Source organism: Hemibagrus wyckioides, linkage group LG20, assembly GCF_019097595.1.
Source record: "Hemibagrus wyckioides isolate EC202008001 linkage group LG20, SWU_Hwy_1.0, whole genome shotgun sequence".
Taxonomy (NCBI): domain Eukaryota; kingdom Metazoa; phylum Chordata; class Actinopteri; order Siluriformes; family Bagridae; genus Hemibagrus; species Hemibagrus wyckioides.
In genome coordinates, this window is record NC_080729.1 from 19211434 (window position 1) to 19346433 (window position 135000).

The following is a 135000-nucleotide window of genomic DNA, read 5'->3' on the forward strand; positions in this document are numbered from 1 at the left end:
TGGTGGTGGTGTGGACGGGGTTGTTTTTGGGGTGTCACAAACCAAGAAAAAGTTCCAGAGAAAAAGAAAATAAAAGTTTCTCCGTTTGAGAAAGCTCTGTACGCTATTCACCAGTCTTCCACTAGGGGCAGCAGTGAGCGCTGAACCCGAGAGTCTGCCGCAAAAGAGGTGACGGAATTTATTTATTTATTTATTTTTTGCAAAGGACTCAAAAAACGCATGAATCAGGAATGCTGTGTTTCTTCTTAATCTAGAATAGACATGCGAGGGGATTTGTGTGTGTGTGTGTGTGTGTGTGTGTGATTCAGAGGACATGAATGATGAGAGAATAACTGTCTCAAGACCTGAAAGGTGAAGATGAGGCTAAAAAAAAAATGTAAAAATATATTTAAAATAATTTTATTTCCTTTTTTTTAAAATTTCATTTCTTTCTTTTTTTTGCCGTCTAAAAACAGAATTTTATTTTTCACCTTTGCAGATGTTTTCACCTTTACCAGAACACTATTATATAAATATTAATATGCATTATGAATTATTATGAGATGTACAAAAAAATAAAAATTAAATATATGCATTGATATTAAGAAGAATGAAGTTAGAGATTGTTTAAGAATAAAGGTATGATAATAAAGATTTCACTCTGGTCCCGGGATTTATTTATTTATTTGTTTGTTTGTTTGTTTGTTTATTTTAAACGCGAAGAACGAGAGGATTCGCAGTCAAACGAAAATGAAACGTCATTCGAACCCGAGTGCTTCAGACAGAGCTGCTGCTTCATCCCATGTGTAACGCTGTAAATTAAAGTGCCAATCCAGTCCAGAGCGCGAGGGTTTTTTTGGGGATGGTGCTCCTGTGCCCTTCATCCTCCCGTTGTCATGGAAACAGACTTTTTCTCCCGAGGACGAGAATGATTGTGTGTCTGACTTGTACTGAGTGTGTGTGTGTGGCTTCAAATCTATGTGTGTGTGTGGGCAAGAAAATGTGTGTATGTCCATGCTACAAATGGGCTGCTCACCTCAGTGCCAAGCACCAAATGTTATATCAGGTGTTCCTCTAATGACACTGTGTGTGTGTGTGTGTGTGTGTTTTCCTCTCTGAGATGCTATCACACAGCTCAGCTCCTTCATTAACCCCCTCTGGTGCAGTCGGAGGTAGAAGACCTTCGGAGTAAGGAAGGTCAGCGAGATGAAAAGACGAGCAGAAACACAGCCTGAGTTTAGAAAAGTTTCATTTTTAACCAGGAAAATGAGGAATTTAATTTCATTTGATCATACAGTAGATTTTTCTGCAGCTAAAGTTTATATCCAAGTTGAAACAGAATTCACGGCGAAATGTTTATAAATATAAATGTAAATAAAACATTTGAAATAATGTTATTTTTATTCTGAATGTTTATTCATTTTAAATTTATTTATAAATATTTATAGATATAAGATATAATAGATATAAATGTAATTTTAAATGGTGTTATTTTTATTCTGAATTCCTATTAATTTGTATTTATAATTTATTTATTTTGTTTTTGTTTATAAGCTTTATTAATAAATATTTCAGAAAATATTAGAACAATAAATATAAATTTAATTTAGTTTTTATTCTGAATTTTATATTAATTTCTATTTCATTTCTAATTTTATTTAATTTTTATTTATTTACAAACTTTGTTTAAAATATTTTAAATAAAAAATATTTTAAGAATAAATATAAATTTTATTTTTGTTTATTAATACACTTTATTTCTAAATATTTGAAAAACAAATGTAGGAATTGGGAATAAACATAAATATACATTTAACTTTAAACTTTGCTATTTTTATTCAGAATTTTTATATTCATTTTAATTTTTTTGTTTTCAATTTTATTTTATTTTTGTTTCTTTAAACACTTTATTCATTAATATTTAAAAAAAATATATTTTAGGAACGAATATAAATTTTAACGAACATAAAATTGTTTTATTCTTATATATTTATAAACTTATTTACAAATATTTTAACAAATATTTTAGCAATTAATATCAATTTTATTTTAAACTTTACCATTTTTATTCTGAATTTTTCTATTCATTTGTAGTTTATTGACAAGCAGTCGTACCGTCTCAAGCAAAAAGTACCTAGTGTAAGTGTGTAGTGTGTCATTTGGGACATGGCCATCACCTTTTAGGACATCTCACACATTAGACAATGCCTTTATACCTTTATTTCAGTTTATTGCTACATGGATGAGATGCTGATGCTAATGACGAGCGATTAACCTTCTAGCTGTTAATGCACAGTTTACATCTCCATCCCTGATTATAAAGGCTTTATTATTACCTCTTGAGGATTTGTTTCTTATTGAGCGCCTTATTTACCTGAGGGAAAAGTCTTCCTAGGATAGATTCAGTCTCTCCTCGTGCCTGACTGCCGGCTCTGTTCATCGTATCACCGGGGAAACGAAGAACAGATTAGCTGATTGCTTTTTTGAGCTGATGAAGGACTTTTAGACTTTTGTACGCTGCATCCAACTTTTACTAGCGCGGCGGTATCGATGCCAGTGCTGGTGTAGCTGTAAGACTTTGGACAGAGACGATAAGTGAGGCCCTGGGGTCTGCTAAAGAAAAGCCTAACAGCAGCGGCTAATAAAAAACACAAAAGATACACAAAAGGAGAGCAATAAACCATCCCGAGTTTTCCCCGCAGCCGCGGAACCGACGAGATCTGAAAGGAGAACGCTTGAGGGAGAAAGAAATAAACGTGTTCTGTGGTTAAGAGACCCGAGAACAGAGCTGCAGTACATGGGAAAATGTTTGAGATAAACGGTGTTGAACCCTCACAAGGTTCTATAACAGATCTACAGCTACAAATACCTGAGAAACCTGGGAACCTGAAGGTAGAAAGTAGGACAGAAACATCAAAGTATCTGCAGGGAGGAAGACAGGTCCTGAAAATACAGATGAACAAGAAGAACCAGATCAAAGCACGCCAAAGCTGCTGAGATCAGCACACGGAATAAAAAACCTTGGAAGAAAACCAGACATTTAGAACCTTTACGAGTCCCTCAGAGGCAACCTTGAAAGATAAGTGTTTCCTTTCAGAAAGGTTTCCAGGTAGAACCCTATCAGGAGGCTAAAAATTCTTAACTAGTTGATGAAGAACCGTCAAAGAACATGTTTTCAAATGCAGCGAGAAGATTCTAGGGTTCTAGGTGTTTAGGAGAAAACAATAAATGAAAATCACGCTCATACGTAGTTCCATACAGAGCATACACTCATCACAGGTTCCTCAAGGGTTCTTTAAGAGCTCATTGGCTAATGATCTTCCAAAAACGTGTTCTACCTGGAACTCATGCCTTCTCACTAAACAGATGTTTGGAATTCGAGACTAGAGGATGTGTTACAGCGTCACAGGAAGACCGGATCCCAATTACTGTTGCTCTTTTACAGAGAACAACGTCAGCTTTCTTCCATCTCCTCTTTTCTCCTCTTACTTTCTCCTTGTGTGGTTAGATCCATGGGGATTCTCCCGTTTTGTTTATTCTCGTTCTCGGTCTTTGATGGAGAGCCTCAGTCACAGCTGGAATGGAGAGAGAGCCTCATTAAAAAAATAATTGGTTCCCCAATCATTACCACGTGGCATCGTTTGATCTGAGAAGAAAAAACAAACCCTGCTTGAGCTGAAAGATTTGCTTTTCATGCATTTCAATATGAAGTTGATCCAGCATGCTGTGCCTGTTTTCCATAACCAGTACCTACAAAAGAAGACCTGGGATCCTTGGAGGTTGCTGGGTGATGACATCATTTCCTGTGAGACACTAGATTTAACAGTAAACACAAAACCGCAGCATTAATATAAACGCTTCGTAGCCTCATTCACGTCTTTCCTTGTTTGGTTCTCTCGTTATTCTGGTACGATGAAGAACCCAAAATCCAAACCCATTAATTACTCCTAAAGATTCTTCTAACCTTCTCTGAGGAACCGTTGTCCTAGGAAAGGTTTAGAAGCTAGGAACCCTTTCATTCATCATGCAGTTAACCCTTAAAGAACCCTAGAAGAACCCTCTCAAGCCTTTTCAATAGAGGCGGTTGTCTGACCAGTAGGATGTAATTTCAAATCCCGGTACAGTCTGAAATATAAAGGCTTCAGGAAGAACAATTTTCACAGTGATGCCACTGGAGAACCTTTTTTACCTTCCAGTAAAGACCCTTCTTTTTCTCACTGCCAGAAAGTACATTTTTCCACTACAAAAAAATGCAATAAAAATGTTCTACAGATGTTAAAGGTTCTTTATAGAATAATACACCCTGACTAAGAGCCTTCATTTTTAAGAGTCATAATACTAGGAACAACATGTAGTCCTCAGCTCTGTCTTCAGATTGTTCTCTGCTTGTCTTGGAGCAGCAAATGTTCCAGAAAAATTTAGGGAAAATAATACCCATTTCTTTTCCTTCTTCACATATTTTAAAGAACCAGAAAGTTCCACATTGCTAAAGTTTTATATTCTGGACAGTTTTTTTTCCTTAACGGAGTGACAGGAGGCATGGAGGACCTGTCTGATTCTGTTCACAGCAGTCTGACACCCCCACACACACACACACACACACACACACACACATACACACACACACACACTCATCTCCAGCTTTATTCCCACACAGCTGACATCTCATCAAAATTCTGATGAGTCACACTGACAGGGTTTTTCAGACCCACTGCTGAATGAGTTTTCAAAACAGTGTATAAAACAAGTCCCAGAGAACTGCTGGAACCAGAACCGGAACCGGAGCGTTCTTACATCTTTACTGAGGCCGTATGGGAGCACTGAACATTTTCAAATGAACGCATGAGAACACACGAGAATGTTCTTTATATCTAAAAGTGTCCAGGCCATCCATCAGGTCCAGACTCCAGGAGGGTTGAGAGTGGACATTATACATACAAATGTTATAATAATCATTCAGATATAGGATTTCTTCTACTACTACTACTACTAATAATAATAATTATTATTATTAAGAAAGAAAGAAAGAAAGAAAGAAAGAAAGAAAGAAAGAAAGAAAGAAAGAAAGAAAGAAAGAAAAAATGAAATAAATTTTTTAAATTATTATTTATTATTTATTAAATAATACTTATAGTAATACTACTACTAAAATTATTTTTTTAAAATCTACTACTACTACAAATTATTATTATTATAATTAAGAAAGAACAAAGGACAAAAATAATACATATAATAGTAATACTACTGCTAAAATTTGTTTTTTTAAAAAATATATTACTAATACTGCTAATACAATAATAATAATAAGAAGAAGAAGAAGAAGAAGAAGAAGAAAGATAAATAGTTTTTTAAATAAATAGTTTTAAATAGATTTAAATAGTTACATTAATTAAAAAAAAATACTTATAATAGTAATACTACTACTAAAAATTATGTTTTTTAAAAATATATTATTAATATATTATAATATATATAATATATTATATTATATAATATATAATAAATTAATACTGCTAATATAATAATAATAATAATAATAATAATAATAATAATAATAATAATAATAATAATAATAAAAAAAATTATAAGAGTTAAATAATTTTTATATCAAAATTAATACCATAATACAATAATTATAGTAATACTACAACTAAAAATTATATTTTAAAAAATACTACTACTACTACTAATAATAATAATGATAGTAAAGAAATGATTTTTTAAAATTAAAAATAATACTTACAACAGTAATACTACTGCTAAAAATTATTTTTTAAAGATTTTATTATTTATATATTTTTAAAAACTCTACTACTACTAGTACTAATAATAATAGCAAACAAATTAAATTAAAGATAATATTAATAATTGTAATAATACTACAACTTCTAATAAACAAATAATATTATTATTTATAATAAATAAATAAATATGATTATTATAAAAATATTAAAATAATATTTGTCATACTACTACTACTACTAATAATAATAATCTTAGTAAATATTTCTTATTTATATATTATTTTTTAATATTTACAAGAAAAAATCTGCCAAATAAGAAACATTAACATTAAGTGTTAAATTCTGCACTGAACTGTGTCATATCTTATGTAATTTATATAAAACGACTCATCTGAAATGCGTCAGTCTAGTGTTAAATCCAGCATCACTGCAAAATAAATAAATAAATAAATTAAAAAACATCTTTCCTGAAGCCGTATGGGAAGACTGAACATTTTCAAATGAATGCATGAGAACACACCAGAATGTTCTTTACATCTGGAGAGTTTTTCCTCGTCACCGTCACCTCTGGCTTCCTCATTAGGGATAAATTTAGCACAGTAAAATGAATATCCTGGATTTTTATATATTTCTGTAAAGCTGCTTGGTGACAACGTCCGTTGTTAAAAGTTGTGTCCAGACATCAGGCCATCGGCTCCAGACTCCTGGAGGGTCAAGAGTGGACGTTGTAAAATCTGCACTTTGAGCTCATATATTATGGATGAATCATTACATAATTACAGAAACTCCAATATAATGTAATGACAAAAATCTGTCCAAATATTTATCTGACTTTATATATGCAAGGATTCAGTGTAAGAAATTAATCCACAATTATTAGGCATAACATTATGACCACCTGCCTAATATTGTGTTGGTTCTGTTGTGCTGCCAAAACAGCCCTGACCCGTTGAGGCATGGACTCCACTAGATCCCCGAAGGTGTGCTGTGGGATCTGGCACCAAGATGTTAACAGCAGATCCTTTAAGTCCTGTAAGTTGCGAGGTGGAGCCTCCATGGGAGCCTCTAACTTACAGGACTTAAAGGATAATTTTGATAGATACTGACCACTCCTCGAATGTCCGAAATCTTCATGAAGCGGAACAGAACTGGAGCTGGAACATCTCTAGATGCCTCGGGATCCTCACAGGGTCGACATCTCAATGAAGGTCTGAAATCTTCATGAAGCAGAGCAGAACTGGAGCTGGAACATCTCTGGATGCCTCGGGATCCTCACAGGATCGACATCTTCTCACTGAAGGTCTGAAATCTTCATGAAGCAGAACAGAACTGGAGCTGGAACATCTATAGGTGCCTCAGGATCCTCACAGGGTCGACATCTTCTCACTGAAGGTCTGAAATCTTTATGAAATGGAATCCAACTGGAGCTGGAACATCTCTAAATGCCTCGGGATCCTCACAGGGTCAGCATCTTCTCACTGAAGGTCTGAAATCTTCATGAAGCAGAACAGAACTGGAGCTGGAACATCTCTAGATGCCTTGGGATGGGTAAAAAAAGAGTACCAAGTGGAGAGAAATTAGCGTAGCTGCTGTTCATAACATTAGCAAGCAGGAAGTTGATACAATAAAAAATAAAACCTTGTCAGAAATCAGGAAACACCTAGACGTCGCATTGAAAGCCATGAAAACATTCTTCCTCATTAAGTCCGCTAATATTTCGTCCAGATATATCTCTGTACTCCATAACAGAACAAAGTACAGCTTCACCTCCAGACTGACGGAGCAGATGAAGGACGGTGAGTTCATCCATCAGCTTCATCCAGCAGGTGAAAGCAGCTTGCTGACAGGAGGAGGAGAAAAACAGGAAGCAGCCTGGACGCCTCTCACGCCTTAGACGCCTCTGACGCTGAGAAAATTCATGAAATCTTTAGACGCCGTGTCTTTGTCCTCTACTCCGCCCTGTCTCTCTGCTCCACTCCGGATATTTACTCACACTCATTAATACCACAGAGAGATATTCGGACAGGATTAGGAAGGAGTACATCAGAGGGACGGCTCATGTTGGACGTTTGGGGGACAAAGTCAGGGAGGGCAGATTAAGATGGTTTGGACATGTCCAGAGGAGGGAGAGTGAGTATATTGGTAGGAGAATGTTGGACATGGAGCTGCCAGGCAGGAGGCAAAGAGGAAGGCCAAAGAGGAGGTATAATCTCCATGAGAGCTTTTTATTTTTAAACAAAATGACCCAAAGCACCAAAGCTCCACGTTTTGCTTTTTAATCCATTGATATTTATATTTGAAAAAATAGCTCCATGAATCATCTGCAGACTCAAACCAGCATCATTAATAATAATTACAGGATGTAGAGCTTAGTGTCTGTTCTACACATTTCTCAAATACCAGCTTTATTTAGTTAACAGTTCACATGATAGGAGGATCATTAATCAAATAGAACATTATCATGATTTACACAATTAAGGCTTTAAAATTTCTTCTGTTATCAGCTGAGGATTTTTTTTTGCTTGTTTCTAGAATACCAAAGAAACATTTTAACATTAGAAAAAAACATTTGCATTTGAAATGAGTAAAAATATTTAGAAATAGGTTTAATAATCATCCAGATATAGAATTTATTCCACTACTACTATTACTACTACTACTACTACTACTACTAATAATAATAATAAGAAGAAGAAGCTATAAATAAATAAAGAAAATAATTAATAATTAAATACAATTATATTATTACAAAATAAATTATAAAATAATATTATAATTTTTTTTTTACTAATAATAGGAATGCTATTACTCATAATAATAATAATAATAATAATAATAATAATAATAATAATTAACAAATCAATAAAATTACATGTTTGAAAATGTAAAAATAATACAAAAAATAGCAATATTACTATTATTACTATTATAATATACTATTATATATATATATATATATATATATATATATATATATATATATATATATATAATCTACTACTTTTACAACTAAAAATAAATATAAATAAATAAATAATAGTCAATAATAATACATTTAATTACATTTTAAATAATATTAATAATTGTAATACTGTTACCACTACTAGCTCTACCTCTACAAATGAAGAAACAATTGAACAAACAAATAAATTAAACAAATAAATTGTTTTTTAAAATGTAAAAATAATATTAATAATTGTAATACTGCTACTATTATTACTTCTAACTCTATAAAATACTAAATAAATAAATAAATAAAAGTAAATAAGTAAATATGTAAATAAATAAATAAATAAATAAATAAAAAAACATGATTATTATTTTTTTAAAATATAAAAAAAACAATAACAATAATTATAATACTGCTGCTACTACTACTACTACTTTTGAACTCTACAAAATAAATTGATAAATAAATAAATAAATAAGAATATTATATAAAAAATAAAAAATAATACTCATACTACTACTACAAATACTACTACTACTACTACTAATAATAAATATTTCAAAAATTGATTATATTCAAGATGAATTAAATAAACTGTTTCAGGTTATATTAAATATATTCAAGATATTTTCACTTGCTAAGATGACTTTTTTTTTTTAAATTCCAAGAATAAATCTGCCAAATAAGAAATATTAACACATGTTAAATTCTGCCCTGAACTGTGTCCAATCTCATATAATTTATATAAAAGAACTCATTTGAAATGCGAACAGTCTAGTTTTAAATCCAGAAACTTCATTTCTGCTGGGATCTTCTGTGAAAACACGATTACGCTCCGAGTCCGAGAAAGAGCGGAATAAGGAGCGTGAGACGTGAGAAGCTTTGCGTACTGCACAAGCCTGATAAAATTATAACCCAATTTTCACCCTAAGCCTGTTTTTTTCCCTCCGTTTGATATCCTTTGAATGGATAGATGAAGGATGGATGAATCTTTTTCTGGGGAACGTAGTGAAGTAGAATCCATCCTGCTCCCCAGAAAAAGATTTCTTGTAAAAAGTCTTGTAGAAAGTCACTCATTGGAATTAAACCTGTGTTTAAAGCAAAATAATAAAATAAAATAAACAATAAATCCACCACTGGAGAGACAAAGACAGGTAATAATAATAATAATAATAATAATAATAATAATAATAATAATAATAATAATAATAATAATAATCAGAAGAAGAAGAAATAAAGAAAGAAGAAAGCAAATAATTAAATAGAATTTTACAAAATAACATTTTTAAAAACATTTTATTACAAAATATTAAATTTATTATTATTATTATAATTTAAAGAATTATAACAATACTACTACTATTATCATTATTAATAATAATAATAATAATAATAATAATAAGAAGAAGAAGAACAAATCAATGAAATTAAATGTTTAAAAACTTAAAAATAATACTTATAATAGCTATACTACTACTAATATTAAAATACTTATAAATCTACTACTACTACTACTACTACTACTATTACTACTACTAATAATAATAAATAACAAGAATGAAATAAAATACTGAAAATAAATTTTATTAAATTAAAAATAATACTAATAATAGCAATGCTATTACCACTAATAATTTTTTTAAACTACTACAATTAAAATAATAATCACAATAACAATAACAAATAGGTCAATAAAAATACATTTGATTAAATAAAAAAAAAATAGTAATAATTATAATACTGCTACTATTACTACTTCTACCTCTATGACATAAATAAGACAAAAAAATAAAATTAAAAAATTAAAAAATAAAAATAAGAAAATGAAACAATAGAAAAATAGAAATTAAAATAGTAAAAAAAAAATAAAATAAAATAATACAAAAAATAATCAAATAAATTAATACAAAAGAAATTAAATAAATTAATACAAAAAAATAAGAAAATAAAATAATGCAAAAAACAATAAATAAATAAAAAAATACAAAAAATAAAATAAAATAAAATAAAATAAAATAAAATAAAATAAAATAAAATAAAATAAAATAATAATAAATCCACCACTGGAGAGAAAAAGACAGGAAGTAGGACACTGGGGTTCATGTGTGCTAAACATGATTAACGCATGAACGTGATAAAATGCTAGCACTTTATATTTTAAAGCAAAAAAACCCCTATAAATCCACCTTTTCACGTCTTTGCGCTACTATTTGAAGGTTAAAGCGATCGGTTCAGCCGGGTTTATATCAGAGCTGACACAAGAGATTTGCTTTTCTTTCTTATCTCTTGAAGAATAAACACATTCAGTTGCTGGATTGCTGAAAATTCAATTTCTTGTAAAAAAATAAAACATCTAAATCCATTTCGCGCTCAAGCGACACGTGGAGGAGAGAGAGAGAGAGAGAGAGAGAGAGAGAGCTAAAGAAATCTGACATCCAGATGTAAACCTCAATCCAGCTGCTGGGGTGATGATAAATTTAACTCCCTGACTCAAAAATAAGGAAAAAGATGCGGCTATGGACGTCGAATGGGAATAAAGCTAATATGCTAATGCAGTATGCTAATGCTAGGTATGTTCATTTAATCATTTCATTTAATTTAAATCATCTATAATCACACTCTGCTGTTTATAATCATTTATAATCACACTCTGGTGTTTATAATCATTTATAATCACACTCTCCGGTGTTTATAATCATTTATAATCACACTCTGGTGTTTATAATCATTTATAATCACACTCTCTGGTGTTTATAATCATTTATAATCACACTCTCTGGTGTTTGTGATCATTTATAATCACACTCTCTGGTGTTTATAATCATTTATAATCACACTCTCTGGTGTTTGTGATCATTTATAATCACACTCTGGTGTTTATAATCATTTATAATCACACTCTCTGGTGTTTATAATCATTTATAATCACACTCTCTGGTGTTTATAATCATTTATAATCACACTCTCTGGTGTTTATAATCATTTATAATCACACTCTCTGGTGTTTATAATCATTTATAATCACACTCTGGTGTTTATAATCATTTATAATCACACTCTCTGGTGTTTATAATCATTTATAATCACACTCTCTGGTGTTTATAATCATTTATAATCACACTCTCTGGTGTTTATAATCATTTATAATCACACTCTCTGGTGTTTGTGATCATTTATAATCACACTCTCTGGTGTTTATAATCATTTATAATCACACTCTCTGGTGTTTGTGATCATTTATAATCACACTCTGGTGTTTATAATCATTTATAATCACACTCTCTGGTGTTTATAATCATTTATAATCACACTCTCTGGTGTTTATAATCATTTATAATCACACTCTCTGGTGTTTATAATCATTTATAATCACACTCTCTGGTGTTTATAATCATTTATAATCACACTCTCTGGTGTTTATAATCATTTATAATCACACTCTGGTGTTTATAATCATTTATAATCACACTCTCTGGTGTTTATAATCATTTATAATCACACTCTCTGGTGTTTATAATCATTTATAATCACACTCTCTGGTGTTTATAATCATTTATAATCACACTCTCTGGTGTTTATAATCATTTATAATCACACTCTCTGGTGTTTATAATCATTTATAATCACACTCTCTGCAGTTCTTCTCTCAGGGACCTCAGGTAGCGCTGAAGACAGTTTCAGTCCTGGTCACATTAGTCACACTGCATTGTTCTCTCACTTTTTTTTCCAAGCTACACCGTTACACCGTCTCTCCATTAAGCCACCATGTTGGTGTGTGTGTGAGTGTGTGTGTGTGTGAGTGTGTGTGTGTGTGAGTGTGTGTGTGTGTGAGAGTGTGTGTGTGTGAGTGTGTGTGTGTGAGTGTTGTCAGCGTCGATGATAAATGTTCCCCCTGAGTCTCAGGTTTCTCCTGTACTCTCCGTCTCTCCTCACTGAAACACAATCTTCGGTGTATCCGACTCCCTCATGCAGCTCCGATCTCACGGCGTCCGATCTCATTCACGACGCCACGACGAGGCCGCGGCTTTTACAGCTTTTTAGCTGCTAATCCCCTCACGCTCGAATCGCTAGGTCTTGGTCTTCTAACGACTGATGATTCATATCGATTCAGCTCAACTCTTAGGTCTCGGATGGATGGAAATGAAAAGATGAATATGATGAAGCTCGCTCGGCGTCGGTGTCACGACGGTGTGAGGGTGTGTTTAAAGATCGGTGAGGCACTTTTAGAACATTTAAGGGTTCTACCAGGTGAAGAACATGTAAAAGATTTTTAGATGATTTCAAAGATTTCATTTTTAACATTATTATAATAAGAGAGAAAGAAAGAAAGAAAGAAAGAAAGAAAGAAAGAAAGAAAGAAAGAAAGAAAGAAAGAAAGAAAGAAGGGAGGAAAGAAAGAAGGGAGGAAAGAAAGGAAGAGAAAGAGAGACAGAGAGAGAGACACACAGAGACTGACAGACAGAGAGAGAGAGACACACACACATAAAGAGATAGACAGAGAGACAGACAGACAAAGAGACAGACAGTCAGTCAGAGAGAGAGACAGATAGAGAGACAGATGGAGACAGACAGACAGAGAGAAAAAGTGAGAGACAGTCAGACAAAGAGAGAGACAGACAGATAGAGAAAGACAGAGAAAGAGACAGATAGACAGACAGAGAGATACAAACAGAGAGAGAGAGAGACAGAGAGAGTGAGACAGATAGAGAGACAGACAGATAGAGAGAGATAGATAAACAGACAGAGAGAGAGAGACAAACAGACATACATACAGACAAAGAGAAAAAGAAAGAGACAGATAGACAGACATAAAGGGACAGATAGACAGACAGATACAGACACATAGACAGACAGACAGATAGACAGACAGAGAGAGACAGAGAGAGAGAGAGAGAAAGAGAGACAGTCAGAGAGAGACAGAGAGAGAGAGAGAGAAAGAGAGACAGTCAGAGAGAGACAGAGAGAGAGAGAGAGAGAGAGAGAGAAAGAGAGACAGTCAGAGAGAGACAGAGAGAGAGAGAAAGAAAGAGAGACAGTCAGAGAGAGACAGAGAGAGAGAGAGAGAGAGAGAAAGAGAGACAGTCAGAGAGAGACAGAGAGAGAGAGAGAGAAAGAGAGACAGTCAGAGAGAGACAGAGAGAGAGAGAGAGAGAGAGAGAGAGAGAGAGAGAGAGAGAGAGAGAAAGAGAGACAGTCAGAGAGAGACAGAGAGAGAAAGAGAGACAGTCAGAGAGAGACAGAGAGAGAGAGAAAGAGAGACAGTCAGAGAGAGACAGAGAGACAGCATATAAAAACATAATCGCTGAATAAATGCTGCAATGTTTAAGGAATAAAACAATAACTAAACTCATATTAAATATAAAAACTTCTGCAGGAATGATTTCAAATCTTCTTCAAGTCCATCTCTTGACACAAACAAGTAATTATCCTCAAATAACCTCAGACCTGTTCCTGCCCAAAAACAGCGGGATTAGACCCGACCAGTGCGGTGAGGAGATCATGTACCTCTATAAACTTATTTATAAAGATTATTACACATTAAGAGTTATACCTCTGGCTTTATATTTAGCAGCGTCAGACTCTGGATAAAACACTCCAGTTAGACAGAAATGGGACTCACAGGAACGCAGGCATCGTTCTAAATGTTAAATATATCTTCTAAGAAGTGTTTAAACCAAACGAAACGTCCGACTCTAACGAACACTCTCGGTGAAAATCGAGCCGGACAAGTCGCTTTCGGCTAACTCAGTTCCAGCGCTAAGCTTAAAGATAACAAATATCTTTCATTTTCAGCTCCTCGGGTAAAATCCGCTGCAGTCGCCAGCTCTAGGCCAAGTTCAACTCCGACAACCAGATCCTGAGAGTGTGTCTGAGACAAATCAGCATCTTCAGGGCCAAGAGAGAGAGAGAGAGAGAGAGAGAGAGACAGGCATAGAGAGATAGACAGAACGAGACAGAGAGACAGCCAGACAGAGACAGACAGATAGTGAGAGAGAGACAGACAGAGACAAAGACAGACAGACAGACAGAAAGAGAGAGAGAGATACAGAGATAGAGACAGACAGACAGAAAGAAAGAGAGAGAGAGATACAGAGATAGAGACAGACAGACAGAAAGAAAGAGAGACAGAGAGAGATAAAGAGAGAGACAGACAGACAGGAAGATATAGAGAGATATAAAGAGAAAGAGATAAAGAGAGAGAGAGCGACAGACTGAGAGAAACAGATGGACAGAGAGAGAGAGAGAGAGAGAGAGAGAGAGAGAGAGACAGACAGAGATACAGACAGAGAGACAAATACAGAGAGAGAGGGAGAGAGAGAGAGAGACAGACAGAGACACAGACAGAGAGACAAATACAGAGAGAGAGAGAGAGACAGAGAGAGAGAGGGGGAGAGAGAGAGAGAGGGAGAGAGAGAGACACAGACAGAGAGACAAATACAGAGAGAGAGAGAGAGAGAGAGAGAGAGAGAGAGAAAGAGAGAGACAGAAAAAGAGAGAGAGCCAGAGAGACAGACAGAGACACAGACAGAGAGACAAATACAGAGAGAGAGAGAGAGAGAGAGAGAGAGAGAGAGAGAGAGAAAGAGAAAGAGAAAGAGAGAGACAGAAAAAGAGAGAGAGCCAGAGAGCCAGACAGAGACACAGACAGAGAGACAAATACAGAGAGAGGGAGAGAGAGAGAGAGAGAGAGAGAGAGATGCTGTAACTCACTCAGCAATAAAACTTGTACAGCTAATAGAATGCAACAAGGAGCTTTAATGAAATGATGCATAATTGAAGAGCTGCAGTTAAGAGTTCTCCTCAGCATGCTCCTGGAACTCCAGCCACGCCTCCTTACCTTCTCCAGATGATCCGGCTTTCACGACTAACTAACATCTTATTTAAGTATTTTATGAGATATATAAGATTTCTTAAGCTTGAGGTGTCCATGTATTCCAGTGAAAACTAGTGGTGCTAATTTTGAATCATCCAAGTGACTCACCAAAAAGATTCATTTGGATTCATTTACTGATTCATTCAGTGATAATGATAACAACAAATCTTATTATTATAAGTCTTATACTTATATAGATTACAGTAGCACTTTGCTAACTTATTAACTATCTTTGCTAGCCTTTTCCAGGAGTGGGGTTTACTCTACAGTAGCACATTGCTAACTTGTTAACTATATTTGATAGCTTTTTCCTAGAGTGGGCGTTGCTCTACAGTATCACTTTGCTAGCTTGGTAAATATCTTTGCTAGCTGAATGGGTCTTGCTCTACAGTATCACTTTGCTAGCTGAATGGGTCTTGCTCTACAGTAACTCTTTGCTAGCTGAATGGGTCTTGCTCTACAGTATCACTTTGCTAGCTGAATGGGTCTTGCTCTACAGTATCACTTTGCTAGCTGAATGGGTCTTGCTCTACAGTATCACTTTGCTAGCTGAATGGGTCTTGCTCTACAGTATCACTTTGCTAGCTGAATGGGTCTTGCTCTACAGTATCACTTTGCTAGCTGAATGGGTCTTGCTCTACAGTATCACTTTGCTAGCTGAATGGGTCTTGCTCTACAGTATCACTTTGCTAGCTGAATGGGTCTTGCTCTACAGTAACTCTTTGCTAGCTGAATGGGTCTTGCTCTACAGTATCACTTTGCTAGCTTGGTAAATATCTTTGCTAGGTGAATGGGTCTTGCTCTACAGTATCACTTTGCTAGCTGAATGGGTCTTGCTCTACAGTATCACTTTGCTAGCTGAATGGGTCTTGCTCTACAGTATCACTTTGCTAGCTGAATGGGTCTTGCTCTACAGTATCACTTTGCTAGCTGAATGGGTCTTGCTCTACAGTATCACTTTGCTAGCTGAATGGGTCTTGCTCTACAGTATCACTTTGCTAGCTGAATGGGTCTTGCTCTACAGTATCACTTTGCTAGCTGAATGGGTCTTGCTCTACAGTATCACTTTGCTAGCTGAATAGGTCTTGCTCTACAGTATCACTTTGCTAGCTGAATAGGTCTTGCGCTACAGTATCACTTTGCTAGCTGAATAGGTCTTGCGCTACAGTATCACTTTGCTAGCTGAATAGGTCTTGCTCTACAGTATCACTTTGCTAGCTGAATAGGTCTTGCTCTACAGTATCACTTTGCTAGGTGAATGGGTCTTGCTCTACAGTATCACTTTGCTAGATTATTAGTTAGTTTTCCTAGTATTTCCAGGAGTAGTCTTTGCTCTACAGTAGCACTTTGCTAACTTGTTAAGTATCTTTGCTATCTTTGCCCTGGAGCGGATCTTGCTCTACAGCAGCACTCTGCTAGCTCGTCAGCAGCAATAGCAGATGAAAAAAGCTCATTAATATTCTTCAAGTCAAGTCATGTGAAGGAAATGTATTTAGAGTTTAACATTTAACAGAAGTTTGTCTAAAGAAATACAGTATCCATAGACGCTGACGACAAACACAACAACAAAATGAAGCAAAAGCTAAAGTCTAAAGTCTTATGGCTAGCTGCCACTTTGGCTTCCTGTTTCGAAAGGAAATACATCAGCACACAGAATCGAATCGTAAGTCATTGTAAGTCATTTTATTTATGTTAATGAGACGTGTGTCAGGAACTGCTGGACTGTTCCCTGCCTGGCCTGAGGAGGGCACTGGCATGTGAACCCGAGAAGCCTGCTTGTTCGTGTGTTATTCGTGTTATACCTGTCCTATTGTTCTCTCCCCTGATTGTGTCACCTGTAACCCGTTTACCCTAATGTCTAGCCCTATAAATAGGGATCCTTCTCTGCGTGTCCTTGTCCGTGATTGTTTTGCTGTTACTTGTGCCGTGGTTCCAGTCCGTCGCTTCTCCTGTTCGTCTTTAGTATTAGTCTTCAGTATTCTCAGTTTACCGCGCCATGTCTCGTCACCCGTCTGTTTCCTCATGTCCTGTCTTTATGTAATAAAGCAGCGTTTCGCTGAATCCTGTGTCTGGGTCTACATTCAGCCGCATGCCGGTGTGGGCACGGACGGCTGGGTTCGAGCCCCGCCTAGGGCGAGGATCCCGGCCGTGACAGAATCACGGAACGCCAACGAGACTCTGCAGGATTCCCAGCTAGTTCCTGTGCCCGGTGAGGATTAGCAGTCTGCCGGCTCGAGCCCTGGCTATCTGGTGGATGGCATCCGGCGACCCCTTCTCCGTTCCTCCAGGGAGATGTCCCCATCTTCCCGGTTGAGGAGGTCGCTTCTGCCCTGTATCTCCGTAGAGGACGTCGCTCGACACCAACCCGGGGGGCATCCCCTTTTTATCCGTCCCGTTGGAAGCGGGCTTCCACCATTCTCTGACCGAGGATGTTGCTCCACAATGAAGGTTCCGTGGAGGACGTCGCTCGGCATTTCCAGGTGGAAGGCGCTTCCCTCCTGTCTTTCTGGCCGGATGTCGTCAAACCCCAGTAACCTGGGGCATCGCCGCAGACTGCAGTCATGGATGGCACCGGGCAATAATTCTCCCCCTCTCATGTGAACTGTCTCCGTCGTTACTCCTGGGGCATCCCCTCGGTGGATGTTGGGTGCTTCGGGAGCCCCGCCGTGGAGAGGGGGATTATGTCAGGAACTGCTGGACTGTTCCCTGCCTGGCCTGAGGAGGGCGCTGGCAGGTGAACCCGAGAAGCCTGCTTGTTCGTGTGTCGTTCGTGTTATACCTGTCCTATTGTTCTCTCCCCTGATTGTGTCACCTGTAACCCGTTTACCCTAATGTCTAGCCCTATAAATAGGGATCCTTCTCTGCATGTCCTTGTCCGTGATTGTTTTGCTGTTACTTGTGCCGTGGTTCCAGTCCGTCGCTTCTCCGGGTCGTCTTTAGTATTAGTCTTCAGTATTCTCAGTTTACCACGCCATGTCTCGTCACCCGTCTGTTTCCTCATGTCCTGTCTTTATGTAATAAAGCAGCGTTTCGCTGAATCCTGTGTCTGGGTCTACATTCAGCCGCGTGCCGGTGTGGGCACGCACACCGGCTGGGTTCGAGCCCCACCTAGGGCAAGGATCCCGGCCGTGACAACATGATTCTGCCTCAGAACATGCCATGGTTTAATATCGCTTTAGCAAACATCTGTAACATCACGCTGCGGAACTCGGAGCTACATCTGTCTCCCGCTGATAAAGCGGGCGAATATCCCATCGAGATACAACAACTCAATTCATTACATACTGAATATATCTGCTATCTGTAATTGAATCTACCGAACAGACTCCTGGCCTGTTTTTTTTTTTTGCCAAAAACGATGCTTTTATCTTGATTTAAAACTTTCAGAAGCTTTAATGAGAACAAGCATCGGTTAGATCTTTTAATACAACATCCAAACCTGGCTTATCGAAGCAAAAACGATTTGAATAATCGCTTGAAAATATCGTTTTTTTTCCCCTCCACATCGAGACGACTCTAAGATAATTTCAGTAATGGGTGATTATTTAAGAGAAACGTCGGCCAAGATTAGCATTAAAACTTCTCAACTGTGTTTTATGGGCAACATTAGCAAGTAAAATTAAAGCACAGTGATTCGATCTGATGCACTTTCCGATCCTGGGGATGATCTGACGCGGCTACGTTAACGACTTTCCCACAGTTTATGAGGGAAGGCTCATTTTTTCGGTCGGCTCTAGGGAGTTTTTTTCCTCCACACTGTTGTAAACAGTGTTAAATATCAGGGTTAGACTGAACTGATTCAAACTGAATTGAATCTAATGAGATGAACCTAAAGATGTTTTGGTTATAGCTTAGCAGAAATATAGGACTGAAATATATTATTAATTTTGGACAATTGTAGGACAACTGCTAATTCCTGATATTCCTAAATTGCAGCGTTGTCATTGTGGTGCATTCTTCAGAATTCCCATACGATGAAAATGTCTGAAAAATACCCTTACCTAACTAACATTTTATTTAAATATATTTAAGATTTCTTAAATTTGATGTATCTAAGTATTTCAGTGAAAACTAGCAGTGGTAATTTCGAATCATCCAAATGACTCACCAAAAAGATTCGTTCTTATTCGTTCACTGATTCATTCAGTGATTTTTGTATTTTAGAAGTATTTTTACCTCGGAAAACAACAACAAATCTTATTTTTATAAATCTTATACTTTCCTATATTTTGTCAACAGCTGAGTTTGGAAAAAATACCCAGAAAAAAATTATTTTTACTGTTTAACATCATTGATTATTACATATTCATAACCTGGGTTTATTTAAGCTTCGTGCATTCTCTTCACACCATAGCCCCGCCCCCTTCTCTGCTTGTTGAACCAGTAAGATTCAGGATGAACGACGTGACATGTCTCTTATTTGTTCCTCTCATTCACGAGATAGTTCCTTCAGTTTGAACCGAGTCACATGCTCAAGTTCGTACAGAATCAGTGTAAACCAAAGCAGTCACGTGTTTTACACATACACAAACTTTGGCGAAAGAAAAATAATTAAAATTAATAAAAAAGATTCGTTCACTTAAATGATCCGTTTAACAATAAATGAATCGCTCATGAATGAATCACGAATCATGAATCAACATGCCGAATAGTTTTCCCAGACCTCCTCACATACTGTATCCGTGAGCTAGGCCACAAATAAATATTCAAAACGAATTTTCTGCTAATTGGCTCACTTTTTTTCATCTACACAACGTGACCACACGCTAATGTGTTTACGTGTTGATCTGTGAATGTAAGAATATTTTCTCATTATCCAGCTAACTCGCTTGAGACAAGCAATCTGGAGTGTCGAGGTAAAAAAAAAAAACAATTAAGTTTTCAGCAGGGACGTAGACATGGGTTAATAGCTTTTTTCCAGAACTGGTTTCCATTTTTCTTCCTCTTCCTCTTCCTCTTCCTCAGATGGATTAACTGATAAGAAGAAGGTCCATTCGACTGGACCGTGCTCAGCCTCATGCACCAGATGACGTGCATCAGCGGATGAATTAAGTGGAGATCGTAATAAATGCAATTTTGTTATTAGATTTTTGTTTTTTTCTGCACGACTTTGCATCGCGTGCTCTGTTCTCCTGCTTGACCACCATCCTGGCGAGGTTTCAAGCTATTTCCAGGCAAGACAAGACAAACTAACTTCTACAAACAATGAAATTCCTCCTGTTTTGCTGTTTCCATGTTGGTGATTGAGTGTCTTTGTCATGTCTCACTCTACAGTGGTGCTTAATATGAAGCTCATATGAAAGCAGACACTTAAGACTTTCAAAAACGGTTCGTTTTTTTCCACAGAAATGATTCTATCTTCAAAGTAAATGTTGATCTCAAACACATTCTGCTCTCTGAGATGCTCTGAGTGCTTGTTTGTCTAAAAAGCAGCTCAGATTTCATCTTCAACCAGTAAAATTCTGCGGAGGGAAAAACACACGTCTAAAACACACTGGAAGCCAACAAACTCGTTTTAGATCAGACACAGCATTCGTTTGTTTATAATAAATAAAAATGTCTCATAAGTCAAGGGTTAACATTGAACAGGAAGCTGTCTAGACACTAAATCAGGGTTTTTAAGTAAAGATTGGATTCTTTCCTGTTCACTGTGTTCTCTTTATCTCTCTTTAGTTAAAGGACGGGTTTTTATTATTATATTAATAATAATACATTAATACAGCTGCTCTATTTCTTCAATGTCTTTAAATATCATCCCGTTTCTGTTTGTTCTGATGAAGTCCAGACCCCTCAGACCAGGACGCCTCGTCTTAATACACTTCAGCACTTCCTGCACCGGAATGCAGCAGTTATTCCATTGAAGCTCTTTCCCAGGATGTCTGAAGCGTTCGCTCCTCCTGCTGGCGAGGACGAGACGTCTCTCACGCGCTGTCTCTCGTTAGCCATTCTCCACCTCGCGACATCCAGGCCATCGAGTTTCATCATGTAGCAAATGCCTTCGAGCCTGTTAGTGATCCGTCTGCCATTCCCCTTGCACCCAGACTAAACAGGATGTCAGATTCATGTCGATTATGCCGTGCATGTGTTCGAAATGCCTGTGTGTGTGATACTCGTGGCTCGGCCTCCGATGGTATCGCCGAGTGTAATTCGGCCAGCCGTCATCAGCCCGGGTGTGATTTTATTAGCGTGCGCGCACGGGGGGCATTAAAAGGTCATCCTCATTCAGACAGACCCTGGCAGTGATCACCGAGGCTAATAAAAGCACCAAGGCCCAGTGATGGCCTTAAAATTAAACCAGACTGCAAGCGAACACCAATCAGGTGTGAGAATCACATTAAACCGTTAATTATACATCCAATAAATCGCAGGGTGAGAGGAAAGCGACCGGTGGTCCTGGCACAAAGGTTTCTCGAAGGTACAGGTTACAATGGGCTTCTAGGGAAGGGTGAGGATGACGTCACTGGAAACGAGAGCCCCGATTGGACGGCTGGGAACCCGAGAAAATCTATAAACAAGTTATTAGTGAGGGGCAGACGAGATACAAGTGTGCATGAGGAGAAGAGGAAAAAGAAGAGAAGGTCAGTCGAATTAAAGGCAGCAAGATCTGAGTCTGGAGAAAGGTGAGAGAGAATGACGGAATGATGGATGGAATGATGAAGGATCCTTTGCATTTTAACAGGACATTTTTACTAAAATATTGACTTTAGGAAGGCGTGTTAATGCACGTGAATTTGTGTGATGTGAAGTGTTCTGATTGGATAATGAACTTAAACCACTTGAGATGGCCGTTTAGAATTTTGACTTAAAATGCCTGAAATGCTAATAGAAATAAATAAAGTATCAGATAACATGTCCGCTTCCTCGCATTCTAGATGCAAGTGACGTGTTACGCAATCCTTTATTAGCACAATAACTTCTTCTTCTTTGTTTTTTCCATGTGTCCAGGTTGTCGTACACGTCCGAGTGTGTGTTCAATGTCAAAGCGAGATGCTGCGTCCCCGTCTCACGCCTAATTGAATTTCCACTGGCTTTTTTTAAAGCAGCATTTTCCCATAAACTATTTCTGGCCAGGGTCAGTCGCTGCATCCTCAGCCTTCAACAGGGTCCGACGTCGTCGGTCTGATGCTCGGGTCGATCTGGATTGCTGCTCACATGGGGATGAAGGGGGGGGGGTGAACAGTGGACTATGGGTGGTGATGGTGGTGGTTGGGGAGGGGGTGGGATTTCTCCAGGGGGACGCGGTGCCTCTCTGTTCAGAAATAGCTGAATTATTTCCATCACTTTGACCTTTTTAATGAAGATGAGACGCCAGGGCCCGGACACATGTCGCCGCCTGGGAAGGGCAGGACTAATCCCGACTCGCATTCCATCAAAAAAAAGGTCTCGCAGGGCCTCACGCAGCATGTGGGGACGTGGGTCGGTTTCCAGCGTGGCGCTCTCGCTGAAGCTTGTCTAGAGGAAACATCCTTATAAAACGTGACGATTTCAGATCTCTCTCTCTCTTTCTCTTTCTCTCTCTCTTTCATTCTCTCTGTCTGTGTTTCAGATGCGGATCTGGGAGTGTTTAACCCTATTCTGTATCTTCATGATCAACCCACCACACTGCAGCACTGCGTCTATCATCCAGCAGCAGGTAACAGGACAGGACAATATTTCCTTCTACTTGAAGAACAGGTCAGATTTGACAGCTTTCAAAGTTTTAACCGCAAACGCCTAAAAATCCAAATCAATCCATTCTGAAGAATGAAAAGTTTCAGCCTGTTGCTGGTTCTTTAGTTGAACAACTTTTTAACTGAGAGGGAAAATCTGACCCAACACTTGTTCTAACTTTGATCCGAGGTTTAATACCTTTCACTGTTAAAGCAGTGAGGAGAAGCGTAACAGCTGCTCAGCTCCGAGTCTGAGTTCAACCAGGTCTCTGTTAGAAGAGAAATTCTTGAAGAAATATCTGTGGATATCAAACCTTTCAAGGTCAACCTGATTCGTCCCAATTTAACACAAAGCTGCTTATTAAATAATAATAATAATAATTATTATTATTATTATTATTATTATTATACAAGGCTTTTACTGTACCACATGAATTATTAATAATAATATTAATTATTAATAATATAATATTAATATTAATTAATTTTTTATATAGTAAAAATATTTTTTCCAAAACTCAAGGTCGCTATAAAAGAATTTAATGATGTCATGTATTGAATTAAAGCATATAATAATTTAAATACTTAATTTAATTCGACCTTGAATTCGATTCTTTCATTTTTTAATACTATTTTTTGGGGGGATTTTCATCAAATAACCATCGACAACAAACAAACATTTATCTGTAAATGGATGGAAATTTAATTTAAAAAAATAATAATAAAAAAAGACAGGTTGTTTCAGTTTTTAAATCACAGAATTTCAAAAACAGAATTTTTTTTTTATAAATAAGCCGCTCATTATTGTTTATATATTTTTCTTCTTCTTCTTTATTGTTGTTATTATTATAATTATTGTTATTATTATTATTATTATTATTATTATTATTATTATAGTATTTTTGAGAATTTGATGATAAACCCGACGTTCTCAGTGTTTTTAAGCTTTATTAATTTTGTTTGTATTTTTATTATTATTATTTTTTATTTTTTTATTTTATTTTATCTATCTATCTATCTATCTATCTATCTATCTATCTATCTATCTATCTATCTATCTATCTATCTATCTATCTATCAAATTTCATTCAGATTGAAACTTTTCCTTAAGTTCACGGTGAATCAAATCACCTTCTCATCCTCAGCAGGAGCCAAAAACTTAAAATAAATAAATCCGGTGTGTTTAATAATGCTCTGACTAGCAGCAAACTAGCAGCAGACTAGCAGAAGACTAGCAGCAAATTAGCAGCAGACTAGCAGGACACTAGCAGCCAACTAGCAGGAGACTAGCAGCAAACTAGCAGGAGACTAGCAGGACACTAGCAGCAAACTAGCAGGAGACAAGCAGCAAACTAGCAGGAGACTAGCAGGACACTAGCAGCAAACTAGCAGGAGACAAGCAGCAAACTAGCAGGAGACTAGCAGGACACTAGCAGCAAACTAGCAGGAGACTAGCAGCAAACTAGCAGGAGACTAGCAGGACACTAGCAGCAAACTAGCAGGAGACAAGCAGCACACTAGCAACAGACTAGCAGCAGACTAGCAAGAGACTAGCAGCAAACTAGCAGCAGACTAGCAGAAGACTAGTTCTTAGTGCCTGATTGTGCTTTGTCCGAAAGTAATGGCCACCCTTAGAGAAGAAACCATACAACACATGGATGTACAAAGCTATACATTTACAACCCTGAAGTTTACTATCCTAAAACCAGGCTGTATTTTATTTTCAGACTTTTACACTGTGTGTTTTTTCTGATTCTGTCCCCAGAATCAAACACCTCTCCCTCCTAGCTCGATCCATCTGGCTGATGTCACCGTACAGCCGTGCGGTCAACCCGAGACCAGCGGCAAAGTCCAGCAGGATCAAAAGAAACCCCGGGGCTTTCCTGAAGGAAAGAGTCCTCTGGACCCACTGTCGGTCAGCCCCGTGAAGCTGAAAAGAAACCAGAAAGAGAGGCAGAGGTAGTGTTCCTTCACCCGAGCCGACGCCCGTTGCGTTCCGTTTGTTTGTGTTTGTTTTTTCACGAAAGGTCATTGCGTGCGCTTCTCTGTAAATATCCCTCACGCCATCGCAGACTTCGGAGAAGCCCGAAGTCACGCAGTCAGTGATGCCGAGATCACACAGCATCTAATTAAGGTGCTACGTTACCAGACGGTGTGTTATGATAACAGACTGAGCCGGTCGCAGCTGATCCGCCTGAACGCGAGGAAACGCTTCCCAGAAGTTCGTCATCCGCCGCGAATAGATCTAACGGCAAGGGATCTCTAGAGAGCGAGCGCTTTGGGCCGCGGGTTAAACGGCGGATTAAAGGAATATGATTAGAGATATGAACGGATAAAGTGGAGGTCCTGTGGACCCTAGTAGTGGAAACAATCTACACTGGCCCACACACACACACACACACACACACACACACACACACACACAAAGGCTAGCATTCAGTTTACAGAATAAACAGAACGAGCCTAAGTCCCATGTAGACAGCTGGCTCTATATTTTAGATTCAATCAGAAATTGCTTTGTCACATAGTCCGCCAGCGGCCATTTTAAAATTTTCTCATCCAGTGTCAGTGCTTGGTAGCCCCGCCCCTTTTCCATTACATAGGCAAAGCTGCGAGTGTTGAGTTTGTTAAGTGTCCAACTTGGTTTTTTTACAGGGTTAAATAAGTGCATCTTATTCAAGTTTTCAGTGTAGATAGATAGATAGAACTTTTCATTATGATGATATTTAACGACATGTAATAATGATAAATCCTCACACTGCTAATCCTCACCGCTCAGCTAAAACCATGCTAACTGCTGTTATTCCCCCAACAGGAGACCCAAGGGCTCTCAGAAAAGACGAGCAGGAGCCGGTTCACTTCAGGTCACGAGCGGGCAGAACGCTACATTCACCGAGATCAGATCTGGACAGAGTGCATCTGTAGATCCGACTGAAAAGAGCAACAACAACACCAGCAGCAGCCAGCAGCATCTGGAGACATCTGGAGTTTCGTCTCCCAACACCCAGAAAAATCCATCTGGCAAAACGAGAACTTCCAAACCAGGGTCCAGGACCGGCTTCAATCTTCCCATCGATCGCATCGGCCTCGGACGGCTACCCAGCGGAAGGCGCTAGGAGATCTAACTCAAATCGATCAAACTGTTTTTTGTTGTTTTTTTAGTTGTTTAGTTTCTGTTTAAATGCTAAACTTTTAGAAGATTCAGATTTCTGAATGTTTGCTGTGAAAAATCTGTTTGTTTATCGTCTGAGAGAAATCACTGTACTGCCGTGTTGCACTGAGTATCGGTACAGCAAGGGTTTGTTTTCATGCAGAAGTTTGCACGAGTAGATCTCTGGGTGGATTTTCTGAACTATTTTTCAAAAAAATAATGAATAAATAAAAGTGGAATCAATGTCATTTTTAAAAACATATCAGTGTAGTGTTCATTAAATGGAATTAAAAGTCTTTTTTCTTTAATTGTGGTATTTATTTCTCTCCATACCAAAAGCTCCTTAATTTTTTTTATTGCGGGATCTAAACCTAAAGCTTTTGACAATTACAAAAATTCTGACATACTGTCCATGGTCCATACTGAAATGGAATTTTTTTTATCAATAAATAAATAAATAAGCAAATAAACAAATAAATAAGCAAATAAATAAATAAATAAATAGATACATCATTGGAAACAGTTTTGGAAATGACAAAAAACTTAAGTATTGATACCCTACCTCAAACTCGCTCAAATCCTTGCCCATCAACTTTGAGGGCAAAATATTCACTTGCTGCCTAATATATCCCACCCACTAACAGGGGCCATGATACTCAGAATGTTAGGCCTGACCAGAGAGAGAATATATGACTATACAAAATGTTTATGAACCTACATAATGTATATATGAATGTACAGAGAATATATACAATGATATATTGCAGTTTTGAGCAGTTTATCAGTGTAAAGGAGGAGATATTACCATCAGTGGGGGGTTAATGGGTTGAAGAGTTCAGTAAGGAGGCCGCTGTGGGATAAAAGCTGTTCCATAGCCTGCTGGTCTTGGACCGCAGGCACTTGAACCTCTTCTCAGAGGGTAAACAGTTTATGGGTTGGATGAACGGTGTCCTTGACAATGCTGCGAGTTTTACACAGACACTGCTTCCTCTGAACATCTTCAGTGACCAAAAGTGGGGTCCCAATAATGCGTTAGACGGTTCTCACCACCCTTTGTAGTGCTTTTTGTTCCATAATACAGCAATTCCCATACCAGACTGAGATATAGCTGGTTACGGTGCTCTCAACTGTAGAGTGGTAGAAGTTCTCTAAGACAGCTGAATCTGTCGCTGAATTATTACCTATAGTCAACTGTTATATACCAGCTGTTATATACTTAAGTTTTATTATGCAACACTTTTAAAACCTTCTATAATTCTTTGGGCAACCAGGTGACAGCAAAGAAAAGGACAGTAAAGGAAAGGAAAGATCTAGAACCTAAACTGTATTAATATACACTATATTGCCAAAAGTTCTGGCACATCTGCCTTTACATGCACATGAATGTAATATGGAGTTGTCCCGCCCTTTGCAGTTATAACAGCTTCAACTCTTCTGGGGAGGCTTTCCACAAAATTTAGGAGTGTGTTTATGGGAATTTTTGACCGTTCCTCAAGAAGCGCATTTGTGAGGCCTGTCTCACAGTCTCCGCTCTAATTCATCCCAAAGGTGTTCTATGGGGTTGAGGTCAAGACTCTGTGCAGGCCAGTCAAGTTCCTCCACATCAAACTCACTCATCCATGTGTTTATGGACCTTGCTTTGGTCACTGGTGTGCAGTCATGTTGGAACAGGAAGGGGTCATCCGCAAACTGTCCCCACAAAGCATGAAATTGTCCAAAATGTCTTGGTATGAAGCTTTCACTGGAACTAATGGGCTGAGCCCAACCCCTGAAAAACAACATCTGAATTCAATGATCTGGAGGGGTGTCCCAAACTTTTGGCAATATAGTGTATGTAGTCTAACTGATGAGGAAAAAAAACACACCAGTGACTTCACTACATGACTCAGCAGAAGGTTTAAAGCAATAAACTCCCTGTGGTGGTGATGTTTCTACATCAGCTTTACGTGCCCTCTATAAAACATTCAAAGACGATCTCGTATGAAATAAAACAAGGTTTAAAATATGAAGCTTTGCACATGTGTCTTGGTGTTTTTAAGGACCTTGGAGAGCTCCACACAGCAGAGACGTTTCTATCAACCTGAAACACGTGTCTTCAGTAACACGCTTCATCCTGGTCAGGGTCACAGCTATCCCCAGCTGAGGTGAGGACACAGGCTGGACGGGACATCGGGTCGTCACATAGCACCCTGAACTCAAGTTCAAACAAGCCAAACTGGTGCGGTTGGGGATTGATAGATTTCACTTTAATTAAGTCCCTAGTAAAGGTATGAATGGATCTTTTCAATAAAAATGTGCATATAATTCTCTAAGACTATAGTTCTGTTGTTAGAGTTTATGAAGATTTTGTTGGTTTTACACGTTTTTAAAAAAATACATTGAGCAATTTTGTATTCTGTGAAGAAAATTATTAAAAATAAAAATTATTTTTAATAATAAAGAATCTAGAGATCTTGCCACAGTTTTCTCTCTAAAATGACTAAACAGAAATATGTTTATATAAAAAAATCTATTTTTAAGATATCTTTGTCTTGAGGCCTAATAACTTTATTTGAGCATATTAATGAAATATAAACTTAATAATTACAAACAAGTTGAAGTTCAGGATCAGTAAAAATACACAAGGTTACATAACAATTAAAGTTATTTTTAACTTTATGACATAATGAGGCTTTGTTTGCTTGAAGCAGATGGGATGTGCTCTTTGAGATGTTTGGGTTCTTTTCTTTTTTTAATTCTCTGTCAGGTCATTCTTTCTTTCTTTCTTTCTTTCTTTCTTTCTTTCTTTCTTTCTTGCTAGGCAGTGTTTTTTTTAGTGTAACTTAATCAAGTTGTTATTAAAAGGCAGCTCTTCCTTTCTTTGCACAGACACAGCAGCACAATAACATAATTGTTAGTGGTGCTTGCTATGCAAAGCACACTACTACTATCTCACTTGCTTATTATTATTATTATTATTATTATTATTATTATTATTATCACTACTACTACTATTTGTTTGTAGTGCCATTAAGTGCTGATTTTATATAAATTGATAATTCAAACTTTATAAAAATGTTTCAGAAATTAATATTACCATGCTAATTAGAAGGTGGAGTGAGATTTCATCAATAAACTTCAGATATATTTAGACAAAAAATACAAACAATCTCCGGTTATAATTTCAGTGAGTCGTTTGGATCGCCACAGATGAATCAAATGAGCCGACTCAGTGTAATGAACCTATGATTGGGACGTTTCAGATCGTGATCCGAAGCCTCGCTGTTACGGGCATGCGCATTACAACCGGAAGTAGCTTCGTTTTCACGACCAAAACAGACATGGTGTCCGTGTGAGGGAGAAAAAACATTAACGCTTGAGTGAATTCCTAGGTATTAGATAAATATTTCCTTGACATCTTCATCAACATGGGAGGCGGCGATCTTGTACGTATCCTGCTAAGCTGACTAAATAACTGAACTAAAATTGTTTGAGGTTCATTTTCCTCCTGGCTAACGCTGGTTAGCTTAGCTTGCCCTTCGGCTTAACCTAGCGAGAATCTAATACTCTATTATTACTTATATACTAATGTATTAAAATTAGGTTAAAAACTCCTAGTAACGTGTATTTAATAATAACTACCCAGCTCAGTGGTTCCACATTTAGGTTTAGTTACTGGTTAGTGCGTGTTTATGTTTCAATGACGTCATCAACTCATTAACATAAACGCCTAGGAATAAAACGTAACTAAAAATGGAGAAAATGTGCAGTAGAGTGAGTGAGTGAGTGAGGTTTCGAGGCAAACATCATCCTGAGACACATTAAATATGTTTGTTTATATATTTGTTTATATTTTAATACGAGATGACAAGTGTGTTGGTGTTAAGAGTTGTTTAAGGAGAGTGTGTGTATGATGATACCGAGCAGTTAAACCTGGTGAAAATAGAGCTTGTTAATTATATATAAGATGTTTAAAGCATTCAGGATTAACTTGATTGAAGTGAATCAGGAGATCTGTTCGGTTTATAATACGAGAATTTAATCCTTGAGCATGGAATCCACGGCTCCTAGTTTCGTGAATATGTTTGTTTTTTCCCTTTTCTTAGAACTTGAAGAAAAGCTGGCATCCCCAGACGCTGAAGAACATCGAGCGTGTGTGGAAAGCCGAGCAGAAGCACGAAGCCGAAAGGAAGAAGATCGAGGAGTTGCAGAAGGAGCTGAAAGAGGAGCGAGCTCGAGAGGAAATCACCAGATATGCGCAGGAAACCGGCGCTGTTAAGTATGTGCTGTTGTCATGTCCCGAAAAGAATATACTGGAATTTTTATTTTTGTGCATTCTGTCCGAGTCTCTTGTCAAAATGCACCATGTTGTTTCAGGAAGAAAGATGAGCGCCTGGACTGGATGTATCAGGGCCCCGGGGGTCAGATCTCCCGTGATGAGTACCTCCTGGGCCGTCCCATCGATAAGCAGATCACACAGCAGTACGAGGAACCCGAGAGCGGCCCGTCCGCTGAAACTGGCCTCCTACCTGGTTCTATCTTCAGCTCCAACACCTCCATGTCCACCATGGACATGGCCTGTAAGATAAGAGAAGATCCGCTGTTTGAGATCCGGTGAGAAGAATTTTGTTCTTTTAATAATATTTATCTGTATTCATCATGTAACCAGGCTCTTGTGTGTGACAACATTTCTTTTGTCGGTTTCTAGTAAACGTGAGGAGGAAAAAAAGAGAAACGTTCTCACGAATCCCGTTAAAATGAAAGAGATCCGCAAAATGGTGAGTCGTATTAAAGCCCTTCGGGTTGCACTTTTACTTCGAGTCCGAAGCGTCACAGTGTTTTTGTTGTTTTATTTTTTTTTCTGTAGCTACGTGAAAATTTAGAAAAAGACAAAAAGAAGAAAAGGAAGAAGGAAAAGAGAGACGAAAAAGAAAGGAGGAAGGACAAGAAACACAAGCGGAGGAGTTCCAGCTCTGATGAGGAAGACAGAAAGCGCAGGTAGAGATACGGACATGTGATCACATTTGGTTTGTTTATTTCCTGTTTGTTTGAACATGTTTAACTTCCTGCATGAGGACAGTTTGACTCAAATAGGTGCAGGTAAATAGTTAGAGATTTTTAATATAAACTGTGGTGTTAAAAATGAGGTTGATTTATTGAGTTAGAGGAGAAAGAAATCTTCTGATGTGAACTTTAGGCTCAAAAGAAGTTCGGCTACAAGGTGACTGGCAGTAGTTGTAGCCAGTCAGGGGAAACGGAGAACGATAGAGCATAAACAAAGCAGACAGGATTGAAAAACTGATGTTATAAAATGAGAGTGAAAAGGCATTTATTTGGTCAGAAGCTAGATTTAGCTTTGGGGAGGCTTTACTCTATATTGTAGATAGCAAACTAAACCTAGTAGATGTGCAGAGTCTCAGGAAAAAGCCTAGAATATTTAATAGATTTTGGGAAGGTATTAACGATGATCCTGAGAATCCCACTTTATTGAGATTAAATTCTGTTTGTTCCATCAGGTCAAAAGAAGAAAACGGATTCTCAAAGTCTCATTCACATTCTCATAAGTCCGGTTACGGACTGCAGGTGTGTAGCTACGTCCACTCGCGCATCCTTCCAGCTGATGCAGTTAGCTAGGTGCTGATCAGTTTTTCGTTTTGTCAGTTACCAGCAGGCCGGTCGTCAGAGTCGACACACAGGAGGGACCGGAGTCGCTCTCCGCTGGGTTCCAGAGAGGAAAAGAGGAATCGTTCACCTCACGATTCAGACAGGAAGCACAAACTTAAAGCGCCGAGTCCGAGCAGACCCAGAGATCGCTATCACAGACCACAGAGCACCAACTACAGCAAGTACGCATTATAGATTCTCCCTCACACACACACACACTAATGACGCTGCAGCTGTTTAATATTCCATTTAGAATATTATATATATATATATATATATTATAATATACCGTCAATCTACACTCGCTTTTATTCCACAAAGAAACTCCTTTAAGGTAAATGTGTGAGAAATTAGTTCATTTAGTCCAGGGATTCACCAAACTGGGAGTCCTGACGCCTTGATTTACTAATTGGACCTTGAGAGAAATTGTCAATTATTTTACAAATTAATATTAGAAATATCAAGCAGACATTTTGTATTTCCCTATCCGTCTACCTCCACTAAGATAAACTCTCACTGGGTCTCAAATCGGAGTCTGCAGTGGTCAGTATCTATTAAAAGTGGTCCAAGGAAGGAACAGTGATGAACCGGCGATGGTCATGGGTGGCCGAGGCTCATTGATACACGTGGGGAGTGAAGGCTGGACCGTGTGATCCGATCCAACAGACAAGCTACTGTTGCTCAAATTGCTGAAGAAGTTAATGCTGGTTCTGATAGAAAGGTATACAGTCAGAATACACAGTTCATGATGGGTCAGGGCTGTTTTGGCAGCAAAAGGGGACCAACACGATATTAGGCAGGTGGTCATAATGTTATGCCTGATCAGTGTATATAATAAAATGTTCAACAGAGTTCGAGGTTCCTACATTATAATTCTTGCAATGTACACAGTGATCAAGGCTTGGGTGTGCAGAACTTTCATGAACATTTGCCCTGAAGATTGGAGAAAATCTGATTGAGTATCTTAAAATTCCTCTCTCAGGCGTCTCACAGCTGAAGAGCTGGAGAAGAAAAGGAAAGAGATGATGGACTTCGCTCACGAGAGAGAGGAGGAGAGAGAGAGCAACGTGAAGAGATACAAACGACAAGACGAGCAGGAGAAGGAACGAGAAAGCAAGAACAAACAAAACGGCCAGGCCACGTTCATACAGTAAGTGTGAGCTGGGACATGTGATGTGACATCACGTGATGTGTTGGGATGTCTTAATGTCACGTGTGCTACATTCTCGATTCTCTCTGTGCAGTAACATGAAGCTGGAGAGTGCTGCCACCTCGTCCGTGGAGGATCGAGTGAAGAGGAACATCCACTCCATTCAGAGGACCTCCGCCTCTCTGGAGAAGAACTTCATGAGGAGATGAAGAGCAGCAGAAGAAAAGCACGGTTTTGTTTTCACACTTGTGTTCACCAGCAGTCACATTTCCCAACATGCTCAAATCTGAAACTTGTACAGATAATGATGTCATTAAAATCCTTTAAATTATGTGTATACTGTGCTTAGTGGTCCATTTGTACAGGAAAAAAAAAATAGGTTTCTTTTTGTCATGGATTGTATTTTGACCAGTTTTTTTTATTTTTATTTTAATCAATTATTTCTGTGAATTTTTGTATGTTTAAAGACATTAAAAAACAAACCATGGACTGGAGTTCATTACTATTTTGATTTTGTATTTAATACACTGTACTGAATCCTCATGTTGCAAATACACTAATAACTGTGAGCCAGGCCAAAACTGGGACGTCTGTCTTTACCTGCACATGAATGTAATATGGAGTTGTCCCGCCCTTTGCAGCTATAACAGCTTCAACTCTTCTGGGAAGACTTTCCACAAGGTTTAGGAGTGTGTTTATGGGAATTTTTGACAGTTCCACTAGAAGAAGAGCATTTGTGAGGTCAGGCACTGATGTTGGACGAGAAGGCCTGGCTCACAGTCTCCACTCTAATTCATCCCAAAGGTGTTCTGTGGGATTGAGGTCAGGACTTTGTGCAGGACAGTCAAGTTCCTCCACACCAAACTCACTCATCCATGTCTTTATGGACCTTGCTTTGGTCACTGGTGTGCAGTCATGTTGGAACAGGAAGGGGTCATCCCCAAACATGAAATTGTCCAAAATGTCTTGGTATGAAGCTGAAGCATTAAGAGTTCCTTTCACTGGAACTAAGGGGCCGAGTCCAACCCCTGAAAAACAACACCTGAATTCAGTGATCTGGAGGGGTGTCCCAAAACTTTTGGCAATATAGTGTATATGTTGAATGTTCAGTTTCTGTTCAGTTCACTTAAGCACCATTTTTACTGCTTGTAAATCAGATATAGAATCCAGGACTGTCAAAAATCCATGAATAAAATTCTAGAAAACCTTAAGACTAAGTTTGGATAAAACCTGAGAATCAAGACCACGTTGTTTGACGTGTTTTATTCCTCTTGTGAATAGTTAAGGTGATAAACCGGCTCAGTTTATTTTATTTACTTCATTCATAAAATACAAGACCCTTGAATCAGATGCTAACCTTTTTAGCTTTCTGTCCACGTCTTGCTAAGCTAGGCATTTCCTGTTCAAATCTTAGCCAAAAAAAAGCTAATAACTTATTTTTTACCTCAGGAACAGTCACCATTTTGAGCACTACACTTTACCTCAGCTATAATCTAAACACTAGCTCATCTTTACTCAGTCTCTCTCTCTCTCTCTCTCCCTTGACAGCTAGCATCACCAAAACAATACAGTCCTTTGCTAACTACAGGCTAAGATAACAGACGTTTCAGAAGCTCTATGGTAAGCCTAAGATGGCTAAACAGTTGCTTGCAAGCTAGCTAGTCAGATTAGCCAAGCTGTGCCTTGAATTCTGTTCAGATTGTGCTTGTTTAGTGTTTTATCTGTAAATTTTAAGATTTTACATGATGTGGTTTTTTCTGAATGGAATAGCTTCATTGAAATTCAAAATCAGGTCACAAACCAGCTTAGCTTCTTGTTTGTTTGTTTTTTTCATGTAAGTCTTTCAGAGCTAGCCCTTAATGTGTAATTTAGCACAGACACACACACACTTCCATTTATTGATGCTGTATTGTTTATTTTAAGCAGTTTGTGCTTCAGAGCAGGATAAAACTGGCACCTAGTATTGAAACATGTCCTACGATTCCTACAGCTCCTAAAATTAAAAGAATTAACAGAGGCTCTGGTGTGCTCGAAGCCAGACAACGAGCATGTCTGTCTGTCTCAGAGGTGTACACTGAAGGGAAGGGAAACAGTGAAGTGATTCGCAGCATATTAATGGTTTAAATGGTGCCTCCGGCTCTGGTTCCTAGGTCTTCGCGAGCTCAGCACGCTGTCCTGGACTTCCAGAAGTAGTTCATGCAGTTGACCGGTTTGGTCGTGGCCGTGTTGTCTCTCCTGACCAGCTCCATCCTGCTGTGAGGGGCTTCTTCCACCTGAACGGGCGCGAGCTCGTTGTTACTGAGCATCCACTGGAGCTCAGGAAGAGTGAGTCTCTCTGGTACCTGAAGAGAAAACAAAGCTTAAAATTGAACTGAAATATAGTAAGCTTTAAAAAATACTGTGTAAATGACAGTATAGAAAACCACCATCATATGACATTCGCTGGACTGCCAGAATGAATCACTCAATAAAACTCTACGCTTTAGAGTGGTCAGTTTCAGTTTTCAGTCTTTGTCGTTTTTATTTTTAACAAAAATCTTCACAGCAGATTTAACTTAACAAGTTATCAGTTAAATGAATCAGTTCATTTATCATTCGGTCTTGTAGTGGACAATTCTTACTAAATACTGTTCAAAACAATTACTGTCCTCTCACCAGGAGCCCTGGACCTGGAGACCTGGAGTCCCCTGGGTTACTGAAATAAAATATAATTTTCTCCCAAATGATTAATAATGAATATGGGCTTCTTATTCATGCTGTGAAATTTAACCAAAATAAAATTCAGCTACGAAGCTCACATCAGCAGAAGAGCAGTAGAAACCTTTAAACCTTTATTTTCCAGAAACACATTTTCCTACACTGATATTATTGCACTTTATTAAAATAAACAGTTTAATAAATTAAAAAAAATATGAGTTTTGCAGTTTCCATGTCAAACTATCATCCAAAAATATAGTACTTTTCTAGATCATGTTATACAATGCGCAAAGGTTTCACAAAATGGCCGCCGTCATAACGCTACAGTCTTTTTTGGGCACGCTGAAGAACTGGATGTAGTTTGAGGCGGGTTTTTGATTTACTTCTTAGCGATTGTAGCCTTGTATTTTAAAAACCTGACATCTTTTCTCTTAACAAAATGTCAACTATGTTGGATGTAAATAAACTCTGAGTTCGGAATTGCGAGTTGGAGTTTTTAACTTTCTACCAAAATAGGAAAACTATGAGCAATACAATCTCATCATTTGTTTGCTCTCAACAGCAAATGCTAAATAAACTAGCAACGAGCTAGCCAGCTACTCCACTTAGTGCCGAGTCTGTATTATTGTTAGCACTAGAGATGGCATGATCCTGATACTGAAACCTTTGAATAAGAGCCGATTTGAAGTTTATTTTATACTAAGCCTTAAATATTATCTGAAGCATGTGTGAAAGATACACGGCTAAAAACGTACCCAAAACTGTTAAATTCAGTTAACGGTTCTTCTTTCCTCACAAAAACCTGTTCTGTGTTCTTACTCTACAAGCAATTCTCTATTTCAGGCGGAAGGGTTTTTTTTTCTGATATCTGATGCACCATTTATTGTAATTGTAAAAACCTCTTCACATTTCAGCCACATTTCCTAGCCTAGTCATCACAATCTATTGTATTTTACAGACATTTTTGAGCCATACCTCTTCTCCGAGCGGGATGTTGTGAGCTTCTTCCAGAGCCGAGTTCAATATCACGTGAGGCCGACCGCACGACACGACACTGACGGCTGACACCAGGCACATGAGGGCCAGAGCGAGACGGAGTGGTGAAGACGACATCTTCCGGGTCTGTTTCAAGTAGCTGGTGATGATTTCGAGCTGGATTTTCTGGATTTCTGTTGTTTGCTCCGTTTCTGTCCGGTGTGTGGGTCTGACATTTATACTCCTGCCTCGTTCTGTTCGAAATGAAATCATTTTCGCTTGGGAAAGTTTTACGACTCAGAGTCTGGAATTCGACCCGGTTACCGATCGACTTTGTCATTTTTTCCATCAACTAATAGGTCTGTCACCGCTGCCCAAACAAAGAGTACCATCACACCGTGACTGGAGTTAATAAACTGCAACCCGACGTCTGCTGCATTGCAATGTTTCTACAGTGACCGAGTTCTCAATGACCCCATCAGGTCATCATCAGGGCCATGTTACCTGGAAACAGGTAGTCCACTGTGGCTGGTTTATATCATCCAAAAGCATCCTGATTTAATTGACTCATCCCTCTGGTAACGCTGCTATGTGGCCTGTCCATTCCATAAGAACATACTCAGAATTGCGTTACTTTGTCGCTAAGTGACGTACATAATCTAAACCTAATTAAAATGTAGTTATTTAGCAAAGAAAAGAAAAGAAACTTATGTTCAGTCATATTTTTTTAATCTTATTAACATAAAGAAAGAAAGTAGCTGCTACAGTGTACATGATAACAAGAAGTAAATATGTTTTCATGGCTAGTTCTTACTGGTCTGAGCTTACTGTACGAGAACGCACAGACTAATGTAAAGTGGTTTAAGTGAAGAAATAAAACAGTAACAAGGGTATTGACCTTAAATAAACAGCTGCTCTACATCGAGGGAGAAACCGGACAGTACCTGAAAGGGTCGAGGTAAAAGATATGTTAGCTACGGCTAAGACAATATGTGAAGGGGACTATGGAGGGGTCTGTGGAAGGGGACTGTGGATGGGAATTGTGGAAAGGGACGATGAAAGGGGACTGTGGATGGGAATTGTGGAAGGGGACAGTGGAAGGGTACTGTGGATGAGAATTGTGGAAGGGGACTGTGGATGGGAATTGTGGAAGGGGACTGTGGAAGGGGACAGTGGAAGGGGACTGTGGATGAGAATTGTGGAAGGGGACTGTGGATGGGAATTGTGGAAGGGGACTGTGGAAGGGGACTGTGGATGGGAATTGTGGAAGGGGACTGTGGAAGGGGACTGTGGAAGGGGACTGTGGATGGGAATTGTGGAAGGGGACTGTGGAAGGGGACTGTGGAAGGGGACTGTGGATGGGAATTGTGGAAGGGGACTGTGGAAGGGGACTGTGGATGGGAATTGTGGAAGGGGACTGTGGAAGGGGACTGTGGATGGGAATTGTGGAAGGGGACTGTGGAAGGGGACTGTGGATGGGAATTGTGGAAGGGGACTGTGGATGGAAATTGTGGAAGGGGACTGTGGATGGGAATTGTGGAAGGGGACTGTGGATGGGAATTGTGGAAGGGGACTGTGGATGGGAATTGTGGAAGGGGACTGTGGATGGGAATTGTGGAAGGGGACTGTGGATGGGAATTGTGGAAGGGGACTGTGGATGGGAATTGTGGAAGGGGACTGTGGATGGGAATTGTGGAAGGGGACTGTGGATGGGAATTGTGGAAGGGGAGTGTGGAAAGGCATGGTGCATTTACTACAAAGATCCTTGTGGCTAACTTGACAGCTGACTCCTGAATGGACTAAAACCTGCTGGTCCAGGAGCTCCTGGAATTCCAGCGTCACCTTTCCATCCAAGAATGCAGTTTGGATCTTCCGGTTATGAATAGAGATTTTGAGCCAGGCCTTCTCATCCAACATCAGTGCCTGAACTCACAAATATGCTTCTAGTGGTCACAAATTCCCAAAAACACACTCCTAAACCAGAAGAGTTGAAGCTGTTATAGCTGCAAAGGGTGGGACAACTCCATATTAAACCCTACGAATGAAGAATAAGATCTCATTAAAGTTCATGTGCATGTATGTCCCAAAATGTTTGGCAATATAGTGTATATGTGAATATGATCAAATCTGTAGGATGTCTCAATCGAGTGCATTAATATTATAGATTACAATTAATATTCATATTATTTCTAATGTCATAGAAAATTTATCAATACTCTTAATTTGTCAATAATTCTTATGTACTGTATATATATGTGTGTATTTTACAGATAATGTGGGAAAAAGGGAAAGTGAAGCGTTTTTTGTTTGCAGGGAAAGTCACGAGGGCCGTTTTTACTACTACTACTACAAATAATAATAATAATAATAATAATAATAATAATAATAATAATGAGTCGTTACATACATTTAATACATTTATCAATCTTTCTTTACACTGCTATTGTACAGACATACTCTGACCACTAGGTGGCACTACAGGAAAGAAAAGAAAAGCTCTCTAGCACGGCGGTCTTCAAACCTCTCCACAAAAGGCTGCTGAAGCTGTCAGTTTTTATTCGGACCAGACCAGAGCCTCATCCGGTTCCCCTGATTAATTAGATCAGATTGATCAGATATGAAGTGTAACCTCCTGTTCAGCTGGAATGGAAGCCTGTAGCCTCACGGATCCCTGCACTGGGGTCTGATTCACTCCACAACAGTGACTAGGGGTTAGAGGTCAGGAAACCTTCATCATTATCCTCATCATCATCATCATCATCATCATCATCATCATCATCATACACTGCTAAGAATCAGGACAAACAAACAAAAGCAAAATAAACAAGAAAGAAAGAATTAATTAAAAGGAAAGAAAGAAATTAAAGAAAGAATAAAAATAAAATAATTCGATCAAGGTTTAAATTTGTATTTTATCTTTTATTAAACAAGTCATGTGCTCAATTTTATTACTAGCAAATAATGATACACATATGAATATAAAAAATAAAATAATAGAATCATTGACAACAATAATAATGAATAATTATTAATATAAAAAAATAATAATTATTATTTTTATTGTTGTTGTTGTCATCAATTATACTATTATGTTAATTTTATTTTTAGTATTTATAGTGTATATAATAATAATAATTATTATTATTATAATAATAATAGTGATTATTATTATTATTATTTATAAATATGCTTTTAATATTTTTTTTTATTATTTCTATATTAAACTTTTTCTGTACTTAATAATAATAATAATAATAATACACATATACATATACATACAAAAATAAACATTAAAATAGTAGTATAATTGACAACAACTATAATAATGATAGTAATAATAATCATAAATATAAATATAATTATAATCATTATTATTATTATTTTAAGTAAAAAATATCCATGCAAAATCTAGTAGTCACCCGAATACCAGTTGCAAGAGTTTTATTTTTCAATTTTTTTAAAGTGATTATTCTGTACTTTTTAGGTCTGTGGTGTTTCTTAGGAAATACTTAATTGTAATGAATTTTAAAAAATGTTTTAAAAATTATATTAACATATTAACTACAAATAAATAAAATGATCATCATCAACATTACAAGCGTCTGAGAATCTAAAAAAATAAAAATAAAAAAGTTACAGCTTGTATCTGGGAAGTCTTATAAATCCAGAGCAGGAATAAGGTGCAGCTCTTTGGAATAAAACTAAATGGAATAGTTTGGTGAAAAAAATCCACTTAAGCCTAAATGTAATCAGTGAGCCAGGACCGGTTTGGTGTCCAGCGTTGACTTCTTTCTGCTTTAGATCTGCTCTGGAGTTGAGGACGATCTTTAGCGCAGATAGCTAAAAAGCTTCTTCTGCTTTTCTCATGCTCACGGGATGTTCAATAAAGCACTCGATTATCCTCAAACTCGATTTGGAGAGCAGTGTGTCTGGCTTTTCCGAGATGTATGAAGGTGCTGGAAAACTTTAAGAGCTTTAAAAACCAATAAACGCATTCTAAATCATTAGAAATCAATTCTAATTGAAAGAGTCAGAGAGTGTGGAGATGCTTAAACAGATAGAAGTGAGAGGTTTAAAGTGATTCTCTGACACACTCGCTCGTGCCTGCTGCCAAGTACTGAACTCGATACTGAAACACTTTCAGCCATTCCTGGAAATAAAACGTTATAAAGGTCTAAGTGAAAAAAGATTAAAGCATTAGATGTCTTATTAACTCGCACCATCAGCTCGGGCTGAGTGAATGATGACAGCGTGGCGACATTTTTAATCTGAATATTCAATCTGGAGAATGACTTCACATCAGTTCCTGGTCTCCTGGTCCAGCCTGTACTGTTCTTTCTTTCTTTCTTTCTTTCTTTTTATTTTTTATGTTTATTTAATTTTATTTGTAATATTTTAGAGCTTACACTGTTTCATTTAAATTTATTTGTAATATTTTATTTAACATTTTTAATTTAATTTTATATCCAATATTTTAGAATTTACATTGTTTTATTTTATTTCATTTCTAATATTTTAGAGTTTACATTGTTGTATTTCATTTTATTTGTAATATGTTAGACTTCATATTGTTTTATTTCATTTTATTTCTAATATTTTAGAGTTCATATTGTTTTATTTAATTTTATTTAATAATTTTGAGTTTACATTGTTGTCCTTATATTTTATTATTGTTCTTTTTTTAGTGCTTTCCTTGCTATGTCATTTTTTTGTGTGTAATCTGACTGAATTGACACTTTATTACTTTTAAAGTCATTTATGATAACATCATCTTTAAATTTCTAGATCGCATTATTATTTTTGTTACGATTTTCTGACCTCTTCCCAACTGAAACTGGACATACCAAGCTGTAGAAAATTTGCTGTAAAGTTATATATAAAACTTCCCAAGAAGTTTTTATATCATTCTGACTCCCCAGAGGACTTTTTTGACATCTCATTTGTCTTTTATAGGCCCACGAGGGCCCCAGGGTGAGCCAGGTTTCCCAGGACCAGTTTTTTTCAGCACTCTGCCACTCTGCCACTTGTCACTACATCAAATCCTAATGGCTGACCACCAATAACCCAGTGCCCATGATGGCTATATCGTATGGAGAGATCTACCGATAAATCAGCCTCTGTGTGGTGTGTGTGAAGCTACGGCTCCAGCCGTTGGTCATCCACAGCCAGCACATCACCGTGTCCAGCTGTCCGATCGGCCGGAGCAGGCTGTGGATTGGCTACTCGTTCCTCATGGTCAGCGTGACCTTGCTGTTACTGTGTACTCGTATTGCTGTATCTCTGAGCCCCAAATGAATGATAGAAAGAAATGCAATGCTTGTGGAAGGAATTTTTTTTGGAAGGCTTGTTCGGTTGGTTGACTTTCCCCTTTAATGAGGTCCAAGTGGAGTAATGTCTAATCAGGTCACCTTTAAAAGCCCTTACTTAAGTTCTTCTAGTCTGATGGTGCAGTTTGAATACATTTGTTAATATTTGGGTCAGATTTGTTCACATCATTGCCATCCTTGTTTATGTAAATGTTTCTGTATTTGGATTTCAACCTGAAACATCAGATCTAGCGTGTGCTGCATGTTACAGGCTTGGGTGATAAAGGTGGTGGTCAGTCCTTCACCTCACCTCATCTGGACGCTGTGTGAAAGACTTCAGGAGAGCTGGGGTCCATGTGGATCATGACATTTAGTGGACAATGTCTACAGCTTCTGCTTGACCGGCATGAGCAATGAGAAGGAACCTGGACTAGCTCCTCAGACTAGCACTCTGAGGTCCACCTCGCAGCAACGAGCCTTCATCAGCTGCTGGCGTGTTTGTATGATGCAGTGTTGACCTGAAGTGGCCAGGTCAGTGTAGTTTATTCCTTCAGTTTATGATTTATTTTAATGAGCTACAATATCAACAGTCTGAACTTTATACTTCATTATTTGGACCAAATGTGAAATTCTTGTGGTTTGTGTGTTTTAAGTCACTCGCTCTCTAAATAGAGAACAACTCCAGAAAAATCTTTGATACGTTGATATCCTAGCAAACATGCTATGTTCATGGAAGCTTGGCTGTGGTTTTTAAACTTTAGCTACATATCTAGCAAGATACTGAGTGCTCTGACTAGTAGCTACTCAAAGCAAAGCAGATATAGTGGCTGTTGAAATGTCTGTGACAAAATATGAATATATTATATATATATATAAATGGTAAGGATCATCTAAACAGCTTTTTCCAAAATGCTAATCTCTCTTTGGTAATGGTTTTCAAACATTAGCTACATATTTAGCAAGCTACCTAATGCTAATGCTTGGTCAACTAGTTTGTGTAAACTTCATGCTAAAATTCTATCATTTAGCATCATGTATTTTGAGAGTTTTTAGCCTCCAGCTGTATTTGAGCAGGACATAACATTATTAAAAAAGCAAAAGAGACTCACTGTAGGTTTAATATCAGATTGAAGTTCATATTTATTTCTCTCGGAAAGACCCTCATGACAACCAGCATTTTTTCCCCCTCAATCGTTATTATACAGATAATAGAACACTCAGTGCAATAAGACAAAGGACGTAGTCTTTCTACCGGTCACAGTGCACATTTTTACATACAAAGAGATTGTACATTGTCACAGCGTTCCTTCACCAGCACCCTCAGGGGAACTCCGGAGTGAATGTTTAAACCATCATGTAATAAATGACCTGCATACATCGTAGACACATAGAATTAAAAGAAAAATAAAGTCATGGCTACTCTGATGTTGTGTTTTTGCTTCATTTTAATCCAGAATGTATGTTAGTGGTTAACACTGTTAGCACAGAAGGTCCTGGGTTCGAATCCCGGATTTGAGCAGGCAGGGGCCTTTCTGTGTGGAGTTTGTTCTCCCGGGTTTACTCCGGTTTCCTCCCACAGCCCAAAAACATGTACAATCGATTGGCAATTCTAAATTGCATATAGGAGTGAGTGTGAGTGTGTGTGGTCTGTCTATATGTGGCCCTGTGATGGACTGGTGACCTGTCCAGGGTGTAGCCCTGCCTTTCACCCAATGTGTGCTGGGATAGGCTCCAGCAGATCCCCATGACCCTAATTAGTGTATAGAAGCGAGTATAGAAAATGGAAGGATGGATGTATGTTAGTGCTAATGAGCAGAAAATAATCCTTTATTACCTCAAGCTCACTTTTCTTTTTACCGAGCCAGATTTTTCTCTAGGACGTTTCTCACTTTTCTTTTTACTGAGACAGACGTTTCTTAGGTGTAACACTGCTGAGGGATCTACAAAAAATCGGACATGGCCGACATTATCGCTCAGTCTATTACAGAATTCAGCCACAATTTTATTGGGATCATCTCATATAGTGTGATAAATAATAATGTTTTAAACAGTGTAGAAAGGGATTGAGTCAGAGACGGGCTTCTTAGGATCACTACCTTTCTGGCATTTGGCAGATGGCTGTACCCAGAGTGACATTTTTATTTCATTTTATACAATGGTGGGTTAAGGGCCTTGCTCAGGGGCCCAGCAGTGGCAGATTAGTGTACCTGGTATTTGAGCTCACAACCTTTTAATCATTAATCTAACACCTTAGCCACTAATCTATCACACCCCTTGACCACAAACCTGATTGCGTGTAAAATCATTTTTCCTCTGGAGAAGCATGAACACAATTTTTTATTTCTTCCAATTTATTAGCTAGTGTTTGCTAGGCTACACTGTTTGATACCTTTTGGCCCCTTTAAGTGAACAGGTATCTCTTCCAGGGGTGGACAAATTCGTAGCCTGACATAACTTACATATAGTAAATATAGTAAGACTGCTAGCACAGTCACTTTGTGGCTGAAGATTTGTGCTACATCGAAAGACACTGTGCTACATCAAAAATCAGGCTACATCAGGAGAGAACGAGTGCTATGGTTACACAGTCATCTCCTCTCTGGCAATTCATGCATTTAACTAGATAACTAGCTCACCATACATTACGTTATGTTAGCTGCCACTTGTCAGGTTTCCTGGCAACCAAAACAATGGACTGGGCAGCAAATTGATTGATTGATTGATTGACCGAGCTTTCAATTTCCCACTTGGTTAGCTAATGAACCTTTCATTTGTCCACCCCTGACTCTCGGATCCATAAATACTTTGGAGATGAATAACCACTTGAACTAATCTGAATGGTTGAGGTAGACGGAGGGTGACAAGTATCCAACCAACTGATGCAGAAGATTATGGGAGTGCATTTTTTTCCACCGTTATTCCAAATTACTGAGTCATGTAGCAACAGTTGCTACGTCCTTTAAGGCTCAAGCCGAGAGCCATTGGTCATTGGTTTCAAATGGCCCAAAAACAGGGCTGATTGTGTCCATCACAAGTCCATCAAAAATCACACTTATTAATACGGTAAGTGTGACCATGCTAATACATTACCTCCTTAAATGAGCACAAAACATTTTAAATAGTGTTGAAAGATTTAAAGAATACTTCAAGATTACAGATTGTCTTAAATCTCTGGGCACAGGCCCAAAGGAACAGCTACAACACCTTCTGCCATTTACAAACAAAAAAATCAGCCAATAAAAATAGGTTCCCTAGGATAAAAAGGGATCCCAGTCTACATCCAAGTCTTCCATTAGCCTTTCATAAACTCGCACTGGTTGCCTTTATGCTGTGCCATGTTTGTACATTTGAATTCATTCATGCTTACGCTGCATACCAAACCTCCGATTATGACTTGCATACTAATGCCAAAGCTAACATAAAAACATAAATAATAAATAAATATCTGATCAACTCTTAAATAAAACTGATAGCCATTATTAATTGCACATTTCTGTCAAATCCATAGTGTGGCAAGGCAGCGAAATGAAAGCTAGCCCTAGTCCAATTTCACATCCAATGTGAAAATACACTTCATTTTTAAATATGGCAACATACCACAGAAATTTTGAGAGGTCTGAAAGATAAAGGCCTGTGAAAGTTAATGGTTGCATTCTGTAGTTTGCGTTTCAGTGTAAAAAAAAAGAAAGAAAGAAAGAAAAAAAGCCAAAAAGTACAAAAGAACAAACCATATTGTGCTAACTCTACATATTCTTTGCAAAGATATTCCATTTTATTTAGAAAATATCTGTTAATACTAGGTTCCATTTACAAGGAATCACAATACAAAAATATTAGATAAAGGTTAATACAAAAACCTGACGATCGGCACGCTCAGAAATATTGCTAGGTTAATCCCACTGCCTGTCTTTTAGCTGGGGATGAATGGGTGCTACCCTCGTCCTGGTGACTGTGGGCAGAGCAAAGCTAAATCCTGAAGTGCTAAGCGACCAATCAGATTGCGGTGTCCCAAAAGACGGTAGTCTGAGTAGGATACGGGGGTGGGCCGTATTTCTTTTGCCCGTTGGCTTTCTTGCAGCTGGGTGCGCTTTCCATCTGGTTCCGTTCAGGGGGCCGCTGACGGGACCGGATCTCACGGCACAAACGCTGTTTCCTTTCAATTGTCTCCATCATGGTGCTGTCGCCACATAGCCAGGGGAAGGGTGGCATCTGCAAATTTTGACAAAGAGAAATGCAGTCTTTTATATCAATGTGATTCTATGGCAGGAGTCCTCGAATTACATGCTACTCTTTACATGACACTTTAACGGTACCTCTTGGGCCTCAGAAGGTCGTCTCTGAGGTGTCCCTAAGGGGGAAGGTGCAAGTGGTGTGGACAGGAACTGGGCTACCTTTGGAACCATCTTGAATTCTGCAAGAACAGAAGGAATTCCATGAAAATAATTGAGATTAGCCAAGTAAACCACAGTTTTATCATGTAAAAGTGCCCCAGAACATAATTTTTGTCAAGTTGACTCAATCTTACCATTCATCATAGAGCATGGGCTGTTTATCTTATCCCTTAAGAGCTAGTGGTGCTGCAGGTTTTTATTTCAATCAAAAAGAAGCCACACCGTAAGGCACTTGTTTATGGAATCTCAGAACTGGTTCTGTATTAGCTAAGACTGATGCAACAAAACCTGATGATAAGTATCATCAGATGACTCCTTGGTTTTCAGTTGACTCTTAGGTGTCGCTCCTGTTTGGGTGGAACCAAAACTTGTTCCTGGATTAAGACCCCCCAGCTTCCTTAGCTCTTCCTCAGAAGAATCCATGCCTCTCAGATAATGCTATCCTCTGGTGGATTTGTGGTGGATCCTATCTTGAACGCTCGGTGCATGGCAGGAACACACTATGTATGGGATGCCAGATTTATAGTCACCAATTGACCTAGAGGCATGTTTTTTTGGAAGTTGGAGGTAATTGGAATGAACAAGGGGAGAACATCCTGTGGTACTGCCATTCCACCCAGCAGAAACACCAGCTCCATGCAAATTAGAGGTTTCTTTCCCTAGTTGAATTGAGGATGCCTTTCATATGGTTTGTGAAATTAACCGAATGTCTAGTACCATGATACTATATTTTACCCAGATAACCGAAAACCCAGCAGTCCCCATCAGTGACCCCAGCCCTTTTGAAATTAGGGGTTTCTTTGGTTCTTCCCTAATTGAATTGATGATGCCTTTCAGATGGTTTGTGAAATTAACCAAATGTCTAGTACCATGATACTTTATTTTACCCAGATGACCAAAAACCAAAAATTACCCAGACAACCGAAAAAGCTTCATAACCTGTAGGGTACATGTGGGTTATTGGACCCCTCATATGCAGTACTCTACTCACCAGAATTCCCCATCATTGTGGTAGGACTAACAGGTGATCGTCTACTCCGGCTGCACAAACTGGATGGAGGTCCAGATCTTGCATCCCGGTCATGTGCTTTAGGGGATTCCATACTGTAGCTGCTCTTGTCCTTACTCTTGTGATGGGGTTCTGTCAAGTGAATTCCTTTATCTTTGTAGTCTCTCCTATTTACAACATCTGTCCCATTACTCACCCATTCCTTACAGTCCCACCCAGAGTCTGCTATGTTGCTGTTAACCTGAAGAATATCCACACTGTTCTTTCTTCCTTCTTTGCTGTTGCGCCGACCCTCCAGGCCAGTTCTTCCCTGATCCTTACAACTGTGTCTGGTTAACAAGTCTGGCCCATAACCACTTCTGTCTCTGCTATCATGCCGTTCCAGACCATTCCTCAAAAAGTCTCGGCTGTCTTGTCGGAGCATGTGCTCTGAGCCATTGCAGATCCTGTCCCTGCTGTCACGTCTAGGTAAAGTTTCGATATTGTTACTGATCCATTCTTTGCTGTCATGCCTAACTATGGGCTCACTGGTGCTGCATCCTCGGTCTTTGCTGCCCTGTTTGGGAAGTAGCTCTGGACCACTACAGACCTTGTCTTTGCTGTTTCGCCTCACTATTGGTTCCACACTGGTGCCCTTGTCCTTGCTGTTGCGCCTCACTATTGGCTCCACATTAGTGCCCTTGTCCTTGCTGTTGCGCCTCGGTACTGGCTCCACATTGCTGCCCCTTTCCTTGCTGTTGCGCCTTGGTACTGGCTCCACATTGCTGCCCCTGTCCTTGCTGTTGCGCCTCGGTACTGGCTCCACATTGCAGCCCCTGTCCTTGCTACCACGTCTCACTATTGGTTCTGAATTGCTGCTGGTTCTGTCTTTGCTGTCACGTCTCTGTAAAGCCTCAATGCCACCAGGCTCTCGATCTTTGCTTTCACGTCGATGCGAGGATTTCCCGCTGCGCTCCTTGTCCCTTTTGGACTCCTTGTTGTGATGGCTCCTGTCCTTATGCTCCCTTTTGGATTCAGAACCATGGCCCTTCCCTTTGGCATCACCTTTTGGAGAACAAAAAGATCAGATTACAGACCTTTATTTGTCTAAAAATAGATTACTTACCACAGAGGACTTAAATCTGTGATTGTTTTCCAACTGGTTTAACTGGTTTTTGTGGGCCACAAAGACCAGAATGTCTTCATTAAGGTTTCTCTTAACCAGTAATAATAGAGATGTTTCTTGTCTAGGACTATAAATTGACAAATAATCTAAAATCATTAGAACATATTGTGTGCAGGAACTAGCAATACTAATAAGTGCTGTAAGGGGTCATAATCAGTCAGAAATCCTTCAGTCACCATATGGAAGCGGGATTTTTTATAAACTCTAGATCAGACAGTTCAGATATTTTATCTTGTTGTTGTTGTTTGTTTGTTTTATTCATCTACACAACATTGCTTGTGAATAGCATTTGACCACTTGGTGTCACTTTGCTCCTAAAGATGATTTGAGCTTGTTTTGCCATGTAAGTTCGCTTTGCATTCACATATCAGTGATGTTTTCTTTTCTTTTTTCTTTCTATGACCGTATTGCAACGAATCTTGTTAAAGATAAATGAAACCATCACTTTGTTATCACTTTATCACTATAATATGAAACAAAGAGTGTCTCAGGTTATAGTAATGTTCCTCAAATGAGCTTTTAATAATTGCTGATAAATGTCTGTCATTATTCTCTCCACTCTCTCAGGGCTTCTTAGCCCATGGCCAGCACAGTTTAATTTGCACATCATTGATCGGTGGCCTGATAAATGAGTCTCTGATGATGTTTTCCACCTACAACCAGGAGCGATGATGTTCTGATCAAACACACTCCCTAACCAAGTCCAAATATTCCATGGGAACAAATGCAAATTGACATTAATCCATATGAAAATGACAACAGAGGCAAATCAGATGACCACAAGGCAGGACAAAAGAACATAATATATCTGCATTATATTCATATATACACTTTAAAAGCAATACAAGGGAATTTAGCTTACAAGATAATGATCAGCCAGGGAAAAAAAATCAGGCCATGGACCTAATTAACACTGGACTAATTGCATGAGCTGAAAGCACTGTGAAAAAAAGCAGTATTTTTTTTTTTTAGCAGACTGCATGTCTGTGCAGGTAGTGCATCACTACACTATCTCAATCAGAGCTTGTTTTCTCCTCGGAGAACTTCATATGTTTGCTGAAACCTAGTGGCTGTGACCTGCATCATGATTGGTCTGCTGTTCCTCAGAGAGTGACTCAGTAGGGAGTTCCCTTCCTCTGTTACCATGAGGAGCAAAAGCTTGCCAACAAGAGCTGCACCGCATGCACGTGGCTTGATCCACACACACACACAGTGCTGCATCTGTACAAATTCACCAATGCTCATGAAGATCGATTGGGACGATTTAAAAGGATTTTTTTGTTTTAATGACCGTTGTTTCAGGAAAGCTTTTAGTGAGGTCAGCGCTCTAGAGATGAAGTCCGCCAGAAGCGACAGCTTGCAGTTTGTCACTTTTCCCTTAGGGACCTGAATTCCTTTTTGAACTGTAAAAGGAGTGCAAATAACTTCAGCAGTGTAATAAAATGAAAACCTTGATCTCACCATTTCTTGAGAAAGACTTGAGACAAGGTTAATCATTAGCTTGTTTCCTTGTTTCCACTTCCTTCTAAACATATAATTCGCTTCTCAGTATTTTAGCTAAGATCAAGTGTAGTATGTGTTCTTATCAGTTTAATATCTGATACCTACTCTATAAGAGGACTCTATATTAAAAGGAGTTTTAGAGCTGGGAGACGGAAAAGAGCTTGCTCTGTCTGCTTCATGCAGCGATCTGGTACTGGAGTGTTTCCAGGCTTGGTGCACCATTTTTACGGGGAAGTTGTGGCTCAAGTGGTTAAGGCTCTGGGTTGTTGACTGGAAGATCAGGGTTCAAGCCCCAGGACTGCCAAGCAGCCACTGCTGGGCCCATGAGCAAGACCCTGGACACCCCCCTCCCCCCACAGGCTCCAAGGGTGTTGCATTATGGCTAAATCTGTGCTCTGACCCCAAATCTCCAAGGATGGGACTGTGCTGTAATGTATATGTGAAATATAAAGGCTACTTAATAAATTTGATCAGAGAAACAAATATCCACTAACATATGTCCTTTCCCCTTTCATTAATTTTTGGTCTGACAGAACAGCAAGGTTTCAGGTGTCTGCTTTAATGCTGTACAGAAGGGTCAAATATCCTAAATGCTACAGCTAAAGTGTCCATGTTGCTGCCTATATTTTACTGTGGCTGAACACCAACGGCCATGTAAAACACCACGATGCTCTCAATCAAGCCCAATGCAAATCTTTACGATTCACATGGACCTGTGTACAGAACAGAGCTTTCTACAACACCGCGGATCTCAGGCTTTAAACACTCATGTTCACATATGTAGGCGTAATATGCTGCTGTAGCTTAATGCTTCCAGAACAGGCCCCGTAGTTATACAAACTGCCCCGGCTTTTAATCTAGACGGATTAAATCATATGATCTGCACTAGCCTATTTGCAGCTCCGGGATTAAAGAGGTTCAAAGCGCAAGCAGGCCAAAAAAAATATCACACGAGTACTGCATGGAAAATGGATGCCATCATCCACAATGCTCAACTTGTACAGTATTCTCTCCTCTAACTTGCCGGTTTAACCCAGATCAGACTTGCCAATTAGATGATTGTTTAGGGTGATGGTACTCGACTGATTTAATATGATTCAGTACCGTAAGTATTGCATAAGTATTCACCCCTTACCCCTTTTTATACACAACCTGCAAATGAAATGCTGAAAAGATAGCAAGTTTGGTACCACCCCTTTAATGCAGCTGCAGTTGATTAGGTTAAGGTTGGCCCTGTTCTAGACACTTTAAAGAACATTTTATGTTTTTAACATAGTCCTTGTAAATGCAAATGGCAATATTCTAGCACTTTATTACCTGGAACTTTATTACCAGAAAGCTTTGGCTGAGCCATAAGGCATTTATTATTCTCTCTACAACTGCCCTGATTGGTTAACACAAAGCTGCATTCCTCTGATTGAGCCATTGATCAGGCCATTCATTCAGAGTGTAAACAGCTTTGAGGCCTAATTAATCATTTATCTCATTGACTGCTCTATTTAGTCTCTATTGATTAACCCATCGATCATCAGACATTAGTGAAACTTACTCTCAGAGGGCTCTTTGCTCTTCCGGCCACTTGAGCTCTTCTTCAGCATGTTCCTGCCACTGGTGAACAAGTTGGTGAGTTCATCCAGAGGGCTGGTGGGTGTCCGTGAGCGTCCTGCCGCGACATTCTGCGTTGAGCTGTGGTGTCGTGGCAAGGCAGCTCCGCTGAAAGACCCTTCAAAAGGTGGTGCCCTCATGAGGCTGAGCGGCGTGAGGCAGCGACCCATGCTGACGGGAGACGGGCATGCCGAGTGGCTCCGCTGAGCCCCTGCGGAGCTGGAGGAGCCCCTGTAGAGAGCGCATGGCAACGGTGGCGCCGAAGAGCGACCTGAGACTGTGATAGTGGGTGTGGCCGTGAGTTCCCTCTCAGCCCGCCTGAGGTGAGAGGACGAGGCAGAACTGAGGGGCTCCATTGAGGAGGAGGAGGATGAGGGAGACTTTGAGTAGGCAGCGTTCTCCAACATGGCCAGCTTGGTCACGTCCACCGGCGTGAGTGGGGATTCGTCGGAATTGGGTGAACACTGTGCAGGCACCGGCGGGAAGACCAGCAAAGGTGGACGGTGTGTTAGCAGGTTGGGGAACGGGGCAGGGATATCACAATGGGATGCACTCCGAGGAGCCGGGGTGTAGTTCATGGCAGCATGGATGTCCATATCAGATGGACATGGCGTGATACACTGAGAGCGGTACCCCATGAGATCCCAGCGCGAATCAAAGTCATCAAAAGTAGGGTACTTCATCTCCTCGTAGACCGCCTCGCCTGGCTCCTCGGGCTCGGACCGAGAGGGCGTATCTTGCACTGCATTCCCTGACATCTCGATATAAACGGGTTCCTCTGACTCCGAGTCCTGCTGTGGGCTCTGAGGTTGTGGAGGAGAAACAGGAGAAATGGGAGAAGGAGCCATTGGGGGTGAGTCTTTCGAGTTCAGGATGTAGGAATCATCAAACGAAGTGCTCAGCTGTGTGTTGGGATTCCGTTTGGGCTTCGGAGGTGGGATTCGTCTGCACTCCTCACTGCAGCCCTGAGTCGCTGGATGAACAAGCGGAGAGAAAAAAACGAGGAGCAGATATTAGCATAAGCATCGTAGCATCAGCGGTAAAGTCACCTTCAGCACCTGTTTTGGAATATTTAAAATGAGAAAAGGCTTGAAACCGTTGTTGAAACATGATCTGCATGTGAGAACATGACTTTGAGGAACGTCACATATCTTCAAAACCAAGTCAAATCGCTCACATCTAAACCAGGAAACATTAAGTGAAGACTTTAAAATATGTGAAGGCTAGAAAGTGTGACTAAGCAAACATATTCAACATATCTCTTTAAAAACATGGTTGCTCAGCATTCTTCAATAGAGTTACAGAATATTGTGGAGGTTGATAAGGTAGAGAAGCTGGTCTTTACAGCTGCTCTAATGTAAGCGATAACAGGAACTAACTTGTTTTTCTTTTTGAAGAAATGAATCAGTGGCTGTTAAAATTGCTGTGAATTGCTGCTTTTATCCGAAATTCTGCTGATTGACTGAGATATAGTTTGCATAAATTATAAGATGTACAGCTTCCCTATTTGTTTATAAAGGACGCTTTAAGAATTATACGCTCCTGAATGTAATCAGCTACTCTTTTTATTTATTCTTTGAAAATGATACCTGATTATTGTTTTAATATCATTCTCCTCCCTCACCATCTTTCTGAAGTTAAACCAGGAAAAGTGCTGCGATATCCCTGATTTGCTGCATTGATTACCGGCTTGATAAACTATGCTCTCTTATCTTGGGGGGGTTACAAAAAAAAGAGGTAGAGGATGCAGATAAAAGCAAGAAGGGGGTGAAACTGCACTGCAGCCAGATTAAAGTCATTTTTCAAGCCCCTACACATGCCTGTGCTCTAATAAAAAAAAATCACTGTAGATGTGTTAATGATGTGTAAAGTGGGGGGTGGGGGGGTGGGGGGGGAGTGGAATGTGTGTTTCTGTATTTCTGCATTTTTGCATTTTGGTATGCGCTCATCTTTTCCCCCTTTCCACCCCCCTCTCCCCTCTGTTTAGCCCCGCCCCACTCTCCCAGATCTCCTCTAAATCTAGGTCAATCTCTCATTCTGAATGAATTCCGCCTGACCTGATCACTCCTCCCCTTTCCGTCCATCCCACCCTCTTTTTTCCTCCCGCTCGCAACACATCAACTATCAACAACACACATCCCACCGCTGTCAATTCCCTATTGGATTAAGCCACGCCAAGCTCCATCCCCATTGGTAGCCGTCTCTCCCTGACGTCCTGTCAGCTGGCTGATGATTGGCTGGAGCTGATGTCTGACGTCGGGATTGGTGGAGCACCGTGAGGGGGGTTCTCTGTTTCTGTGGGTCGGTTGCCGTGGCATTGAGGAAGATCTGCGTGCATGCTGTGATCCCTACAGTAACACACTCCTCACTAGGCTACACTTAACGCCTGCGTGCTGACATCAAAATCTCTGCCTGAATCTTATCTGATTACTGTGACAAAACCCGTGCATGAACATCTTTTTTCCTGCGCACATGAATGTTACTTTAATCACATTAAAATGCACCACACCATCAATATTACACATAAAAGCTAATTGTTTTTTTCCCCCTCCTTTTCTAGTTTTCTGGATTTTCCTCCCCAAAAATAACATCTGTAACCCAATAACTTGCTCTGAAATCCAATATCTCGCTCGGCGCTGGCTTGTAACCCGATTATTGGAGGTCTGCTGTAAAAATAACGCACCAGTATTAAAAACAGAGCCATGAAGAAGTGTGTAATTACCAGACAAAGAGAAAGGGAACAACTTGAGCAAGGCTTTAATCACAGGCCAGGGTTGTGTTTCAAACCGGACGATGCACCCGATCACTGAGCAGTTTTGGGGTTATTAACATGCGGAGGTCTGTGAGATCAGTTGAAGACTTCATTTTATTATTATTTATTACTTTATTATTAATACTGATGCTTCATTAATAACTGTTCAAGTCTTTCTAAGGGTACAATAGTAATAATTAGATGGACGTCGGGCAGGTGGTGGACTTTAAGGTGGTATAGTTTTATTTGTGTCAAAAATAATTTATCTTAGGATCTTTGTGTGAAAACCAGCTTGAGGTTTCTGATGAACTGGTTTGGAAAACTGTTAAAAAAAGTATAAGTTAATAAATTAACTAAATAAATTATTAAATAAATGAAATTATTAAATAAATAAATGAACACAAAAGAATGCTGATATAAAATAAAATAAAATAAAATAAAATAAAATAAAATAAAATAAAATAAAATAAAATAAAATAAAATGAAATAAAATAAAATAAAATACCTAAATGAACCTCATAAATGAAAAGACTATAAATTATACAGCCTATTATAATTAAATAAGTATGTAAGTAACTAACTAACTAACTAATAAAGGCAAATTACATTAAATAAACAAACAGTTCAATGAGTAGATCAATCAATCAAAAAAGAAAGAAAGAAATAGTATATATAAATAATTGTTTGAAATGAATATAATTTACTAAGTAGATGTATGCTGGTAGTAAAGTATTTAATAATTTAAAATAAATAAATGAAAGAAATCAAGTATTAATAGTTGATAAAGTTAACAAACAAATATAAAGAAGTAGATAAAGGTATGAATGAATGAATAAATAAAATTGAGCATAAAAAAGAAATAAATTTTTAAAATTATAAATGAAGTACAATTAAGTAATTTAAATAAATAAATAAATAAACGGAAAGAAATAAGAATAAATAAAGAAATAAATAGAATAAATATAAAATAAGTATAAGATGAAAGTACAACAAAATGAATCTAAAAATAATAAAAATGCAAAAACATCCAAGAAAAGCACTTAGGTAGATTAAATCATCAATTAACATGCAGACTTTTCTCTTCAGGAACCAGAGTTTAACTCAGTTATAGCGTTTGTTTCACAGTCTTGACAGTTTCCTGTCCGATGCTCTGGACTGGAAACTTACCGTCCCACTTGTGGGAGTGTCCTCCCTTGCAGGTGGTGGCGCTGTGGTCCACGGCCTCAGAGGAGGTGCTGAGTTTGGTGTTGGGGTCACGACGCGGTTTGGGTGGAGGCTGTTTCCGTGAGTTGGGGCTGCCTTCCTCCTCCTCCAGTCCTCCTACAGAGTTAAGGGACTGAGAGCGAACGGAGAACTGCTGCTGCTCTGACATGGTCGCAGATCCCATGCGCAGGTGTTTCCCCTCCACAGCCACCTCCTCACTCGTCCTACTGAGAGAGAGAGAGAGAGAGAGAGAGAGAGAGAGAGACAGACAAATAGAGGGGGAGAGAGAAGCAGCGAGCAGAGATAGTGGTAGAGAGACGGAGAAAGAGAGACAAAGAGCAAGACAGAGAGAGAGGCAGACAGAGGGAGAGAGTGAAACAGAAAGAGAGAGACAGATGGAGATAGAAAGACAGATAGAGAGACATGGAGAGACAGACAGACAGAGGGGGAGAGAGAGACAGACAGAGGATGAGAGAAGGTGAGAGAGAGACAGAGGATGACAGACAGAGACAAAGAAAGAGACAGAGAGTGAGAGAGAGACAGAGGGTGAGAGAGAGAGAGAGGAAGACAGAGAAAGAGAGACAGACAGAGGTTAGAGAGTGACAGAGAACGATAGAGAGAGAGAGAGAGAGAGAGAGGGTGATAGAGAGAGACAAAGAAAGACAGAGAGAAGAAGATATTTGTAATATGGTTTAGACACAAAAACTGTACAGCGTGAGTTCACATTCATTCCCATAGTAACGAGGCCAAGATCATCCCTACATCATTTTAAAGCTGCCATCTGTAACATTTAAGATCATTTTATAGAACTTTAAAAACAACAAGATTCTAAAGAGACTTTGGCAAATCTGTGATTTATAATCTCGCCATACAATGAGCCTTCTGAGTTTTAAGGTTTCAGACTTCTAATTTAAAAAATTCCCAGCCATGAAATAAGCCCCGCCCCCAAAACAGACAAGAATTTCAGTCAAAAAGCAAAAAAAGGAATTTCTTCACAAAAACCAACCGGTTTACTTTTTCAGCTGGTGAGCAAAAAGAGAAATATTAACTATCAGCGGCGAGCGTGTCTTTCACACCCTGCGTTTGTTTTTTATTTTTACTTTTTTAACACTAAAACTAATCACATTCAGAGAAACTCTAATTTGCATACACGAGCTGTGATTGGTGGAGGCATGGATCTAGCCCCTCCCACTTCTTGTTGTATTAAGAGTTCTTTAATCGATCACTGCAGATCCTGTATATTCCCCCACGTGTGTGTTTGTTTTTATGTCAGTGTGTGGGTGTGTGTGGGCCAGTGCAGCCAAATCAATACACACACACACACACACACACACACAAGCACCTGGTGAACACCACAACACAGCAGGAATTGATTTGTCCAGCAGGATGACTGAGCTGAAACTGAGGGGAATCTGTCCACTTGCTGATGCTCTACACTACAGTGGGGTTTTCTCTTACAAGCGCAATCAGGAAACGACGTATCGCAATACACACACACACACACACACACACACACACACACACACACACACACAGGTTTTGTATATGTACAACATACTGAACATATATCCTGAGTCTAAGGAATAAAAGACTTGGGGGTGTTTTCATAAGAAAATACTCAACAGAGAGAGAGTGAGAGAGACAAACAGACAGACAAACAGACACACAGAGGGAAAGACAGAAAGAAAGAGAGAGAGACAGACAGAAAAATAGGCATTTGGAGAGACAGAGAAAGAGACATATAGAGACAGACAAACAGAGCGAGAGAGAGACAGACAGAGGGAGAGACAGAAAAAGAGAGAAAAAAAGACATATGGCAAGATAGACACAGGCAGACAGAGAGAGAGAGAGAGAGAGAGACCAAGAAAGACACATATGGAGAGACAGGCAGACAGACAGACAGAGAGAGAGAGAGAGAGAGAGACAGATAGAGGCAGAAAAGAGAGAGACACAGAGAGACAGAGAGATAGAGGCAGAAAAAGAGACATATGACAGACAGACAGAGGGAGAGACAGAAAGAGACAGAGAGAGAGAAAGATAGAGACAGAGAAGCAGACATATGGAGAGACAGAAAGAGACAGAGGAAGAGACATATGGAGAGACAGAGAGAGAGAAAGATAGAGACAGAAGCAGACAGAGAGAGAGACAGAGAAATAGACATCATATGGAGAGAGAGAGAGAGACAGCGAAGGAGACATATGGAGAGACAGGCAGACAGACAGAGAGAGAGAGAGACAAAGAGAGAGACACACATATATATTGTGTATATGAAGTGAGACAAAATATAGAGGATCTCATACATACACCACACATCAGTGTAGAGACGAGGAATAAAAGACCTGGGGGTGTGCTGTTATGAGAAAATAATCAACAACCACTTGCCTACAACATGTCTCACTTAACTGTGTTTATTTTTCTTATCCTGCATCAAAAAATGTCTGAAAAATTATTTAATAATTCATCAACATCAAACTTTTTCCTCATTTATAGTAGAGTTGTGGAACAGCGATGTCTGCGACACAGCAAACATCTTAGCTGAGATTTCTGTTTTTATCTTCCCTAAATGAGTCTTTCGGCTCCGGATTATTAGATTCTCACCAAGACATTCCTCTAGTATTTTCTGGCTGTTGTTGTTGTTGTTTACCAAGACAACAACAACAACAACAAAGTCATTATCAGTTGGACGTTTTTCAGTTCAAGGCCTCTTCATGTAAACATGAGGAACATCAGGCAGGTTTCCTTGTATGATCTGAGCATGTGTCTGTATATACACACACACACACACACACACACACACACACACACACAGCTGGTGAACAGCAGGAGTTGGAAGGGAAGAGTTCATTGGTCAGGGGTTTAACTTTGCCTGGCAACAAGGTCCCTGTGCAAACGCAGACACCAAATCTGCTACTGCTGCTCGGCACAACCGGTGCCACACACACACACACACACACACACACACACACGTGACAGACCAGGCCTTTAAGCTCTCATTAGGAGGAGGAGCGTGATGTTAGAGCAGCTGTGCGCTCGGCTCGGCCTCGGAGCTGACAAACTTTCACTGTGTTGAGATTTCCGCCCGCTTCAGCCGTCGCTTTATTAACCGCTCGCTTTTTACTAACCGCTGCTAACGTTTATGTATGAAAATGTTTACCGTTTCAACCCATAAGCAGGTGTAAAAATAATCATGTATCAAAGACCAGGAAGATATTTTTCACAGATTGTTTTGGTTTTTATTTTTAATCCCACATTCTTAAACCTGATGATCAGAAGGTGTAATAACATGTTAAACATGTTATTACTGCTGTAGAGAGAGAGAGAGAGAGAGAGAGAGAGAAAGAGACATATGGAGAGACAGAGACAGGCAAACAGACACACATACAGATGGAGAGAGAGAGAGAGAGAAAGAGAGAGAGAGAGAAAGAGACATATGGAGAGACAGAGACAGGCAAACAGACACACATACAGATGGAGAGAGAGAGAGAGAGAGAGAGAGAGAGACAGACAGATGAAGGGCAGAGAAGAGAGAGACAGACATAGAGAGAGACAGACAGGGGGTGTGACAGAGAGAGAGACAGAGAAAGAGAGACAGACAGAGGTTGATAGAGAGAGATACACACGATACACAATACACACACATAATTTTAACATTTAGGGAAGGAGTCTCCAGTGTCAAGAGCGTTTAACAAGCTGCATTATATTATTATTATTATTATTATTATTATTATTATTATTATTATTATTATTATTATTATTATTATTATTATTATTTAAGTCATAAATGGGCAAATTGATGGAAATAAAATGAAAAAAAAAAAGATTTTCCTCTATCAAAAGAAAGCATTAAACTCAAGCTGGTTTGACGAATTGATCATACAAATAATTAATAACCTTATTAATGCTAATAATAAATATAACTTTGATCATATAGTAGGTTGTGTTTTCCATCAATGTAACTGAATTAAAAGGAAAAAAAAAGGGATGTTTCCCGGACCCCTGGGGGTCACCAGACCCCGTTTTTAAGAACCACAGATCCAGATAACCGTGTATAATTTCATTACAGCAGCATTACAGCAGCTTATCAGAGAGCAGCAGACTTCAAATATCATTAGAGTGAGGTCATGTGAGCTTCACATGTTCACATGTAGCGTGTGGGTTTTGTTTCCATGTCATGGTTTCACCACACGATTCGTTTATTTTCGCACGGCTCATTTGCTTCTGTGTGATTTTTTTGCCATATGGTTCATACGTTCCCCATATGATTCATTTAGCAGGTGATTCACTTAGCATGTGATTCATTTGCTCATTTCATGCAAATTGTTTGTTTTCATGTTTGTGTTTTTTTCCCAGATGTTTTATTTTACATCTTATTTTCTCAAATGATTCATTTTTTATTGGGTTATTTCACCCGATTCACTTGTTTTCACACGAGTCCTTTGTTTTCATGTGATTTTGCCATATGATTCATACATTCCCATTCATTTAGCATGTGATTCATTCGCTCATTTCACCTGAATAGTTTGTTTTTATGTCCAATCAAATGTTTAACTGGGTTATTTTACCCGAGTCATTTCACACCTGATTCATTTCACATGTGATTCATTTGCTCATTTCACATAAATATATATCATTTTTATTTGTGTTTTTTTCCCACACGATTCATTTGACATCTGATTTTACTCTTCGATAGGATTTGCTTGTGCTTGTTTTCACATGCCTTGTTTACTTTCCTGTGTATTTTTTCTACAAATCTGATTTTCTCATGTGATTCATTAGGTTTCAGAGTTATTTATTTCACGATTCCTTTAGAATTTCTGTGTTTTTCCCTCCAAATTATTTTATGTGATTTTTTTTCCCCCGCATGATTCATTTATATCCACTTGTTCGTTCAAATGATTCATTTTTCGAACGAGTCACATGTGATTCGTGTCACATTGGTTCATTTCAAATGATTCGTTTGTTTTTCGCATCTGATTTTTCCACGTTTTTCTTTTTCACGTGTCTTTTCTCGATTTATTTCACGCAAGATTTTTACATCATTTCTTTTTTCACACGTGATTCTTTTGTTCATTTCACATGATTTGTTCATTTTCATATCATTTCCATATATATTTTTTAGGACTCATTTTTCAAATGATTCATTCCTTTTCACAAAGATTCACTTGCTGGCACGTTTGTTATTTTTCTTCAGAGGATTCATTTTCCACGTGTGTTTCGTCCACACAATTCATTTCAGGTGTGATTTTCACCTGGGATTATTTTATTTTATTTTATTTTATCGTGTCACATTTGATGACTTCAGGTGGGTTTCATCTGATCACATGACAGCATGTGGAATGGATGTGGTTTTATTTTCCATAAGGGATCAGATGCAAACCCTATCAGGATCGCAAGCATTTTTGGCACAGGTATGCGTGTGTGTGTGTGTGAGACAGCCCAGTGTTTTATTTATAACACGTCTGCCCGTTTCAGCCGGCAGCGAGACCTCAGAACAGGTGCAATGGAGATCACGGGATCTGTTATTACCATGTTATAGCCTGGGGTCAGGGTTCTGCATCGCACCTGACACTCAGACAACAATAACAAAGTTCACCAAACGTCTCCATGTGAATTGGAGGGTTTAAAAAGGTAATAAAAATACAAGAAATAAAAAAAAAACCTATTCAACACACATGAGACCGTTTCTGTGTGTGTGTGTGAGTGTGAGTGTGTGAGTGTGTGAGTGTGTGAGAGTGTGTGTGTGTTTTCAGTTCTTCTTCGTCTGCATCAGTATTTTGGTGCACAGCTGTTCGCTCCCAGAGACACAACGAACCAATGAGACGACAGAACACGCAGCAAGACCCTCCTCTCCTCAATGGAAAGGAGCGAGCTGATTGGCTGACGGCCACTCCAGCTGTCACCAGGCAGAACAACATCTCCTGCTAGGGCACTCTTCACACTTAAGCTCTTACTGACAGCTTTTCTCTCTTTCTGTCTCTCTCTCTCTCTTTTTCTGTCTTACTCTCCACCCCTCCTCCTCCCTCCCTCCCTTGCCCTCTCTCTCTCTCTCTCTCTCTCTTTTTCTCTCCCCATGCAAAATCTGGGTCGTCTCACTGACCCACTTCCAAGCCTCATGAAAAATCTATTTTTTGTTTTTTGTTTTTTTGTTTTTCTTCTATCCACCACTACGGATGAATATATTTACTGCACAGCTGATAGCAGAAAGGTTCGAATTAGCGCAATGAATTATAATTGTTATTATTGTTATCCTTTACAACAACTGATGAATACTTTCGCAGAACTTTTCTTTTGTAAGCTGATCGGTCTTCACATGGCTGTTTGTTTACGTTCTCTAGAAACAGGTGTGTTATGCATTATGGATGTCGAGTCCATAACGACGTGACTGATGTCCGTTCCAGATGGAGGGAGGGGAATAATTACACCATCAGAACTGTTTTTTTTGTTTTGTATTTGCACAGAATTCCAGGTTAGAGTGGAAAAATTCCAAGGGGTGTGATTACTTATGCAAAAACTAGCTGACCTTGCATTGTTTGGACGAAAAAGAAAAATACAAATTTACACAAACCTGCAAAGACATGTTTTTGCTTTTTTTTTTTTTTTCAAATTTCTATGAGAAACAGAAGGCCACGCCCCACTTTTCCTGGAACGGACATTTTTATGCACGTCTTCATACACACCATGTTTTCCACATTCAAGGACAAAACCGGTCGCAAACAAGGACGAGCCCTGAATATGTCCACGGCTGAAAAATTCATCAGGCTCCGAGGTGAGAGGTGAGAGGACACGCCCACTCAGCAGCATCCCCACTCCATCGCTACACCCTTCCTTTATGTTGTTACATTACCACTGCGCTGACACTGGAGACTCCTTCTTCAACCTTGCGACCAATCAGATTTGAGCATTCCTCACACAGACCTTCCATCTCCAATCACACTGACCTTACAAAAACTCCCCCCACCCTCCACGAATTTAACCACACAACCCTTCCATGATGTTCACCGACCTTTTAACGACCTCCTCCTGCTTTCTCTTCTTGTCGTTCTTTTCTGGAACGATCCTGCTTTTCTCATTCCACACCAGGTCGCGAGTCACTATCCCGCCGTACGCCCTCAGGCCGCTGTCCTCGACGTACTGGAAAAACCGCAATGCTTCGTCCTCGCTGGAGCTCATCATGGTCAGGGGCATGCCAACTGCACTTCCTGGAACATACAGAAGAACACAAGAACACGGCGGTTCTCCGGTTTATCGATCTGCTCGCTCTTGTCTCGTTGTAGCACGGCTGTTATCAGTCATATGAGTAGCGTGATGTGGTGATTAGGGTTGCATCATTGCAACCATTAGAGGTTACATCACTGTCTCTGGGGCATTGTGGTAACACTCTGGCTGCGTTTATACTGGCCACCAATTTCATTTAGATTTTCTCGGGCTTCTGAGTGCAAAACACTGAAGTAGACGTAATCTCGTTAGAGTACTTAAGAACATGGCTGGCTGCAACTGCACTTTGCCTTTGTTCACTGGAGTTTCTTTTAAATAAGATGTTCAAATTTGCTCCATTTATCTATCAGTGCTACAGACTCAAAATATGTTCAACAGCAGAAGATGGTGGGTTTTAAATGGATCGATTTGGACGACCAATCAAAATAGAGGTCCCACTTCAGGTCCCAATGCTTATTCAAGAGTAGCAATGTCAAAGAGAGTGAAGACATGACAATTTCTTATGTGAGCCAGGATTCATCCAGCTTGTACAGGAAACACATACAGGTTTTCTATTAGCTAGCAGAAACTAGCTAGCCAGCTAACTTTGTAGCTTGTTAGCTATTTCTAGGTAAAAAAAAAAAAGTCCTCTAAAGTAATGTTCAAGATAACATCTAAGGATTGTCCTTTCTAGATAGCTTACTATGTAGAAATATTTATGAACTAACATGAGCTAGGTGGCTAGCTAATGAATTTAGCCAACCAGTGAAATTGGCTAGACAGCTAACGTTAACGAACTCGAAGTATTTTGAAGAACCTCTACGAAAAGGGTAGAGGTCATGTGATGGACCACAGTGATGAAACTGTACATGAACAGGAAATCTGATCGGAATATTTGAAACCGTGCATCAGGAACCACAATATAAAAGCAGCCCAGAAGCACAGGGAAGGAAGAAAAAAGCCACGTCTAGCATGAAAGTCAACACAGATCCGATACCTCCGAGACGTGGGTTCTTTCTCCGTCCTAGAAGTGACTCGCACTAACCCAGTTGTTCAGAAGTGTGCTATTTTAGACTGCTCCCTGTGCGTATTTGTTGCGTGAGCACGTTGGAATTCTGGGTCAGTGAAATTCTCACGCTGTCAGTTCTCACGCCTCGGTTTAGCTCGTGGGCTCCGGAGTCGGCGCTCATGTGCGGAACAGATTCTCTCGCTTATGGTACCTGAGAAAGCTGACTATACACTGCGATATTCAGCCTGGTGGCGCAAGAAAAAAGCACACGATGTGCAAGAATTCTTTGGCTGTGAGGTGTTAGGGCGCGTAAGGTGGCGTCTCGTGTCTGTTGTATGCTGTTACCATAGACTGAAGATGATTAAACACTTTAAGTTCCGCTCAGGAGGGTGAGGGGTGGGGGTGGGGTTGCATGGTGGTTTAGTGGCTAGCACAATTACCCTGCACCGCTGGGGTTGGGGGCGTGATGTCCACCCCTACCACTGACACCCTGTCCATGGTGTCCCCTACCCTGTGCCCTGAGCTCCCTGGGATAGCCTCCAGGCTCCCTGTGACCCATCATAGCTTAGCTATGACACTCATCTAAAATCCACCAGTAGGAGGACAGCAAACTTTCATATCAGCTACAAATACGGTAACAGTGTTTGACAAGTAATAATCAGTTATAAGAAGTTATAAGAAGGACATAAGCTCAAAAAGGAAACCAAACCAGTGTTTATATTAAAGTAGGGCCTGTAGAGGTAAAGTTGGCAGGTCTAATCTGGTATAAACATGGTGTTTTGTAGCAGCTGGGGTTTTAAACAGGCTGTCAATTAAACATGCTCATTAGAATGTTAGGCCACACCCATTGCTGCTTTTTGCCTAGATGTTCTGGGGTTTTCTTTCAGTTCATTCATAATGGTGGGTCTAATGCGGCCTCAACATTCAAGTGCACTCACTAGTATTTTATTCTCAAGCATGTAGACATGAATGCAAAATATCAACAGTGCATATTGTTTAGAAGGAACCTAGGAACCTTGTTTATTTCCTTGTTCTCATGAGGCAATTTCAGGAGTCCACTGTTCACAAGCTTGGATTTGAAGCACTGCAGTCATGTGACAGATTGAATGACCTGTTTGACCTGTTTGGAGCAACAGATGTGATGTGTGCCGGATCTGTGACGTGCGCCAGATCTATGACTTGCTCTGGATCTGTGATGTGTGCCGGATTTGTGATGCATGCCGGATCTGTGATGTGTGTGCCAGATTTGTGATGTACCTGGAATCTGTAATGTGTGCCATATCTGTCACATACCGCAGATTTATGATGGACACCGGATTTTTTTATGTGCACCGAATTGGTGTCCTGCGCCAGACCTGTGATGTGTGCCAGATTTGTGAGACACCTGGAATCTGTGATATGTGCCAGATTTGTGACACACCTGGAATCTGCAATGTGTGCCAGATCTGTAATGTACGCCAGATTTGTGATGGATATTGGATTTTTGATGTACAGCGGATCGGTTACTTGCTCCGAATCTGCGATATGTGCTGGAATTGTGACGTGTTCCAGATCTGTAGCTTAGGGCGCATAATGTATGCCATTACCATAGACCAAAGATGATTAATGACTTTAAGTTCTGTGAGGGGGGTGGGGGGGTTTAGTGCCTAGCACATTTGCCCTTCACCGCTGGGTTTGGGGGCTTGATTGTAATGTGTGCCAGATTTGTGACTTGCTTCGGATCAGCGATGTGCGCTGGATCAGCGATGTGCGCTGGATCAGCGATGTGCGCCGGATCAGTGATGTGTGCCGGATCAGCGATGTGCGCCGGATCAGCGATGTGCGCCGGATCAGCGATGTGCGCCAGATTTGAGATGCATGCCAGATCTGTGATGTGCGCTGGATTTGTGACATGTGCCGGATCTGTGACTTGTTCCGGATCAGTGATGTGTGCCAGATCTGTGACTTACGCCAGATCTGTAATGTGCACTAAATCTGTGACGTGCACACGTTTGTATTTTTGTTGACTCAAGCACAGAAATATGCCCGTGCGGCAGCGCAGAGACGCGATACGTCATACTCATCTGAGAGAAACGAGCGTCAGCTTGCCTTTATACTTTTATGTAGGTCAGGGTTTTAAGAGCAGCCTAGAGATGTGCTTGTTTATGTGTGGGGGGTGAGGGGTTTTATATCCACATGGGGACCGAATGTCTCTATGAGGAATGGAATATCAGAGGTTTTAACTAATGACCCCACAATGATGGAAATTATGACCAGATGACCCAAACATCTGACAGTTCTGACCCTGTGGGATCCAAATGAGGAAAACTTTTAGTTTGTTTGCTTAAGAAAAAGTCAAAAAAAAAAAAGAAAAAAAAAGCTAAAAATGTTTTTCCTTGTGGTTACAGAGTTAATGATTCGATTTAGATTTAGCTGCATTAGTGTGTGTGTGTGTGTGTGAGAGAGAGAGAGAGAGAGAGAGAGAGGAGCAAAAGTGGGAGAAAGAGAGGGAGAGGGATAGAGAGAAAGAGGAATAAAGAGGAGAGAAAGGGAGAGCAAGAGAGAGAGAGAGAGAGAGAGAGCGAGAGAGAGAGAGGCTGGCAGAGGTGGAGGAGGGGGTTAATGAGGGCAGCCAGATGGGAATCGTGCTGCCAAACTCTGACACACAATTGCATGCGTTTTCTTCATTTTTAAATCATCCTGATGTGAAACAGGTGTGTGTGTGTGTGTGTGTGTGTGTGTGTGTGTGTGATCCAAAAGTCAAACCCTCTGATATGGTGCAGTGTTATGAGTCATACCAGAGGCAGGTAGTTTTGTGTGTGTGTGTGTGTGTGTCTTTATGCATCTGCAGCAGCATTACTAAAATGATCCCCATTTGACTTCACGCCCCACGGATGTTCTCTCTCATTAATCCTGGCCGCTCGGCTCCCTGCGAAACTTCTGCCTCGTCTCCACATCCTGCTCTCGCACGACAAGACACTTTCTAAAACCGGAGCATGTCACCAGCAGCTAAGCAACGTGTAGCTAAGCAACAGGGAGCTGGATAGAGGATGATGCTGGTGATGATGAAGGTAACAAAAAAATAAAAATACAGATGCTCAAGATCCCAAATCTGAGTGATGATGCGGGTGATGTGGAGATTGCTTTCAGTTGCATCACGATAAGAATCAGCGTCATGGTCAGCACTTCTCCAACAACCTGCTGGTTTCATTCCTTCCTCATGAATCGTTTTTCTTTCTTTCAACTCAACACTCGCTCTTCTTCGGAGGACAAGCTAAAAAGTTACACACTCATTTTTAAGAGAGTTTAATTCAGATTAAAGTATCGTCAAACTTATAGTTTTTCTTCTAGTTTAGTTTAAATGTAGTGCAAATATCTTGTGCATCATCAAAAAAATCTCCAAATCTCTGGACTGATTTTTAGGTTAAAAATTGAATAGCTTATTTTTAAAAATTAATTCGTTTTAATTAATTTCTAGAAAAATTAGTTTTAGAAAATTCGTAAAATTTGTGTTTCTAAAAATTTGATGTGAGAGCTTAAAGAAAAGACATTCAGGTCGGTATAATATCATAGGCTTTGCTAAACATGATAACTTTTTTTTAAATTAAAATAAAAAAATTTAAATTCAAAAATAATAAAAATAAACTCTAAAAAATTATTAAAATACTTTTTTTATTTTATATTTATATATTTAAACAAATTCATAGAATTTATTTGTTTTATATATTATATATTAAAATTAAAAAATTTAATACATTAAAAACAACACAATAAAAGAATTCTTTAAAAAAAATGTATTTAATAATATTAAATAATCATTTTCTAAGTCTATTTAAATTCGGCTCACGATTTGTCATAGAATTTATTTGTTTTATATACAATATATTAAAATGATAATTTTTTATACATTAAAAAAATAAAACAATAAAAGAATTCACATTATTAAAAAAATGTTTAATTTAATAATATTAAATAATCATTTTTAAGTCTATTTAAATTCTGCTTTTTTTTATAACTCAATAAACTGAAATAATGTTAAACAAAATTCAGTTTTTAATGATTTTTAAAGAAAGTATTTTTTGTGACACATTTGTTAATAGAACACATATGTAACTGATTAAATATTTAAAAGACGTGACAAATAAATGACAAATAAATAAAGCAACAAGTATCAACAAGCTACAGATCCAGAAAGGTTCTAAACGTAGATTGTGTTCTGGAACCTAGGACCGGGTTCGAGTTTGTGAAGTTGTGCATGGTGAAGTTGTCTAATGCAGGGATACTTACAGAGCAGCTGCGTCCCTGCAGGCCGTGCTTCACACCTGTTCAGGTGAATCCTGTGCAGCAGCCGTGCAGCCTGGGACGAAGCCTGGGGAAATTCCTGAGAATCCGACTCCAGTGCCGGACGGAGCGCGCTGGCCATCGTCCACGTCACACAGTGCTCCGGATTCCTGCTGCAGGAACAGCACAGGTTTGAGCTCGAGGTTCTCCAGAACTCCTTAAACCTGCAAAACACTTTAATCCAGGTCCGACATATCGTCGGTACTGCAGGCTGAGTGGGAAATCGTCATGGTGATGAAGAGTCTTCCAGCTCCTTCATCCGAGTCGAGTTTCAAAAAAGCAAAAGTCGACGAAAGATTTATCCGAGAACGTGGAGCTCCGGATGAGATCCTCATGCATCTCACCCCAGTGCTGAATTTGCTCCCATGTGGATGTGTGTGAGTGTGCGTGTGAGTGTGTGTGTGTGTGTGTGTGAGAGAGAGAGAGAGAGAGTGTGCGTGTGAGTGAGAGCGGATGCCACGGCAGATTAACTCAGGCACCAAAACACAAAAAAACACGCCTCCTCATGCCTCCTCCTCCTCCCTCTCTCTCTTTCTCTCTCTCTCGCTCTCTCTCTCTCTCTCATCCACTCACTCAATGTTTTTGCTCTCAGCACCACGGACAGCTACGCAGCCGCTCAGGGGCTGTAGTAAAGGGGCGGGGTCAAGTGCATGTCAATCACAGTCAAGGGGGCGGGTCAGGATGGCCGCAATGACCGCCAGGGTGTGACCTGATTACCTCGTTTGGTTCAGCGCCCTCACCGTGGCAACGGGACGAGCCACTCCCAGGGTTTTCAGCCAGTAAATGTGACAACAACAACAACAACAACACACACACACACGGATGTTGATTTATTGGTATAATTATTAATTTATTCATTGATTTTTTTAATTAAGCTGCAGTTTTTCATTAATAAATTAAAGAATAAACAAATAACAGATTATACAGGAAGACATACACACACACACACACACACCGAAACAGAGGCTCTTGTTTGCATTGCTTCCCTTTTTTCTGACTCTGATTAATAATTGAATCATCTTCTACATTTACATATCAAAAGGTTGTGATGCGTAACGACAACTCCAACTTTAACTCCAACGTTTAAGTGTTTAAGTTTCAATAAAACAGGAAGTGGAAAAAAAGTCGAAAAACAACACGTAAAAGTAAGTGTGTGAGTGTGTGTGAGAGTGTGTGTGTGTGAGTGTGTGTGAGAGTGTGTGTGTGTGTGTGTGTGTGTGTGTGATTTGTTTACGAGGCGAGAGTGGACAGGAGCGAGTGCTGGAGGATTAACACCAACGACACAAAGGGATAAAGAGGGGAAGCGATCTGTTGTTTTTCTTCTCACATGTCCTCTCTCACCTCTTCCTCCCTCCCTCCCTCCCTCCCCCTCCTTTTCTCCCCCCCTCTCTGGCTCACTTTTTCTCTTCCTCTCTCTCTCTCTCTCTCTCTCTCTCTCTCACTTTTTCTCTCTCTCTCTCTCTCCCTCTCTCACCTCCTCTCTCCCTCGCTCTCTCTCTCCCTCTCTCTCCCTCCCTCCCTCTCTCTCTCTCTCTCTCTCTCTCTCTCTCTCTCTCTCTTCTTCATTTCTGGGCCTGTTCCTGAACAAGCATCCTGCAGAGAGGAGGAGGAGGAGGAGGAGGATGTCATCAGCAAAAACAGCCAAAATATTCTGTATACACACAAAGAATGAGGCGACAACACACACACACACACACGCACGCACACACACACACACACGCACGTACACACACACACACACACGCACACACGCACACACACACGCACACACACACACGCACGCACGCACGTACACACACACACGCGCGCACACACACACACACACACGCACGTACACACACACACACACACACGCGCGCACACACACAGGTCGGTTTGACCTCCTGTTCTGTCACATTGTCCTGGTCCATTTATTCTATTCTATTCTATTCTATTCTATTCTATTCTATTCTATTCTATTCTATTCTAATTGTTCGTATTCTAATTCTATTCACCTCTATTTTAATTCTCTTCCATTCTAATCTATTCTATTCTATTCTTTTCTATTCTGATTCTTCTCTTGTTCTTTTGTCTTGTTGTCATTTTGATTCTCATTTCTTCTACTTCTCTTCTCTATTCTATTCTACTCTATTGCTCTTCTTTTCACTTCTTTTCAAATTCTATTCATTTTATTTTCTAATTCTATTCATTTTTTTTTTTAATTCTCTCCCATTCTCTTTTCTTCTACTTCTCTTCTACTCTCATCTATTCTATTCTTTTCTATTCTGATTATTTTCTTTTTGTTTCTATTCTTATTCTATTTACCTCTATTTTGATTCTCTTCAATTCTCTTTTCTTCTTCTTTAATTATCCTCTTCTTCTATTGTCATCTGTTCTATTGCTCTTCTTTTAGCTTCTGTTCTAATTCTATTCAACTTTATTTTGATTCTCTTTTCTTCTACTTCTATTCTCATATATTCTATTCTTTTCAATTCTGATTATTTTCTAATTCTATTCTGACCCTATTTTGACTCTCTTCAATTTCCTTTTCTTCTTCTTCTGTTCTCTTCCATTCTGTTCTATTCTATTCTGATTCTTCTCTTTTTGCTTCTATTCTAATTCTATTCCCCTTTATTTTGATTCTTTTTTCTTCTATTCTATTCTTTTCCATTCTGATTCTTCTCTTTCTGTTTCCATTCTAATTCTATTCACCTCTATTCTGATTCTTGTCGATTCTCCTTTCTTCTGTTTCTCATCTCTGTTCTATTCTATTAAATGCAAGGTTTCTGGATTATAGACAGGAAACTGTTTCTTTTTAGACTTTTTTTTTTCATTTCTTTTTACACCGCAGCACTTTGCCATTTTTTTTGTTAAAGAAGTTATCTTTAATTTTATTTTATTTTTTTTTATGCCTGCAAAAATGTCTCAGGTACGTTACAGCAGCTGTAAACGGTCAGTCCCTCACTAGCCGCTCGATGTTTTATGTCCTGTAGAGTATGGTGTATTGTGCTGGTCTCTCTGTGTTGTTTCATGTAGCTCTGTTTTTATGTAGCACCATGATCCTGGAGGAACGTTGATTCATCTCACCGTGTATTGCGTCAGTGACATATGGTTGAAATGACAATAAAAGCTTCTTGATTTCTGCCAAGCTGTCACCGCTGGGCCCCCGACCCTGCTTCAAGGGTGCTGCATCATGGCTGACCATGCGCTCTGACCCCAACCCCCAAGGATGTGGTTCAAGCCCCAGCACCACCAAGCTGCCACCGCTGGGCCCTTGAGCAAGGCCCTTAACCCTCTCTGCTCCAGGGGCACTGCATCATGGCTGACCATGCGCTCTGACCCCAACCCCCAAGGATATGCAAAGAAAGAATTTCTCTGTGCTGTAATGTATATGTGACAAATAAAGACAACTTAACTTATAAAAAGATATTGGGGAAAAGTTACATCTTTACGTCTGACCGATGCTGACACTGGACACTCCTTCCATGAAGCTACAAATAAATAAACAAAAACAACAACAACAAAAAAAAACATCGCTGAATTTTTCCTCGCAACCTAATGATTAGCTGTTACTATAGAAACGACACCCAGCGCATTAAGATGTCCTCTCAGCTCACTATCCTCACTATCCTCACAGCGCCGATCTGTATCGCTGACCCCAAACTTTATTTGTGTGTGTTTTGCGGTCAGCACAAAAACCTTTGACCTTTGGGTGAATGTTTTCGATTCAGCTTTAAGTCGAAACGACTCGAACGTTAAAAAGAAAACTCACTAAAGCGTTAGCCATAGCGAGCAAAACCTCTCAGAAAAAACAAGCTAGCTAACATAACTAGCTGTCTAGGTAATATTAGCCTTCAGTATCACAGGAGCAGGGAATTATATAGCGGAAATACATTATGAAAGTTTCGTTTTAGTCTCCGTCTTTAACAATTAAACAATTCTTCAGGACAGAGGGATTTTGTGCTTTCTCGCTAGCTAGCGATCATTAACTAGCGATCAAGTTTCACGTTCGGATTCCTGGAAGCAAAATCTCTCGTGATGCTAAAACAGCTGAATATTTCAGACGGCAGACTGTCATTAAACTTTCACAGCCTCTTAGTTCCACGACCGTGGCTCGCTGACCAAACTGGGACACCATCTCCCTCCCGCTTTCTCTTAATCCCTGTTCCTGGAATTCCCGAAATGAAAACCTCCTACCACTGAGCAACACGAGCGTCTGCGCTCCCGTCATTCCTTAATTAGGTGACAGAAACGATTTCCTCGTGTAAACTAGCATCTTTCAGTGGATGTGAGAATTACAACACAGCACACACACACACACACACAAAAACACACACACGTGAACATACGCTCAGCCCACGGCACTGACTTCACACATGCATGCTGTGCCCAGAGCTCGCGAGGTGATAATACAAGAGCGCGAACCGTAATCCTCTAAAGAGGGAGCTGACCGAAATGATGGTTTAACCCTTAAGCCCTTAAACCCACTTTTCAGGGGCGTGACTGATGCGAATGTCACTGCACACACACACACACACGCACACACACAGCACGTGACACAACTCTGACAGCAAACCCAGAGGTGGATGTGATCCAGAATGAAGTGATGAACAGTAAGCGTGTGTGTGTGTGTGTGTGTGTGTGTGTGTGTGTGTGCGCGTGCTCATATTCCATGAAGCTAATTTGGGTGTAAATGTGAACACACCCTCCAGAAACACTATATATCCCTCCTGCTAGCGTGACCTTCTTGAATAAATGACGACGCTGCAACACCACAGTGCTGTAGAATACTGTAGAATTCTGGCTTCTGATTGGTCAGATGGTGTTGATTAGTCCAGGTGAATAGTAATGGGCGTGTTCTAATACATCAGCGTTTCTATACTGACAGCTGATTCACATGAACGCCATATAAACAAATGAATAATACAAAAAACGTAATGTAATCGTTGACATGCTGAGGTTTTCTGTAAAGTGCTGTTTCATTAATATTTATGGAATGAGTCTCCAGTGTCAGCGGTCATGTTTTCTGAACATCTTAAACTTTAAAAGTAACTACTAATGTGTCTGTTTTATTACAAATCTTGGCAAGTTGCTGAGGTATAAGAGAAATAAAACACTCCAGGACATCCTGTTATAGGAAAACAATCTTTCTAGTGACAGAAAGTCCACTTCATGACTTTGTTGATTATTTTCCTTTTACAGCACAACTTTGAGTGAGAAAGCCTTTGATAGGAAGAAACGTGTTGTTTGTGGACCCCTGACCATCACACCTCACCCATATGTGGTTCTTCCTCAAACTGTAGCCACAACGTTACATAGAAATCTCTGTGTGCTGCAGCTTCACAGTTTCTCAGCAAACCCGGTTCCAGCATGACAAGAGCTCCATAAAGACATAGTGTGGTGGTAAAGATTGGAGTGGAAGAACTTGAGGGTCCTGCACAGAGCCCTGACTCTGACTCAACCCCACTGAACACCTGTAGGATGAACAGGAGTCTCGTCAACATCTCAACATCAGAGTCTGACCTCATTAATGATCATGTGAGTGAACACACATAACAACACTCCAACATCTAGTGAAAAGCCTTCCCAGTAACGATGAGCTTATTCTAACAGCACAGAGGGAATAAATCTGCAAGTACACATGGCTGTGGTCAGGGGTGCACAAACTTTTAGCGCCGTTCTGCTTGACTTTGAGTGATTATTTGTGATCGTGCGCCATCTGCTGTCTTTTTATGGTATGATCACTTCATAAAAACAAACAGTTGCTAAATGTTTCACAAGCGGATAAGTACAAGGTGTTTACAATCAACAAACTAACTAAAGATCCTCCATCATTCTCCAATTCGGAAATTTAAAATAAAAATAATAAAAAATACAAAATGATTAATATCCTAAACCATGTGTTGGGAAACGTTGCACGCTGTTGTTTACAATGAGTTCCAGGGTTAGTTTGAGGGAAACAGATATAGATATAGAATTCTATTCACCTCTATTTCTATTCTCTTTTAATCTATTACTCTTATTTTTTCTTCTATTCTATTCACTTCTGTTTTGATTCTCTTTTATCTTTTCTTCTATTCTATTTTTATTTTTCTATTCTGATTATTTTTGCTTTAGGATGAAATACAGATATAGACATTCAAGAAATGTTAGATAAATGTTAGAAATAATTTTTAAAGTAGGTAAGGAAAGGAAATAGTTGTTCCCGCCCGGTTTCGAACCGAGGACCTTTCGCGTGTTAGGCGAACGTGATAACCACTACACTACGGGAACTAAGCCGCAAAACGAAGGCTCTCTTTAAGTAATGTAAATGTACAAGAAAATTTCGACTAGAAATTTATTTCGTTAGCATAAGCTAACTAGTAACTGTCTAAGCTGTTGTAACACAAGAAATTCCTTTATGGGAGCTATCTATCTATCTATCTATCTATCTATCTATCTATCTATTAGTGCCACTAAAAAACTACTTAAGATGGCGCCCGGATTTGTGCGTACTATCTAGGCGCCCTAACTTGAAGGCACGAGCGCGGATTGAAACGCGGCCCCTCAGCAGGTTGCATGCATGCATGCATGGATGGAAGGATGGGTGGATGTCCCTCTCACGCCTCTTAGACATCATCAGCATTTACACATCATTTAAAGAACTCGTTTAAAATATTTCGACCGACCTGTTCATCTCGTTTGTGAAATAATCTCCGGGTGTAAAGCTTCGGTCATGTGAAAGCGAAAGCGAGGAGACGAACCACAGCATCCGGAATCTGTCAAGCTAGCAGGTAATTAGCTATTAATCAAGCTAACCTTTAACAGTAATATTCACTAATTTTCTTACTTCTTTTTTAATAATAATAATAATAATAATAATAATAATAATAATAATAATTTTAGATTATGATCTGATGATAAGTAAAAAATATTTCATATAAACCTGCCTTGTAATTAGCCAGATTGCTAACGAGGGCTAACAGGTTGATGATGCTAGCTCTAAAACAAGCCAAAAAAAAAAATCAGCTAAATTGATTTGTTTTATTTATTATTCTTGTTTAATTGATTATTTTTAAATAAAACTTGTTACATTTACTGTGTCATAAAGTATTTACTGTTTATTTATGTATTTATTTATGTATTTATTTATTTATTTATAAATATTTAATTAATAATTTCTGTATAATTGTTTACAGTCAGTATCACTTTTTTTTTAAATATTATTTTTAATATTTTTATATATATTAAAGTTTTTAAAATATTTTTTAAACGATTTTTTAAAATAATTTGTTACATTTATTGTATATCATTAAGTATGTATTATTTATTTATGTATTTATTTTTTATTTATGTATTAACATTTAATTATTAATTTATGTATAATTGTTTACAGTCAGTATTATTGTTTTTAATACTTTTAATAACATATTTTAATATTATTTTCTTAATATCAAACAATATTTTAAATAATTTCTTACATTTACTGTATATCATTAGGTGTTTATTATTTATTAATGTACTTGTTTTTTATTTATTTACTTATTTATTAATATTTAATTCATAATTTCTGTATAATTGTTTACAGTCAGTGTCAGTTTTTTAACATTATTTTTAATATTTTTATATATATATTAAAATGTTTTAAATAATTTTTAAACAACTTTTTAAATAATTCATTACATTTACTGTATATCATAAAGTTTTTATTATTTATTCATGTATTTATTCATTTATTTATTAATGTTCTATCATAATTTCTGTATAATTGTTTACAGTCAGTATTACTATTTTTAATATTATTTCTTTTATAGAAACATATCCTTACTGACATAGGAAGTGATGTGAAACTTTAATAAAATATAAAAATATCAGAATTTGCGATACCGTGGTGTGTTAATGTAACTATAAATGGATAAATAGTACAAGATGTCATTAATAAGCATGTGTAATCATCATAAAGTCGCTGTATTAAAGATGATTCAGGACATGCTGTCATGGGAAAATAATCAGCTCAAAGTCATGTTTCTGTTTATCTCGTAGCCGTTGAGGAAATGAGCGAGGACGACATCGGCATCACGGCCGACATGGCTGAAGTTAGCCGCGTGCAGTACGAGCTGGACTACACCGAGGGCATCAGCCTGCAGATGAGGATCCCGGACAGGCTGAAAGTCGGACCGGACTCGTCCATGGACCAGCCTTCACCGTTCCTCCAGGAATCCCACAGCACCTTGATGCAGGTTCCGGACAGGATCATAGTGGCAGGTATTCCACCGTGCTTTAAATCCAAAACCTCGTATTGCTGCAGAAAATGAATCATGAATCGATGAATCAATGAATCGAATCATTTAGTGAAGAATCATATTCTAGTTGAACCATTGTGATGTTAGAGGTTCACACTGCTCTCGATCTGAACATGCTTAGCATCAGGTATTAACACACATAGACAATGTGAGAGACAGACAAAGAGAGAGACAGACAGGTGGAGAAAGACAGATAGACAGAGAGGGACAGACAGACAGACAGAGATCAAAAGACAGAGGGAGAGAGACAGACAGACAGAGAGATAGAGCAAGAAGCGTGAAGAGAAAGTTCCTTTGTCTTTCACGTCCTGCGTCCTTTCCTTTTCAGTGAATCAGCTTTTCCTTCAGTTTTCAGATGTTTTCTCTCTCTCTCTCTCTCCCCTTCTAAAAGGATCAGAACTCCTATGAGCCACACTAATGAACAGCAGAGGACCATCTCGTGATCGTTAATCTCTACAGTCGCAGGTTTCTGTGACTCTAGATTCGTTTAGTGATGAGTGATGCCGTGTCTTGTGTCGTGTTTTCTTTCCTCACTCCAGGAGATGATGCTGATCTTCACTTCAGGCCACGAGAGCTCGATCTGATCCAGTCCATCCCCGTGGAGAGCGTGGAGCTGAAGGCTCCTCCACATGTTCTCACTCTCCAGGACCAGCCTCTGGACTTCCTGGAGCCGGAGCAGCAGGCAGAACCTCCACAGCTTAAAGAGGAGGTGAAGAAATAAACACTGAAACTCTGAGGCTGGATGTGGTGTTAACGTCTGCTTGGGGTTCAGATCGACGTTTAAGACATGTTCCAGAAATCTACCCCAAAACTCTGGAGTTTATACATAAGATTTTTTAAAATAGTTTCTCATGTCTCTCTCTCTCTCTGTCCCTATTCTCCTCTCTCTCTCTCTCTCTTTCTCTGTCTGTCTGTCTTTCTGTCTCTCTCTCTCTCTGTCTGTCTGTCTCTCTCTCTCTCTCTCTCTCTCTCTCTCTCTCTCTCTGTAAAGATACGCTTTCGCATGAGATCCCGGCGTGACCGTTGCACCGGTGAGACTTCAGGAGCACGTCAGAATGGCCAGATCATCAAATACGACACGTAAGGATGAACAAACACACACACACACACACACACACACACACACACACCCTGTCCTCATTCTGAGCTGTTTGTGTGTGTGTGTGTGTGTGTGTATGAATACTTAAGGGTAAAGTTAAGGTGTGTATTAAAAGCAGCTATTGTTTTACACGTGCACGTTTTACTAGTTCTCACAGGATGTATAAGTCTGATGGAATGTTCAGGAACTCTGACGCACGCTAGCTGCTAGTGCTGAAGTAATCGTCAAATAAAGCTCCAGTCGGCGATATGAAGGGGGCCAAGCACCTGTGTGTAGGATGGGATGCTTCGTAAACAGTGTTCATGACAATTATTAGAAAAGTTGAATATGTTAATTAGCCATAGAAACCTAACGAGCTAGGCTAAGCAGTGGTAGCTAATATGAGAGCGTATTGCAAGCTAGTTAAGCTCTGTGGTAGGACGTGTGTGATTATTGTTCAAGACATTAGCCAAGATTCTGTTGGTAAAGCTCTTTGGAGTGTCAGCGGCAGTCCTTTAGCGTGTTTAGTGCTAACGTCTCATTCCTGTGTCATCCCCTGTGTGTGTGGCGGTCAGCGTGAGCCCGTCTCCCATCGCTCCTGTGCGTGTTTGTCGCCCTCTCATGTCCTCCGGGGACTGGCCGAGCGTGGGCACTGTGGGCGGAGTCATCTCCTACATCCAGCTCACCACACGCCGGGCCTACGAGCACGTCCTGGCCATGCTGGACGACTCGCACCGCAGGTGAGCTCTCACAGAGCGACCACTCCGCATCGTTACTTCCTGTTCAGGGACGCGTCTAAATACACTGTATTTCCAAAGGTTTTGGGACGCCTGCCTTTGAATGTAATATGGAGTTGTCCCTTTCCACAAGGTTTAGGAGTGTGTTTATGGGAATTTTTGACCATTCCTCTAGAAGCGCATTTGTGAGGTCAGGCACTGATGTTGGACGAGAAGGTCTGGCTCTCAGTCTCCGCTCTAATTCATCCCAAAGGTGTTCCATGGGGTTGAGGACAGGACTCAGTCAAGTTCCTCCACACCAAACTCACTCATCCATGTCTTTATGGACCTTGCTTTGGTCACTGGTGTGCAGTCATGTTGGAACAGGAAGGGGTCATCCCCAAACTGTTCCCACAAAGAGCATGAAATTGTCCTAAATGTTTTGGTATGAAGCTGAAGCATTAAGAGTTCCTTTCGCCGAGCCCAACCCCTGAAAAACAACACCAGAATTCAATGATTTGGAGGGGTGTCCCAATACTTTTGGCAAGGTAGTGTATAAACCAGAGATTGTGCTCTCGGGTCAATCGCTGATAAATAACCTCCATCCATCGTAAGAGTAAGGAGCAGGACTTACCCAGAATTCTTTGCAGTTTGATGGCATCTTTTAGACTGGGATTTATTCATGGAGCTACTCCATGATGTCCATCATAGCTGTGTTTAGTTCACTAGTCTGGTCTGGTGATGAAAATATAAACGGTCAGTAGCGAGGTTCGGTTAATCGTGCATATTTTTGGGAAAAATAAACCCGACGTGTTCTCCTGGTTTCTGTCTCAGGACCGCACTCGTGACTCTGGACGCTATTTCAGAAGGAACCCCTGATGACCTGGTGTTAGCCGACGCCCCAGCACTGAGACGACAGGTACGATCCCGCTCGCTACACAGAAGGAGGCGGGGTTAGTGGCGGGGCAGGAGTACTAGATTAACAACATAACAACAAGAAGCAGGTTTATTTTTGATAGGAAGAAGGAAAGAAAAACAAGTGAGTGTTGTGGGAAATAAGGAAAGTAAGAGAAAGAAAGAAAGAAAAAAAAAAAAGAAAGCGTGTATAGTAGATTTTCATGAATATAGATATTTAGATGTAGAGCTTAAAGAATGACAGAAAGAATTAATGAAAGAAAGAAAGGATTGAAGGGAAAAAAGACATGAAGAAAAAAAAGACAGACGAAAAAAAATAAAGGAGTAATCAGAAAGAAAGAAAGAAAGAAAGAAAGAAAAAGAATTGAGCATTGAGGAAAAGAAAAAAGGAAAGAAAGAAAGAAATCTGTATGTATTTATATAAGAAGTTCATATTGGCATATTGGTTCATATGGAAGCTCCACCTCCTTTTTTTTCAGGAGCATTAGCTCCGCCTCTATCCCCAGCAGCTACACCGTGTCTATAGAGCCGTGTCTCCTGTAACCCCGTGAGTCTGAACGCTGTAACGTTGGACTTCTGTGTGTTTTGTCGATTCAGATCGTGAAGCTGAACCGCAGACTGCAGGCTCTGGAGCAGGAGCATAAAGAGCGAGCGAGGAGGGAGATGGTGGTCTACTCCCTGACCGTCGCTTTCTGGCTGGTCAACGCCTGGATGTGGGTACGCCGCTGACCGCTGGCACCGTCTCCTCCATCCTCTCATCATCTCAGGCTGCGTCTAATCTGACCCTCAGATTTTGTATATATCTCCATCAGATATCCCTTGGATATTCTTCCTAAAGTCTAAACTCGGACCCGAGGCCAAAATTAGCTAGAAAATAGCTCCGTAAAATTATAACCATCCGTCCAGACAATATAATATGAGCAAAAAAAAAGAGAGGGTGCCAATAGTTTTGAGTAAACAGAGCTCTATGGATAAATTTCAAATTTGTAAATAAACTTGTCTTCGTGTACAAATAAATAAATAATAATAATCACTTCCTGTAGGTGATTAGTGCCCGGGTTGTGTTATTATGACATCATTAAGTTAAAAAAAAGGTGATTCCTGGTGTATTAGTGTAAGAATTATTACTCTTTTTAATTGATCACATAACGACACCTTGCAGTTTTTATCCAGTTACGTTTACATTTCATGCACAAGGTCCCTGAAGCAGCCTGCCTCCTGTTCTCACTTCTAACACTGACACTGGAGACTCCTTCCATCACTCCTACATAAACATAGAGCTTATAGAGCAAGAACCCAGTAACAGGGAAGACAAGACAGGACAGGAGGAAGGAGGGAAGGAATAGTATGATGAAAGAAATGAAGAAGAAGTTTGTACTGAAAGAATGAGAGTTCATTAATTATTATTTTTTTAATTAATTAGAATTTATTAACTTAACAGGAAGGAAAAAAGAAAGGATTTGGTCGTGAAAGAATGAACAAATATTGAAAGAAAGAAAGAATGGAGTGAAGGAAGGAAAGAAAGGAAAAAAGAATTAGGTGCTGAAAGAATGAATGGGAGGGAATGAATTAAGGAAGGAAGGAAAAAGAAAGAAAGAAAGAAGAGAGGGAAGAAAGAAAGGAAGGAAGGAGAGAAAGAGAGAAAGGAAGAAGAAAAGAAAGAGAAAGAAATAAGGAAAGAAAGAATGAATGAACTGAGTGCTAAAATATAAATCAAGAAAGAATGAATAAATGAACTAATTAATTGAATGCTGAAAGAAACATCAAAAGGAAGGGGGAAAGAAAGGAAAAAAAGAATTAATGCTGAAAGATGGAAAGAAAGAACTGAATGCTGGAGGAATGACAGAAAGAAGAGGAGAAAGAATGTTAGTTGCTACAAGAAGAAACGAGTGAATGAATGAAGAACAGTAAAAGTGAAGGAGAGAGTTGATTTCTTGCCCACAGCAGTAATGGTCAGGAGTGTGTGTGTGTGTGTGTGTGTGTGTGTGTGTGTGTGTGTGTGTGTGTGTGTGAGTGAGTGAGTGAGTGAGTGTGTGTGTGTGTGTGTGAGTGAGTGAGTGAGTGAGTGTGTGTGTGAGTGTGTGTGTGTGTGTGTGTGTATTACAGGACACGTGCAGATGGCGGTGTAGAAACGTGTTCAGGGTAACAGGCGTGACGCTGAATTGTACTGCGAGTTTTGTGTTATTTATTTGAAATAAACATTTGTGGATCTTTACTTCAGCTTTTCTGCTTTCTCTCCTTATCTCTCCTAATCATGTCATTGTGTCACACGTGCAAAAGTATTAACACCCCTTCCTTCCATTTTTTCTTTTTTTAAAAAAAAAAAAAACTTTTTAACGTTTTTGTGGAGCTTGTTACCATGACAACATTAACGAAGTAGAACAAGTGCATCTTAAATATATAAACCTGCTAGCCAAGGAAGGAAGGAAGGGAAAAGAAAGAATTTGGTGCTGAAAGAATGAATGGGAGGGAATGAATTAAGGAAAGAAAGAGAAAGAAAGAAAGAAAGAAAGAAAGAAAGAAAGAAAGAAAGAAAGAAAGAAAGAAAGAAATATAACCTGCTAGCCAATCACAATTGATTATTATTGTTTACAAAAAATAATAATAATAACAGTAATAACATTGATAACACAATGATTATTTGAATGATCTGTAATATAATAATAATAATAATAATAATAATAATAATAATGATTAAGTCGACTAGGGGTCGCTGTGTTGAAGGTGAAAATGTCCTCAGTTCCGGCTTTGACCCGGAAGTGGGTGCTGTGTAGCAAGTCGACCGTAGACGTGGAACAGGACTTGTAGTCGTCGCTGCAGCGCAGATGTTTGTTTTTCTATTGATTTGACATTTTTACCACATATATTATTATAATATGTAAGGACAGAGTGACTTATCGGACATTTAAAGAGGACCCGAGGAGATATTTGGAGCCAGTTTAGCCGTTAACGGTGTGAATAACGCAGTTGAGATGGAAGCGAAGGCGGAGAGCTAACGCAGAGACTCGTCGATATTATCGCGCTCCGATATTAACTCGATATTCAGTGTTATCGGCGGTTAGATCCAGCTCCCAGCTGCTGCCATGGCGCCCATGGGGATCCGCCTGTCTCCTCTTGGTGTAGCGGTGTTCTGCTTGCTCGGGCTCGGCCTCCTGTACCACCTCTACTCCGGGGTCCTGTCCAGCAGACTGGCCGCTTTCAGACAGAGGAAGACGGTGGATCTGAGGGATCTTCTCGCCTTGTCCATGGAGGCTGCTGTGCAGGGAGGATGGGAGGTGAAGCGCATTCGCATGGAGGACACGCTGGAGGAAAAGTCCAAGGGCAAAACCAAAGAGGGAGCCTCGGAGAAGCTGACCATGGGGGATTTAAACTCGCACAGGAAAATGTACTACCTGATCCGAAACACCTACCCTTACATCCAGGTGAGGTCCAGCAACTATACTGATCATCATCATCATACTACACTCACTGGGCATGTAATTACCACCATCATCACACACACACAGACTGAACTCTGTAACATCTACACACACACACACAGACTGAACTCTGTAACATCTACACACACACACACACACACAGACTGAACTCTGTAACATCTACACACACACACACACACACAGACTGAACTCTGTAACATCTACACACACACACACACACACAGACTGAACTCTGTAACATCTACACACACACACAGACTGAACTCTGTAACATCTACACACACACACACAGACTGAACTCTGTAACATCTACACACACACACACACAGACTGAACTCTGTAACATCTACACACACACACAGACTGAACTCTGTAACATCTACACACACACACACAGACTGAACTCTGTAACATCTACACACACACACACAGACTGAACTCTGTAACATCTACACACACACACAGACTGAACTCTGTAACATCTACACACACACACAGACTGAACTCTGTAACATCTACACACACACACACACACACACACAGACTGAACTCTGTAACATCTACACACACACACACACACACACACACACACAGACTGAACTCTGTAACATCTACACACACACACACACACACAGACTGAACTCTGTAACATCTACACACACACACACACACACACACACACACACACAGACTGAACTCTGTAACATCTACACACACACACACAGACTGAACTCTGTAACATCTACACACACACACACACAGACTGAACTCTGTAACATCTACACACACACACACACACACACACACAGACTGAACTCTGTAACATCTACACACACACACACACACACACACACACACACAGACTGAACTCTGTAACATCTACACACACACACACAGACTGAACTCTGTAACATCTACACACACACACACAGACTGAACTCTGTAACATCTACACACACACACAGACTGAACTCTGTAACATCTACACACACACACAGACTGAACTCTGTAACATCTACACACACACACACACACACAGACTGAACTCTGTAACATCTACACACACACACACACACACACACACACACACAGACTGAACTCTGTAACATCTACACACACACACACAGACTGAACTCTGTAACATCTACACACACACACACACACACACACACACACACACAGACTGAACTCTGTAACATCTACACACACACACACAGACTGAACTCTGTAACATCTACACACACACACACACAGACTGAACTCTGTAACATCTACACACACACACACACACACACACACAGACTGAACTCTGTAACATCTACACACACACACACACACACACACACACACAGACTGAACTCTGTAACATCTACACACACACACACACACACACACAGAGACTGAACTCTGTAACATCTACACACACACACACAGACTGAACTCTGTAACATCTACACACACACACACAGACTGAACTCTGTAACATCTACACACACACACAGACTGAACTCTGTAACATCTACACACACACACACAGACTGAACTCTGTAACATCTACACACACACACAGACTGAACTCTGTAACATCTACACACACACACAGACTGAACTCTGTAACATCTACACACACACACAGACTGAACTCTGTAACATCTACACACACACACACACACACAGACTGAACTCTGTAACATCTACACACACACACACACACACACACACACACACAGACTGAACTCTGTAACATCTACACACACACACACACACACAGACTGAACTCTGTAACATCTACACACACACACACACACACACACACACACACACAGACTGAACTCTGTAACATCTACACACACACACACAGACTGAACTCTGTAACATCTACACACACACACACACAGACTGAACTCTGTAACATCTACACACACACACACACACACACACAGACTGAACTCTAACATCTACACACACACACACACACACACACACACACAGACTGAACTCTGTAACATCTACACACACACACACACACACACACAGAGACTGAACTCTGTAACATCTACACACACACACACAGACTGAACTCTGTAACATCTACACACACACACACAGACTGAACTCTGTAACATCTACACACACACACAGACTGAACTCTGTAACATCTACACACACACACACAGACTGAACTCTGTAACATCTACACACACACACAGACTGAACTCTGTAACATCTACACACACACACAGACTGAACTCTGTAACATCTACACACACACACAGACTGAACTCTGTAACATCTACACACACACACACACACACACACACACAGACTGAACTCTAACATCTACACACACACACAGACTGAACTCTGTAACATCTACACACACACACACAGACTGAACTCTGTAACATCTACACACACACACACAGACTGAACTCTGTAACATCTACACACACACACACACACACACACACAGACTGAACTCTGTAACATCTACACACACACACACACACACAGACTGAACTCTGTAACATCTACACACACACACACACACACAGACTGAACTCTGTAACATCTACACACACACACACACACACACAGACTGAACTCTGTAACATCTACACACACACACACACACACACACACACACACACACACACACAGACTGGACTCTGTAACATCTACACACACACACAGACTGGACTCTGTAACATCTACACACACACAGACTGAACTCTGTAACATCTACACACACACACACAGACTGAACTCTGTAACATCTACACACACACACACAGACTGAACTCTGTAACATCTACACACACACACACACACACAGACTGAACTCTGTAACATCTACACACACACACACACACACACACACAGAGACTGAACTCTGTAACATCTACACACACACACACACACACACACACACACACAGACTGAACTCTGTAACATCTACACACACACACACACACACACAGAGACTGAACTCTGTAACATCTACACACACACACACAGACTGAACTCTGTAACATCTACACACACACACACACACAGACTGAACTCTGTAACATCTACACACACACACACACACACACAGACTGAACTCTGTAACATCTACACACACACAGACTGAACTCTGTAACATCTACACACACACACACACACAGACTGAACTCTGTAACATCTACACACACACAGACTGAACTCTGTAACATCTACACACACACACACACACAGACTGAACTCTGTAACATCTACACACACACAGACTGAACTCTGTAACATCTACACACACACACACACACAGACTGAACTCTGTAACATCTACACACACACAGACTGAACTCTGTAACATCTACACACACACAGACTGAACTCTGTAACATCTACACACACACACAGACTGAACTCTGTAACATCTACACACACACACACACACAGACTGAACTCTGTAACATCTACACACACACACACACAGACTGAACTCTGTAACATCTACACACACACACACACAGACTGAACTCTGTAACATCTACACACACACACACACAGACTGAACTCTGTAACATCTACACACACACACACAGACTGAACTCTGTAACATCTACACACACACACACACAGACTGAACTCTGTAACATCTACACACACACACACACAGACTGAACTCTGTAACATCTACACACACACACACACAGACTGAACTCTGTAACATCTACACACACACACACACAGACTGAACTCTGTAACATCTACACACACACACACACAGACTGAACTCTGTAACATCTACACACACACACACACAGACTGAACTCTGTAACATCTACACACACACACACACAGACTGAACTCTGTAACATCTACACACACACACACACAGACTGAACTCTGTAACATCTACACACACACACACACAGACTGAACTCTGTAACATCTACACACACACACACACAGACTGAACTCTGTAACATCTACACACACACACACACACACAGACTGAACTCTGTAACATCTACACACACACACACACAGACTGAACTCTGTAACATCTACACACACACACACACACACACACACACAGACTGAACTCTGTAACATCTACACACACACACACACAGACTGAACTCTGTAACATCTACACACACACACACACACACACACACAGACTGAACTCTGTAACATCTACACACACACACACACAGACTGAACTCTGTAACAGCTACACACACACACACACACACACACACACACACAGACTGAACTCTGTAACATCTACACACACACACACAGACTGAACTCTGTAACATCTACACACACACACACACAGACTGAACTCTGTAACATCTACACACACACACAGACTGAACTCTGTAACATCTACACACACACACACACACAGACTGAACTCTGTAACAGCTACACACACACACACACACACACACACAGACTGAACTCTGTAACATCTACACACACACACACAGACTGAACTCTGTAACATCTACACACACACACACACAGACTGAACTCTGTAACATCTACACACACACACACACAGACTGAACTCTGTAACATCTACACACACACACACACAGACTGAACTCTGTAACATCTACACACACACACACACACACAGACTGAACTCTGTAACATCTACACACACACACAGACTGGACTCTGTAACATCTACACACACACACACACACAGACTGAACTCTGTAACATCTACACACACACACACAGACTGAACTCTGTAACATCTACACACACACACACACACACACACACACACACAGACTGAACTCTGTAACATCTACACACACACACACACACACAGACTGAACTCTGTAACATCTACACACACACACAGACTGAACTCTGTAACATCTACACACACACACACACACACACACACACAGACTGAACTCTGTAACATCTACACACACACACACACACACAGACTGAACTCTGTAACATCTACACACACACACAGACTGAACTCTGTAACATCTACACACACACACACACACACACAGACTGAACTCTGTAACATCTACACACACACACAGACTGGACTCTGTAACATCTACACACACACACACACACACACACACAGACTGAACTCTGTAACATCTACACACACACACACACACACACACACACACACACAGACTGGACTCTGTAACATCTACACACACACACACACACAGACTGAACTCTGTAACATCTACACACACACACACACACACACACACACACACACACACAGACTGAACTCTGTAACATCTACACACACACACAGACTGAACTCTGTAACATCTACACACACACACACACACACACACAGACTGAACTCTGTAACATCTACACACACACACACACACACACACACACACAGACTGAACTCTGTAACATCTACACACACACACACACACACAGACTGAACTCTGTAACATCTACACACACACACACACACAGACTGGACTCTGTAACATCTACACACACACAGACTGGACTCTGTAACATCTACACACACACACACACACACACACACACACACAGACTGAACTCTGTAACATCTACACACACACACACACACACACACACAGACTGAACTCTGTAACATCTACACACACACACAGACTGAACTCTGTAACATCTACACACACACACAGACTGGACTCTGTAACATCTACACACACACACACACACACACACACACACACACAGACTGAACTCTGTAACATCTACACACACACAGAGACTGAACTCTGTAACATCTACACACACACATAGACTGAACTCTGTAACATCTACACACACACACACACACACAGACTGAACTCTGTAACATCTACACACACACACACACACACAGACTGAACTCTGTAACATCTACACACACACACACACACAGACTGAACTCTGTAACATCTACACACACACACAGACTGAACTCTGTAACGTCTACACACACACACACACACACACACACACACAGACTGAACTCTGTAACATCTACACACACACACACAGACTGAACTCTGTAACATCTACACACACACACACACAGACTGAACTCTGTAACATCTACACACACACACACACACAGACTGAACTCTGTAACATCTACACACACACACAGACTGAACTCTGTAACATCTACACACACACACACACACAGACTGAACTCTGTAACATCTACACACACACACACAGACTGAACTCTGTAACATCTACACACACACACACACACAGACTGAACTCTGTAACATCTACACACACACACACACAGACTGAACTCTGTAACATCTACACACACACACACACAGACTGAACTCTGTAACATCTACACACACACACACACACACACAGACTGAACTCTGTAACATCTACACACACACACACACACAGACTGAACTCTGTAACATCTACACACACACACACAGACTGAACTCTGTAACATCTACACACACACACACACACACACAGACTGAACTCTGTAACATCTACACACACACACACAGACTGAACTCTGTAACATCTACACACACACACACACACACACAGACTGAACTCTGTAACATCTACACACACACACACACACACAGACTGAACTCTGTAACATCTACACACACACACACACACACACACAGACTGAACTCTGTAACATCTACACACACACACACACACACACACACACACACACACAGACTGAACTCTGTAACATCTACACACACACACACACACACAGACTGAACTCTGTAACATCTACACACACACACACACACACAGACTGAACTCTGTAACATCTACACACACACACACACACACAGACTGAACTCTGTAACATCTACACACACACACACACACACACACAGACTGAACTCTGTAACATCTACACACACACACACACACACACACACACACACACACACACAGACTGAACTCTGTAACATCTACACACACACACACACAGACTGAACTCTGTAACATCTACACACACACACACACAGACTGAACTCTGTAACATCTACATTAACTCTTTTCAACGGCTTCCTTTATTTATCCAGTAACACAATATGTTTTTTAACAGCTGAGAGATTTCACACACACACACACACAGACTCTCTGTTTCTGACTCTCGCTCTCTCTCTCTCTCTCTCTCTCTCACACACACACACACACACACACACACAGACTCTCTGTTTCTGACTCTCGCTCGCTCTCTCTCTCTCTCTCTCTCTCTCACACACACACACACACACACAGACTCTCTGTTTCTGACTCTCGCTCGCTCTCTCTCTCTCTCTCTCTCACACACACACACGCACACAGACTCTCTGTTTCTGACTCTCGCTCGCTCTCTCTCTCTCTCTCTCTCTCTCTCTCTCTCTCTCACACACACACATACACACACAGACTCTCTGTCTTTCTGTCTGTCTCATTCTCTCTCTCTCACACACACACAGACTCGCTCTCTCTCTCTCTCACACACACACAGACTCACTCACACACATACACAGACTCTCTTTCTCTGTCTCTCGCATTAACTCCTCTGTCCTGAAGATGTCGGAAAACTCTGACATTGGTCATGTTGTGTGATGTCATGTGAGGTCATGTGGTGTGATGTCATTGTGTGGTCTGAGAGACGCTGCTGATGAGCCTGATCCAAGCCCCCCTGACCAATCCGAGTCCTGCATTGTTAACACACTTCCTGTCTGTCTGCAGGTGAACTCTGAGGAACACGACAGCTCAGACGGCGAGGCCACGGTGTGGACGCGGAACATCCCTGAAGAGGTCCAGAGCAAGATCCCAGAGGGGAAAGTGGTGCCTGCTGAGAGCGTGACTGTGTGGATCGACCCGCTGGACGCCACGCAGGAGTACACCGGTGTGTCTGTGTGTGCATGTGTGTGTGAAAGAGAGAGTCTGTGTGTGTGAGAGAAAGAGACTGTGTGTGTGTGTGGGTGAGGAAGAGAGAGTGTGTGTGTGTGTGAGAGAGAGATTGACACTGTGTGTGTGTGTGTGTGTGTGTGGGTGAGGAAGAGAGAGTGTCTGTGTGTGTGAGAGAGAGATTGACACTGTGTGTGTGTGTGGGTGAGGAAGAGAGAGTGTGTGTGTGTGTGAGAGAGAGATTGACAGTGTGTGTGTGTGTGGGTGAGGAAGAGAGAGTGTGTGTGTGTGAGAGAGAGATTGACACTGTGTGTGTGTGTGGGTGAGGAAGAGAGAGTGTGTGTGTGTGTGTGAGAGAGAGATTGACACTGTGTGTGTGTGCGTGTGCTAGAGAGAAAGTGTGTGTGTGAGAAAGAGACAGAGATTGACAGTTTGTGTGTGTACGTGAGAGTGAGTGAGAGACAGATTGATACTCTGTGTGTGTGTGTGAGGAAGAGTGTGTGTGTGTGTGAGAGAGAGATTGACACTGTGTGTGTGTGTGTGTGTGAGGAAGAGAGAGTGTGTGTGTGTGTGTGTGCTAGAGAGAAAGTGTGTGTGTGTGTGGGTGAGGAAGAGAGAGTGTGTGTGTGTGTGTGAGAGAGAGATTGACACTGTGTGTGTGTGTGTGTGTGGGTGAGGAAGAGAGAGTGTGTGTGAGAGATTGACACTGTGTGTGTGTGTGTGGGTGAGGAAGAGAGAGTGTGTGTGTGCGTGTGCTAGAGAGAAAGTGTGTGTGTGAGAAAGAGACAGAGATTGACAGTTTGTGTGTGTACGTGAGAGTGAGTGAGAGACAGAGATTGATACTCTGTGTGTGTGTGAGGAAGAGTGTGTGTGTGTGTGTGTGTGTGAGAGAGATTGACACTGTGTGTGTGTGTGTGTGAGGAAGAGAGAGTGTGTGTGTGTGTGTGTGTGCTAGAGAGAAAGTGTGTGTGTGTGTGGGTGAGGAAGAGAGAGTGTGTGTGTGTGTGTGTGAGAGAGAGATTGACACTGTGTGTGTGGGTGAGGAAGAGAGAGTGTGTGTGTGTGTGTGAGAGAGAGATTGACACTGTGTGTGTGTGGGTGAGGAAGAGAGTGTGTGTGTGTGTGTGTGCTAGAGAGAAAGTGTGTGTGTGAGAAAGAGACAGAGATTGACAGTTTGTGTGTGTACGTGAGAGTGAGTGAGAGACAGAGATTGATACTCTGTGTGTGTGTGTGAGGAAGAGTGTGTGTGTGAGTGTGTGTGTGAGGAAGAAAAAGTATGTGTGTGTGTATAATTTGTGGTTCAGGTATTAAACATGTTGAATGTCTTGTTTAAGCCCCGCCCCCAGAATTCCTGTGTAATTGTTTCTCTGCAGTTTTTCTGATGTACTGTTGGTTATAAAAGTGGAGTCTGCAGTGAAACCTGATCTCTCCATCAGCTGCTGTTAGAAATCATCACTGACTTTATTATAAACATAAAGATCAAAGAAGATTTCATTCACAGATTTAAAACTTCTCCATCTTCCTTCCTACAGAAAACCTGCGCAAGTACGTCACCACCATGGTGTGTGTGGCTGTGGACGGAAAACCTGTCGTAGGTGTGATCCATAAACCTTTCACCGACTTCACAGGTGTGTGTCTGTTTGTGTGAATATTCTTGTGTATGTTTGTGTGTATGTGAACTTGTGTGTGTGTTCTTATACAGTGAGGGAAAAAATGATTTGATCCCCTGCTGATTTTGTACGTTTGCCCACTGACAAAGAAATGACCAGTCTGTAATTTTAATGGTAGGTTTATCTGAACAGTGAGAGACAGAATAACAACAAAACAAAATCCAGAAAAACACATTTCAGAAAAGTTATACATTGATTTGCATTCTATTGAGTGAAATAAGTATTTGACCCCTTTGCAAAACATGACTTAGTACTTGGTGGCAAACCCTTGTTGGCAATCACAGACGTCAGACATTTCTTGTAGTTGGCCACCAGGTTTGCACACATCTCACATCTCAAGGAATTTGGGCCCAGTCCTCTTTGCAGATCCTCTCCAAGTCATTAAGGTTTTGTGGCTGACCCTTCAGCTCCCTCCACAGATTTTCTATGGGATTAAGGTCTGGAGACTGGCTAGACCACTACAGGACCTTAATGTGCTTAATGTGTTTGGGTCATTGTCAGGCTGGAATATCCATCCACGACTCATTTTCAATGTCCTGGCTGACGGAAGGAGGTTCTCATCCAAGATTTGACGGTACATGGCTCCGTCCATCGTCCCTTTGATGCGGTGCAGTTGTCCTGTCCCCTTAGCAGAAAAACACCCCCAAAGCATAATGTTTCCACCTCCAGGTTTGACAGTGGGGATGGTGTACTTGGGGTCATAGGCAGCATTCCTCCTCCTCCAAACACGGCGAGTTGAGTTGATGCCAAAGAGCTGGATTTTGGTCTCATTTGACCACATGACCTCTGAATCATTCAGATGTTCACTGGCAAACTTCAGATGGTCCTGTACATGTGCTTTCTTTAGCAGGAGGACCTTGCGGGCGCTACTGGATTTCAGTCTTTCACGGCGTAGTGTGTTACCAATTGTTTTCTTGGTGACTGTGGTCCCAGCTGCCTTGAGATCATTGACAAAATCCTCCAGTGTAATTCTGGGCTGATTCCTCGCCATTCTCATGATCATTGAAACACCATGAGGTGAGATCTTGCATGGAGCCCCAGACCGAGGAAGATCGACAGTCCTTTTGTGTTTCTTCCATTTGGGAATAATCGCACCAACTGTTGTCACCTTCTCACCAAGCTGCTTGGCGATGGTCTTGTAGCTCATTCCAGCCTTGTGTAGGTCTACAATCTTGTCCCTGACATCCATGGACAGCTCTTTGGTCTTGACCATGATGGAGAGTTTGGAATCTGATTGATTGCTTCCTTCTGTGGACAGGTGTCTTTCATACAGTTAACAAGCTGAGATTAAGAGCACTCCCCGAGAGTGCTCCTACTGTAATCTCAGCTCCTTACCTGTATAAAAGACACCTGGGAGCCAGAAATCTTTCTGATTGATAGGGGATCAAATACTTATTTCACTCATTAAAATGCAAATCAATGTAGAACTTTTCTGAAATGTGTTTTTCTGGATTTTTTTTGTTATTCTGTCCCTCACTGTTGAAATACATCTACCATTAAAATTACAGACTGGTCATTTCTTTGTCAGTGGGCAAACGTACAAAATCAGCAGGGGATCAAATCATTTTTTCCCTCACTGTATGTATGTGTGTGTGTTCTTGATTGTGTGTATACTTGTGTGTTGGAATTCTTGTGTGTGTGTTTAAGTTAACTGAATTGTGAACTCTTGTATATCGTGTTCTCCTCGTGTGTGTGTGGTATTTGTGTGTGTTGGTCAGCCTGGGCGATGGTGGACGGAGGAGCGAACGTGGCACCGCGAGACTCCTACAACGCAGATGCCCCCAGGGTCATAGTGTCCCGTTCACACTCGGGCAAAGTGAAAGGCTTCATTCAGCAGGCGTTCGGGAACAACACTGAGATCATACCAGCAGGGGGAGCAGGTACTGCACACACACACACACACACACACACACACACACACACACACACACACACCAAGATCATACCAGCAGGGGGAGCAGGTACTGCACACACACACACACACACACACACACACACACACACACACCAAGATCATACCAGCAGGGGGAGCAGGTACTGCACGCACACACACACACACACCAAGATCATACCAGCAGGGGGAGCAGGTACTGCACGCACACACACACACACACACACACACACACACCAAGATCATACCAGCAGGGGGAGCAGGTACTGCACGCGCACACACACACACACACACACACACACACACACACCAAGATCATACCAGCAGGGGGAGCAGGTGCTGCACTGCTGCATTTAAACACACACACACACCCACACTGAGATCATATCAGCAGGTACTGTACACACACACACTCCACAACTTTATATGTAACCATAAACGGATAAGAAGTACAACATGTTCTTTAATAAGCACTAAATCACTGTCAGAGTGTTGTGGTGTAAATGGAGTGAACTTCAGGACTTTTGGGGTTTGGAGATTAAGCAGCTTCAGGGTGAGAACAGCGTGTGCTTCATCATAACCTCATTACTATTACTCTCTCTCCCACTCTCTCTGTTTGTCTCTCTCTCTGTCTCACTCTCTCTGTCTCTGTCTGCCTTCTGTTTGTCTCTTTGTCTGTCTTTCTCTGTCACTCTTTGTATCTCTCTGCCTGTCTGTTTTTCTCTCTCTCTCTCTCTCTCTCTCTCTCTCTCTCTCTCCCTCTCTCCCCCCGTCTCTGTTTCTATCTGTCTGTGTCTTTCTGTCTGCCTCTCTCTGTCCTCTGTCTCTCTCTCTCTGTTCTGTCTGCCATCTGTTTGTCTTTCTCTCTCTTTCTCACTCTTTGTCTCTCTCTCTCAGGATATAAGGTCCTCGCTCTGCTGGACGCCTCGGACGATGAGAAAGCAGACATGTACATCCACGTGACCTACATCAAGAAGTGGGACATCTGCGCCGGAAACGCCATTCTGAGAGCTCTGGGCGGTCACATGACCACGCTGAAGGGGGAGGAGATCGACTACTCAGGCTCGGAGAAGAACCCGGGTGGCGTGCTCGCTACGGTCAGCATCGACCACGAGGCCGTGGTGAAAAAACTGCCGGACTGGGGCGAGAACAAAAACTAACCACGGCTCGGGAAACACGGACCGAACGGAACCCGGTGTCAAACACGCAGACGCGCGAGCTTCGGCTGCGTGGCGTGCTTAGCGATTAACTTCTCCTGGAGTAATACTCGACGGTTACAGGAAGGGCTCTCAGCATGGACGCGCTCTTCTTTATTTATCTCCACACACTTTCTTCATCATCATCATTATCAGGTATATCGGAGTGCAGCAGCACCAGTAGGGATGCATCCATACCGCTATTAAAGTAGCAGTATGCGATCTTCTGGCCCACATCAATACATTTTATTCAAACTGAGCGTGAAGTGCTAGAAATTGTACTGAGAGCTGATTAGCACCTGCTCACTTCACTGACCTGCTCTCACGTCCAGCACTCGCTTTATCAGGTGACACGTGTTCCAGGAAGAGGAAGTAGATCTTCACGCTTTTACGTTTCGGTATCAATGCATCCCTAAAGAACCGGACGTTTAAATATTCCAGTATTCCAACATAACATCAAATCACGGGACTGGGAATTCCTCAGAAACACTCCTTCAAACATCTCCTCCAAAATTAAGGAAGACTTTCACTCAGGAGCACAACCTCCAGCTGCACAGGCGGCCTCGTGTCAAACGGGGAAGCGAGGGCACTAGGTGTTCGAGTGTCCCTAATAATAATAATAAAGATGAATAATCACGACTTTTCGCTTCACATCTTCTGTGAATGATTTGAGTATCGCTCTCGTGTGCATGCCATCGTGCCTCCACCGGTCAGTCAGTCGAAAGGGTCAGTTCAGCGAAAAAAATTTCACTTCTGGAGAAACGTTCCATAAAAAACACAAAGAAATCTTTACACTGGAAATATATTAACATCCACTTCCTGTTCCTGTTCTCCGAAGTGTCCGCCTCCGTGGAAAGCTGACGGATTCTTGATTCCGATTGGCCGGCAGCTCTGACGGCATGATACTCACTAAACTGGTCTAACATCGTTTCCACAGTAACAGCATGCTTTGTTTATGGAAGGTGTCGGCGCTTTGTAACCATGGTAACAGTGACTCCGCCTCATTGCGACACCTCCTCCTGGATTATTTACCCGCAACAGAGTGACACCCCCCCCCCCTTTAAAAAAAATGCGTTACAAAATTTTTTTTTTCTTTTTTTCGCTGAACTGTTCCTTTAATCTATTTTGTTTGTAAGATGTTATAATTATTGGAATGGGATCGTTGCTGATTTTGGAGAAAAGGGTGTCTTTTTTCGTTTTTAATCGTAACTAATCAGCAGACAAGCGGGCAGGTGATTAGTGTGGTTTTAATGTAGCAAACATAACACACTCACTGTGATGACTAGTGGTGGTGTGAGTGCCCCACCCATCGTCCATGGCTCCTCCCTCTCCCTGACGTGTTGTGCATGAAGACAGAGTGTAAATACACGCGGGTCACCGAGATTGGTTTGCTGTTTAAAATCCTGCATGCGCTCTGTTAGATATGACCGAGGCATGTCGCGTTATGTCATCGTGCTACCTTTAAATTAATTTTTTTTTGTTGGTGATTGTAATAAAGAGCAACCTTGTTGTTGTTGTTGTTGTCATCATTGTCCTGTGTCTCTTCGGGTGGTGGCTCGGTCTCGTGGGAGGATGGTGTGTATTAATGTCTCAGGAGTATTTGTGGAGAAAGTGATGAAATAAAGTGAAGTACTCTCGAACCATGCTGATCCGCTCTTTATAAAGGGTGCAAAAGTTTCTGTCCTCATGCACGTGCACTAGATGTACACCAGGTGGTGCAGATGAGTTCCCTGGAGCGGATCTGAGTGCAGAAAAATACACTGTATTGTCAAAAGTTTTGGGACACCCCTCCAAATCATTGAACTCATGGCCAGAGGTGTATAAAATCAAGCAGCTAGTCATGTAGACTGCTTCTACAAACATTGGTGAGGGAATGGGTCTCTCTCAGGAGCTCAGTGAATTCAAGCGTGGTACAGTGATAGGTTTCCACCTGTGCAGTAAGTTCATTTGTGAAATTTCCTCACTACAAAATATTCCACGGTCAACTGTTAGTGTTATTATAACAAAGTGGAAGTAATTGGGAACTACAGAGACGAAGTATAGTCCAGGTAAAATCACAGAGCAGGGTCAGCGCATGATGAGAAGTAAACTTTCTGCAGAGTCAATAGCTACACACCTCCAGACTTGGTGTGGCCTCCAGATTAGCTGAAGATTAGTGTGTAGAGAGCTTCATGGAACGGGTGTTCACGACTGAGCAGCTGCATCATCAAATGCAATACAAAGCACCGGATGCAGTGGTGTAAAGCACGCCATCACTGGACTCTAGAGCAGCGGAGACATGTTCTCTGGAGTGACCAATCACGTCTGGCAACCCGATGGACGAGTCTGGGTTTGGCGCCTGCCAGGAAAACGGTACTTGCCTGACTGCATTGTGCCAAGTGTAAAGGAGGTGGAGGCGGGATTATGGTGTGGGGTTGTTTTTCAGGGGTTTCAGGGTCCACCTTTTAATGTCATTAAAGTTCTTGTGCATGTAAAGGCAGATGTTCCAAAACTTTTGGTAATATGATGTGCATCACACTTTTTTTCTCTCTCCATAAATAAAGACACTTAGTCTTTAGTCAATAGTGTTTATTCCGTTTATGATTGTTATAGAAAGTCCTGAAACTAAAACTTTACAGCTTTATATCTGGCTCTTACCAAGCACTGACACTGGAGACTCCTTCCTGAAGCTTAAATACGACTTCTACGATTAGGCCCACCTGCGCAAATGGGTGATCTGTTGCTATAGCAACGAGCTCATTAATACGAGCCTGGGGTTTGTTTGTCCGAGCTGCTGTTGTTATAAACACCTTCTGACCAATCAGAATCCAGAACCTGACATTAAATTGAATTGATTAAATTCAATTACTGGACCAATGAACTCAAATCTGGTGCTTTGTGTAAGAATAAATCCTCCAAATGTCTTCAATCAGGAACATGATTTATTTTTTGTCTGACGTTTAAAAAAGACGGAAAATTGGTCTCTGAAAAGCGCTTTTAGTAAAAACCCAGGAGTCTTAACGATTTTCTGATCTGAGAATAAATCCCGACTTTTATGAACTGACTGAAAAGCACTTAGCGTTTTTTACCAGCACGTTTTTATTTTTAAAAATCTCCGAATATACAGAAGCTGGAGCTCGCTTTCATGTTAATGACGCTGAAGCGGAAAATGAGCGGATTCGCTCCCGAGCTCGAGGACCTCGTTTGCGTTAATTCGGTCTCTGCGGGTGATCCGGTGTGCTGCTCTTCGAGCTCGGTAAGTTGCCACCTCTTATTAAGCACCATGTTGACATTTCAGTTTCACTGTGTTTACAGGGGACTTTGAAAAAGTTGCAGAGAAAAGAAAAACTTTTCCCCGACGTCACGTTTATACGCCGTCACACGTCATTTCGGGATGACGTCATTTGCCACTTTATCAGGTCCACCCATCATATCACTCTGTCACTCTGAAGTTGTAAATTTACAGACTGATGCCTTTTTTGTTGATGGGCACAAAGTATTGGCACCCCCAGACATCCTCCATCGACAGAAAGCATTTCTTGAATGGACGGATTAAAGGGGACTAAGTGTCATAAGGATACAGTCACCTGTCCTGTAAACTAAATGGAAAAATAAATAAATAATAAATAAACTCGATTCAATATGCTGTCCAGATCCAAAAATGTTGCTTTTCTAATGTAATTAAATAAATAAATAAATAAATAAATGAGCAGCACCGTTTAAACTCAGGAAATCTGTCAAATAAAAAATTAAATAAACAAATAAATATCAGGCAAATTCTCTGCTTCTCTGTTTGTCCCTCTGCGGAAACGTTTAAAGGCTCTATAAAAAAAAATTCCAATAAGGTTGTGAGTAGAACCCTTCTCATTAGTATCTATAAACTACAGCTACAGTACCCTCAGACCTGTAAAGGGTCCACATAGAACACTGAATTGCGTTCCTCTTAGAAAAGATTCCAAAAAGAACCATTTTAGGTAAATAAGAACCCTTCATTTTTGAATGAGTCCTTAAAGATCTTAGAGTGCACCATGGGAAACATGCAAGCCAGAAATCTAGAACCTTTAAAGATTCGTTAGGTGTTTCTCTAAGGTATAAGTTCTACGTAGAACCGTAAAACATGGTGTTTTCAGTAGGTGAGGGTGCACGGAGAACCATTTTTTGAATCTAGGAACGCTTTTTGCATTGAAGAAAACATTGAAGGATTTGTTCATGCATTTCGAATCAATCTAGTTCAGAAGAGTCTTTAAAAAGAGTGATTCGTGAATCAGATGTTAGTGAAGAGCAGCTCTCTGGGCTGATGGCGTTTCACGGCAGCGGAAGCCTTAATGCGTTGTCTCTACAGAAATCTTTAACGATCAGAAACGGTTGTAATGACAAAATTCTTTTCTTTTAGGACGGTAAGCGAGGCAAAAAGAAAAGAGTCGCTTAGCATATAAAATAAAGCAGATGGATTTCAGCTCAAAGTTTTATTCAGGAAAAGTTTCAGAGTTCAGGAGAGAGAAACAACACCAACCAGAACAAAACCCGAAAGAATCTACTTCCTTTTGTAACAAACGCAGAACGTTAGCACTTACACGTCTTCCACTGAAGTGTACTGAACGAGCGCTGAAGTGTGTGTCATGCTAATCAGCAGAGATACATACAGCTGGTACATAAAAATAGCTTGAAAGAGTAAAGAAGATGGTACTGAGCAGGGAAACTCAGCTAGAACCTAATCTACTGTCGGATATCTGATATCTGATATTATTAACATAATTATCCATGTCGTGTCAGAAATGCCACATGAAATCAGTTTCATGTTTAATAAACTAGCATAAAAAATAGAAAGCAGGCCCTTAAGGAACTGCACTAAATAGAGAACCCGTTTAGGAACTCCTTAGTTATCCAGTGAAGCTTTAGAAAGCTAAAGCGAGAACATGTTAGTTAGTCAGTACACTGCACTCTTAGTAAAGAAAAAAACACTTTCAGTGTTTCTTGGATGTTCCTCTTCGGATGACTCTATGCAGAACCCTAAAATCAGAAAAGGTTCCAACAGAACCGTCTTAGAACTTTTAATTATCCAGCGATCCCTTAAAGAACCCCAAAACAAGTTCCAAGAAACCTTGTTTGTTCCTATTCGGAAACTTTTAAGGTTCTATATAGAACTACAGTAAAGTGGTTTTCTTTCGGATGAAACTTTACCTGGAAGCGAAGAACTCTTAAAAATCCTTTTCAAAACCCCCTGAAAGTATAACATTAAAAAATAAACAAGAACTATTAAAGGTTCCTTGGTTGTCCCTCTATGGAAACTCTTAGAAAATATTCTATGTAGAACCTGGAAAATCAGAAAAGGTTCCAAGAGAACCATTTTAACCTCTCTATGGAAGCTAAGAACCCTGCACTTTCCAATGAATTCTTAAAGAAGCCCTAAAAGTATAGCATAAAAAACAAACTAGTACATTTCTAGAAATTTAGAACTATTAAAGGTTAGATTGAAAAGATTGTAGGTAGAACCTCAAAAATCCTTTAAAGAACCCCTGAAACACCCCCCCCCGCCCCCCTGAATGGATGCATTAAAAGGTTAATGTAGCTTCAGTCCACCCCCCCTATAAAAAAAACCCAAAAAAAACATCCACCTCCCTTCATGGGAAATCAAAGATCTGACGTCTTTCACTCGTTCGTGACTGCTGTGGGTTGTTTTCTTTTCTTTCCTTTTCTTTTTTTTTTGTAGAACAGACGCTTCCTTTGAAGTGCAAACAGAGCTGGAGTTTTAGGGCAATTACAACATGGCGGTCATGCAGTCACGGGCTCCATAAAAAGAAAGAAAAATCTGGAGGGCTCACAGCGGTGTAATTATCTTCAAACAGGCAATGCGGAAAATGATAATGTCTGTTTTGTCACCTCCGTCACGGTCGCCACCTACATGAAATACAGTAAGGCTAATTAAAATAAAGGCTGAATCTATGCAAATCCTGGACGGCTGACTGGACGATTTAATTAACCGGCTTTATTTATCAGATGCTGAAACCTCGCTCTACAAGGTTTAATATATGACTCGGGATACAGCCAGATCCAGGATGCTGCTGGATCCAGGAAGTAATGAGCTTCTAATATTACCCTGGGACCAGTAGAGCTCAGTTTAAACGATGTCTCGCTGACCGGACAGGATGGTACTGGACGCGACACCATGGCACGTTAATGCAACATGTCCCGTCTGACGTATGAGCCGCGACCTGTAGCGTTTCATATGTTAGAATTCATTTACAAATATCAGCTACATCATTATAACTGATCTCTCAGCTGATAAAAAACAAAAGTTGTCCATCTTAGGTCCCTGAAAAAGAGTTCTATTGAAATGAAAACAGCCTTTATTGGTCACATATACATTACAGCACAGTGAAATTCTTTCTTCGCATATCCCATCCTTGGAGGTTGGGGTCAGAGCGCAGGGTCAGCCATGATACGGCACCCCTGGAGCAGAGAGGGTTAAGGGCCTTGCTCAAGGGCCCAACAGTGGCAACTTGGCGGTGCTGGGGCTTGAACCCCTGATCTTCCGGTCAACGACCCAGAGCCTTAACCACTTGAGCACCCCTGGCCTATTCTGAACCTTTCTGATAAGGAACCATATTATTAGGGTTACATACACCGATCAGCCATAACATTATGATATCTGGCACCAAGATGTTAGCAGCAGATCCTTTAAGTCCTGTAGCCTCGCCTCCATGGCCTCCACCTCACAACTTACAGGACTTAAAGGATGCTTTTGATAGATACTGACCACTGCAGACCGGGAACACCCCACACGAGCTGCAGTTTTGGAGATGCTCTGATCCAGTGGTCTAGCCATCACAATTTGGCCCTTCGTCAAACTCGCGCAAATCCTTACGCTTGTCCATTTGTTGGAAGGGATTCTATGTAGAACCCTAAAACTCTGAATAATAGAACCCTTTGAGGAACCCTTAATAAACAGTGAGCCCTTAAAGAACTCCTTAAAAAAAACTCCATAAAAACCTCAAAGGTTCCTTTGGTCGTTCCTGTTTGGAAACTCTTAATGGTTCTATATAGAAACCTACAGTAAAGTTCTTTAAATTTAGAACTCTTAAGATTTCTTCAGTTGTTCTTAAGGTTTGGAAACCCTTAAACGTTCTATGTAGACCCCAAGACTATCAGAAAGGGGTCTAAGTAGAAATATTTAGGAAGCTAAGAACTCTTAAATTTTTTCAATGACTTCTAAAAGTACAACCTTTAGAACAGTTTAGTACATTTCCATTAAATTAAGAAGGCTTAAGAGTTCCTTGGTTGTTCCTCTTTGGAAATTCTTAAAGGTTCTATATAGAACCCTGCAGTAAATGGTTTTCTGTCAGAAAATATTCCAACCAAAAACCTCAGTTGGAAGCTGAGAAACCCTTCCTTATCCAATGAACCCTTGAAATTTAGAACCCTTAAGAGTTGTTTAGTTGTACTTCTGTGGTTCTATGTAGACCCTAAGACTATCAGAAAAGGTTCTAAGTAGAACCATTGTTTGAAGCCAGGAATCTTTAATAAGTGAATAAACAAAGGAAGAACCCATGCTGATTTTTGACATTAATAGTTTTGTCCATTCTTTCCAACCGATTCACTTAAAAGAGTCATTTGAAGAGAACGACTCATGAATCAGTGATGCGTGAGCCGCAGCTCTGTGGGCTGAAGGAGGTTGCTGACCACCAGAATCCGATCTCTAGTGCGTTTAGATGGCCTCGTGATGAAGTTTTTTCCGCCTACTCGGCACAGATCGTGTGGAGTTCGAAGGCAACATTGGAGCACGACTCGCAGGAAAACTTTCTCCAATGTCAAAGAAACGCCTCGTCCTTTCTCTCATGACGACAGTCATGTGCTAATCTGTAGGTCTCGTCTCCTATGTAGCGTGTCCCTCCCCTGCAGCCAGCTCCAGGGTCTTTTAATTCCATCGTAACGTCTCGTCATGTGGTAGTCGGCATGTCTGTCTTCCTCAGGCATCAAATAATTATCCAGACCATCTGCCTGCAACTCGCATACAGATGGAGAGACTTCGACACCCCTGCGCTTTGCCCATAAGACAAAAGAAACATCTCTCTGAATCGACCAGACATACATTTTTTGGTCCGCAACAAAAAGAAGTGAAAAGTTAACGCGTATTATTCATTTTAGTGTAAAAGAACTATTCCTCACCTCTAAAATAATTGGAATTAATAATTCATTAAAAAAAACACTCCAAAAAAAATTATAGTAACATATATGGCAATGCTGTTTAGTTTTATGCTAGTTTTAGTATATTTTTATAAATTTTATTTTTTATAAAACATCTTTGTTTTTAATAGTGCATTTCCTAATGCAAAATTATTGGCACTCTTTAGGCAAATTAATGTATAAACTTAACTTAAATACAACAGCACACTCAAAGCATTTTTGCATTTAAGCATAAAATCATGGTGTATGGTTTTATTTTACCACAATATATTTTTAATAATGATAAAAATAAAAAATTGTTATTTTAACAATTGGTATTTCATTTAAAAAAATTATTGGCACCCCTACAATATTCGCTCGATAGAATACTCGTGCTGAGCATTTTCCTGCAAACAAAAAAAAAATAAAATAAATCCATGTTCAGCATGTGTTTTCTATGTGCTTTTGGGTTTAAAAAAAACATTTAATTGTTTAAAGGCCAACATTTAATTGAGTTTAATTGTTTGAAGGCCAAAATCTGATACTTTATGTGTAGCATTTGTTCTATGGATTTTTTCAAGGATGCCAATACTTTTGGAATTGTCTGTGCGTCGATGCAGTGTCATTTATTTAACTGAGATAAATCCAGCATGAAAAGATACCAAAATAATAATCATTTAAAAAATCTGTTAGCCATTTTATACGAAAAAAAAACCTCCAGATGCTTTATATCATTTTTGCCTGTTTTCTTTAAGGGTGCCAAAACTTTTGGAACTGCCTGTATTTGAGCATGGTTGAATTTGTTTTCGAGAAATAAATGTAGTCTAGTTGGGCCTTAAAACCTACCTGATCAGAAAGAAATATTTAGAATCCTGTTGTTGTTAGTGGTATGCTAACATTCATAAAGCTGCATTAACCCATCAACTATCCTGGGTTTTAAACGAGAGAGAGAGAGAGAGAGAGAGAGAGATAGCTGGATGAATATTTGGCTGAAATATCCATCATTCTGTGTAATCAATGCCTGTTTTCACCATCCAAAACATAGTTAGCATGACTTCAGTTAGCAAAACAATTCCTGTGAGGCTCATTTACGCCATTACCGCGGCGTCGTTCATCAAAGGCAGCGTGAGTTAACAGGCAATTGTTTAAAAAAAAGGATTTAAAATCTATCGGATAACGAGGTACTAATTACGGAAAATGTTTTTGATTTAGCGATCCGCGCTACGCTAGCCGTGCTTCTCCATCACACTGCCAGCTCTCGCTTCGTACTGTAATGCATTCTTATGAGACTTGATCTATGAGTAGACCATTTGTTCTCTGATAAATTATAATAGGCCATTAATGTGAGTAATTATATAACTGTATGAATAATTCTTCACGCTGTTCATCTTTCAGGACCCTCCCCGACACACACACACCCACACACACACACAGATTCCCCCTGGATGAACCTAAAGGGCTGAAATATGGATTGCTTCTCCAACAGCTTGTGCACTTAAACACCCGACATGAATCAGGGAGCTGACGAACACGGCCCGAGTGTGTTTAGGGGTGCGAGTGACGAGCCTGAGTGACGATTGTGTCTGAACGTGAAAATGGACTATTGATGGATGAGAGAGGAAAGAGGACACGAGATACACTTCTGGTGACAGAAACTTCTAATCTGAAGGCTGGTGACTTCTAAAGTGCGAAAAGGAGTCTCTTCAGAAGAGGAAGGATTTCTTAATCATCATATAATACACATATGGTGATGCTATATAGTTTTACTTTACCACAATATATTTTTACAAACTACAAAAAGATATTTTGACAATTGCAATTTCATTCTAAAAAAAAATATTAGCATCCCTAAAATATTCATTTAATATAATACTCATGCTGAGCATTTTCCTGTATACATTTTTTACCACATATGTTTTTGGGTAAAAAAAATAAAATAAATAAATTTATAAAGACTTTATATCTAGCCTTTAATTGTTTGAAAGCCAAAATTTGATGCTTTGTGTAAAGCATTTGTTTTAGAAATAAAATCTATATATTTTTTAAAGTGTGCCTAACAAAAAATCTGTTAGTCATTTTATACAAACAGCCATAAAGATGCTTTATATCATTTTGGCCTGTTTTCTTTATGGGTTCCAATACTTTTGGAACTGACTGTATTTGAGCATAGTTGAATTTAAGTTTTTGAGACATAAATGTAGTCTAGCTGTGTTTCATCCTACCTCATCAGAAAGAAATATTTAGAATCATGTTGCAGCTGCTGTTATTAGCGGTATGCTAACATTCATTCAATACTTTTGGAATTGACTGTATCTGAACATGGTTTGAAAGTTAATCCGAAGGCTGGTGACTTCTAAATGTATGCAAAAAGATTCTTGGTCTCATCAGAAGAGGAAGGACTTCTTAATCATGGGAAAATGGCATGAATAATAATCAGGTGCAAAAGGAAAAGAATGGATGCCGCTGTAATCCTTCCAGAATATTCTATATCAGATATAAGCTGAAGGTCCATCAGGCTCAATATTTCTGGTAATGTTTTATCAACCATAGGGTCGAATGTTGGCGTGTAGTTGTCTATCGCAAAATTGTCTCATTCTCCCTGACGATAAGTAGTCGTGCATAAGTTTTCGCCCCTTTGAAACATTTAGTAGTTTACAGTGGAACAATCTTGAAATGAGACGTGAGATTATATGTCAGAAATCTCCAGAAAATAATCCATCATTTCAGAGTATTAAATTATTAATACAAATAATAATAAAAAAAAAACACCTGAATTCTGTTATTTATTTATTTATTTTATTTTGATTATTTCTTTTATTTTTATAGCAAGTCATGGGCCAGAAATCTCCAGAAAATAATCCATCATTTTGAAGTATTAAACTATTAATGCAAATAATAAAAAAACACCTAAATTTGTTCTGTTTTTTATTTTTTGTAATTAAGTTAATAATTTTTATATTTATTTATTTTTATCATTTTTATTATCGTATGTTTTGTTGATTATTGATTTATTTTTATTTATTTTTATTTTTTATGAAAAGTCTTGGCAGGTCGGTTGGTTTGTCTGACTACTAGGCTGATTGATACGCACCCCTAAATATTCCCCCTCCCCCAAATACCCCTCTTAAAAAAATGAAAAAAAAAATGTACCCCACTCCCATTTTAATAATTTTGCTCTGCTTTTTACAGTTTCGTGACATAAAAACCCATTTCTTTCCATTTCAGTTCCAGATAAATGTACTAAATGTAGAAAAGAGCACAGGGGGGTAAATACTTATGCAGTGAACTGTACCACGATGTACTGGCATGATTCTTACTGATATTTTACTGGATTAAGAATCTGTGGAAAAGGAAAGAGGAAGGGTGATGCCCAAGTAGAAGAAAACTTTAACACAGTTATCATAAATCCAAATCTGATTACGCCTGGTAACACGATTCAGACGTGTGGGTGCTATTGATAGTTCTCTCCATCAGATCCTTCTAGAAATTTCCCCATGATTCTCAGAGAAGATCTGAAGAGGTGGAGGTCTCATGACTCACGTCTCATTATTCTGAAGACCTCCGATCTGATGTATTATGCACTCTATTCACAGGGGCACGCTGATAGCTGGAGAAGTTATTATTCGGCAAGAGCAATCTAGAAAGTGATAACCGTTATGTCGATACAATCGACCGGGCAGACGCGAGCAGGACAGAAAAGCAATCTGCACCTTTCAAGCAGGTCTGAGAAATGTGCGGGGCATCAAGCCGACGCTCGCTTGTCTTTATTGTCTCGTCAACCTGTAATAGATTTATTAACAATTTAGCGGTTTCTTTTGTACAGACAAATCTCCGTCAGCTCCTGCGCTCCTTCTCAATCGGCATACGGCGAGCTGGCTGAGAGCTTTAAAACCCCAACACTGCCATGCTCACCTGCTTTCTGACAAGACGGATGGTGTATACGGTGCCGATCGAGAGCTCATTTCGAGTCCTGAGAGTGATGCTGCTGAGGGTTTAATGGAGAGAAAATGGTAGCTCCTTGGAAGGAAGTAGGCTTACCTTCAATACACAAACAATTATGATCCTGAGATGTGTTTGTGAAAATGAGATCCTTTCACACAGGATGCCCGGCTCTATCGAGTGGTAAAGTGTGTTTTTAACCCATAAAAACCAGAAAAACTGAGTCATACACACATCACGCACAACTACTACCATAATACACTCATTCCTAGGCCCAAAAAATGAATTTCCTCCAGTTTTATTCATCACTGAGTGTCTTTGTCATGTCTTACTCAACAGTGGTGCTTAATATGAAGCTCGTTTAAAAGTCAGAGCTTTATTGTATTTAATTTGTAGTGTTTCATAAGCATTTGTTTTTCCCTAGCCGACTAATGGCGATATATTCATAGAAACGGTCCAAAAAAAAAACAAAAACGGTTATATTTTTACCTCAGAAATGTTTCTAATCTCCAAAGTAAATGCTGATATCAAACCAATTCCTGCTCTCTAAAGCGCTCCAAGTGTTTATTTAAAATTTCAAGGCGTTATCTTCAACTACTAAAATTTTCTGAGGTAAAAACTTTTCACCCCGGAGTCCTTGCAGCGATAAAACAATTCATTTGTTTATACTGATTTTTAAAAAAGTCCCATAAGTCGGAATGGAACAGTTAACCAAAGGGTCAACCAAAGTCTAACTCATGACGTCTGACCACTCGGCGGCCAACTTGTCCCCGCTTCTGGGCAAGGAGGGAATTGAAAAAGGTGTAAAAGTGTCAAGATAATTTAGCGGCATGAGAAATGCTCACAGAAATGACAGGTATAAAATCTCTGCATATCAGTGATCACGATATTTAGCATCTTTACCATCACAATGATTAGCTCGTTATGTTAACAGGCAGGATTAACATAATGCAGCTGCCATTTTGAGCATGATTTTTACAGTTACTGGTTTTACAAGTAGCTAAGCTAGCTGCCATCGCTAATCTTTAATCGGCCTAATGCTAAACATAGTTAAATGACAACCTTCTACGTTTTCTCAGCAACGAAAACTCTTCCAACAAAGTTTAGCGTCCAACCACCTTTCATATCCGTCCCCATAAACGCCACCAGGAAGGAAACGGAAACTTTTTCGGAAAGATTTACTTCTTAAAGACCGAAGCTGTAACAAAACCCACATTGTTTTTTTTCTTTCTCTCTGCTACTTTGATGGCTGTGATTTTCCCATCAGTTCTGTAATAGTGCTTCTTCAGCCGAGAGAGAGAGACAGAGAACAGACGCAGCACTTCTCATTTAGACAAAAAAAAAGACAGGGCCATAATAAGGGATGAGAAAGGGTTTAGTCATTTCAGGCTGTTCAATTGCACAACGTGGAATTACACTTTCCTCCATGAATAGTCCTTTTTTTTTTTTTTTCTCCAAGCAGATCTTTAATGCAATCAGTTTTAATAGAAGAATATGCAAATGGTTGGAGTTGACATTTTCTCTTCACACCCACTTCTCGGAGATGAGATTAATTCAGTTCGAGATTCGAACTTTCCATGCTGGGTATAAAAAGACTTTGCGTAATGCTAGAAAAAAAACCACAGAGAGTGCGCGCTATGGATTCTGAGAGAGAAATGCTGGTTGTTAGCGAATAGCGTGACAGCTGCTAATGCGCATTTCATTTGGTTTAATCGCTAATTACGGGCTTTGATCATTCCTGGCCTGGTTTACAGAAACGCACCAGCATTCAGGCCGACAGTTAACCTTCCAAAATGTCAGACTGCTGCTGGAGAAGGTTTGCGCTCAGCTAAAGGTTGTCCTCCTTAATTCCGTTTCGCCGGAAACAAAGGTCATGCTAGGCTCGCTTTGCTACAGCGAGGAGTAAAGTTTGTAAGTTTTGACCTTAAACGTCTAAACGAAGTGTTTTTGTATGCAACTGAAGAACAAGTCACCCGGAAAGCACTTTAGAATAAACAGAAAAGTGCTAACAATCGGCTGTGTCATGATACTCAACATGCGGAATATTGCTAGCATGCTAGTATCATGCTAACTGACTCGATGTGTCTTCTTTATGTGAAATACATTAAAGGGCTAACTCTTGTTAGCTAACTTATCACCAGCTACCAAAACATATCAGCTAGTTTAATCTTAGCTTGCTTGCTAGCCACCTTTCCTACCGGTTCAGTTAGCCTAATGACAGCCTAATGAATTTAATGCTATTAAATTAAATTTCTTGTTTGTAATATAGTGATATAACATTTAGCTAACCTTTAGCTAGCTAGTTAGAGACCTCAGCAGCTAGTAACAGTTAATCTAATATTAGCTACTAGGCTATTAGCTTACACATAATGATAGTTAGCTTAAAGTTTGCTAGTGCTTGGTTTTAATTGTAATAATAATAATAATAATAATAATAATAATAAAAGTTCAATTAAAGCACTTTGCTCTGCTTGTGTGATAATATTTAGCTAAACATTAGCTAGCTTGTTACATGGTAGTTAACCTAATGTTAGCTGTTGAACCGTCAAGCTATGACCTAACTTGCTAGTAATCTTAGCTTAAAGGTTTGCTTTCCTGAAGGATGATGGTTCGGGGCTTGGGTCAAGCCGTGCTAGAGGCTCAGAAGAAGTGAGGTATCCTCAGGCAGGTAGGAAATCTGATGCAGGCCACTACAGGAAGATAGGGAAGCTGGTGAAGATAGTGAAGGTAATGAAGGTAGCAGTCTAAAAAGCAGCTAAAATTTCAAGGTGTTATCTTCAACTACTAAAATTCTGTGAGGTAAAAACTTCTCACACTGGAGTCCTAAATGTCCCATATGTCAGAATGGAACAGCTGTGTGCTGGTAAAAAGGCTCAACCAAAGTCTAACTCATGACATCTGTCCACTCAGCAGCCATCTGGTCCCCGCTCCTGGGCGGGAAGGGACATGAAAACTGTGTCAATTCTGACAAAAAAGTGGCACAATTTCACGGTATAAAAAATGATAACAGAAATGATGTATATAAAAATCGGCATGAATTAGATCACAATGTTTATGCAGGCAGCTACAGGAAGCTAGTGAAGGTAGTGAAGATGGTGAAGGTAGTGAAGATAGTGAAGGTAGTGATGATACTGAAGGTCATGAAGATGGTAAAGGTAGTGAAGGTAGCAGTGGTGTGGAGGCAGAACTAACAAGTGGAAGGTTGACAACAAGTCATACAGCTGCAGGGTTTTGAGTGACAGCTACCAGAAGCTGGAGACTGGGACATGACTTGTTCAGACAGCCAGAGGAAGTTCCTGGCTTTCAGGACAGATCTGAGTTGTGAGCTTTGCCTTCCTTGTATCATGAGGGATGGTTTTTAGACATTTTTAGAAAACAGTGTAGACAGAAAAAAAGGTATTTTTATAACAAAAATGCAGTTTTCAAATCTTCTGATCTTCCCTGAAAATAGTTTGGTGTCGATGCAGATCTTCAGGTTTAGTTGGGACTCAGTTGGGACGTTCAGACAGCCAGAGGAAGTTTCTGGCTTCCAGGACAGATCCGAGTCGTGAGCTTTGCTTTCCTTGTATCATGAGGGATGGTTTTTAGGTGGACATGTTCTTGGTTCAGTGCCATGTTTAAATGGTTAGCTAGCTTAGTCAATATTATGATGTTTTAAAAAATACAATCAGGATGTTTTTTTAAAAAAAATCCTATTTGTGTTCTATATGAAAATAGTTAATGATATGTTGTGTACTCGATATTCGTTAATTATGGTGTAAAGCATCTAAACGAAAGCAGAAAGAGCTTCCTCTCTTCATATCGTCCTTGTTGAGAAGCAGGGCCATCTGCCGCCCCCCCGTCTAAATCAACAGCTATCTATCCATCTCTACATGGCTATTTTGAAGAATTACATCCATCAGCTTCCACTAGCTTTGATGAAAAATAATTGTAATTATCCCAATGGTCGACTCGGCCAGCGTAAACACGGCCGGTAATGCATTTTCCGACCCCTGGGGTACGTGCCAGTTGCCGTCGAGGCCACACCATCCGCCGCTCGCCGGGCCTCCGCCAAATTGGAGCGCCGCATCACAATTACAGAGCGTCTGTTCATCAAAGCCGTAGCGACGTTAAGTGTTTGCGCCAGAATGGGGAACAGGGCAGGGGTGATTTCAAGCTGCTGCTGTGGTCAGAGGCGGATACGGTAATGGATGAGTCGGGAATAAAGGTGTAGGAGAAATTTGGTAACTCTTTGGTACGTGTTGATGCCAGTGTGGTGGGTGAGGGGGTGGGAGGAAAAAAACCCTGCTAATTAATGTTGTTTATACCTGTTGACTTCTGGATTCTGATTGGTCTGGAAGATTCGTTTTCTTTGAGAGATCAGCTGCACATCACAGGTTCATATGAAAGCACTTGTTCTGATTTTATACTGTTTCCATAGTTTATCATCCACCTGATCTAAGGCTCATCATCATCATCAGGTTTTTTTTTTTTAACCTTTTTTTAAAATCTGCTGAAATCACAAACACAGTATTTTTCTTTTAAACTTCCAGAAGTGAAGACACATCTGTATTCATGTTCCACACACGTAAACAGGTGAGGATGTGACATCACATGACACATCTAGGCCCCAAATCTCCGGAAAATCTGAACGTAAGCGAGAACAGGAACTTGCTTTATCTAATGTTACTAAAGTTGGATGTAGCTATAAATGGATAAAACGTATGACATGCCGTTGTTTAACAAATAATATATATATATATATATGAGCTAATTGTTTTAATTGTAGTAGAAGAGGAATAAAATGTGCGCCAGTCCACATAACCTGAGGAAAACCGTTATAATAAAAGAGTTTAACAGCAAAACATCCCTCAATTTTTTTTCTGAATTCTATGTTGAATTATTTATCTTTCTTTCTTTCTTTTTTTACAGCGTCGCCGCTTGACGTTACGAGACGTTAAGTGGCGCGAGGATCCACTCGGCCCTCAGGTTTTATGTAAATATGAATTAATGTCAATAAAGGGCTGGATTTTAGAGGAATACGGTTTTAATTATGTATGCTAATCGGGCTCATATGAGGAACATAAAATGGTTTAAATGTGTTTCAGAGGGATGTGAGGGAGAAGAAAAAAAAACAAGCGGCGTTCCGGCTAAGTGCAAAATTAACTGAAAGAGCCACAAGTCGGACTCGTGTTAAATAAACCTCGTTAAATCGCGGTGACATTAGCGGCGAGGGGATGTGAGTTCAGCAGGGATTTTAAGAGGAGGAGAGGCGCTTCACGAAGATAATTCTTCAGAAGAGAAGGCTAGCTTCTCTTTTTACCTCTGTCCACTTTGGGGGAATCGATGGAGTGCGACGACGCCTTAAAGGTAAACCTCAAGCCGACGAGCTCACAATGATGGAAAAGCAACAGGAAGGTACCAGACGCATCAGACCCCCCCCTTTTTGGATCTCTAATTAGGTTAATCAATAATAATTATAACTCATGTTGCACATAATCATTATCTCAGCACGGCTGTGTACAGATGCGTCAAATTACTGCTTTCTCTGAGCCGGAGATGTGTTGAGATTTTAATAACGAGTTAAATTAGAAGTTTCAAACCACGACTTCTGCACATCCACAGCGTTCACACATCATATCTGCAGAGAACAGAAGTGTGGAATCATGTAACCACTTCATGAATCAAACCGTGAATCAACTTCATGAATCAGTCCGTGAGTCACTTTGAAGACGCTTGCTTTAACCACTGGTGATGAGTCATTTGCAAAAGAGTCGACTCTTTGAATCGAATCATTCTGGTGAATCGTAATAATAAATAGATGTTATTTTAATATCTTATTTGCTTCAAAAGTGAGAAAATCATAAAGACAGGTGGAGGAACGACTCTTTACAGCTGCTGTAATGTAAATGTTTAAAAGATGTTCCATAACATTAACTATAAATGGATAAAAAGTATGACGTGTTGTTTGGGAGCTTGTTAACGGTGAGTCGTTCACAAATGAATCGACTCTTTAAATGGAATCTTTTTTTGTAGAATGTTTTCTTTAAGGAAACATTTTTTTTTTCCCCTCATAACATTTAAGGAAGGAGTCTCCAGTGTCAGCGCACCCGGTTGTTGACCTTGTTCTGACGTGTTGTGTTTGACACGTTTTTCTTTTCTACATCTGATGGACTTTCCACGTGTTATTTCTTCAAACATATTGATTTTCACATGAGTTGTTTTTACGCTTCTTTCTTTTCACCTGTTGATTTTTCATGTGAACATTTTGTTTGTCACATCATATGTCGTGTGCATGATCTCACACGTGTACTCAATTTCAGCACGTGACAAGGTCGAAATTCACCTTCTCCACGTGTCGTGATCGATTTTCAAGTTTTACGTTTGGTACTTGTTTTCATGTCCTTATTTTTTTTAAATGCACCTTAAATATGATCATGTTTTACTAGCACAGTCACTTTAAAAAAATAAAGCACACACAATCACGTGTGAAACGTTTGTGATTTTTTTTCCGTAAGACTTCGACTCGGCTGAAAACAATATTTACACGTGCGACAAGTGTAGCATGAACGTTAAACAAAAGCTCGAATGTTTTTTTTATATTGTTATCGTCATTATTACAGGCGATAAGGCTTTCAAGAGCGGTTTTCGAAATTTTAATTAACCCTCCTTTGTTTGGTGCGTTTGGGCCGCAGCCTGAGCGACACTGTAATTATGCCGCTGATCCTCGTCCCTGCAGGAAATTGCATCTGAGAGCTGATTAAAGCTCTGCTTACTCAGACCGCGGACTCCGCTCAGATTTAATTGTGTCCCAATTATTGCAGTTCAAACATATGGGCGTTATCTCCTGCACTTTCGACCTAGTCGAGCTGATCCGATTGCAAAGTGACAGCCGTCACTTGTCATAGCTATGTTTTAAATGCGGAAAAAGAGGGGGGGTGGGGGAGGGGGAGGCGAATTTAATAAATAGATTTGTTCCTGTTTTGGTCATCGTCGTCGTCGCTCATGAACCCTCAGAATCTGAAGAGTTTGTGAGGAGGGTTTATGAGAAAAGCGTCTGTTTATTCACATGTCCCCGTGACTGTGTGAAGCATTTCGCCGTCTCACGTCCCCAAATTTCATGAAAATTTTACATGTGCAAAAGAGGTGCAAAAATTTATTATTTAATAAATGTGAAAAATTGTGTGACAAATCACATCTGAAAAATAAACACGTGTCCTACGTGTCAATAATTAAACATATATATATATATTTAAAATGTAATGGTTCATGTGGATGTTTGAAAATAAAACCAGAGTGGACGACATTTTACAAAATTTACATGTAAAAGGAAATTAATTATAGGAGAAAAAAATCAAATAAAAAAAAAAACACATCCACTATTTTGGAAAACAGAAAAAATGTGACAATAAATGAAAAAAAAAAGTAAAGCACAAACAAACACATGCTGTTTGTTTATAAATAAATAAATAAATAATGATGTAAATGTGAAAATGAATTGTGTGGAAAAGAAATAAAGTGACACGAAAATAATATGGTATATGTAAAAATATCATATACAACCCACATGTGAAAAAAAGATTTTTTTTTTGTAAGAAATTAATGTGCATTATTTTTCACACACAACCACCTTCACGTGGAAGAAAATTGAATGTGCAAATAAATAAATAAATAAATTAGGTGCAGAAATTACATCTGAAAACAAAAAATGGCTTAAATAAATAAATAAAGAAAATAATAAATAAAAAATAATAACTGTAATAAATTGTTTTCAAAAATTGCATTTGAAAATAAAATGATGTCTGTAAAAAGAATAAATTAATTAATAAAGGGAGCGATCAAACTGACATAAAACATGAAAAAATATGTAAAAAATATTCATTTGGCTTTTCTTTAATGTTGCAGAAACGTTTGTCTAAAAATTCTGAATGTATCCCATCTTCTTCACGGTGATGGAAAACGGAGGCTGGAAACCTCTCTCTAGGATTCAGGATCCTCTGATTGATGATTGTCTGGAAATCCAATGTCCTGATTCTAATCTCTGTAACACACAGCCGCGACTGGTGTAAACATGCTAGCAGCGCTAAGCTCTTCCTGTCTCTCAGATAAAAAGACAGATATTTTGTTTCTTTCCTCCACATCAGACTCTTCTGTGCGAATATTAAGCGATTGAGATACTTTTACCTCAGAATTGCGAGGTTTTTTTAATTTGCGATTTTATTACACAGTTGCTACGTTTTATCTGAGAATTGTACATTTATTTTGACTTATCTTATAAATGTAAGTTAATTTTACAGAATTGTGATTTTGTGATCTCATAATCTCGTTGCAACTGCATCTTTTTATCTTGTTTTAGCGAGACATTTCCTTCCACTGCCACTTTTTACCTCAGAATTGTGAGTCATTATCACGCAACTGCGACTTATGACATCACAACTGTGTTTTAATCTTGTAACTGTGAATTTCACACAAACACAACTTTTTCTTGTGGTTTATGTCTTTCAATTGCAATTTTTGTGTCTTTGTGACTTAGGATCTGAAGTGAAGTGTCGGGTTTAATTATTATGCGAATGTGATTTCGATTTCATTTCGGTATTGTGTGTTCCTTTTTTTTTTTATTGAAACTGTGTTAACATTGTGAAACTGTTTTTTAACATGAGTTTATTACACAGTTGGAAATTTTAATCTCAGAATTTTAAGGGTATATCATGCGACCGTGACTTTTTATCTTGTAATTGTAAGTCAATTTGACTTATCTCGTAATCTCATTATATACACCGATCAGCAATAAAATTTTGACCACTGACCGGTGAAGTGAATAAGACTGATGATCTCCTCATCCATGGCACTTGTTAGTGTGTGGGATGTATTAGGCAGAAAGTCAACATTTTGTCCTCAATGTTGATGTGTTATAAGCAGGAAAAATGGATTTTAACGAAGGGACAAATTGTGATGGCTAGACCACTGGATCAGAGCATCTCCAAAACTGCAGCTTTTGTGGGGTGTTCCTGGTCTGCAGTGGTCACTATCTATCAAAAGTGGTCCAAGGAAGGAACAGTGGTGAAGCAGTGACAAAGTCAAGGGCATTGACTTGGCCTCCCAATTCCCCAGATCTCAATCCAATTGATCAACTGTGGGGTGTGCTGGACAAACAAGTCTGATCCATGGAGCCGCCACCTCACAACTTACAGGACTTAATGAATCTGCATTAACGTCTTGGTGCCAGGTACCACAGCACACCTTCAGGGATCTAGTGGAGTCCATGCCTTGATGGGTCAGGGCTGTTTTGGCAGCAAAAGGAAGACCAACACTATATTAGGCAGTTGGTCATAATGTTATGCCTGATTGGTGTGTATACATATATATATATATATATATATATATATATATATATATATATATATATGTATCTTAACATCTGCATTTTTTTGCTTTGTAATTGTTGTTACACCACTGTATAAGTATCTGTTTTTTATTGTGTTAATATTAAACAGATGCTACATTTTATCTCAGAATTTTTATCGTATATGATGCAACTGCGACTTTTTATCTTGTAATGGTTAGTTAATTATGACTTGTTTTCATCTCGTAATCTCGTTATTTGTATTTGTATTTTGCCTTGTAATTGTGTTATAACAATGAGACATATTTACAATATTACACTATATTTCTAAAAGCTTTGGGACACGCCTCCAAATCATCGGATTGTTTTTCAGGTGTTGTTTTTCCTGTTCCAGTGAGAGGAACTCTTAATGCTTCAGCTTCATACCAAGACATTTTGGACATTTTCATGCTCTTTGTGGGAAGAGTTTGGGGATGACCCCTTCCTGTTCCAACATGACTGCACACCAGTGACCAAAGCAATGTCCATAAAGACATGGATGAGTGAGTTTGGTGTGGAGGAACTTGACTGTCCTGCACCTCAACCCCATAGAACACCTTTGGGATGAATCTGATCTAACATCTTTGCACAAGTTCACGCCTAAGACAGCAGACTTTTTGTACTTCAGGTTGTTTTTATTACAATTAATTATACAACCTACGTAGTTAAAACAGTCTGGATGACAAAAATTAATGAACGCGACCCGTCACGCAAAGTGCTGGACCACGTGCTGCGTCGTGTCAAAGCCGCCCTCTATCAGACCTCGCTGCTTTTCCCTCCAATTAAAATTAATTGACACTTTCCTTTTACAAGGGCTCCTAATTAGATTTAAGAAATGAAATATTCAAAAGATTTGCCTTGCTATCTTTGTGTGTAATAATTCAATTTAGCGTGTCCTAGTGTTGACTCATCTGTGTTGCCAAATTGGGAGGTTTTCCTTACATTTGTAAACTTCATTAAAAACCTCATTAAAGCTTCTCTCTTTTTCCTCACTAACTAGATGTTTTTTTTTATTTAAAAATAAAAGTGTTTAATGTCAAGTTGATTACAAGGCCATTGAATTGAAAATGGACTTCACTTCAATATAATCTGGCAACCCTGTAGCTGATCCTAGCCTCCTTGTAGCAGAAAACTTTTTCTTGCTAACTAGCTTTTGCTACTGCTTGAAAGCTAGCCGAAAAAGTTCACAAAAACACCTTGCATGACACCTTTATTAACTCGTGTGTGACATCACCATTGAATTTTACATATTTCTAAAGAATTTCCAGTCATCTGAAATAGCATTATGTCGCAAATCCACTTGCAGCTACTTAGCTTAGCATCTTTGAAAAAATATCTGGATTATAACCAAACCGTTCAGAAGGGTTAAAAGGGAACTAGCAGGTTGAACAACAGCATTTCTTGTTTTCTTTGTTTTTATGCATCACTTGACACAATTGAAAAATAAATAATAATCACACAGCTCTGTCTGTGACAGAAAAAAAAGTTTTCCTCAGATTAGCATCATAGCTGACACCCTGGTGGTGGGGATGGGGGAAGGGGGATGTTGGGTTGTGGGGAAAGGTTTTGGAGGGTCTCACATTCTGGAGTAGGACTTTAATCCTTTCGAATAAAGCAAAAATAAAAGACCTGTTTCATTAAATAACACCTACTCAAATTTTAGTTAAACAGTAGACACAGAAATGTGTTTCATTAGCTATTTATCCAAAAAAATGTATGTTAACATTTTAAACACCCCTACAGCAGGCTGTACCATTTCTGTGGTACTGAATTTGACTTCATTTGGAGGCTGAGCTGCGAATTAGAAAGATAAATCAGGGCTAATCTCCATGATTGAGTACATTAGCAACAAGACTACTATAAACTGTTAGCATGATGTATGCTCTTACTTCATAATTGAGGTGTTGTCTTTTTATTTGAGCTGTTTAAGTTCAAACACACCCAAGCAGATCTTTGTGTATTAGCTAGCTGGTTAGCATGGTCCTGTAATTTAGCTGCTAGAATTCATCAGTTAACACATTTAACTCTGATTACTGTGTATTTTGGAAAGTCTATTAATAACCCCAACTAATAGCATTAGCAGGATAAAATTATTTTGCTGGGCAGCATGGTGGCTTTGTGGTTAGCACTGTTGCCTCACAGCAAGAAGGTCCTGGGTTTGAATGCTGGGTTTGAACAGGCCTTTCTGTGTGGAGTTTGCATGTTCTCCCTGTGCCTGTGTGGGTTTAGTCTGGTTTCCTCCCACAGTCCAAAAACATGTACATTAGCTTGGTTAGTAATTCTAAATTGTCTGTGTGTATTGTGATGGACAGGTGACCTGTCCAATGTGTGCTGGATAGGCTCCAGCAGGCCCCTGTGACCCTAATTAGGAATAAAGTGGTTATAGACGATGGATGGAATTATCTTGCTACCTAGTACTACATTGCTTTGTACCTCCTTATTTATGTACCTTCATATTTACTATTAGCTAACTTTTACTTATTAGCATGATAGATACTTGTAAAGCTGAAATCCTACCTTGATATTATTATATTATACATATATTAGCTAGCATGGCTGAGTAAAAAGCTAGCCAAATGCTACACCTATAACTAAGTGAGGCTGAATATTATTGAGACTTAGCCACTTAGCATTCTGAGCCACACTGCTACACTCAGATTAGTTGTAAAACTCGTGTTTGTCTTTTGCCACCTCGTGAACTCTTTATTAACAGAAAATCGTGATCTGTGTTATCACTGCACTGTTTCATATTCCACACAAGCCTACGATATGAGTCAACATCTCACTTCCTGTCGGAGATAATGCGCTTTAATTCCCGACGGGTGGACACAAAACACACAACTCCAATATCCTGTGACAGTGAGAGGCTGGCTTTAATCATATCATCTGTCATCACCGGAGATGTTTGGAAAGTGTGAAAACGATGGAGTGATGATACCGTGGGCATCGTCGGGTTTTATACACCGTCATAAATTGGGTGGAAATGAGGTAAAGTGTGTAAAATAATCAGTCACATGAACCTTTAGTGATTATGAGAAGGAGGAAGAGGAGGAGTCAGGGTAGAGGTGATTGGTGTGGGTTATGAGGAGAAGAAGATGATGAAGATGAGGGACATAAATTAGATAGTTTGGGGCTATGAAGATGAGAAGATAAGGATGGATATAGATGGATAGCATATGGATGTGATTAAGGATGAGCAGGATGAGGTTGAGGATGAAGACATGATTATTCTAGGATGAGAATAATGATGAAGATGATGATCATAATGATGAGGATTTGTATAAAGGAAGGTGTAGATGACCTTCTGATGAAGACGATGAAGTTGAGGATGAGCATGGAGGTGACAGTTAGGATTAGGAATAAGTTGATGATGACGGTGATGATGGGTATAACATTAATGAAAGAGATTATGTGGTGGAGAGGACGAGGAAGATGGTGATGATATATAAAGTTAAGGATGGCAAGGATTAGAATGAAGATGAGGATGAAAAAGGTGATGGTGATGCAGATAAGAACAGTAAGGATTGCAAAGATATGATGATGAGGAGGAGGAAGAAGAAGAAGAGGAGGAGGGAGGATTAAAATGTTGATGATGGTGACAAGGATAAGGATGATGAGGTTGAGGTTTGGTGATGGTGAAGAGGACAGTGACAATTATCACGTTGATGGTTATGATGAGGATAAGTGATGAAGATAAGGAGGATAAGGATTATGATGATGAGGAGGAGGTGAAGGAGAAAGATATGGATGATGATGATGAGGATTTATAATGGCGAGGATGGTGAGGAGGATGTGAAGGATGCAGATAAGGATGATGATGAGGAGGGGGATTTATAATGATGAGGATGATGATGATTAGGAGGAGGATAAGGATTTTGAGGATGATAAGAAGGAGGTGGAGGAGAATACTGAGTATAAGGACAGTGAAGATGAGAGAGATGATGAGGAGGAGGAGGAGGAGAAGGATTTTGAGGATGAGGAGGAGGATGTGAAGGAAGAAGATAAGGATGATGATGAGGAGAAGGAGGAGGATACTGAGTATAAGGACAGTGAAGAGGAGAGAGAGGATGATGATGATGAGGCAGACGAGGAGGATCAGGATTTTGAGGATAAGGAGGAGGAGGTGAAGGATGAAGATAAGGATGATGATGAGGAGGAGGATAAGGATTTTGAGTATGAGGAGGAGGAGTTGAAGGATGAAGATAAGGATGAGGAGGAGGAGGATTTTGAGGATGAGGAGGAGGTGAAGGATGAAGATAAGGATGATGATGAGGAGGATAAGGATTTTGAGGATAAGGTGGAGGATGTGGAGGATGAAGATGATGATGAGGAGGAGGAGGATAAGGATTTTGAGGAGGAGGAGTTGAAGGATGAAGATAAGGATGATGATGAGGAGGAGGATAAGGATTTTGAGGATAAGGAGGAGGAGGTGAAGGATGAAGATAAGGATGATGATGAGGATGAGGATAAGGATTTTGAGGAGGAGGAGGTGAAGGATGAAGATAAGGATGATGATGAGGAGGAGGATTTTGAGGAGGAGGAGGTGAAGGACGAAGATAAGGATGATGATGAGGAGGAGGAGGAGGATAAGGATTTTAAGGATGATGAGGAGGAGGTGAAGGAGGAAGATAAGGATGATGAGGAGGAGGAGGAGGAGGGGAAGGAGGATGAGGAGGATAGTGAGTATAAGGACAGTGAAGATGAGAGAGATGATAATGATGATGCTGATGATGTGGAGGAGGAAGAGGATAAGTTTGTTCCACAACATTATGGATGTCCCACTGCATTAAAAATAAACACAAATGGACAAAAGTACCACACCAATAGAAAATGGCTGATTTGTGTCCTATTAGAGGAATAAAAGATTCTGGGACTGATCTCACTGCAAAATATCTAATTTCACTTCATCACACCACTCAATGGTTGATTATTTTCCAACAACAGCGTGACACAGTGTGTGTTATTGGATTTATTGGCGTTATTGGATTTGCTCCTACTGTAACTCCAGCTGGACATGTAGGATGAAGATGAGGATGAAGATGAGGATGATGACAAGAATCAGAATCTCTCTCTCTCTCTCTCTCTCTTTCTCTCTCTCAAGGGCTGCACTCCAAATCACCTAAACCTCTTCATCATGGAAAAAAGGTGGCTGGAGTCATTTATCTAATCAGCCACGAGGAAGTTCCATGAAGCCGTGGGAATTCACACACTTCATCAGGAGGAAGAGCAGGCCTGGAAATTTCATTAGCGTTAACCCCCTCCTCTCCCCCACAAACATACACACACATATGTGTGTGTACACACTTTATTGTGTCACTACTATGAATTGCTGTCATTTTCCCAGTTGGTACAGTGTGTGTGTGTGTGTGTGTGAGTGTGACAGGGAATAGGTGTCACGTTCCAAGTTGGCATGGTGTGTGGGCGTGTGTGTTATGTTAATTAGGGGGCGGAGTTAGTGCTTAAAGCCTGTGCTGTCAGTGGAGTGAACACACACACGCTCACACACACACAGAGTGGTGGAGTTAAAGCCTGAACACCGTCTCAGCTCATCATCACAGAGCTGCTGCCGTTGCCGTGTGTGAGTGAGTGACGGGCGACGTGTGTGTGTGAGAAAGTGTGTGTGAGTGAGCAGGTCTCTGATCTGGATCCTCGCACAGGGACTTTAGTCAACTCCACGTCCACCGAGGCTTCTGCTCCAAGAAAACCTTCGTCCATCACTTCCCCGACTCAGAGCTCCGGAGGACGGACATCACGGATGCAGGTAAGTTTCAGATCAAGAGAAGAAGATCACAGACAGAAGATTCTAGAAAGAAGACAGAGAGGAACCGTTTTAGATTCTTGTTAATATTTTGATCTTTAGGTTCTTTAGGTGTTTACTATTGGTGCTAGAAAGAGCTGAAGAATCACTTTCTCTCAATGAAAGGTTCTTCAAAGAACCAAAAATCGGTTCTACAGGAACTTTTCTAGCACTTTTATTTCTTTGTGATATCAAGAGAAATCACTTCGTTACACATTTTCTTTATTTATTTATTTTATTTGCCCTAAAAAAACACAATAATAAATTTTTTACACTTCAGATTTTACACTATAATTTTTAGAAATATTTTTTATGGGCAGGAAATCAGGGTAGAGAAACAACAGTGGTGATGTTTTCCAGTACAACAGGCTAAAAGTAACATCCCTGCAATGAGAACATTTCAATGCTCAATAAATTCCTATGGTCCATATACATTACACTTATACAGTTTTATATTTCTTTGGTCACATTATTATTCTACATGTTTGTTATGATATATATATATATATATTTGGTTTGCCTGTAAAATGTACATTGCATACCAAAAGGAAACATTTTAAAGCTCATTGTTTAAAATAAAATGAAAATGTTTTTTTTGTGAGAGAACGAGAATCTACCTGTGAAGGTTTCTCTAAATCTCTTTAATGTCTCAGACATGACGAGATATCAGTGTAAGATTCTAGAAATTTTCTGAAAGTCTAACAGACAGAGAGAGAGAAAGAGAGAGCGAGAGACAGACAGACAGACAAAGTGAGAGACACAGAAAGATGCAGAGAGAGACAGACAGAGAAAGAGACAGACAGGCAGACAGACAGACAGAGAGAGTGAGAGACACAGAGAGATGCAGAGAGAGACAGACAGACAGACAGACAAACAAAGTGAGAGACAGAGAGGTGCAGAAAAACAGACAAACAGAGGAAAAGACTGACAGACAGAGTGTGAGAGGGAGAGACAGACAGACAGACAGAGAGTGTGAGATGGAGAGACAGACAGACACAGAGCGATAGAGACAGACAGACAGACAGGCAGACAAAGTGAGAGACACAAAAAGATGCAGAGAGAGAGACAGACAGAAAAAGAGTGTCAGAGAGGCAGTCAGACAAACAAAGTGAGAGATGCAGAAAAACAGATAGACAGCGATAGAGACAGGCAGACAGACACAGAGTGTGACAGGGACAGACGGACAGACACAGAGAGATACAGACAGACAGACAAAGTGAGAGACACAAAGAGATGCAGAGAGACAGACGGATAGACAGAGGAAGAGACAGACAGACGGACAGACAGAGAGTGTGTGTGTGAGAGAGAGAGAGAGAGAGAGAGAGAGACAGACACAGAGAGATAGAGACTGACAGACAGAAAGGCAGACAGACAAAGTGAGAGACACAGAGAAATGCAGAGAGACAGGTGGACAGACAGAGGAAGAGACAGGCAGACAGATAAAGTAAGAGACAGAGAAAGAGACAGACATACAGACAGAGAATGTGAGAGAGAGAGGGAGAGACAGACTTAATGAGAGAGCGAGAGATAGAGACAGACAGACAGACAGACAGACAGACATACTCAAAGAGAGAAAGACAGACAAAGTGAGAGACAGAGAGATGCAGAGAGACTATCAGACAGACAGACAGACAGACAGAGAGTTCAGAGTGATCCTCTCTCTACAGCTTAATGATGATCTCAGTGCTGTGATGTTTTCTGGGGAAACTTAGCCTTCATCTGGTTATTCTTTGCGTCTCATGTAGAACTTAAACACACAAAAATATAAATAAATAAATAAATAAATAATAGCGAGAAAAGTGACAACATGATTTTTTTTCTCCGTTGGACATTTGAATATTTTGTTATATATATATATATATATATATATATATATATATATATATATATATATATATATATACATTAAATTATTTTGAAATAAAAACATTAAATTATATATATATAATTTATTTAAATATTTGTCATTATATTTCAAAATAATTTCATGTTTTTATGTCATATTACAAAACTTAACACTAATATTTCTTTTTATTTCTGTTTTTTTTTAAATGTATATACAGTCTTATTTAATGATTTATCCATTAACATTTTTCTTTTTTCCATTTTTCTTTTGCCATATAATTCTTCTTTTTCTGATGATGATGATGATGATGATGATGATGTCTATAAGCGCTCTAACCCTGTTCCTCTGTCCCTCTGGTTGTTCCCGTTCCTGTCTGTGCTGCAGCTCATGGCGTTGATGGTGAACATGTGCTGGATGTTGGCACTGAGTACCTGCTTGGTGCTGACGGTGCGAGCGGAGTGCACTAGGGAGTGCGCGCTCTGTCTGTACGGCTCGTTAGCGCCGCAGCAAGCGGACAGCAGCACCGGGGTACGAACGCGATCACGCGGAGGGCGCGGGTGTAACTGAGTCACAGTCTTCATTTCAGTTCACTTCATCAACACACACAACATACAGGTCCCATGAAAATGCAGCAAATGCATCAACAGTGTCCATTTCCTCTTCTTTAATGACAGCAATTAAGTGTGTAAATGTCAGATTTAGTGCCTGATCTGTTTATATCCATTTAGAACTGATTTAAATATAAGATGATAATTTACTCATATTTTAGTTGGGTCTTTATATAACGAATAAAACACGTGTCATGTTGCCATAGGAACATAATCAACAATCAGTGTTTCATTCCTCTTAAATCAAAGTATAATGTAATTTTTATCCATTTTATCCATTTTCAGTTATTATTACATTTAAAGTTCGGTAAAATGAGAGAGTTCCTGTTCTCGCTTACCTTATAGCAGCTGTAAACATTCGTTCCCTCAACCATTTTAATTAGATGAAAGAAAAGTTGTTTTTGGTGAAAACCATGTTAAAAAGCACAAAAAGTCCTCCCTGAGGATGTCAGAAAACTTAACATGACATTACGGGCTTAAGCGTTAAAACGTCTCCTTAGAGATTCCGCGGTTCAGCTGTTACTATAGAAACGGTGAGAAAAGGTGAGGTATTACATTAATGTAAACCCTGTGTTCTTATATGAAAGAATCAGGGTTTTATCTCTTCTTAACACTTTAGATCAGACATGATGTCATAAAAACACTGCACATCTATTCGCCTCATTACGGCAGGCCGGGGACTTTAATCTGCACCGGCGCTGAGCCCTGATTGGAGCAAACAGACTGCTGTGAAAGCTCTTTAACGTTAAATGGCTTGGTGTAAAGGAGAGGATTAGGCAGCTGCTCTCTCCTCCGTGTGCCGTTAGCTCCGAGTCCTGCGCCTTCAACCTGATGATTCCAGCTGTTTCGTGCAGATGCTGTTGTTTGCGGCAGGGTTTTATCTTTACGCACGTCTCCTTGTTTGTTTTCCTGTTCGGATTAAAGGAGCAGAAGGTGATTGACTTCATGACAGGGCTTTGATGAGAACTACGCAGCGTGATGGTGTAAAGTTTTCTTGACCTTCATTTAGTAAACCTTCATAGTCAGTAGTAATGAATGGAACTGAGTGGAGCAGCAGGTTGGGCTTCCAGGCTCCGTGCGCCACCTAGTGGAGACTCCGGCTTTCATAAGTGTGTGTGTGTGTGTGTGTCTGAAAAAGACTGGTGGTACAGAGGCCACACCCCCTTCACTATGACTGATGGCACAGAGGCCAGTGGCCGCCCTTCACTGGTAATGATTGCACAGAGGCCACACCCCCTTGACTAGGACTGATTGCACAGAGGCCACATCCCCTTCACTAGGACAGATTGCACAAAGGCCACACCCCCTTCACTATGACTGATTGCACAGAGGCCACATCCCCTTCATTAGGACTGATGGCAAAGAGGTCACACCCCCTTCACAAGGACTGATTGCACAGAGGCCACACCCCTTTCACTAGGACTGATGGTAAAGAGGTCACACCCCCTTCACTATGATTGACTGAACAGAGATCACACCCCCTTCACTTAGACTGATTGCACAGAGGCCACACCCCCTTCACTAGGACTGATTGCACAGAGGCCACACCTTCATCATTAGAATTGATTGCACAGAGGCCACAACCCTTCACTAGGACTGATTGCACAGAGGCCACACCCCCTTACCTAGGACTGATTGCACAAAGCCCACACCCCTTTCACCTCATTCTTCTGTAACTGACAAAGATCACATCATCTTTACTGAGACTGAAAAATGCAGAGGCCATGCCCCTTTAAAAGGAACTGACCAGAACAGAGGCCACACCTCCATTACTCCTCCTTCTATGGGACTGATGTCTACAGAGACCACTCCCCCTTTACTGGCCCAAAGGCCACTCCCCTTTTATAGGGATTGACAAGAACCTAGGCCACATCTCATTCAGTGGACATAACAAGCACAGAAACAGGTGCAGAGGCCACACCTCCTTCAGTGGAACTGACAGGCAAACAGGCCACACCTCCTCACGTAGGATCGTCAAGCACTGAGGCCACGTGCTTAGGACTTTTTGTTAATGTGATGTTTGAAACAGAATCGCTAAACACATCAAAGATATTATTAGATTTCATGTTGGAGGATTCATTTACTGTGATTTATATTCATTTAATAGATTACAGTAACAAATTCCCACCTGAGAACTTCCTAATATGTGTCTGAGTATCTTTCCATCTGTATTTCCTCTTCAGCCCTGCACACTGGAGTGCGGAAGCAGCGTGGATCTGAGGAAGCTGGGCCTCTGTCGTAATGCTCTGAGCGAAGACGAGCGTGCCACCGCGAACGAAAAACCAGAACCCGACAGCACCGAGCACCTTCTGACCAAGAAATATGGCGGCTTCATGAAACGCTACGGTGGCTTCATGATGAAGAAGAGCCCGGAAGATTTCGCCAAGGACGAATCTGACGGAGTTTCTGAGGAAGAGCTGGACATCTTGAGGGAGATCCTGAGGGCGGGCCTGGACACCAAGGAGCAGGGCAAGGAGCTTCAGAAGCGCTACGGAGGCTTCATGCGCAGGGTGGGGAGACCGCAGTGGCTGGACGAACCCAAACCTTACGGTCTTCACAAGCGCTGGGAGAACGAGGGAGCGGAGAACGTCTTGCCCGAGACGCACAAGAGATACGGAGGCTTCATGGATTAGGAGCTAAAGCAAAGATTCAAAACGGACACTAGTCGTCGCTAACAATCCCAAATGTGTGCACAGCTTGCGACTTCACATTGATTTATTATTGATGTATTAACACGTTGCCAAGTCATTTTCTTTCTTCTTTTTCTTTTGTGCCTAAGCTAAGATGGCTAATTCATAATGAGTGATTCTTTGAACAACTCTTTAAAGTGAATCATATCAGTGAATCAATTTGTAAGCAAATCCAAATTTTATTTATTTTTTGAAAGTTTATTATTTTAATGTTGTGTCCGTTTCTCGAATTACAATAAAAACATCCACTGAGCAGAGAGACATTATTTCAAAATTATTATTAAAAACTATTATTATGGGGTTTTTTTGCTGTCTTGCTGAATTAGATTCACAAACCAAGATTTAAAAGCTGAACAATTAAACAAAATAGCTTCTATGTTTATATATATATATATATATATATGTATGTATATATATTCCAATCCTAAAAAAGAGAGAAACCTGTCATTTAAATAAACAGCAGTAATAATATGAACCCATGTTGTGGTTTGTTTAATGGTGAAAGATATGAATCAGCATTTGATTCATTTCAAATGAGTAGTTCAAAAGAATCAAATGACTAAAAAAAGTGAGTCGTGACACCAGTGGCTTCTTTGCTTATGTGTGTATCTCCTGAATAAAGTCTGTTCAGTAGTTTAAGTGTGTGTTTTTAGTGGTTTATTCGAATGTCTACAACATGCCTCTATCTATCTATCTATCTATCTATCTATCTATCTATCTATCTATCTATCTATCTATCTATCTATCTATCTATCTATCTATCTATCTATCTATCTATCTATCTATCCCTGATTTTTTTGGACAGATAGAGATACCTGTCAACAACATACCATGCTTTCTCCATCCAGTAGTGCTGTGATTCATTACACCAAATCAAGTGAATTGTTTTTTATTTTTGATAGACGTACGTACAAGTTTTCGTCGACGTGTTGATGATGACGACGGTGTGTGTCTCTCGTTCATCTCATGATGTGTTTCAGTCATTTCTGATCACTTGGCTGTACAGAGTACAATAAATTCATCTGACTGCAGCAATCAAACCTGTGAGCTTGCTCTTTCTTTCTTTCTTTCTTTCTTTCTTTCTTTCTTTCTTGTGGATATGTAGCTGCTCTACCTTGAGCAGCATAAACAAACTAAAATCCTAATTTGTTGCTCAGATTTCATCTTACGTACTTGGCTTTGTGCTAGCTGGATTGGCCGATTAGCAATTAATTCAATTCAATTCAGTTTATTTGTACAGCGCCTTTTACTATGGACATTGTCTCAAAGCAGCTTTACAAAAGAAGAGAAACAGAGAAAGGAGAGAAAAAAAATTATTAAATTACATTATTAAACTATTTTATCCCTAATGAGCAAGTCTGAGGTGAGGGTGGTGAGGAAAAACTCCCTGTGATGATATGAGGAAGAAACCTTGAGAGGAACCAGGCTCAGAAGGGAACCTCATCCTCATTTGGGTGACACGGGACAGTAAATAATGTAACTGTAACTAATTAATGTCCTTTCTACAACAGCAACCAAGGGCCCATGAGAAACTATTAGGACACTGCAGTGTCTGAGGTCATTATAGATACTAATTCCTTGCTGTCACAAGATGACAGATGTAATGGCAGATCTGTGGCGGTGTGAAAGTCCCCAAGTGGCTCTGTCCACAGCTGTCTCCTGGGTCACAGGCTGTCCACACAGATCCATCCACAGCATCAGTGAGCACCACCAAGCGACAAAACTCTGACCAGGGGAAGGGCAGTGGTCACACTGGAAACTCAGAACACTGGGAGCTCAGGAGTGGGGTGTATAGCTCGACGAAGAAAGACAGAGAGAAATAGAGAAAGATATTAAGTATGCTTGTGATCATGTGATGTTTAAAGACAATGTGGATTATGTATAAAAAGCAGGCAGGGACTCCGGTAAGACTAGCTAGGAAAGCATAACTGAAAGGGAGAGCCAGAAGGTGACAGACACGAAGGCTTCCTGGGACATAAAGTGTCTGGTCACTTCACAGTCAGCAAACCTATACGACTTGCGAGGGTGGTAAGGCGACAGCATCCGACCATCCCAGTACACCAAACACTCTATGACCATGAACCTTCCAGATCTGCTCCTTTACCTAAGAAAAACTACACAATGAAAGCTTGACTAAACAAATTAGCATTAATTTTAATACATGTTTACAGTTTTAAAGGGTGAAAAAGATGCAAATATCTGAAAGACTTCTCAAAAATGAGAAGTAACAAAGGAATAAAAATCAAGTCATTATTCCCTCACACCCCAAAACCTGTTCGTTTACTACTGAAAAGAAAAGCAGTCGATTTAGGACGCGCCCCAGAGGGAGAGTCACGTGACTCGGGTCGCTCCTGGTGATGTGGTTAGTAATGGTAGTGTGGGTGAGTGAGTCAGTGAGTTAGTGAGTAAATATCGCTGCAGAACTGGTTAACTCCTTACAGACGGTGCAGGTAAGCTCACAGACTCTTAAATACTTATTCACGATGGTCAAGATTTTCTTAAACGGACGTGGAATTACGATCTATATCTCCGCATAACACGAATAACACATACGCTATTCACATGGTCAGGCTTCCTGTTTATAAACATGAGTCAATATTCTCCTAAATATATTACACCAGCGGTCAGAATGTAGATAAGATAAAAAACAAACACGGGATTTGAAATATCTTTATTGTGCCATTATGTGTAGAGTGGACGCTTTAATTCATTGTGTATGATAGGAAAAACTCTGGGAAAGTTAAATATCGCGATACTTGAACGCGGTCCGTTGAAATGTTGCAACTCTCGCGATATCTCAGGAACTAGTGATTTCTCTAAATAAACAGTTCTGCTCCAAAAATGTCACACTCGAGATGTTTATGTTCTGTTATGTCTTTAATTCTTGAACGTAAACAACACAAAAAAGAAAAAAACATTTTAATATTTAACCTAAGGATATATAATGATAACGACTACATCATGATATACATGAAGGGTTCCACTGAGAACCTGTTTTCTTGAAGTGGGAACTTACTGTTCCATTAAACCTTTTAAAGAACCCCAGAAGATCCCTCTATTTTTATCTAAACAAATCAATTATTAACAGAGCTAATATTTTAACGGTAAACATTCGGTACAAACTCCAACCTCAGGTCATTATTCTGTCCTTAAAATCTAGAACCTGTCAGAATTTTGGCATTTAACTGGAAAAAAGGGAACCTTTGGGGGTTCATTAAAGGTTCTAGGCCTTGTGATTGCAAATGTGGAAACTCTCTAATTAAGGTTCTCAGCCTCTTAAAGGGGTTCTCCACGGGAAGGAAACACTCTGTTGTAGGCTTTTACACAGAACTTTTCTCACCTCTATTAAAAATAAGGTTCTTATTAGCTAATTAAGGGTTCTAAAAGGGGTTCTATGTGGAACCTCTCTGATAGAGGAACACTTTTATAGAAGTTTAGACTCTTAGAACATTAGGTTCTCTGTGTTTTTAAGCAATTTCCTCTTAGATTTTCAAAAAGTTTTAATATGAAACCTTTCTAAAAAAAGAGTTTGTTTTGCAGCTTGAGGGGATTTTTTTTGGCAAAAATTGAGTTTAGAGTTGCGATGAAAAGCTGAAAATCTTGTTTTATACAGCGTGTAGAAAAATGAATCTGAAAACGAGTGAGTGACTGATAAACGGTGGATAACAATGGCACCATTTTTAATCTCTATTCAGGTTCCAGAAATAAAAACTCATGATCAGGAGTTTAATCTCAGCGTGCCACCGTTGATGTTTACAGACTCGTGAACTTCATGAATGTTGAAGTTCTACTCTGTACGTGCTTCCTCACCTCCATGCCGTCGTCATTGTCCTCTTATCTCCTCCATCAGGTCATACAGGTGACATTCAGCATGAATTTTCTCCTGGAGACCCTGCGTGTGCTGGTGCTGTCCGTCTACTACTTTCTGGAGGCCTTCGTGAAGCTCCTCCTGCCGGTGGGGAAGAAGAGCATTGCCGGGGAGACGGTGCTGATCACAGGGGCGGGCAGCGGAATCGGACGCATCATGGCCATCAAGTTCGCCAGCATGGACGTCACGCTGGTGCTGTGGGACATCAACCTGGATGGGGTGAAGGAGACAGCTCGGGTGGTTAAAGAGAAGGGAGCTCGCAGTGTGCACTGCTATCAGGTGGACTGCAGTGACCGGGGCAATGTATACCAAGTGGCAGAGCAGGTATGAGCTCAGGCAGTTCCTGTCCTGAAATGCTTCCTAAGAAAGAATACCTCATTTTTTAAAATTACAAACTGTACTTAATTATTTACATTGTGAAATTCCACAGAGTTTCTCCTCCCTGTTTTTTAAGTGTTATGTAAATAAAGATTTTATTTTACATTTAAAAGTTTATGTTCATGGACATTAAATTAATTGCCACTGGAAAAAATGTTTCTTTAATTAATTATTTATTTATTTATGCATTTATATTACATTTATATATATTTAAATAAATGTGTGTGTGTATATATATATATATATATATATATATATTCTACTGAATTTCTGGAAAGTTCCTCAAAAACCTATATGTTATGATACACATCATGTAATATACCAAATCTCTAAGAGAATCATGAGTCTTGATGTTTGTCCAATCACCTATTCCCTTTTAATTGAAAAAATTCAGAACAAAAGAAAAAAAATCAGAAATCTTAGTCATATTGTGTTTTTTTTTTCTTTTTCTTTGATATAATCTATATCCAGGTCAAACAGGAAGTCGGTGACGTCACAATCCTCATAAACAACGCCGGCATCGTCACCGGCAAGAAGTTCATGGATTCTCCGGACAGCCTGGTGGAGAAGACGCTCCAAGTTAATGCCATGGCTCACTTCTGGGTATATATGTGTTCCTTTTTTTAAATATAATATTGCCTGACATTATGAAATGTAGCTATAAAAGGGATAAAAAGTAAGTGTTGGCACACAGAGTATGGTGCTGTAGAGTTCAGTCTTCTTATATCAGTCTTTATCATTATTCCTGCAGTGTTTTCACTCTTAAAGTTTTATTTATTTGTTAAAGAATGACCTGGCTTTCACTTTTTGTTCGTTTTTAATTACAGTTACTGCTGTGGAATGTGTGTGTAATTCCTGCAGCTGTAAACTGTCATTGCTTCATTCCTGTCTTCAAGTCCTGCAGGAAGTTAGAGCACCTTTGTCAGGTGAAGATCTAGAACAGAAAGTTGATAGACGTTGTTCCCGTTTCAGACGTATAAAGCGTTCCTTCCGGCCATGATGGATAAGAACCACGGTCACCTGGTCTGCATCGCCAGCTCTGCAGGACTGATCGGGGTTAATGGGCTCGCAGGTAACCTCTTCATCTCCTTCCCAGAAAAAAAAAAAAAACCTTGGGTTTGAATGTGTAAAGGTGCGAAACCCATCAAACCTGCTGCTCAGTGATTTCACCCCTTCATGAAATCAAATAAATGATATAAAAACACCAAAACTGTACAAAATACACAAACCTCAAGACCACACGTCATATAACGGGGAAAGTTTTTAACAAATTTTTACACAGAAATTTGTGAACCATATTTGTGTAAAAAAAATTTAATATTTATCAAAGAATTAATTATTTTTTGTTTTTAAAAATCAATTATTAAAATAAATTATTATTATTATTATTTTTAAATGCTTAAGATTAAAACAAATTTTGTTTAACGTCTGCAATTTCTACAAAAAGTAATAAATATTTGAAAAAAATAAATATTCAATATTGAAAAGTTTTTTTTTTTAATTGAAATGTATAAAATATTTGTAAATGTGTAATATAATTTAAATAATTAACTAAAACATTGCTACAGATTACATCAGCCGCCTCTGAGGGGTTTATGTTCTAAGAAAAAAATAAAGTTTTTTCATTTTAACATGATCAGAATACATTAAAGCGAAGCATACTGTGACATCACAACATGTAAAGTATAACGTTTATGATGATATGATATCAGATGAATGATATTTTAATAAAGTATAGCAAAATTTCTCGACACGCCACACATACCCGATGGATTAGAGAAATGGTGTCTTGTCTCTAACAAGATGTTGTGCCCTTTTGTTTACTTTTTAAAATAATGCCCTATTATTGAGGTTTTTTTTAAATTTAATTTAATTTTTATTTATTTGTTTATTTATGTATTTATTCATTCATTCTATTTATTTATTTATTAATCTATCTATTTAACTATTTATCAATCACCCTTTATCTTTTTTATCTGAATTAATTGACTGCATGAATGCTAGTCTAGGGATTTGTTGGTATGGGCTGAGGGTTTGTTTTATATATAAATATATATATATATATATATATATATATATATATATATATATATATATATATATATATATAAATATATATATATATATATATACACTACCAGTCAAAAGTTTGGACACACCTTCTAATCCCATGGTGTTTCCTGATGTTTATTTCTTTCTACATTGTAAAACAATGCTGAAGGCGGCCGAAATCCACAATAATCTGGTTTGAACAGTTGATATTGAGATATGTCTGCTACTGATGCTCTGTAAAGCCTTCATAACGCCTCTAATCTGAGGCGCTGTTAATTGGTGATTTCTGAGGCTGGTCACTCTAAATGAACTTCTCCTCTGCAGCAGAGGTCAGTTTTGGTCCTGCTTTACTGGGATGGTCTTCATGTGAGCCAGTTTCATCATGGTGCTGGATGGGTTTTGCAAATGCACTTCACAATACTGTTCCTGCAAGAACTATTCCAGAACACCTGACCTTCGTGTCTTAAAATAACAACTGACTGTTTTTTGTTGTCATTACATATGGATTACTGAAGTCCATGTGTGTTATTTCATAGTTTTGAAATCTCCAGTATTGTTCTAGAATGTAGAAAATAAATCCCTAAACAAAAAACATTGAATTAGAAGGTGTGTCCAAACTTTTGACTGGTAGTGTGTATATATATATATATATATATATATATGTGTGTGTATGTATACTGGAAAATTCAATCAAAATATTAAAACCAAAAATTTCTCGACAAAAAAATGAGCTGCTGAGCCAGGATAATGAGACACAAAAACAACGAGATACTCATTCAGAAATAACGAGATGAGGCATAAGTCAAAATAATGATATACTAATTAATGATAGAACGAGATAATAAATGGAAAAGGAGATATTAAGACAGAATAACATGAAGTCATGGTTATGAGATATTGAGTCAGAATAATAAGATAATCCAGGCTAATTAAAAAAATAATGAGATGCTGAGGTAAAAATACCAAATAATTCCTAAAGATCAGAAG

General features: G+C 39.7%; 8 protein-coding genes and 2 non-coding genes across 16 annotated transcripts in view; 7 read left to right on the forward strand and 3 right to left on the reverse strand.

Moving 5' to 3' along the window:
* The window catches only part of fgf12a (fibroblast growth factor 12a), a 66373-nt gene extending 65444 nt beyond the window's left edge, over window positions 1-929 (forward strand). For 2 of the 4 annotated variants that reach the window (XM_058372732.1, XM_058372731.1), the window contains exon 5: window positions 1-926. This exon is cut by the window's left edge and continues 2030 nt beyond it. The gene's annotated coding sequence lies outside the window, so the exon portion shown is untranslated. The other 2 variants (XM_058372729.1, XM_058372730.1) reach the window with 1 other exon arrangement.
* Window positions 930-29615: 28686 nt separating this feature from the next.
* On the forward strand, window positions 29616-33629 carry cwc25 (CWC25 spliceosome associated protein homolog). The gene is made up of 9 exons (XM_058417837.1): window positions 29616-29772; window positions 30433-30605; window positions 30704-30940; window positions 31035-31104; window positions 31194-31324; window positions 31843-31909; window positions 31988-32172; window positions 32973-33140; window positions 33235-33629. The coding sequence occupies exons 1-9, from the start codon at window positions 29755-29757 to the stop codon at window positions 33347-33349; spliced, it is 1164 nt and encodes a 387-aa protein (XP_058273820.1). The 5' UTR covers window positions 29616-29754; the 3' UTR covers window positions 33350-33629.
* Window positions 33630-35034: 1405 nt separating this feature from the next.
* Window positions 35035-37025, reverse strand: sst2 (somatostatin 2). The gene is made up of 2 exons (XM_058418750.1): window positions 36813-37025; window positions 35035-35482 (listed from the first exon to the last, which is right to left on the reverse strand). Exons 1-2 carry the CDS (start codon window positions 36948-36950, stop codon window positions 35303-35305), a joined length of 318 nt encoding a protein of 105 aa, XP_058274733.1. The 5' UTR covers window positions 36951-37025; the 3' UTR covers window positions 35035-35302.
* Window positions 37026-43231: 6206 nt separating this feature from the next.
* On the reverse strand, window positions 43232-68763 carry nyap2b (neuronal tyrosine-phosphorylated phosphoinositide-3-kinase adaptor 2b). 2 transcript variants are annotated; one of them, XM_058417851.1, is made up of 7 exons: window positions 68216-68763; window positions 62750-62945; window positions 55711-55970; window positions 51736-52764; window positions 47501-48562; window positions 46432-46529; window positions 43232-46327 (listed from the first exon to the last, which is right to left on the reverse strand). In XM_058417851.1, the coding sequence occupies exons 2-7, from the start codon at window positions 62929-62931 to the stop codon at window positions 46112-46114; spliced, it is 2847 nt and encodes a 948-aa protein (XP_058273834.1). In that variant the 5' UTR covers window positions 62932-62945; window positions 68216-68763; the 3' UTR covers window positions 43232-46111. The 2 variants fall into 2 exon arrangements, with proteins under 2 accessions (XP_058273834.1, XP_058273833.1); XM_058417850.1 differs by having other exon boundaries at window positions 55711-55973; window positions 68216-68762.
* LOC131342096 (U2 spliceosomal RNA) lies at window positions 50221-50410 on the forward strand. Its single transcript, XR_009202966.1, has one exon. It is a non-coding gene; the product is annotated as a U2 spliceosomal RNA (small nuclear RNA).
* Window positions 68764-74448: 5685 nt separating the features above from the next.
* trnav-aac (transfer RNA valine (anticodon AAC)) lies at window positions 74449-74521 on the reverse strand. The gene has a single exon. It is a non-coding gene; the product is annotated as a tRNA-Val (tRNA).
* A 270-nt stretch (window positions 74522-74791) lies between these two features.
* On the forward strand, window positions 74792-80281 carry mffb (mitochondrial fission factor b). Of its 2 annotated transcripts, XM_058417842.1 has the most exons (7): window positions 74792-75021; window positions 76271-76492; window positions 77070-77239; window positions 77522-77610; window positions 78184-78348; window positions 79159-79243; window positions 79837-80281. In XM_058417842.1, exons 2-7 carry the CDS (start codon window positions 76282-76284, stop codon window positions 79966-79968), a joined length of 852 nt encoding a protein of 283 aa, XP_058273825.1. In that variant the 5' UTR covers window positions 74792-75021; window positions 76271-76281; the 3' UTR covers window positions 79969-80281. The 2 variants fall into 2 exon arrangements, with proteins under 2 accessions (XP_058273825.1, XP_058273826.1); XM_058417843.1 differs by lacking the exon at window positions 78184-78348 and having other exon boundaries at window positions 74793-75021.
* A 1704-nt stretch (window positions 80282-81985) lies between these two features.
* On the forward strand, window positions 81986-96858 carry bpnt2 (3'(2'), 5'-bisphosphate nucleotidase 2). Its single transcript, XM_058418745.1, has 5 exons — window positions 81986-82661; window positions 90414-90573; window positions 92108-92203; window positions 93964-94125; window positions 95034-96858. The coding sequence occupies exons 1-5, from the start codon at window positions 82323-82325 to the stop codon at window positions 95294-95296; spliced, it is 1020 nt and encodes a 339-aa protein (XP_058274728.1). The 5' UTR covers window positions 81986-82322; the 3' UTR covers window positions 95297-96858.
* A 25393-nt stretch (window positions 96859-122251) lies between these two features.
* penka (proenkephalin a) lies at window positions 122252-128755 on the forward strand. The gene is made up of 3 exons (XM_058417976.1): window positions 122252-122535; window positions 124802-124945; window positions 127209-128755. The coding sequence occupies exons 1-3, from the start codon at window positions 122530-122532 to the stop codon at window positions 127656-127658; spliced, it is 600 nt and encodes a 199-aa protein (XP_058273959.1). The 5' UTR covers window positions 122252-122529; the 3' UTR covers window positions 127659-128755.
* A 1276-nt stretch (window positions 128756-130031) lies between these two features.
* The window catches only part of sdr16c5a (short chain dehydrogenase/reductase family 16C, member 5a), a 17756-nt gene continuing 12787 nt past the window's right edge, over window positions 130032-135000 (forward strand). For both annotated transcript variants that reach the window (XM_058418970.1, XM_058418969.1), the window contains exons 1-4: window positions 130032-130165; window positions 131566-131907; window positions 132433-132564; window positions 132934-133033. In XM_058418970.1, coding sequence (XP_058274953.1) covers window positions 131587-131907; window positions 132433-132564; window positions 132934-133033 — 553 coding nt within the window. In that variant the 5' untranslated portion in view covers window positions 130032-130165; window positions 131566-131586. The remainder of the gene's footprint in view (window positions 130166-131565; window positions 131908-132432; window positions 132565-132933; window positions 133034-135000) is intronic.

Coding starts and splice junctions, on each gene's coding strand:
- cwc25 (XM_058417837.1), top strand. Junction 30,941..31,034: donor GATCCGCTGTTTGAGATCCG/GTGAGAAGAATT, acceptor GTCGGTTTCTAG/TAAACGTGAGGAGGAAAAAA. Junction 31,325..31,842: donor GAGGAAGACAGAAAGCGCAG/GTAGAGATACGG, acceptor TTGTTCCATCAG/GTCAAAAGAAGAAAACGGAT.
- sst2 (XM_058418750.1), bottom strand. CDS start 36,950: ATGTCGTCTTCACCACTCCGTCTCGCTCTGGCCCTCATGTGCCTGGTG. Junction 35,483..36,812: donor ACATCCCGCTCGGAGAAGAG/GTATGGCTCAAA, acceptor TTTTCTCTTCAG/GTACCAGAGAGACTCACTCT.
- nyap2b (XM_058417850.1), bottom strand. CDS start 62,931: ATGCCCCTGACCATGATGAGCTCCAGCGAGGACGAAGCATTGCGGTTT. Junction 52,765..55,710: donor ACACTCCCACAAGTGGGACG/GTAAGTTTCCAG, acceptor TTGTTCATCCAG/CGACTCAGGGCTGCAGTGAG. Junction 48,563..51,735: donor GAGCAAAGAGCCCTCTGAGA/GTAAGTTTCACT, acceptor GTTCTCCAAAAG/GTGATGCCAAAGGGAAGGGC.
- mffb (XM_058417842.1), top strand. CDS start 76,282: ATGAGCGAGGACGACATCGGCATCACGGCCGACATGGCTGAAGTTAGC. Junction 77,611..78,183: donor CAGATCATCAAATACGACAC/GTAAGGATGAAC, acceptor TGTGGCGGTCAG/CGTGAGCCCGTCTCCCATCG. Junction 79,244..79,836: donor CCCCAGCACTGAGACGACAG/GTACGATCCCGC, acceptor TTGTCGATTCAG/ATCGTGAAGCTGAACCGCAG.
- bpnt2 (XM_058418745.1), top strand. CDS start 82,323: ATGGCGCCCATGGGGATCCGCCTGTCTCCTCTTGGTGTAGCGGTGTTC. Junction 90,574..92,107: donor CGCCACGCAGGAGTACACCG/GTGTGTCTGTGT, acceptor TCCTTCCTACAG/AAAACCTGCGCAAGTACGTC. Junction 92,204..93,963: donor ACCTTTCACCGACTTCACAG/GTGTGTGTCTGT, acceptor TGTGTTGGTCAG/CCTGGGCGATGGTGGACGGA.
- penka (XM_058417976.1), top strand. Junction 124,946..127,208: donor AAGCGGACAGCAGCACCGGG/GTACGAACGCGA, acceptor TTTCCTCTTCAG/CCCTGCACACTGGAGTGCGG.